This window comes from Rissa tridactyla, chromosome 2 (assembly GCF_028500815.1).
Source record: "Rissa tridactyla isolate bRisTri1 chromosome 2, bRisTri1.patW.cur.20221130, whole genome shotgun sequence".
NCBI classification, from domain to species: Eukaryota; Metazoa; Chordata; class Aves; order Charadriiformes; family Laridae; genus Rissa; species Rissa tridactyla.
In genome coordinates this window covers 124,613,864-124,746,809 of record NC_071467.1, presented here as the reverse complement: position 1 = coordinate 124,746,809, position 132,946 = coordinate 124,613,864, and the positions used below count along the sequence as shown (strand labels likewise).

General features: G+C 38.6%; 1 protein-coding gene across 8 annotated transcripts; it reads right to left on the bottom strand.

Moving 5' to 3' along the window:
• Positions 1 to 11,392: 11,392 nt before the first annotated feature.
• SLC4A7 (solute carrier family 4 member 7) lies at positions 11,393 to 113,278 on the bottom strand. Of its 8 annotated transcripts, XM_054191060.1 has the most exons (27): positions 113,048 to 113,278; positions 73,845 to 73,926; positions 59,413 to 59,556; positions 57,003 to 57,138; positions 55,809 to 55,969; positions 53,480 to 53,668; positions 50,463 to 50,831; positions 45,007 to 45,122; positions 43,434 to 43,591; positions 41,409 to 41,496; positions 40,116 to 40,262; positions 38,813 to 38,916; positions 37,094 to 37,268; positions 34,552 to 34,685; positions 33,746 to 33,991; positions 30,212 to 30,317; positions 28,441 to 28,602; positions 27,341 to 27,454; positions 26,735 to 26,896; positions 26,224 to 26,475; positions 22,922 to 22,990; positions 22,310 to 22,483; positions 21,834 to 21,965; positions 20,992 to 21,089; positions 20,713 to 20,764; positions 16,083 to 16,142; positions 11,393 to 15,882 (listed from the first exon to the last, which is right to left on the bottom strand). In XM_054191060.1, exons 1-26 carry the CDS (start codon positions 113,093 to 113,095, stop codon positions 16,113 to 16,115), a joined length of 3,648 nt encoding a protein of 1,215 aa, XP_054047035.1. In that variant the 5' UTR covers positions 113,096 to 113,278; the 3' UTR covers positions 11,393 to 15,882; positions 16,083 to 16,112. The 8 variants fall into 8 exon arrangements, with proteins under 8 accessions (XP_054047035.1, XP_054047036.1, XP_054047039.1 ...); XM_054191061.1 differs by lacking the exon at positions 16,083 to 16,142; XM_054191064.1 differs by lacking the exon at positions 16,083 to 16,142 and having other exon boundaries at positions 20,730 to 20,764.
• Between the last annotated feature and the right edge of the window lie 19,668 nt (positions 113,279 to 132,946).

Genomic DNA, 132,946 nt, shown 5'->3' with positions numbered 1-132,946 from the left:
ACTGAAACAATTGTGCAGACTTTTCTAATCCTTCTCCCACCTCAGCAGGCATTTGCTAAGACTCCTAACTAAAAGTCCTGAGTTAAATGCTGCTAGATTATGAGGAGAGCTGCTTTGTGCACTAGTGAAAAAAACCACACCAACTTTTCATGTGAGAAGGAATAGACTCGCTTCTTTCCATAAACCAAGAATATATGTACACCGCTTTTTACAGTGTATTTTATTCTAATCATTATAAACTGACATGCAACATAATGGACAAAGGTACTATGAGGAATTTTACCTGAGCTAGATTTTCAATCCCACCCAAACTGTGGAGCATTTCCTAAAAGAAAATAAAAGAAAAAAAAATTGAGTCAAAATACAGAAAACTCCAGAATAAGAGAACACTAGAATATAAACTGTTTGTTATGAATGTTGAGAAACCTTAAATCCAGTGGTCAAAGTCAATAGATTCTGGAGATGCTTATCACCTTCAGAGTTCAGAATTACTTATAGTACGTAGATAAATAAAAACACAGAAGTGAAATTTTAAATGTTCTAAAACTGAAAAAATAGTATAAGTTTTGGAATACACAGGAAAAAAATACACAAAACCAAATATCTTAACAAATGTCTCAGGCTTAGTCCTATGAATAATAACTATAATAGCCAAAATAAAATTAAAAGCTAATTGTTTGTAGTTCAGAGCATTGGGCTGCTAGGGAGAATAGGCAGCTTTCAGTTTTCTGCACTTAGTACATAATGTGAATTATACATATCTACGGTAAAGTCAAGTACAGAGTCTAGGGCTCAGAGCAATGATCAAGCCATCCATTATGGAGATTTACAGGTTCTTTGTTAGGGTTAGCAACAACAGATGCTACATGAGAAGTATCAGAAATCGAAGAAGTTATGCACTAACAGTGCAAATTCATTTTTGGAATTTCTGTGTTTGCAAATCACATCTTCACATATAGAAACACATACATATAAGCATGCATCCATAAGAACACACGTTTTTATACACATGCACCAACACAACTCATATGCATGATGCTTATATGCATTCTCTTATTTAAACAAGAAATGGTATTTTGACATACTGACCTGATAGCATGGATCCCTAATTAGTAATCTCAGGCAGATTAATACTCTAAGAAAATGGATTGATGGAGCCTGATTAACCCACTCCCTGAAAAAAATATTCAAAACATAAACCAAATACAATTTTAAAAAGTGTTAAAACAGATAAAACACTGATTCAGGAATCAGTTGACTAGAAGATTAGTGATTTACAAGAGCTGAATAACATACTGTACTATAGACCTTAGAATACCATTTATATACAAACATAGTAACAGCTCTAAATAAATTTATTTCATTATATGAATGTTGCCAGCCATCCCTTATTATAACACTAAACCGATGCACAAAAGTACATGCTTATCTCTAAGCACAAACTGATCGGGCTTTGATATAAACTTACTTTAAGTGTTTGGATCAAGGCTCAAAAGGGCAAAATCACTGAGAAAACACATATCAAACTTCAGTACACAAAATACACTTACATAAAATATTAAAAAAACACATGGGTGCTACAGCAATAAAAATGGCTAGATTTTAAATAGTTTTTGAATGATCATAATCTATCCTTGGCTTTAAAACTCTAATACCACTAGTCCTTGGAATAATTTGTCATTTAGTTTAAATCTTCTTGATATAGGATTATACTTCCAAATAGAACTTCCTCTTTTATATTTCTCCATACAATTCCCCAGCACAAGACTTGTCAGAAAACACCTCAGATATGCACAAATCATCCAGGGACAGTAATCCTGCATAAAATACCAGTAATGGAATCACTATTTCCATTGTCTGCTGAAGGTATCCCCATTTTCCTATTTAAAATAAACCTAAAATTGGACTCTTTGTGGTGCGTTTTTTTGTTGTTATTTTAACTGAGAGAACAGAATCTGTAACAACTGGGCAAGTTTCCAAGGAACGGAAGAAGTCTATGAGACGTGGCAGTTCTCTTCCCTTTTTATCATTTGCAATTGGGAAAGACGCCAATGGCTAAAAATAGTTTGATAAAAATAAATGTTTTACAAATAGATACTAACAAAATCTCAGCCCTTCTATGCCAATATTCTGCTCAAAGTAATACTATTTTTCATTATGCTTCCATAATTGGCCACTTCAGAACTGCACGAAACTTTCACGGAAAGAAAACGGCAACCATATACTGGTAGGCAAAATTTGTAGGTCAGATTTTAAAGCGGCCTGAAGATCATTACCACAGTGGTTCTACAGAGTTACTCTTTCAAAAAGCTTTGACTCTTGACAGAAGTTAGTTTCTTTAATGGAGCAAGGCATGAGTCACATTTCCAAGCAGGGACAGTAATTCTCTGACCCTGGTAAACATTTGAGAGCCTCTTCTACTATAGACATTTACAATACACGTTACTAGATACCCTAGTGTATATCCAGCATATGCCAGCAGGTTTTTTTCAACCTGCTTAGTTTTACTCCTTATCCAAACTACTTGAGCAAAGCTGATCGCAGCTTTCTTGTCAAGAGAACTACCTCCAACTGGGATTTCTGCCAACACACTGATGCCAGTAAGTGGGTGTGATTTTTTTCTTGCACCCCAACCAACACAGTTATGCCAGCAAAAGTATGTAATGTTGATGAGGGTGACAGTTTCTAACGCTCTGACACAATGCAATGGAAGTAGTTCCAAAGAGAGGACACCATCACAGCCATAGTAAAATATTTATAAAGGCCAACTAAATGGGTTTTACATACCTACGAATATATGTTTGTTTCATTAGCCTTACCTGGGTGCTTTCATTTATAATACAAGGCTGCATTTGCTATACCATCATCAACAACAAATACCAAAGAAAACAAAAAACAAAATATGAGCTAGGTATGGCACAATGTATAAATAGAATTTGGGAAGGCACAACGCAAGTTATTCTTAGAATTTTAGCAAAAGAAGCCAAGCCACTGACATCCCATTGGTGGGTACTGAGACGATAAAGTTCACTTGCAAAAAAAGAGGTACCAGATTTACAAATTACTTACATGACCTTACTTGGGCTTTAAAAAGGGAAAACACAACACACTGTAGTTGTGTATAGTAACAGAAATCCTGAAAAACACATCCTTTTTTTTCCAGAAAATATCTTTTTCTATTCCTCCCCATTTTTTTAAGGTGTTGTAATTCTTCCTCATTCAAATGAGGAAACATCCATGCATCTTGGTTATTTGCTTAAAGCAAGAAAGCGTGACCCTCCTTGGATATGAATGTGTTCAATATACTGACCTGCAGCTAAGTCTGTTCTTAACTAAAGCTGTAAAGATCTCTTGAAACAGCTTATGTTTGGGATGTTTGCTAAAACTTCTCTCATTCTTGTAGGTCACACTAAGGGAAAAAAAAAAAAGAAAAATGTTGAATTGCTGATTATCTTGCCACAACGTAATTTTAGTTGCCAAAACTCAACATTAGCAGGAAAAATTAAGAAATGTCGTATCAGCAGTTACAATAGAATAACACAACTTCAGATTTCCAGACATTAACAGCATGGAAGAACAGTCTGTCTCATGCATAATTTGGGACTATTATAATGGTACAATATAGGCTTTCCAAATAAAGAAACCATTATTTTATTTAAACTGACAATATTAAGTCTGAATAGTACACTCTGCCGAGTGGGAGCATGTGTCTGAAACTTACAAAGGCAGGAACATTCACAGTTAGGTTTAGAAAGTTAAAAATATATAATTCATATCTTGGGTAACAGGTTAACATGAAAGTACAAGTAAAAGACATAAGTACAAATACAAATGCCTTCAACACTTCAAGAAGCTTTAAGATACATAAAAACGTGCAGAGATACAACACAATGTCATCGTATTAGCTTTTTTCTTTTTTTTTTACCTGAAGTTTTCAAGTTCAGCAGCTTCTGTTCGTTCTTGCCATTGACCACAGGGTTTTTGTTCATTGCTTTTGACATTTTGCGGAGCCCTTGTCACACTGGTTTGACCACTTTCAAAACATATAGCTGGAAGCTAAGGAGTAAAGGGATAGTACTGATGAGTCAAACATTGTGTTTTAAGTTTTATAAGAATATTATCAAGCAAACGTACCTTTTTTCAAGTTTTGACTTGAACTTTGGACCTATAATCTGCCATTATAAAATATACGCACACCCCACGCAAAACAAGACTGATGTGGTAGAAAAGTGATGTAAAGCAAGGCTGGAAAACTAGTACATGGAGATATATAAATTGTGCACAACAGTGTCCTTTAAAATGTATAATGGTAAAGCTCAGCAGAATCTGCAACACACATTCATTACCTATGCTCCTTACCTGTCCCACTCCTACAATTGCGCAGCCTTCATATTCTTTCTAGAAAGAATCTGTAGAACTCAGATGTTTCAGCTTTCTGCTCAGAAGCAATTCCATGCCTCCATCCAGGAAGGGAGTGCATAACTCCTATCTCACATGGACAATTCCCTAAGTCATTTTGTTGTATCTTTTTACAGAATAGAAAGGGAGAAATTGTTCTGCCATTCCAAGGACTCGCACCCATCATCGTGTGTTGATCTTTGCTTCAAATGGGAAACACAAGCTTCACTAAGTGACTTGAGGTCAAGAAGATTTTACTGTGTCCTATAAGTTTCATGCATTGAGATTTATGCCCTGAAGATTTTTATCGGAAGTGTTATTCTCGGGAGACAAACTGCTTATGGTTAAAATGATGATTTTTTTATTTTATGTCCTTTACCACTCTTCATCATGTTGTAAGTAATACATCTCTAAGCCTACCTTCTCATGACATTGTGGAATGGCATGGAAGAAAATAAATCTGTTAGGCCACTTGACTATATGCAACCATTAAAAAAAATAAATTAATAGATTACTTTAAAAAAAAATATGACACATCCACTACACAAGATTTTGCTAATGTGTTTAATCATAATGGAACACAACAGCCAAAGTATCTGCCACAAATCATAATCACCATTACTTATAATTATAAAATTCTACAGCACATTTAATAGTTATTGAAAAATACCTGTTGCCTGCTTGACTGAACATTTAAGAGAGACTGAAGTCTTTTAAGATCAGAATAATCCCTAGGATAAAACACAATAGCATAAATAGATATGTTAATAGTTACATAAAAGTACTTTTGTAAGAGTAAAGAAGGTCAACAAGCAAGAATGCTACTGACAGAAAAGAAAGTTTTCTAGTGTTGCCTAGTGTCCCCATTTTGCATAGAGAAGAATTTATAGCTTCTCCAGAATGCCTTAGATCAACAAAGGTGTAAATAAACTTTGTGACCCGAGTAACAGTTGTCAAGTTTATACTGCATTTCAAATTAAAGCATTCTGCTTTGGCAGCTAGTGCAAATTCCACACGGGTCCTGCTGATGTTCAAAGACAGGCGTCAGATACTATACCTCATAGAGATCCCATGAGGTTTTTTGTCTGTTGCTTTTTCTGTGCTCTTCAACTTTTTGTCCTGATCAGGCATTGTGTATCACTATTGCCAGACGGCTAAAAACTCATTTCCTTAAAAAATAAGTAGATAGATACAATTATATCATTGCAGCAAAAGTTGCAAATGTTTACTTACAGAACCAACTGATGAAACTTTAAGAAATAAAACAGCTCTACCGTTTTCTTAACGTGAACCCTTAGACATTACATAAGGATATCCTTTAGAATTCCAGATATTAACAAGAAAGTAATTAACCTAACATACAGAAACCCTATTTTCACAACACATGGGTAGGTAATATTGGTTCCTACTATTACACTTAATTTTTATTGGGATTCTTGCTTTTCTTGCATATTATTACCATTACTTTTCACCATGGATTATCTACTTAGGTTACAACAGTGCTTACAGGCTGACATCAAGGTTGTATCATACAAGCTGTTGCTCAGACAACAGAGAATATAATGGTTTTATCACCTAAACAAACAAGACAGGTGAAGGGTAGAAAAAGCAGGTATCTATCTGACAAATACAGTGCGATGCATACAACATGCAGTCTGCCAAAGAACCACAGACATTTTCAGTAGTTTGATTCTGAATTTCAGGTGAATGCCTTATACTTATAGTGCCCAGCTTCTCTTGCAGTGGGACCCACAGCTTATTTCCACAGGTGAGCACAGCTGTATGGCCTGGCCTCATCAGGGCCATTACCGCATATTAGATCCACTGCAGACAACGTTCAGTCTGTAGGTCTCACTTCCCACAAGAGCCCACAGCTTGTTGCTTGCATCGTATGCAACATTTGTTCACTGAAAAATCTTACAAAGCCCTAGAAAGAGACAGAAAAACATAGAAAGGGGATAGTCAAGAGGAATCTCTTGCTGCCACGACAGCTATTATATGATGTGGATCCTGCTCTGAGTGAAAGAAGGATGGTCAGGAGGAGGCTGGGGCTGAAGAATAAGCCTGAGAACTGCATACAGCTGCAGCATACTGGTAGAGCACTTCCAATTTTTAAAAAAATGAGGATATAATACCCCTGTCTGTTCCTTTCTAGCCATTTGACTATTCACTAAACATGGTCCGTTGGATGTTCCCTTTGGTGTCTCTTTAATAGGATTTTCCATATGAAATATGATAGCCTCCTTTTCTCTTTGTGCAGCGTAGAATTCCTCTGCTATTGATTTTTATTCCTCTTTCTCTAAAGGCAAAGAAGAAGAAAACCTGGCAGGAAATAAAAGCATCGTAAGCTACCAGAAGCTGCTGCTTCTCAGCTGAAAATAAGAGTTATTTCCCAGTTATGCATTCTCGCATCAGACATACAACTACACAAAATGAAACTGTTGACAGTATGAACTAGTGCACTGTATTTCAGGTCACTCTAGAGTGGTCTGAAAGCCCAGCTCATCCATTTCTATTCTTTTAAACAAGCCTTTATCCTACCACCACTCTGCCCCCCCACCCCCAGAGGATGATTGATCTGGATCTCCAGGAAATTCCTCCTTTCTCCTCCACACATCCACTCCACAGGGTTATTAAAAAACACTTCAGAACACTTCCATTGTACCAGTTACCGCCAGGGAACGAATATAAACAGGATCTGTTCTACCAGTCATCAGACAAAATGCCTGAATTCAGATTAAACCAAATGAAGTTCATTCAGTTCATTTATTTCCTTTGCTTCAAAAGCAGTAAAAGCTAAGAGAAGCCAAGTACATTGCTAAGCACGTACCAATCCTCATGAGTAAGAGCTTCCATGTATTGTTTTAATGATATTTGTACTTTATATCCTCTCCCCAATACCCCGATCCATTTGACATATTACTAAGGCATGACACAATGCAATCATAACCTCACATTTGCACACTAAGAAATACTGTGAAACTCACAAATTATCAACTTGCTTACAAGTACGTGTGTACAAAGCGCAGATTTCAACCAATTAAAGAATCACTAAACAAAACCGCACACGAAACAACTTGTCCATGAGCAAATACAGTTAAATCTTAAAATTTCCAGCATTCCATTTAACAAAGTAATACTTGGGTTAAACTTCTAAACCATAACCGGAGGATTCCCAGTATGGTTAGGACTCAATACCAAATTGTTAGGTCCTTGTGATTTTTTACAAAATCTTACAACTGTAGACCAACCTTGCTTTAGAGCTACCAGTCCAATGCTTTTGCTGTTTGTGGTACCTTAGTAAAGATGAAGCAGAGCAACAGCTAACTAAGATTTTAATGGTTCATTGTCATTATAGATCCAAATGTGCCTGTTCAAAGTGGAACCTGACAAACATCAAGCCAAATTCCCTTCACTGCTGTCCTAGAATGAAGGTATGCAGCTCAACCAGGGATGCAGCCCTCACCCGGCTCTGAGGACTCCTTCTGAGGTTACCTCTCCGTTTCCTAGAGGCCACTAAGCCAGCACGAGTCAGTAAAGCACTTCAACAAAAAGAGGCCAGCCCTGGACACAGACTGACCCTGCACAACCTCTTTGGTCTGCCAGCACAGTAACACCACAGGTGCACAGCTCACTGGACTGGGAAACCTGATTCAGGTTGTAAATAATCTCTCCTACTTTAACCCTGATTACCTTATAGCTTGTCCCCAAGTACTTCTGCTGTACAAGGACAGGGACAATAAGCAGAAAGAAGTATTTATCCATGCAGCTTAAAGCGTTGTGCCCTTCAGCCTTACAACAGAGATAGATAAACCAATTAATCAACAGGTAGCTGCTGGTTAAAATGGCAGTCCCTTTCCTTTCCCTTCCCAACCTCAGACACTCACCTCTGCATCTTCAGCTTTTTTGGCGCAAACCTGAGCCAATATAGAGAGCTAAACAGAAAGCAAGCCATATGCTTCTCTTTGTAAAGTTAGTTTTCTACCAATGCAGCTTGCTGATGAGTACCTCTGCTGACAAGGCAGGGGGCAAGAACGCACAGCTGTAAATGGAAGGAGAAGAGCAGAAAACCCTTCCATCAGTAGCCAGTCATTAAATCAGGAAGGTGTATTAGCACCACACACTGAGTGAGGGGCAGACAAAAGGAAACAACCCCTTTTTTCCTTGTATCAGACGTAAACCTGAGAGAAAACAGGCATGAAATACTTCCTTACCTATTCTCACAGTTATTTGACTTTCTTGAAATCACTGAATAAGTTCCCAACCCTGTGTGTCTTCTTTACTCCTGCCAGCAGAAATTTCCATGGAGCCAGGCTATTAACTATCCTCATAACCATCCCCTAGCTATTAAGCCAGCCCCATAAGTAATGTATAAGAAACAAACCAAACAACACTTGCATTTCACTGAGGTTGTGCCAGAAAAAGATTGAGATCAGACAACTCCTTAAAAAAACAGAAACACATTAAAAGAAAATGTCTTTAGAGCATAGAGTCTTATTCAATTCCATTTAAAACAATGAAATGAGAGCAATATTAACTAATTCATTTTACCTGGGGATAATTACATTTAATTACTTATGTTAATTCAATTACATAGGAAGAGAGATGCATTCTGATAGCACTGGCATGCAGGATAGGACAAGAAATGCTTCAAGAACCCCATCAGAAATGAAAGAATTGACATGACGAGAGATGGGAGACAAAGGAATTACTACCCCAGGCTTGATCTGTGGCCCAGTCCAGTATCTGTCTCAGATGACACAAGCACATAAACCTTCAGAAGGTGAAAACAAACCACCAAATCAACAAAAACACAAAGACACGTTGGAGGATAAATCTACCACCACAAACTACTGTGTAATAGTTAGAAACTCTCTTAAACAAAAAGATATCTTACATTCTTTACAATCTTTGTTAGCAATAACTACTAGATAGTTTGCAAGCCAACTAGTTGCTCTACCTACCCTTGAACTCCTTTCTTAATCACTCCAGTGGCCAAGTTCTACTGTCTAATTATACATAGAAGGTTAACTGGCTTAAGCTGGATAAAGAAGCAGTAGATACATTATATCTTGGCTTTAGTAAGACTTTTGATGCTGTTGCTAGATAGGAATGTATCTAATACCATAAGCTGGGTGTGAGGTCAAATGAAAATTCACTCCTTAAAAGAGCAATTATCAATATATTATTGTCAAAATAGAAACAGCAAAGGAAGCATAAAAGATGACAAAAAGTTCCCAAAAGGTACTTCTCCTCCCCCAGTCTGATGAAACCAAAGGGAACTCTGGACCGCTTCCACTCTTGCTCTCGGAAAGCATGGCAATCAGGATGGGTGGCCACCAGTGACAGCCCATGCCTAGGAAATTCTACACTGATGAACCCATAGAGACAACATTTGAAGAATATTTCTTACACATCTTACTGACTGAATCAATATGGAAATCCGCATGTTCGCTATACATGAAAACTTCCGCATGCATATAGTTACCTCAAATTTTATTTTTTTAATAATTTCTATGAAGGTTCTCTGAAGATTAACTAGGATCCAATATTACGTTCCTGTTTTTCCAACAAATTGAAATATTCAAGCCACTGCTGGCTTGGGGTTTTTTTTGTTTGTTTTCCCTCTGCACCACTCCAGTTCCAGTAGAGCCATACATGGCCAGGCCTATTCTCAGATTCATGGACCCACGCAATGCGAGTCTCTGGGCTACTTTCCAGATCATAACTTTTATCTGTAGATACAGCCTAAATCTATGCTGTTAATTTGCGGTTCACAGATGCAGGAAAAAAGAGGATTTCTGAGGTCTAGCGAGCAGCTCTGTATCACGGAATCTTCGGAGTTGGAAGGGACCTCTAGACATCATCTAGTCCAACTCCCCTGCTAGAGCAGGATTACCTAAAGCACATAATCAATGCAAGGACAATACGTAGCTGTGTGAAATTCATCCTCTCTGTCCTTGCTACCAGGCAGACCTTTTTAGGAAACTGTGCTGCTATGGCTTGGAGCTCCTGTGAATCACAAAAGATTGCTTGAAGCGTTCTGAAGGCTCAGAGCTGGTAAAGGTGCGGGGCTGGGGAAGACGTTAGGAGGCTTGGGGGAGGGATGGGGGCAGAGTAACCCTTATTTTAGAGGCATTACTCCTAGTTTGTTAGGCAAGATTCAGGACTGAGATGGCCTCTCGAGCTGGCAGGCAGCGTACCGCACAAACAGGGCTTCATTTAGAAGCACAGAGATTCCCTGGAGTTTTCACATCTAATTCATGACTAAGCTGGCCTGGCTCCACGCTTGATTTCCACCCCCTCCCCCCCTCCAAGTGTTTTATGCCAAGCTGCACGTCTACGTACATTCCTAAATGCCAGCATTACGTTTGGACTTCCTCAACATCAAGCTCGAAACCTTTATCCCTCCGTGGCTTAATTATACCATGGCTGAAGCACGCGATCACCCGGCAACTGCGTGACAAAACCACACCACGCTGAGAGGACAGCGGCCCAATTTTGTTGCCTCCTCCGTCCCCCTCCCCACGCCAGCCCTCGGCGTCTGCCACGGCGGGGAGGGGCGGGTTCGAGCCCTCCCCAGAGGCCGCTGTCGGGCTGGTCTCCCCCGCAGCGGAGGCCAACGGTGCTTCCCTCCCCGCCTCCCTCCCTCCCGCCGGCCCCTCGGTCCCCTCAGGGAGCGGTTGCCGTTGCCCCCCCTCCCCCCCGCGTCCCACTCACTTCGCGGCGCGCGCTCCCCTCCGCTCCGCGGCCGGCTTACGGGGAGGGGAGGGGGGACGGCGCTCCCTCCCGCCGGGAACGGAAACCCGCCCCTCGGCCAATCGCGTCCCGTCTTCTTCGACAAGAGCCCGGCTCGCAGGCCAATCGCGAGCCGCCGTGTTCCGCAGCGCCCGGGCACCCTAGCGACCGCCGACGCCGGCGGCCGTTGCCATGGGCACGGGGACGCCACGGCCGGGCCCCCTCCCTGCGCGCAATAAAAAGAGGAAAAAGGCCGTAATTCAGTAGATTTTTATTGCTTTTACCAACTTTCTGAAACATTACAAAAGATAATTTTATTCTAGCGGTAATTAAAACAACAAAGGCTGGATCTTTCACATTAAAGACAAGACCAAGAGTCATGATTTCTGTATAAACTGAATATTGATTCTACATTTGGAATAATGTTTTCATTTGCTTTGGATTTTGTTATGAAGTAAGAAAACACCATTGCAATTAGAAAAGCAGTCATAAAAAATTCGAACCGTACAGTATGTAATCACATTTCAAAGAATCAGTATTAAAATCAAAATTGTAGTTCAGCTACAGATGCTGAACCCTGGAAGACACCTTTGCACAGGAGTATCAGCAACAATAGAAAGAAAAGTAGTATAAACGATGTGTCTTGCCAATAAAATCATTTAGAAAAGTATCAATTTTCAAACTCATTCATTATTCCAAATAAACATCAACAGATACTAAATTCAATACGAAAGTGTCTTTAGATTAACTTCAATGCCAACTAAGAAGTCCTATAAGTTTTCACTAAAAATGTTACAAATAAAATCGACTTAAAATTACTGAGCAATTTGCTTTATTTATAGCACTACTTTTATGCTGACTCAAAGCTGTGTTGCCTCTAGTCTTAAAATTTGCCGTAAAATAAATTACTGTTGGTATAAACAAAGTATTTCACACATTTGTACTGTACTGGATAATGAACTTGATCTAGATGAGTAATTAAAACATTACTAATCACATGAAGCAAAAAGAAAACTAAAATCATTGTGGTGCTCATCTAACAGACTACGTTTGTGAACTGAAAAATCATGAACCATTTATCGTACGATGTATGGAAACGTATGTACAAGACAACCCTTCAGAACGGCGCAGGCTCCGCGACGTGACACCTTTGTTACAGATATATTTTACAGCCTGTCGAACCTGCCTTTGCAAAGGGCACAAATTAGGAAGCTCCCATATAAAGACAGAGCTGCAGGGGAAGCAAATGGTTAAGTTACAGGAGAACTTTCATTAAATGGAGAAAAAAATGGCCAAGATATTTGGTTGAAAAACCTCCACTAGGGCACCAAATTCTACCCTAACAGGTTTTATGATGACAAACTTGGCAATTTGGAACATTTCACTGAATAACCTTATGTTACAGCTGCAAGATTAACCTAGGAAGAAAGTATAATTAACTTGGGCATATGTAAACACAATGAAAAGCATGTCGTCGTAATACACATGAAAATACTAAGAATGAGTTTTGTAGAATATAATTTAAACACGAGACTGCGTTTTTAGTGAAATATTTTAGACGATAATTTAAACGGAGTGGTCAAAATTAAGACCTACACTTTATGTAAACATTCATATTTATAAATAAATTAGAAAAGAAAAAAAAGAAACGAGGGAAAAAAAAAAAAAAAGAGGGACTTCCTGAGGTGGCTCTGCAGCCAGATACACAGTAGCACTAAGCTCCATTCCTGGAAACCAAGGCATCTAAAAAAAAGTGCAGGGGTGTTTTATTTTCCTCTGACTGTTGGAATGGAAATACATTGGCGTAGTTTTTACAGGGCTTAACCCCTATTAAAAAAAAAAAAAAAAAAATCAGTGCACAGCAATTATCACTGCTCCTTTGCATCCGTTAAGGCAAAATGTCTATCTACCTACAGTAAACTACATCCTTAGCAGTTTAATACTATGTGTGATTTTAAAGCAGAGAAGGTGTAAAATGAGCAGCGAATCACTTCACCATAGATTATCAATGGGGTTTTATGCACTTAATAACCAGATCTTCTTCTATTCATATGGGAAAAAAGTGCAAGTTTAACGTGCTACTGACCAAGAACACTGGAACTGAAGGTCACTGTAAACTGCTTTGCAAGTTGTGGTATTTCTGGCACTGATTAAAATATCTACACAATTAAAATTAAATAAATACTGTGATTAGATTTGTGGGGCTTTGGTTTTGTTTCCTTTCAACTTTACTAGAAAAATACCCTCTTCCTGTAATGTTGACCAAAACTTAACCCTTCTGAAGTAGAAGCCAGATACAAGATGTGCAGCACCTGGGAACCCTGATTTCCAACATTAGAGAGTCTTAAAAAAAAAATATCGAAGAGGCTTATTATAATTTTTTGGGTCTTTGGAAATTGTTGTAGGACTGTGAACTGGAAGTGTAAAATACTACTGGGAGGACTGGTAGAAAGGTAATATATTCTGGATGACGCTACGTAAACTGCCAAAATATCTTCCCTCTTTGATTCAGCAAGAGCTACTTAGTAGTCAACAACTGACACACAGATGTATACTTTATTACTTCTTTTTAAAATAATGCAGAAAGTTTTTGGAAACCATCTGCTCTAGTTTCACTGTATCTCAGTTTGACTAGAGGGAAAACATGGGTATTTTCTGAAAGAGCACCTACTCATGCTAAGGCACAAGCTACACTATTGTCTAGGAATAAAGGAACGTGTATACAGGTCATTACACACTATTAGTCAAATTGGTAATGCAGACCTCACTTGCTGTGCCACTGACCTGAGCCTTTGTTATGACAGTTTGGATAGCATTATTTGTATTGCTGTACACTATGATTTACTTTCTTTAAACTGCCTTCTCAGAATTCAGCCAAATGAAAAAAGAAAAGGAAAAAAAAGAACAACATTATTTAATTACATTACATTTAAAGGGAACAGTATCAGTCCATCTAACTTAAACGCTATTTTAAAATGTTTCTATTTATTCCCACTGATTGCTTTACTTTCGTAATACAGATTATCTTCTCTCCAAGTGACATTTGGCTGAAGAGCACCAAAATTCCACCTCAAGTAGTACTTTCAGATGAACTCTGCCCTCCTCCAGAATCAGCTCCTTTTGCAGTTGTTGAGAATTTTACCACGTGGCCCATGGTATAACTCTCAACTTTGCCAAAAGCAGAATTAAGCAAACAGCATCTTCTAATTTTAAATGAGCACAGATTCTAATTAAAGCCACTGTAATACATCCAGAAAGGGCTGGTGGCAATTCAGAATGTAAAGAGATCATTTCAGAAATTAAAGCCAAAAAACTAAGGCGTAAGGCAAAAAAAATATTAAAAATGGAAATTGCGCAGGTAAGTGATCAAGATTTACATTTATACATAAAATTCTCATTATTTCAAATATTATAATGCTAAACACTAGAACTTGAAAATTTAAGTACAATAAATGCACTGACTGCGTCTTTATCACTGAGCCCCCCAAAATCCCATTTACTTTAATAAATGAATATTTACTTAAATTCATCTTACAAGATAAAAATTCTTACTAATTAAAATAAATAAAATGTTTAAAAATAAGTTGGTGTGCTATCATATATGCCCCTTACAATGGAGAAGATCAGAACTGTACACACAAATACCACAAGCAATTTGTAATCCATAAAATAATACTGATCAAAAATCTATTACAGAATTAAACTACAGCTAATTTAATCAAATACACAGTAAATTTAAAATTAATTAAGCAAGAAATACATTTGATGAGGACATGAAATACTCTAAAGTTTCAGTCTTAAAGCTAAGTAAATCAGACTCAAAGTTGATGGGAAAATGTAAGTAAAAACAGGAACCAAAGAATTCAAAAGTACTAGTGTGGTAAGTATGTATAATTTCCCATAGACCAAATTGCTGTTGGTAAATCCAATTTATATTGTGTAAACATGGATTGTCCAGGATGACAAATACTGACTCGGGACTGTCAGTACAATTACTGCACTCATACTGCTACTGGATAACAATTTAAAAATCAAGAGTGAATTTAAAAAAAAAAAAGGGGGTAGCAGAACAGGGTTTTTATATATATTTTAAAGATTAACTAACCACCTGACTTAGGGCTCTAGGCCACTTCCATAAAATAGGAGAGAGACAGAATCCAGAAAACACCAGCATGTAGTGGAGACATAAAACACAGTAGTTCTCGTCAACAGCACATTAATATTTGTTCTATGAAATCACGAAAAAGTATACCCTGCAAAAACAAGCAGTAACTGCCTGCATGGAAAACAAACTTCCGTAGCGCACATTATAAACAGAGGTATTGCAAAAATTTAAGCAATGTGGACCAGTAATTTTCAGCAAAAGCTGATTTAACTTTTATGCACATATTGATTATTGAAAATAATATGCATTCATTACAATCTTCCTATTTAAAAATGAAAATAAAATTTCCAATAAAATAAATAGCTGAAGTGTGATTACCACTCAACTTACTTGTAGGAAAATCTTCTCATTATGCAAGCATATCTACAGTGCCCTAAACAATGGCAGAATTAAATACATGTTGCTCCTGAAATTGGAAATCACACTTCAATGGTATAATATCCTGCAGTGATATATACACACACACACACAAATACACGCAGTTCCCCTTGGTTCAGTACTATAACGATGTTTCAGCATCCACGTATTTCACAACAGGTGCCTCTTCCACATTTATTTTCACACTTTCTGGTTTTTCAGGGCTGTTTGAAAGCAAAGAGGAAAGTGAAAGGTTTAGTTCACTTTAGTAAAGGTTAACTCTCAAACATTTTATACTTAACGAACACTGAAAGTGTTTTATGTAAAGATACTTTTATAATGATGCATTTCTATCACATTCTAGTAATTGTTACTACTCACAGGAACAGTACAAGCTTAAAGAGAGAAATCACCGAGATCTCACCTATAAATACCATTTCTGGTCCCACTGCTCTTATTGATTTGAAATTGTTTTGCAAAGCATCTTTTGAAAAAACAAACAAAACCAAAATTCACAAAAATGTCTAGTTAAAAATACTCAAAAATACATAACAAGCAATAGTATTAATACTGTTTAATTATTGGTCAGGGAAACAATTTTGTTCACAAGACAAGACTGGGAAAACATTTCAGTCCCTTCAAAATGGGGAACAACACTTAACAAGAGTAGAGGACAGTTAGAAATCCACTTAAGTCTCCATTCAAGTGGAAGACCCTAAAGACAACTGTCTGGCTGGCACCCAAACAACTGACACTTTTAGGGAGGCAGGCACTGAACAGTGGCTTATGCAAGGATAGAAAGGAACATCCCGAGGTAGTCGCAGGACAGAAGAGGAGAAATTGGAACAGCGTAAGAGGGAGGATTCTCTAGGCATGCATTTTATAAGTGACAAAACATCTGTGAAGTTGCTCTTTAAGGGAAAAAAAAAAAGTGTACTAGAAATTCATGCAAATAGAATTCCGGGATTCCTTAGAAAATATAAGTGTGCCTGGACTCCGCAGAGTCTATAAGATATGAGACACTGTGGAGGTAGGAAGAAAAAGCAAACTGGATCAGTTTGGAAAATACAAACAAATCTAAAAAATATTTTTTTTAAAAGTACGATTTTTAAGTAATAATGGCAACCCACACAACATGTCATCTGGAATTCCAAAAGACATTGGTTGCTTCAAACTGCATCCTATTTGAAACCTATAAATTTGAAAACAGCAGTGCCTATAGAACCATTTTTACCACAGCACTAAACATCTGTCCATGCTATCAGATGAAGACTGTTACACAGAAAAACCTGAAGAGAACCGAGATGAAAAATTTAATGGGAATTATTTTTGACTGAGCAGTGATGACATCTCTAAATCTCTCCAGCACTCACTATACAAGAAAGGGTAGCAAATACCTCGAAACAACAACCAATTCATTGAGTTAAGGCTCAAGGAGGTCCTGCCTCCTAACATCTTCCAGATTCATGCGATTATCAGATTGCCTCTTGAAAGAGCTAGTGTCCATCACCAATGTTTTTTATTTTCAATTTGTAATTTTAGCAAGCTCCCTTCCAAGATGCAATTTTTACCATACTGATCTCAAGTGGGGCATGTTATGGAATCAAAGGGAAACATCTTATAGCAAAATATAAAAAACAGATGGAATACTGAATATGACCTAAGTAGACCAAAAAACATTCCAAACTGGTCAGAGGCCTAATTCACTAGTGCTGCATATAACTCTATTCTAATTTAACCTACTCAGGAAACAGGAAAGCACAAGATGGAGTTGTACTAAGTTCTAACTGCCTGAAAACGAAATCTATAAATTTTAGTTCTTCTGGAAAGAGAAGTATGGGTCTGTATCTCTTCAAGCCTTATATGCCCAATGACTATAGATAATGTACCAGAAGCGTCCACAAATTCTGTAACAGGTTTCTCAGAACTTTGCATGAAAGGAATTAAACAATTAAAATACGAGGGTATACTGACACACACATTCTGTTATCTATCTATTGCCTCTGGTATCTATCTTCCTAACAGTCTAGCTTGTGTGGTACTAGAGTTTTTTAAAGGGTTAAAAACATTTATTTAAATATTTTTAAATGTTTAAATAATACAGGCTGAAGATTTGCTGAAAATTGTGCCTGTAGTAATGAGTCTCCAGCTTTTCCTATTACAATACCTCCAAGTTGTCTCCTTGTCTCCTCTTTCACCATTGGTTGACCTACTGTCTGGGCAAAACAAAGCGTATTTCCATGCCTATTTTGGAGCAATGCACACGCTGAATAAACACATGGTATACAAGTGCTAAGTGGCCAACCACTACTGCTGTTTCTATGATGGAAGCTGAACAGTACCCAATAGCTTGGATGATTATGTATGAATACTCCCTCACCAGAAACTCTTCCACCGAGATGTTATTTTACACAAAACTTGACAATTTCACATCTCTGAAGCCTGCCTGCCTTTGACAGATTTGGCTGAAAGGGATCAACCAAAAGAAGCTGCATTTACAGACAGCAGGACTGCATAAGGTTAGTTTTCCAAGTCAATTAGGCCAATTCTCCCCTCTTTCCTACATAGGAACTACTAAACAATAGTTGCACTGTGATGGAACAGTCCACAGATACCAGTCCCTATAAACTACAGGCTCTTCAGGAAGTTGGAGATATTCTATATGAATATTTGGTTTGTTCCCCTTGACAGATTCAGCCAGACAGGAAAGAAACTAGGATGAAACAGAATGATTCACTGCATACAGACTTTCTTGTTTGATAGGGAGCTGACTGGGAAAGAGGCACCTGGCCATCACAGAAGATGCGTGTCAGGTACAGGAAATGTTCATAGCACTGAGGACTCCTCATTTGTCTAGTACTTCATTCAAGTATATTTCACATCCAGTGAAGATAATATTTGAGCCAGGTTTAATTTTTAGAGATTAACAATGAGTCAGGGAAAAACAAACCAACCAACCAATCAACCCACCCACCCACAAAAACAGGGGGCAGACCCTAGGGCAGCATAAAGCAACAATGAAAGTGCTGGACTTACCTTTTATTCCCACTGGCATTTGTAACATTCAGGATCAAACAATTTCCATGCTCATATATATTCTAGTAAATCTTTTAGAAACCCTAAACCCATCAGAGTAGCGTACAATTGTATTAAGCAAATAAAGAGTAACTTTAAAGTTTTAATAATACATTCAGCAAAATAATTTTAATTGTTTATAGAAATTTTTTAACTTAAGAGTAAGGAGCAAAAAGTTAAGTTCAAATTCAAGTTCCTCAAAAGCAAAAAGTCAATGCAGATTTTACAAACCACATATGCTCATTTTTTTGAGATTGCATTTCAAGAAACACAAATACAGCTATTAGCTGCTAAACACAAGACCGTAGTTAGAAAATGCGTGAGTAATTATAGCTACCTCAGGTTAGGTCTGTTTACTTTGGCATTCTCAGTGCTCATGGCAAGAGCCTTCCACTGTGCAGTTTTGGCCATTTCGTCTGATATGTTTACAATTGAGGGATCAACGCTAAAGAACAAACATACTTTCTGGTTAGTATTCAATACCTTGCAACAACATTATATTTACTGTCACTCATCATTTACATCAGTTGTGCCTTCTTTCAATATTTACGCAGCCACAAGTTGAGTTCATCTCTTACAAATGTACTTCAACAAAAATTTGAAAACTTTACTCACTAGTGCTGCCTTAATCACATAACATCTTAAAACAGTATTTCACATAAGATACCACTAAAACATTGAGACTATTTGAGAGATACCTCGTTTCTAAATTACCTGTAACTTCAGAAAATTATTTTGCATGCCCAGAAATAATGAAATTAATCACACTGTTCCACTAAGCTTTTCATAAATTAGAATTATTTTAAGTTGTTTCCAGGAAATAATCAAGGGCAAAAGAGCAGATGTTAATAAAATTTTGAAAATGGTAACTCAGTTGAGATTTAAAACTAGTAAAAATCTAGAAATCCCAATTATCTAGACAGATTTCAAGGTAATTTTTTTCCTCCAGAGCCTTACTAGACATTTTTCAAGGTTTTTTTGCCACCATCCTCCCCAAGTCCTGCAGAAAGTAAGTTCGCCCTTACAGATGGTAAGCTTTCAAAACCTATTTCCCTCTTTGCCCTTCACACATTTATATGTACAGCAGACTTAGGTGCTGCCTGTAGATATGTCTTCTGTTCTGTTCCGTACTTAAGCTTCAGAATTTACCTCAGGGCATCTGTAAGAGTTCTTCAAATTGCATAGAAATCTTTCAAAGCCATTTTTCCTCAGGAATCCCCACAAGATACAAGACAGTGAAATATATAGTAAACACACATGCACACAGTCGATGACATCATAGTTCTACTGTGAGCGCAATTAGCAACTCAAATGTTTTTTAAAAAAGCTTTAGTATTTAGCATTTTCATTTGAGTTGCTAAAGTCTAATTAAGTCTGCTCTTACAGTAGACAATAGCACTCAACAGGAATATAATCCAAAAATCTGCCTATTCCCAACTCACATCAGGGTAGACCTGACACTACCCGAGATCCATAGGAAAGACAATTTTTAACCTAGGAACCCTTAGTATTAGAGAGGCAAAAAAGCTGGCAAGCTATTTATCTGTCACGTCTTCCAGGTGTGTGGAACAGTTCTCGAATACCTGGCAACTAAGGTGAATACATCCCCAGTAAGGGAGATGCATACTGAGACAAAACACCTTCCAGTGCTGAAGGAACTTTCCATCAGTGAAATTCCAGCACTGTAACCCTATTCTGTAACTACCCTATAACCCTATACTGTAACCAGTAACCCTATCCTCACATTTACTTTCAGAAAATGACCTTTTAAAGTAAAAAATGTCTGCCTGTAAAAAGTTCTTTTATATCACAGAAATTACAGACTTTAGCCCTCACTTAAATAAACCATCACAGAACTGCATACTTATTTCTGAAAAATCCAAGTGGCTGGTAAACACACGGCTCAACTGATGCCATTAGTTGCTTAATACTCAGTTATTTCATGCACAGTAACACACAAATATTCCACAAAAACTGACCAAGGAAGCTTCTTCACCTTGAGTACAGCTGGTTGAAATTGAGTCATCTGATCTGTTCAAGATGGTCATGTAAATTTATAATTAAGATGCAGTTTAAAGAACAATGCAACATAAAAATGCTACTATAGCACCATGAGATACACCTTCATACTTCCTAATCATGGCTGAGTTACAAGCTTGGGAAAAAAAACTAATTCAACTCATGTACAATCAACTTCATATAAAGCAAATTACAGCACGTGATACAAAAACTCTTAAAAGACCAATATTTCATTATACCTGTATTTTAAGGTTTTTACAGGAAAATCCAAATTTGCTTCTCCATATGCAAGGTGTACACTTTCATTGTCCCCTGTATGAAGCATTCTCTCTGCTTCCTGTAAATTTCAAGTGAAGAGTTTTTTTATAAAATCACTCACACAGCATAAATCAAAGAAGTATCTCACGCTGACAGTTAATTTCCATAGGGGTAAGGGGAATGTCCCTGTAAGCACTGGAATTGAATGCAGGAGATATAGTTTGAGACCTTTTTTCTTACGAGTGTTTTCCATAGGGGTAGGGGGAGGTGAAGGAGAGGGTTACAAGTTTTGTAAGGAATTCAGATAGCTGGTGTACAGTTAGGTAAGACTTTTATGGAGAAGTTATACATGCTATAATACTGTATTATTGGTAATTAGCAGTTGGTTTTAACTACAGGTCTGCAAACACAAACAAGCAAAATGTCCCTGGTACTCTGAAGAGTTTTGTGATTTATTTAAGCAGGGTAAAGATCCCTGCTCCACTGCTTTTCTCTCCCTCTCCCATTTCTCTCCTTCTAACCTGATGAAAGACAAAGAAAACAACATTTTGTGCTAAAACCTGCTTTTTTTCCCCACTTTGCTTGCTAATTTTAATCACAAATAAGAGTCATAGTTCACAATAGCATCATTGAAAGAGTGACTCTTCCTTAACTTAATTGACAGTAATACTTCCTCTAGCATTACATCTCATTAGTAAAGAATTTCAAAATGTGTATTTGGTATCTACAGTCATATGCTCAGGCCACTTAAAATTCTTTTAAGTCTCACTGAGTATTTTTTAGTAATTTACAACGTGCTTAGTTTGATTGTTTTCACACTTACTGCTTTCTCTTTTTTCTTTTTGTCATCTTCTTTCTTCTTTTTACTTTCTGGCATAAGATCATCAAGCCAGCTAAGCTCTCTTTTGGTGAAACATAAATCCATGAGCTTGCGAATGAACACTAATGCTAGAACCTTAGGGGAACCATAAATGAAATCATTTATATTAAACAACTTAAATGAACAAAAACGCAGGCACACTTTCAGTACATTCAGAATCTTTATCTGAAGCCCTTCTTTGCAGTACTAGTCTTATCTTACCACAAAGTTAAATAATTTCCACTTTCAATAGCAATTCACAACTGAATTCCTTATTTTCAGGAAACGAAAAGTCCTTGTGTTTCAAAAGTGAAGTACTACGGGTTCTTTTATTTCTTTCCCACTCCCTTCTTTCTTAAGGCAGCAAATATGTTCTGAAGAGATCCTGGATGATGCACATACTCTCGGAAAATTATTAACTTGTGAAACAGAAAACTTACCATCATAGGGAAAACAACAGCAGCTGCAGAGGCTTTAATCACCCACAAGAGAACTAGACAAGTGAGCTGAACAACTGTAAAGATATGGACCTTCCAGAGCGGCACATAACGTAGATAAATCAGGTCAGGCTGATGTTTGGCAGGCATTCCAAACAGTTTTATACGGTCAAAAAACTGCATTGAAAAATAAATCATCCTTCAGTTAATTATTTTCTTCCCCTCCAGGAGGAAATAAACGTTTTTAAGGGACTCCAGAAACATATGTTAATCCCAAATAAAATGCTAATGAAGTACACTGAACATTCAGAGGAGTGGGGCGGATGGCTGTTTTGTTAGGTTCCCCACCCACCCCACCCCCTCCATTACTAACTACAAAATTTCAGAAAATTTATTTCTCAGCTACACTACCGAAAGAATAACTGCAAAAGAACTGATAAGTGAAAGCACAACACAACAAGAACAAATAGCTGAATATGACAGACAGGAAATTATCCTACATACTATTCAGACAATATGGACTGGCTTTATTGTTGCTCACGAAGTAATGTGTTACAGTTTCCTTTTCACTTAGTGTTAAATAAAAGCAAATTGCTCATCAAAATCAGACTTTACCTGAATGCCTTTTAATGAAGATACTCCCATGTAAAGAAAGACACCATACAAAACTGGCATTGGAATAAACTGGGGAGGAAAACACACCCACACAGTTACTCGTGGAACCAACATCACATAACACTGCAGTCCATATCAGTGAAAGACATGGACCAAGTTATTCTTTTACTTTATATTTTACTTAAGTGAAATCTGTCAAAGCTGAGGCTCTTTATTTATAGAGAAAATGTATGCATCATTAAGCAGCCAAAAAATCTAGAGCTAACAAGACTACCAGCAGGATTAAAATGTAGTTCCTTCTTGACTGCCCATTCATTCAATTTTCTGGGTTGCAACCACGATTTCAATTAATGCTAAGTATAGTGCTTTATGTTGCTATCTGATAGGAACTGTAGCGAGACTATCAACTTCATGAAACTGCCATATGAAGTTTTACTTTTGATCACTAATCTTGCATTTCCGGAGCAGACAAAACAAAAATCCCATGAGAGCTACTGAGGTATGAAAATCTGCTCACTATTCAGGGCTAAAATTTTGCTCCAGTAAGATCAATTTAAAGCTTACTAAGATAATGAAGCTGTCCGCTAATTTCAGCAGCACTTGCATCAAACCTCTGCAGCCTACACAAAGCAAGCAGGGCTTTCTTCGCTCCTGAATTCATGAAACTTCTGAGTAAAGGACAGCCAAGATACAGTTCAAAATCTTAATAAAAACTGCTGCTATCAAGCCTGAACAAAAGCCTTTAGTGAAACTTAAATACCGTAGAATAAAACTATGCCTTAAGGATTCGTTACTGCATATCTATGTGTTATGTACATATATATATATATATAAAAAAAAAGCTAGTGTCCTCACTGCAAGCTCTATAATTTGACATGCTAGTACTTCATTTATGTTAACTCCTACTGCATTAGATCAGTATAAATCCATACACAGAACAAAAGCACAGCAACCTACAGATGCACGGCTTTATTCTCCTTCCTTTTTTTCCAACAGCAGCAGCCATTCACATTGAAAAAGAAGAACATTTCATAAAGAGCAAATAGTAATAATTCCTATTACCCTCGGTTCCATAAAAAATAAAAGTATTAGTTTCTAAGAATCAGCTGTTAAAACATGGGGTAAACATCACTTCAGCCATCAGCACCTTTATATTTTGTTTTTGAGCAACAATAAATCTATTTCAGTATTTCTGCTTTTGATTCTGATCATGTGCATTATACAGCTGAGCTCTTGGTAGCTTTTCAACCAGAGATGGTCAAATCTGGGGCCTACAGGAGAGATGGGGAGGGACTCTTTATCAGAGACTGTGGCGATGCAGCTCTGAGGAGAAGGACCTGGGGGTCCTGGTAGACAGCAAATTATCCATGAGCCAGCAGTGTGCCCTTGTCGCCAAGAAGGCCAATGGCATCCTGGGCTGCATAGGGAAGACTGTGGCCAGTATGTCGAGGGAGTTCATTCTCCCCCTCTACTCTGCACTGGTGAGGCCACAACTGGAGTACTGTGTCCAGTTTTGGGCTCCCCAGTTCAAGAGGGACAGGGAACTACTGGAGCGAGTCCAGCGAAGGGCAACCAAGATGATTATGGGACTGGAGCACCTCCCTTATGAGGAAAAGCTGAAAGAGCTGGGACTCTTTAGCCTGGAGAAGAGAAGGTTGAGGGGGGACCTGATTAATGTTTACAAGTATCTAAAGGGTGGGTTTAAGGAGGACAGCGCCAGGCTCTTTTCAATGGTTCCCAGCGACAGGACAAGGGGCAATGGGCACAAGCTAGAACATAGGAAGTTCCGTTCAAATACACGGAAAAACTTCTTTACAGTGAGGGTGACAGAGCACTGGAACAGGCTGCCCAGGGAGGTTGTGGAGTCCCCTTCTCTGGAGATTTTCAAGACCCGCCTGGATGCAGCCCTGAGGGATGTGCTTTAGGCAATCCTGCTCTAGCAGGGGAGTTGGACTAGATGATCTCTAGAGGTCCCTTCCAACTCTGAAGATTCTGTGATTCCGTGATAGGATGAGGGGGTAGTGGTTTTAAACTCAAAGAGGGGAGATTTAGATTAGATATTAGAAAAAAATTCTTTACTGTGAGGATGGTGAGACACTGGAACAGGTTGCCCAGAGAAGCTGTGGATGCCCCATCCCTGGAAGTGTTCAAGGCCAGGCTGGATGGGGCTTTGAGCAGCCTGGTCTAGTGAGAGGTGTCCCTGCCCACGGCAGCGGGGTTGGAACTATAAGGAAACTTTAAGGTCCTTTCCAACCCAAACCATTCTATGATTCTATGAATACTCATTTTTCGTGACTGCAACTACCTTATTGTTTTCAGACCTTTACATTCTTTGACACATGCAAATGGTAAACTATTAAGAATTTATAACATGTAGTTTTAATTACTAAACTATAGTTGTGTGTTCATAGGTTTATTTCTTCCCATTATCTAAACTTAAACAGCCAGCAGAAGCTACTTTTTTGTGAAATGACTTGTGATCTGTCTTCAAACAGACTTTTATAAAGTTCTTTAAAGGTATCAGCAATTATGCAATTTATGCCATATCTGCTATTTTGGCAATAAAAAGACTTTTTTTTTTTTCATTTCTCCTTTTATCTATTGGATTTGAAACAACAAAGCAGAAGTTGAACAGATTTTATGCAAATCTGAGCAAAAAGCCAACTGAGCTGACTCATTTTCTTCCAATAAAGTCTTCAGAAGGGCACTATGGATTTAAGTTGAGAGACAAAGCGTAAACTGAGGGTACAATAGGACCTACAAAATCAGTATTACACTGTGATGACGCATAAGATAATCTTGACGCTTTAAACATCCAAGGAAGTTTAATAAACTGAAGATAAGAACTAGAAGTGAACGATCTGACGATCACTTTTTAAACCAGATGTTTTTGTTTCTTCTGCTACACTACTATTACTTCCTCTCAAGTAACTATATCTTTATCACACTCCTTTTCTCTCTCCATTTATGCACTCACCTAAAAACTACAGAAGAACTATTTTAGGTAACATAGACTTGAGAAACTAAAAGATAGCTGGCAAGAAAAATCAGGTAAAATAGACAAAGGTTGCTTTCTTCACTCCTCACTACATTTCTAGCTTGCTCAGATTCCATTTTCTTACATCTCCCCCCATCGTTTCTATTCAACTAACACCCGTTATTAAGAAAGCAATTCGAGAATGACTGGATGCGTATTTTACTTAACATAATAAAACTTACTAACATCATGAAACGCTAAATCACAGTATCAAAATCAAAAGCACAAAGAAAATACAAATATTTTGGAAAAATCTGTATTTTACCTTTAACACAGAAGTCATGAACACTGACAGCCCCATCAGGACAAAAATCATCAATCCTGTCACTCGTTGCTCCCGGATTCCCAAAAACTTTGGTTGCTCTCCTGGTGCTGAGCATTCAGATTCAACTTTCAGGCTGTTAACATGACTTATAGACAGGACAGTTGCAGCAACAAACCACGGTAAACCCATGATAGAACATATCCCCAACATAACACCAACCATGAGCAGATCAAGATGGTAACCACAGCCTTTCTGTAAAATTAAGCAAAGAAATAATTTAGTAAGTTTTCTATTTATCTGATATCATTATTTATAACGTAGCCGGTAAATAACTGATAACTACAAAAGTTAGATAATTTGAGAATGTCCACAAAATTATATTCATTCTTTATTAGTCAATACATAAATTTATTTAGTAGCTGTTGGTAATGTTTCACAGACTTGCAGGATGAATCCGATTTAAATAAGCTTGACTTACACGATGTTAGGGTTTTGTGAAAATGACTTTTACCTTCAGCTTATGCTCTTTCCTGTTTATAATAACAGCTGTTATTTGTTGATCCATGAAAATGAGAATGGTGCACAGTAAAGCAGGAACAGCAGCTATCAATAGTGTCCACCAAGGATTACTTCCAAGAGGATCTATGAACCATCCTCGGTCTTTTCGGGTGGGCTGAAAAAAACCAAAACATCAGCAATAAGAATTAAACAACTGAAAGAAAATGCAGGTTTTATTGCCACAAACAGCTGCAATGAACAGATCAACAGTCTCAAACACGTGTTTAGATTTTATTCCAATGCCTTTGACCAAAAGACTGACTTGGCTGTTATATGTGAACGTGACATTTACATGGAAAATTAAAACAAATGCATTCCATTCCTTCATTTTTGCACATTTGCACAAAAGAATGCTTCCTTTTCAGTGATATTATAATATAAAGCATAGTCTCTTCTGTCAGATGAGACATACGTCCAAAACAGAAAAGAGAGATTACTTCATCAACAACATTATAAGTAAAAAAGATAAAATTCTATTTCTACACAATTCCATTGTTCTACTGTATATGAAACTGTAAGCATTTAAAAAGTTAAGCTTTTAAAAGGTTTTATTTCTTACTTCAAATTTCTCTGGAACATGAAGCTTAGGAGAAGGTACTCCTACAAGATAGTCAATCAAAACCATGATTACTATGGTCAGAAATACTGCAAAGTCACTGATGGTAGAACGCACCTATAAAGAAAAGACTTGTATTAACTCTTGCTTTTTCATCATTAGAATTTGCTTGTATAGGAAGACAATTTTCTCCCCTATGAATAGTGAAGTCTGTTTATATCATACTACACCCCTGAACATTACATATATTTTCTCTTTTCATTTTAAAATTTAAGCTGCCTGCCAGAATAGCATGAAGTTGCAGAAGGAAAGCATTCTGTAAAACTCTTCATACCATTATGTCATTTAAAAGTCATCTACTGCAAGAAGTAAATTACTTAAAATAATGGCTTCCTCATCTTCCTATCCCCTCAATACTACCAGGAGGCTGGGCCGTCACAGCTAGGCTCTTGTAGATTAATTCAACAGCATCACTGAATTGTTCCGAAATCAATATTCGTACATTTGATGTTTTAATAGACAGGAGAGGCATAATTTGCAACATATTCAGGTTATCAAAGGTGACTTTATTAAACATTAGGAACACATTGTAGGAATAAGCTGAGTTTTATAGAAGATCTAACCGCTTTATTTTGGCTAGCAGAGGTTGTGTAAATCAGTCCAAGGATAATCATGATATTAGCCTGATTAGAAATAGTGATCTCCCGAGGAACCACTCAGAATCCTTCATATGTCAGCAGCTTGGGGAAAGCAATCAATTGTTTTGTACGGCTAGGTGAGGAAAAGAGCAGCAGTATTAACTCTTCCAAATTATACTTGGCAATACCCATTAACATGAGAAGACAGACTGCTTAGGTCTTCTAATGCTTAGTGTTGTAACTATACAAAAGTAGAGAACAAGCAGTGAATTTTCTGCAGCACATTTCTTTCATCTAATGTCTTCATTTTTGGAACTATTAGCTAATTTTCTGTTTTCAACTTCTTCTTCTGTTTTAAAAGAAATCTCTCAATATAAAGTTCTGAAGCAAAATAGAAAACTCAACTCCACTAAGTTTTACTACTGTATTTATCACAAGATAACAATAGTCTCTAATCAGAATTACCTTCGTTGGGAAATAACGTTTGGTCTTGAATTGCTTAAGGAAAGAGGAGAGGAAAAACGTTGTAAAGAATAATATGACAGACCAGAAGAGAACATCTGGAATATATGGTCCATGATGGCCACAAGCTGATCCACGAAACACACCATGAAATTCTAAACATTCCTGCAAAGAAAAAAACTACTTAAATTTCTACATTTTATTCATTTAGTACATTCAACCTAACTTGCAGCTTTTCAATATAAAACACATTTAAGAACCTTCACAATCCCAAAAAGGGTGTTCTTTCCTTCATCACTACCTCATCCTGAAATGCCAAAAATGTGTGCTGTCTGTTCCAGAAGAGCCACATTAGCCATCACATTATTTCAGAATGACAAAATGCTGGGAAATGCCCAAGAAGAAACAACTACTTTACATTCACCTCATTTCTATTCTATTTCTCAAAGCATCACAAGACTGAACGTATAAATAAAGACTGAGGACTAAGCCTAGGAAAAGCAGACTATCCAACATCAACTTTCAAGCTAATGAACATAGAAAAGGACCACCTCAGTTTCTACCACCTCTTTATTCTTGACTTTGTTTTGTCCTGATACAGATAAAAGTTTCTAATAAAGTAGAAAAGCATCATAAATAATGGATTTGAATAAAAAAGAAAACAAAGTCAGACAATCCCTACCCAAAAGGCTCACTAAAATGCAAAGTAAAGAATTAAAGTAGACACATGGAGTACAACAGATCAAATAGTCGGCAGCAGCACTGCCACAACCTTGTCTTCAAACAGGCTGAGTTATCGAAAACTTATGACAGAAATTCTCTGTGTTAACAATCTACTTTGATTATAAGCACCAGCAAATCCTGAATCAGTTCTGTCTCTCTGGGAAGACTAAAGATGCTTAAGAGAATGAAGAGGTATATAAAATAAAAAATAAATAGAAAATGAATATTGTAACCGTTCAAGAGAAACTGCCACCCTAAGTGATTATGGTAGACTAGAAGCTGTTGGTGGTACACAGAAAACACTACAGCTAAAACTCAAGTAAAGCACTGAGGCTTTTCATAGTATTTTTGCTGTGCAAAACACCTAGTTTCAGTATGAATATCTAGGTTCAGACACAAGGACAGCCCATAAACAGATGTCTACTGCCATCTTAGCCTAAGATGGCCAAAGTAGGCACACGCAGCTAGCACACACAACACAAAATCTCTACCAGATCCAAACCTTTCAAGATGTAGGTGAAAACCAGATGCCAGGGTATGCAAAGTGACTGTGGACAGCTGCATTTAGGCAACTGAATCCCACCCAATGATCGACTAAATCAGTAAAAATGTTTCTTCCTAAAAGATTTCAGTATCACTTCCACACGGTAACTTTCCTCCTCTTCACCTACCCACAAAATTAGATCTCAGTATGAAATATCCAGTTCAGAAGGTAATGCTTTCAAGCCTCTTCCTTCAAATAGCTCTTCTCCTTTTCTTTTAACCTTCAGTTTTCCAAATAATTATTTTTTTCCAATCAATATTTAGATAGTTTCTTTGTTTGTGTTGTATTTTTATACCAACATCTAACAGACTGATGAAACATGTTTTGCTACCACATTTTAACTGCAGATTCCATCTTAACATCTTCTTAAAAATACAGTTTTAAAGAAAACAATCCAGGTTCAAATAAAGGAAGAAACCAGATGAAAAATATTAATCAAGACTGGTACTGTGTATGTATTTATTTTTTATATGCACACACATATATACATAGCTTTTACATACTCACAGGAACTGTAAGGTTACTCCATGCTATATTTTCCACAGATATATTCATATCCCTCCACACCTGCAAAGTTTCATTGCCGGGATTCTCGGGCTCAGAACACACACATCTGAAGGGGAAGAAAAAAAAGCTGATATGCTTTTAAGCTGTAAATGCCAAAATGCAGTGATTTTGCAGTAGTTTTAAAAATCCTAAAGAGTTTAAATCAGAGTTTATCCCAACCTTCTATGAAAGTAGCAGAGCACAAGGCATGACATGAATTTGCATGACATGAACTAGCATTATCGGAGGGGTGGGGAAAGTGATGATGCAAAAAAGCAACTGCTCAAGAGGTTGAATGGATTGGACAAAAAAACCAAACTATGTATTTTAAAGAATTACAAGCAGGCAAAATGTTGACTTTATTATTTGACTGATCTGCCAGCTTTTAAATAGCATGACAACTGAAAATAAAACAAAACAGATAATATACGTGGACTTCTACATATTGTGAATTACAGATGAAGATAATAATCCAAATGACACCACTTTCCAACAACCCTATACTAACATGTATTGTGTAATTTCTAAAGATTTCTACATAATTCAACTTGGCACAAAGAGTTTTCTAAGTGTACAGGTTAAGGTTTTTAGATTTCTATACAGCATTAACATCCCACAGTGAGTCAAACTTCAATTAGTCCTACTGTACACCAACATAAGAAAAAACAGAGAGATTGAAATAGTTTAATTTAAATAATTGGTGTAGATGACTCAGTTTCGGCAACTCCTTTTCAAACCATACATGTCATTATCCTCTAGAAGTTTCCAAGTCTTTTCTAAAATTTTGGTAGTTAGCCATTTATGTTGCATTTGGCATGCCTTCTGATCTACATATGGCCAAAAGTGGTCACTCTGAAATAAGACACAATTTTTGAGTATGTAGTGGGCTAACCTAAGATATAAATGCATAAGTTGCTCAGATTTAAAGCAACTGCATATATGCATTTTTAATAACTTTTTGAAAAAGTAAAAGTGCCCCTCCCTACTGCAGTTATCCTTTCTGTCAGAGAGACTGACAGAAGTACTCATCAGTTAAAAAAAAAAAAAATAAACCAACTGTAACACATTGAATATTGATTTAATGGGATGTTTTCAAATAAAGCTATTCAAGCACACCAAACTGTAAGCTTGACATGTAAACAATTACGTAAAAGAAGAGAAACAGATAATAAGCAAGAAATAAGCCTCCTTTTTCTCTTTTGAAAAGCAAAGAACCAGGGCAACTTGCATCCTGAGAGTGTCAAGGTCAAGAAGGAAAAAGCACTAAATGTGCACAGGCAAAAAGAATCTAGATTTGCAAAGCATAATGTTTAGGGAACTTAAAAAAATTAAGAAATAAATATACTTTCCTTTCATAACTGAATCCTAAAGTAACAGCAAAAGGAAACAGAAGATTGGAAAGCAGTAATTCCTAGAAGGTAGTCGCAAACAGAGTAACTTAAGAATCATCAGAAGAGAAAGGAACTGCAACAGTAAGTATGATGAGACAAAAAGAAAGCATCTTTACTTGCTGGTCAAGGCAGTAACATGAACAAGCATGCCGAAGGAAGACTGACAAGACAAGTTTCTAAACAGACACAATGAAGATACAGGATGCCATCAAGTAGATAAGTGGAAATCCAGGAAGAGAAAGAAAAAACAGAAAATGGAAGAGTATTTGAGAGAGTCTTCTGGCTCACTTAGCTGAAGATGCTTGTTTCGCACCCTCTTCCCCCTGCAGGTACAGAGAGGGGGGGGGAAAAGCGTGCAATTGTAAAAGGCTGGATCTCCCACAGCTTTGTGATAGAAAAAAGATACAGGATAAACCAAAGCTGAACTCTGTGGCACACCCTTGAAGACATGTGTGACATGTCACAGAGCTAAACCAAGGAAATGTCACACCTTCCTCTCTCCACCCTCATGTTCCTCCACACCTATGCTGGTGTATCAAAACACAATCAGGTGCAAAGAAGGTCTACAGTATAGTTTCTGCCAGATCAGTGAATTTAATATGCTCACACGGGAGTCCAGTGAGGTCCCAGAGCTGTCCCCCTGCAGCCCATGGAGGTCCACGGTGGAGCAGAGATACACCTGCAGCCCATGGAGGACCCCACCCCAGAGTAGGTGGATGCCTGAAGGAGGCTGTGACCCCATAGGAAGCCCGTGACGAAGCAGGCTCCTGGCAGGTCCTGTGGCCCCATGGAAAGAGGAGCCCACACTGGAGCAGGTTTGCTGGCAGGACTTGTGACCCAGTGGGGGACCCGTGCTGGAGCAGTCTGTTCCTGAAGGACAGCACCCCATGGAAGGGATACACGCTGGAGTGGTTCGTAAAGAACTGCAGCCCATGGGAAGGGCTCACGTTGGAGAAGTTCATGGAGGACTGTCTACCATGGGAGGGACCCCATGCTAAAGCAGGGAAAGAGGGTGAGGAGTCCTCCCCCTGAGGAGGAAGGAGTGGCAGAGACACGTGTGATGAACTGACCACAACCCCCATTCCCCATCCCCTTTCGCCACCTGGGGTGGCGGTAAAGAGAAATCGGGAGTGAAGCTGAGTTTGGGAAGAAGGGAGAGATGCGGAGAAGGTGTTTTAAGATTTAGTTTTTATTTTCTTATTACCCTACTCTGATTTGATTGGTAATAGATTAAAATAATTTCCCCAAGACAAATCTGGTTTGTCCATGATGGTAATTGCTCAGCAATCTCCCTGTCCTTATCTCTACCCCCAAGCCTTTCATTGCATTTTTCTCCCTCTGTCCAGCTGAGGAGGGGGAGTGGTAGAGTGGCTTGGTGGGCACCTAGTATCCAACCAAAGTCAACACACCACAGGTAGGTAATATACAACCACCACAGAAATAAATGAAATATAAAAAGAGATACGCCTAAATAGCTTGCTTATTGCTTTCCTTAAAGGAAAACAAGTTATTTTTGTAATGATAGTTTTACTGCTAGTTACTGTGATGAATAGAAATAATATTTCTACTTAGTCAGGAAAGAAAAAAAACCCAAAACTATTGTATTTTCTGTTTTTCTTCTCTCAAAAAAAAAGAATTTTTTTAAACTCAAGTGTTCCCTGTAATTACAGTAGAAAGTAACACTGTTTGAAGATGTTAACTCCCTGTTCAAAGCATATGAAAGTTGCAGAAGCTCTCCATGAGATAAAATACCTGGAAATAATTCTCACCCAGGTGGGGTAAACTATCATGAGTTCTAGAAGCGTTAAGGCAGAACTCGTGTTCTGACCTTTAATCTCCAGGGTGACCTTTAATAAAGCTGCAACTAAAGCAGGCTTTGTCACAGCCCCTCATCCCTTCCAACCACGCATAGCTAGCACAGAAAATTCAATTCCACAGCATCCTGAATAGAATTTTTCTAAGGTTTCTCATACCCATACCACCCCCAGCATTCCTCCTACCCTTCCACGGAGAGGCACACATTGCAGTTTAGTTAACGGTATGTCTCTATACTATAAACCTTTTCCCTACGTATTTTAATAACAGATAGAAACGTGGTACTTACGAATATAAAGTCAGTTTATCCAAATCATTGTGCATATTGAAGGCATACACTTCTCCCAAATGAAAAAGCTTTTCCAATGCCTCATAAATAAATATGATGCATATAAGCGCTGCAAAAGCTTCCTCAGTAAATCGAGTGATGTAACACACAAGGCTGCTGGCATCTGTGGCTACAAGCACTATGCATAAAAATGCTGTCCACAGACCAATGCTAGTTCGCAGGGAGAGGTAGGAAAGACCATAATCCCTGTGTGAAGAAACAAACAGAAGTATTAACTGAGCTCAGAAGTCACCTATACTATATTCTATTTGAAAACCAATACTGAGGCCAAGCTCTGTAGGTAATTCACCACTTCTCTCATCCTTGATGTTAGTTCTGAAGGAAGCAGACATTTTTCTGTCTCATCTTCCAAAGTAAAGCAACACTGCAAGACATTTCTAGGACTGAGGGTGCAACTACCTAGCTTGGGGAAGCATCATGGTGACAATCCTTCCAGAACTACCTAGATGCTTTCACCTAGAGGACAGACCAATCCCTGTTTACCCCTGCAGAATCAAAGCAAACATCTCCACACAGTGAAAACATAACTTTCATGAATTCCTAGCCACATCTTATCACTGATTTTCTCATTAAGGTGCACCAGTGCCTTATAGCTTTGCCAAGTCACATCCATCTCTTAAGTCTCTTGCCGCTGCATTTACATCTTCATGGACATCCACATTGAAGACACATCCGCTTTCAACTACAGCTATTCTAACAGGCTAGAAGGTTAGAAAGTGCATCAAGCTAATACAAACATCGCTTACCTGCAAAATTTAAATAATATTTTTTCAAATACTAGAACTGGTCCGGTGCTCCCCAAAATTGTAAGAGGTTGCCCAGCAAAGAGAGAATAGGCAATCCCAGTTAGTGAGGCTCCAAAGAGAGACTCTATTGCACTCTGTTTGGGGGAAAAGAAACTGCTGTAACTATGCTGCCTTTCAGGTTAGTGTTTAGCATCACATCTGCATAAACACAGTTTTAAAATGCATTAACTTAGAAACAAGACAAGATGTAAAAACATTGCAATTAATACTGATGTTTGAAACAAGAATAACTTAACACGGTTTTGCAGTAACAATACCATAGACAACAGATTTTGAAAACTTCACTCCTGAGAAACATAAAGCCATCCAAAACCATGAGAACAAGTTACTAGTCCTGCTAGCTATGGAGGAAAAACATACCAACAATTACTACAAGTTTGAACAACAACAACAAAAAAAAAAGTTACTCAACACGTAATTTATGGAAAGCATTATCTGTCTCTGCAAAGAAAATAGATATATCTACACATTGCAACATACCTGTACCAAAACATGATACGGTGTGCCGTATCATACCTGCATCAGTTAACCAAGCATTACAAAATAAAAAAAACTGACAGGTGGAGGTGCGGGGGAAATTACTGAACAATATCGGTTTATGTATACATGACACCAAAAATAGATGAGCAGTAAACCAATGTCCCACCTGGTAATGCATTTTTTTTCACTGAAGTAAGAGATCTGCTTCAGTTCTTGAATTAAATGTTTTACTATAACATTGTCTGTTAAAAAAAATTACAATGCACCTCAAAAGAGAGGGGCAGGACTTTTTCATTTCTAAAATGATATTAATGTTACTTGAAAATAGTTAACTACACCACTTACAACTAATCTGTAATCCATGACTTCTCATAAAGGGTTCCTGGTGGAATTTTTGAGTGTTTGTTATTTTGCAATTATAGAAGCCTAAGAAAACAATATTTATGCAAACTTAAGCTCCAATTCAGGAAAGCATCTAAAACTGGGCAAAATGGTTTGCTGAACTGGGGCTATTCAAAATGAAAACATTGAGTCCTTTGTTCATTACATTGGAAAAAAAAAAATATATATAATCTCAGTCTCATGTTCTATTACCTTTAAATTAGTGCTTTTGGTTAGTCAATGCATTAACCTTGGGGCTCTCAATCAAGGTGGCAGGGACAGGAGTACTGTGGAGGTGATGACCTCTGGGAATGCGAGGGAAGGTTTCAAACACAAACTGTGTACCTTACAATGTCAGCTACTGTGCTTGAACATGTGTGTGCAGTAACTAAATTTTATATTCAATGATGCACACCAAGTATCTGAAGGCAGGAACAAACCCGCAAACAATTCCAGACAGCTAAAAGAAAGAAGGTGTTTAAGAATCAAGCTTTAAAAGGAGCATATTCTCATAATTATACATGATGTACATACAAAAATTACATCAACATTTTGATAACCACTCCTACATTTAGAGTGGCAAAAACAGCACACAAAAAAGATAAAACTTATTTCTGTATTTGCTATCAGCTTGAAGTGCTATATCAATAAACAAAAATCTGAGTCAACATCATTACTTGAAAGAGATAAAATAGTTAACTAAATTTTAATATGAAAAGCTTGAAAACTGATCTAAGTATCAAGAAGAATGTTATAGCATAATAAGCTTTACCAGGATCACAAAATTTGTAAAGGACATGTCTGAATACATCCTTCCCTCCCCCAAAATGACCGAGCCTTGTTTCTTCATAACGGATTTAAAAACAGAAAATACACTTCAAACTAGTTTATTCACAGGCCAATTGACAGAAACACTAAGTTATTAACATTGATGTCTGCTGTTAAGTATTCTTTCCCTGCTCCAAAAACCAAAGTGCAATGTTATTTTGGTTAAAAAGGTGCTGGTGTTATCTACTGCCCAACATAACACTACCAAAATTTCATGTGTACAGTTTATATTCAAGTTTTTTACAGTGAAGAGTATTTTCTGCTCATAAACCTTAGCCACTTTCTTTCATTGTTAACAACATACCATTAGTGAGAACATATACGTATCCTGTCCGTTATTTAAATACACAATTGACTGCTACCCACACACTGCAGGCATTATCATCCTCGTAGGCCTACTACTCAAGGCCAGTACATGTTCTTGGCTATCCACCTTGAGCCTCTGACTTTGCCTAAAGTAGGCCTAGTGGGATGGTGCACCTTTACTGCCATTCATTATTTTTCAGTAGCCAAAAAGAAGGCAATGCAAGCCCTTTCTCAATTCATGAAGCCATTCATCCAATAAGGCAGGATAAACATTTTTTTTACCTCCACTGTGCATCTTCTCCTGTTCACATGGGTTCCCCACATTTTCCACAGCAATTACCTTTTGGGGAAGGTCTGCTTTGGGGCAGGCTAATCAAGTGCTGTGGGTAAATTCTTCAAATACAAGTATAAATAAATGAGACAAATGCACACAGTGACTTGCCTCTGAAGATCTAAAAGCCTGGCCACTACCATTCTTTGTACTCACTATTCTGCCTTGTGTAGCTTCTCCCAGGAGCCCTCCAAAAGTGATTACAGGAGACATACAGGCACAGTATAGGAAAAGAATCGAGGCCAGGCACTGCAGGCTTAATGCATCCTTGAAGTCACTCAAGAAAAAAGGTGCTTTCCTTTGGATGTCAAGTATCAAACCACCAAAAAGCCTAAATAGGTGAGATGAAACTCGTCAAACTGTACACTAAAGGATTCTAGCTAGTTCAAAACTATGGGCTACACATGACTGCCAGTGCCTATTGCCAGCGCAAATTAGCTATTTCATAATCCAGATTAAAGCATAACAGTTTAAAATGTAAACGAGAACTTTATCTATTCCAAGTCAGCAGTATTCCAAACATAATCAAGCAAGTTACCCACATTTTTAAAGCTGGCTAGGTATTTTTGTATATAGGCTAGATACTGATAAAATATCTTTGCAAACGATTTTACCTAAATAACGTATTAAGTCAAATCTGTTTTATGATATTCAAAACAAGGAACAGAAGAAATATGTTAAATTTCAACCAAGACCACTGCATTGATACATTTCAATATTACTACTCCAATAAGTAGATGTAGCTTTTTGATTTGAATTCTTTACGTACATATGGTTAGGTCCATATATAAATTTAGGTCTACCATTTTTAACAGTGTTCTCATCTGAAATATACAGACATTCTACAAATGAAATACAAAACCAAACATATATAAGTTAGTTCAACTGTAAATTTATTAGCTTTAATTACAAAGCTTTGGGCAGTTTCCAAAATTTTTCAAGACTCCAAAATACTAGGTATAATTTGCACCTACAAAAAATTGATTTTATTTTGAATTAAAATAAGAAATAAAAATAGTCCATTTCTAAGAAAAACAATAGTCTTATCTAGGGATAATTCTGTGGGCAGAAATGAACTTCTCAGCTCCACATACTGCCTGCAAAAAGCTGAAAAAGTAAGCGTAACAAAGCCAAAATGATAAAGATCAACACCAATGTTGTAAAGTCTTTCTTGGAAAGGTATGAGAAAGATGCATTTCATTTGGAAGTTTATCATTTTGGGGATAACAACATTGTACATCTTTTCCAGAATTTCTCAGTTGATTTAATCTCTACTTTCTCATCTGACATATTAAGGTTTAACGTTAACCATGTACTTCCAATGTTTGGGGCTTTTTTGGCAAATATTTCAGAATTAACAGAGAACAACGCAACTCAACTGAAAGAAATCCCTTTAATTTTATTTTAGATCTAAAAGAAACCTAACCAAAACCAAACCAATACCAAAGTATTTTTTGCCACTTTATATTCCTTGTTGCTCCATGTCATACATGTTTAATAAAACAGATTTGCATTAATGGAAATTTTTAGTACATAGCCCAATACTGAAAATTGTATATTCCTGCTATAATTACGATAATTGCATGCTCTTGACAATTAAAAATTAAAACCCAACTCTTAAAATTCAGTTAGTTAAATTAGGCAGCATCTTGTATGAAATCCCTTGCAAATGTGTTGAGAAACATTGCCACAGGCTTGAAAATGCTTTAAGCAGACTGGCATTTATAGGCAAGAATCCAACACTTGAAAAGGAAAAAGGATGTGCTCTGACACTTCTACCATGATTTTTTATGTTCAAATGTCATCATTAAAAACTGTGGAGATTTATCACTTTTATTTCATTATGGTAGCTAGTATTTAGGGAAGTGAACACACCTTCCAGTTCTCTCAAGTTCAGGTCCAGCATGGTGGCCTTCTTCTTTGAGAGTCTCTCCTGTAGGAGTAGATCCATTTGGAAATTTAGGTACCTTCCTTTTCTCCTACAGGACAAAAAAAAAAAAAAAAGAAAAAGAAAAAGATAAAATGCTCGTACTTTGAAACTGCCTCTACACTAAAAAGTATAATTCAAAGACAGCAGGCAGAGACTCTACACCTTCCAAACCTTTTTCATGCTCCCAGCTTATCAGCAGTCCTCCATTTGCCAAATTAATCTTTTGTTGAGTAAAGATGACTAGAACCAGTCATCCCAAAAAAGATCTTATTAGCACCTTGCACAACAATATTAATCTCCCCTCTTTCTACAAGAAATATGTCCCTGAGACATGATGAAACAAAACCTATCTTAAGACATGGTAGAATTTCAACCATGAGGTCTAGATATTTTTAAATACATTTTTCCTCAATCATTTCCAGAGCAGAAGCCTCTCGCTTCTAACAGAAACTGACCTCACTTGATGACACACGCCGTATTTAGTTGAAGTATAAATGAGAAGTCATTCCAATAAAAATGAGAAGTCATTCCCTTATTGAGCAAGCTGCTCACCAGCTCCTCATAAATTTCTCAGCAGAGCTTGCTTTCCAAAAACCCCTGAGCCCTGCTTATTTTGGAAACTATTTAAGCAGTAGCCTCAGGCTATTCATGAATAAGCTGCACTGCTGTCACCCCTCCATTCCACCCACTTCCCAAACCACCACAACGTCAACCTTCTGAACCAAGAGCACTGGGCTCTACTCCCACTTTTGATCCTGGCAGCAGGAATCTCAGTTGCAAAGAAGGGGAAAGGGAAGAAATCAGAGTCCCTCCTAAGGTCAAGCTTCCCCCTTGGATCCCATTCTAAGCTTCTATTGCAACTGAGCAATATGATCCATTTTTACCTATTTCATAAACATTCTGTGAACATTACATGTTAGCCGATATACATGAAAACATTTCAATCAATGTTGTATGCAAACATACATTTTTATATGAATTACAATAGTCTTGCTGATCATTGTTAGAATAATAAAATTTACAATAGGAACTAGGGTACAGTTTCAGACCAATTCTCCTACATCCCACATGAACTCATTTCAGTATTACAAAAGGAAACTACTTTTTCTTCCAAACAAATGTGTGGGGTTTCCTAATGCTTTATTGAAGTTTATACTCAGCACACGATTTATTTGCATTAGGAAATGGCATTTTCGAAGTAAAAATCATGTGAGGTCTCTAATGGACTTTTTTTTTTTTTTCTTTTACCTGGGAAGGAACACTTTTTGGTGGCTCAATTCGTATAGACGGATCCCATTCTCCTGGAGGCAAGACTGTCACTTGGTCTAAAAATTCATCAATTCCCGACAACAAATCATTTCGGTCTTTTGCTTTATAGGCAACATCATGGAATACCTAGAAGAAGAAAAGTACCCAACATTCTTTTTTTTTTTTTTAAAAGAGGAATTGATTTCAAGGAACACTACATTATTTTTTAAAAGGCATGGGAAATTTTTTAAAGGTACTCAGAAGTTAGGCTTTTACTATACTTGCACACTTTTGCATTAAAAACTACTTGTATGCACCCCCCCTATGGAACATAAAATAAAGAAGTTTTATCTCCAAACTCAAAAGGAATATTGAGTTGATTTCTAGATTTTTAATTTAAAAATTAATCTTCAATATTCAATTCAGTAAATCAAGTTCATGTACTATTGCCTGAATAATTCTGCCCCACAGTCACTGTGCCAATATGCTGTGCTAAATCAGAACAAAAATACTTTAAATAAACTTGCTTTTTGGTTTGAAGGTTATATTAAGAATAAGAACTTCATTTGTTTACCTCTAGCTTAATTAATTTTAAAAGACTTCTTAAAAAGCACACAAATTTCTGGTTTACATTTCCAAACTTTAAAATTGTTCTAGAGTAAAGAAATATTAGAATTTCTATCAGGTAACCATAATAATTACCAGCAATTCAGTAGGTGGCGCTCAATGCAAAGTTAACATTAAAACATCCTAATTTCACTCAGTCTTTAAAAGTGCAGATTCCCCTGTGCTCTTTAAAACCATCCACCATGGCTCTAAGCGTATGACTTCAAATGCCTAGTAAAATTCTAATTTTAGTTATTTTACCTCGCTTTAATAAAAAAAAATAAAAAAATGTGATGATTCACACGTGTTCTTAAGCTTTCTGTCCTCAACACTTACGCAGTTTGTTGTGTCCTTTTTGACGTACAGTTATTCATGTCAGATGCAGTTCTATTTAATGGTTCTATTTCCTAATTGAATACAAAAATGAAATCTATACACCAAAGCTAAAATATTTTTTTCAGAAATACATTTAGAATTTTTTCAAGAAAGACAAGGGGAAAAGTTAATTTACCATTATCTAATTCACTAACAAAAGAAATAAGTTTCCAGTTCTTCATTTAACCAGTTTGGGGTGTGTTTGTTTTGTTTTGTTGTTTTGTTTTTTTTTAAACTGTCACTCTGGAGTACATTTATTGAAAACAGTCAGTAAATACATTATTCTAGACTTCTGTAAAATACATCACTCACGTCATCTGTCATAAGTGTTGCTATTGATCTTCCAATTTCATGGTACTGTGGAGCTTTTCCTGCTGGTCCCAGCAATAAAAACAAAAAGCTGTGGAGAAAGCAATCGAGATGAATTCAGCTGACTCATTGGAATATACTCAGAGGGTTCTTTCAAACTAATTTTTAAAGAAAATTTAGTTGTGAAGTAAGTATACCTTCTTCACCATTTCAAATCTTAAAGACTGCTGCAAGACTAAGAAAAGACTTGCCTCAAAATCGTTACTGGAAGGGACTCGAATCCTGAACCAAAACTACTCTGAAATCATCTTAGTTAAGCCTAATTTTTCAACTCCTTACAATGTCGTAAACGTAGTAGAAATCCACAGGCTAGAGCTCAACGACTATTTCCTCCAGATTATATGCCTTACCGACATTCCCACTGGCAAAGATCCCTTAGGGCCTTGGAGCTTTATGACCTGTTCTAGCCTCCCTGATGATCACCTCTTACAGGAATTAAACCCCCTCTCACTTGCAGTGACTGGGTACATCACACAGCAGATGCATACATGCACCTCAAGCGACACACTGGACGTATTTATATAGGCATATCCTCGTCCTGTGCCACTGGAAAAGAAGGGAACCTGCATTTTGAACACCTAAGAAAGTCAAAGTGTCATTTTGGGAAGGGAACCCAATCTGGGGGCGGGTCACAGCATATGTTATTCCAATCACAATAATAGTTATCACACTTTTTTTTTGTAAAAAATACAAAAACAAGCCAAACTTGAACAGGACTAGTATCTTATAAGTTCAAAAGGATACAAACCGAAGAGTCAACCTCAGTAATTCTTTTCACAACCTTCTTCCTATACTCCATGAAAATGAAGTTCTTAAGTACAACACATTTGAAAAAAGTAGTGCCTTCTTTCACATCGCACTACAGAAAAGCTCCATGTTATTTTTCCTTTGCAAGTTAACTACCCTAACTGAAACTGAGATTGCATCTTCAGAATCAAGTATGTTATTCCAAATCTGCAAGTGTACACCATTCTGCAAAATTCAGGACAGGATAATTTTAGCTACGTTAATACCATAATCCATTTGCAGAAATTTGGAAATTTCCCAAGAAACGATATGAGCATTAATGTCAACTACCCTCTGAAAATTCTCACATCTATTTATAAGAACACTACCAGAATTATTTTTGTCTTTCATTAGAGTATATAAAAGTTACAAAGATAAACAGGCACCTTGATCACCTATAAAACATTTAAAAAAAAAAAAAACAAAACACCAAAAAACATAAATATACAAATTTATGTCAAACACCACAGAACAGCCCAATACATCAATGTGCACAGAAAATGAAATGTTATCCATGACGACTGATTAAATGACCTACTATCTGCATCATGGGACCTGCATTTTGACATTTTGATCATCTGTGGTAAATACACCCACAGTATACTGGTGAGACCCATGACTTTGGGGGGATGGGATGGGTGCACCCGGCTGGATGGCATATTGCATTGGAAAACTGATTCAACGGCTGCAGATTGGTTACCCCAGTGTCAATCCTGTAGATCTGGGCATATAATTAAGAAAAGTAAATTTTTTCCACCACCTAAGTTATTCATACACAGCATATTTTTATATAAAAAGCAGAGGTTCAGATTTAGACTTAGTAGACTCTTCCCCACTGTCAGGCTGTGTTGTGCTGAAGGGAACCATAACAACCTTCGTGCCCCTCCTTGAAATGGCAACACAAGCTTGGAAGACTCATTGCTTTTACTCCAGGTCAGGTATAAGTTTCAACTTCGACAGTTACTTAAGACAGCATCATTACATGTATTTAAAGCATTCAGAGAATTTTATAGCAGATCTCATTCCTTCAAATATTGCAGCAAGTGACTGGCATCACGTTAAACAAAAGTCTACATTTCTTGAGCTTAATAGAGCATGTATAAAAATTTACAACTATTTGAAATCTTAAATATTATTATCTTATTGTATAAGTAAAGCCAGACTTTCCAGGCATGTATTTACCGTGTAGGAACCGGAACCTCTGTGAGACCTGAGAGAAGCACAGCAGGGGAGAGCCTCACAAAAGCAATAATAGGTCTTTCTAAAAAATCTACTTCTCCCACTAACACATTTGATGCTTCTGCTCCTGAAGGTATTTTCCTCATGAAGTTCATATCAACCTATTCATACAAAGATGAAACAAGTGTTTATTCCCTTACGTTTGCTAGCAGAAATTCTATAACAGAATTGTAATTTTATAAGTATTTACTAGATATTTATGCTACAAAGAAAAATAAAAAAGCAAATTAAATACCCCACAGTACAGAAAAGACAAACATATGTAGAAAATATCAGCCAGACAGTCAACTAATAATAAACTGTCTTCTAAAAGTCAGAATTACTACCACCTACTATACTCTAGAAGACTCCAAACCGCATAACCACCTTTCTAATATTACTTATCACAACAAACATTCCGTCATAGGACATAACTTCACAAAACCTATGCACAATTAACTAAGGAGAGTTCATGTAATTACACATGGTTTCTAGAATGGAATTAGTTATTTCACAGCTGCATATTTCAAATATGACATAATTTTGAAAAGTAATTTGTATGTTTATGTTTTCATCCATAGAGAATATAATGGCTGAAAATCTTAACATTCGTTTCTGTACGTAATTGCAGAAGAGCATTAGAAAATGGTACAGCACATGAACTCTGTGTTCACATACACACACACACAAGCACCAGTTACATTGCTATCTAGAGAACTTACAGATGGCCTCTTGAGTCCCACACCAAGTGTGCCACAACTACAGTGCCAGGAGGCTGACTCCTGCCCAACAGGAGACAAGGCAGGTGTACAGAAGGACGGGCCAAGCAAAAACATAAAAACTGTGACAGAGCAGCAGGAATATATGGCACCTGCCATGATTAGTGAGAACTACAGTGTAAGTTAGCTTTCCTTAAACATAATTATTTAACTTGTCAAACCAATTTTCTTACAGTGTTCCACAGTACAGATGACACTACAGACTGAGTTTTATAGTAAAAGCCGTAATAGACCTTGCCCAGCAAATTTAAATTATGAAAGAAATACAAGGGATTTACAGTATTACACAATATTTCCCTCAGAAACTGGTATTATACATTCCTAATGCTTAAGATGTACAATAACTTTTGTACAGCAAACCCATAAAACATATAAAGTAAATCCCTTTTAAAAGCCCTCTTAAAAAAATCCATTCTAGAAAAAAAATGTTGCAACACCATCTACAGAATTGTTTTCATAAGAGTTTTTATAGCGGATCTGAAAATATCTCCCTCTGCATGAGAAGTACAGCGGCTGCACTCCTGAAGTTACCAAATACTGAAAAGATCATCAAACAACATGGAAAATTCAGTCCCACTGGGAAAAGTTAGCCTATGCCATATTCTGACACTTGCACATAAAAGTTATGTCTTAGTACATGTGTCTTGCATACGCTCATACAGATGTGTATCTATATGTGTCTTAGTTGTAACTAAGAGGGAAGTTACAACCACCGTAGTTATTTTGTGCTAAATATTAAGGTACTTAATGTTATTTACCTTGCTGAAATCAACCGTGCTGTTTTCTCTGCTGCCTCCTGTCCCAGTACCTTTAACGTCTCCACTTTTCCCAGTGTCTAGATTTCCAGGCGCTGACTGTGGAGATGCTAATAGCCCTAAATTAAAACAAAGGAGACAAGTTCAAAATTGTGTATGAAGTTAAGTGAGTATGAGACACTACCAAAACTCAATGTGGCAGCTTGCTTAAAGCAAATGTGCAAGTCATTCAGTAAGAGTGCCCTACATTAGTATCATAAATGCAACATTAACAAGTCGTTGTGTTGTCAAAATAATGACATAATTAAAAAACTTAAATATTGCCCAAATGATGGCCATTTGCAGAACAGTCACCAGAAAACAAGAGTTACTTTAATTGCAGAAAAAATAACAACTGTTGAGATTTTAATCGTAACCGCTCTAGTAGTTAGTAGATAGCATCTTCGCTATATTTAGAAGTCCTCAAACACCAAAAGCAAACACCTCTGCTATCTAGTCTGCTGTGCAGCAGTTAATTCAATTGTAAAAAGCCTCGGCAAGCCTCAGGCTACAGCTACAAGGAATGATACCCTAGTAGTTAACTAACCTGTACGAGCAAATAGTGTACGACATGAAGGATAGACAGCTTGCAAACCCTAATTTCAATCAGCAGACCAAAGCTCCAAGTCTCGTTCTGAGCAGATGTTACCGTATGAAATGCTCTCTCTACCACATTAGCTAAAGAGGCATGTACAATGAAGTTATCCAAGTTAAACGTACAGCTTCCTTATAACATCTGCACCAACACAAAACCATTTTGTGTAGCTTGCTACGCTGCTAGCAACACTGAATTGCAGGTTCAGTGAAAGATGCAAAAGGCAAATAACCCAGGTGTTCACAACACACTGAATTCCATGTTGCGCCATGGTTACCCCTACCCAATTATCATTTAAAAGCTGGCCTAGGCATGCATAACCAAGCCCAATCCCATCTTTTGCGTTACAGAGCTTTTACTTGTTCAGTTTAAACACACACTAGAAGTGCATTTGGCCTTGCTTGTCTACACTAGACCTTTCAGATGTGGTGATAAAACATGCTTTTAACATGCTTTCAAAACCGTATCTAGACAAAGACTGAAGTCTAAACTTTATATTACTTGCAGAAAGTTTGTATTTAGGTCAAGCATCACTCTAGTCAAGATAAAGCTGAAGTCCTCACTGGCTACCTTTTGGCTACTGTTCTAGCATAACTACTGCTACATAACTACTTGCATCCCTCCATATTTATAATTTAGCACTGTAACATTTTTGTGCATTTCAAATGACAAATGAATTCACTTTATTTGATCCCCAAATTTATTTTCAAAAAACTCTTTCAAAGAGTCATCGTATCAATGAAAAACATGCAGGTCCGAGCCTTTACCATTAATTTTCATTCTTACAGTTCATAGGGATATAAGTGGTGTGGGTAGTTTTTCCTGAAGCAAAAACCAAATGAAGTTAATAAGCTGTAATTTCCCGTGTGAATCCTAACATGCACAAGTAATTGGCTAGTACTATAAATGCTACATTCAGTTAGCTAGACAAAAAAAAAAAAATCACATTCTACCCTTCTGCTAAGATGTATGCATTATTCACAAGAATAACGAACAGCGATCAACCACCTGTGAAGTCAGCTGTTCAAAGTATTTAACTGCATAAGAGTTGATGTTAAAATGTGTTTGTAGGACTAGAAAGAGAACAGAAATATTAAACAGCTGTTGCAGAGGACAACCATAATATAGAAGTTTATACATATACACTTTTTTCACACCCCTACGTAAAAATAAAGGTAGCTGAAGATGTGCATGACTGATAATGACAAGCAATAACGCATCATTTTGCACTTTTCACCATGTGAGCAAAAGCAAGCAGAGAATAGAACAAAGAGTGGAGAGACAACCAAGGTGGAGGATGGAAAATAAAGATTCTACATACTAGCAAACACTAATTTATTATGTAAGTGCTGAAGTGACACTGATTCTTCTAAAAGGTTTGCCTTCAAAATTTCCCCAACCAGTCACAGTTAAGGTCCACAAGTCTTGGCACTGACACAGGAACATTTATCTGATCCTAAACCATGTGTAAATAGTTTTCCTTTCCGTTGGTCTCGCAGTTGGACAGACTGCTGTACTCACATGACAGTACTGCTTACAGGATTTCTGACCCGAGCAAGCATTTCCATATGCTACTGCATTTCATTACGCATATCAACCAATCTGACATTTGCAGGGAAACTCAGAATAAAAAATTCTCCAATAGCAAAACACTTTCACCCACATCTCACACTAATAAAAGAACTTATTTCCTTCTCTTCTCCAATTCAGTAGATACAAACGAAGAGGCTACTGCTGAAAGGAAGACTACCTCGTAGTTTTTCCAGACTGTGAGGCACAGGAATTCTTCTGATCTTACCAAGCTACCAAGGGGATCATTACAAATAAACAGTACTCTTCTTGATGTTGTGAGGCAGATATACCACCTGCCTCTTTCAAAAGACAACTGTGGACTAAGTCTTGAGTAAATTTGGATTAATACCTCATCAGATCACTTAAAATATTCATAGCTACACCTTGACTAAAGATCATGTGCATTTTCTAGCCGACTACACTTAGTTTAATACTGAGATCACAAAAATCTCATCTAACCTACACATTAGAAATAAGAATTAGAAATGAGTTCAACACCCAAATGTGACTATTCCAATATAATTATGTTTATATAGGCAAAATTTATGAAATACGCAACTTCCAAATAAAAAGTCAGACCACATTTGTATTTGAGGAAATTAAAACCAATTTTTAAAAATAAATTCCAATGCAGCCTTAATGTGGGAAAAAAAAATTACTCCTAGAAGGCAAATATGTAAACCTTTCTGAATTAATATTTTCAGTAAGTAATTAATGTAAGAGCAAAGTTGTTATAAATATTATTTTCCTCAGTTTTAAAGTATATTTATCAGTGAACGAAAAGACCCCTTAAACCAGGCTGCTTTGCTGTTGATCTCGGATATTAAAAAAGCTTAATGATGCTGATGAATTAACAGTGCTCATCTCTAGCTGCGACACAGCTTTCTTCCTAGCTCTACCTATGGAATTCATTATTCAACAGTTTCAAAGATGAGAAAACAAAAGCTGTTTTTCAACTGATGACAAAAGAAAAAAAAATTGTTAAAGAGAACCCTTTGCCTGATTGACTTACTATGAACAGATGACTGGCTGATAGAAAGTAAGTGATAGACCGAAAGCACGTACCTCTTCTCCTTTTACAGTAATTCATGTTAAGTTCAGTAACCTTCCAGCTAAAGACTAAAAAATAAAGTCTGAATAGCTTAAGGCCAAGGACAGATGAACGCTAAACAGAAGAAAGCCACCTATTAGAAAATTAACACAGTTCCTCAAGTTCAGAGGAGGCAAACCCAACTCAATCATACAGACATGGAAAAAGTATTCAGGTTGCAATATTCTGAATTACTAGAGTGGTAATACAGACCATAATATATAGTGGAACAGACTAAGAAGTTTGTTTTGGTTTGTTTTGTTTTTTAATTTATTTTTTTTATTTAATACAAGGAAGATGACTTCCTCTTCAGGGTTCCCTTCTGAGCCTGTCTCCTAAGACAGAGACTAGTCCAGTTGCAGCCCTGAGGTCATAGTCTGAGAATGTCTTCAAAGGCATCTCTAAGGAAAATTTGTCTTTCTGTGGTCAGATGATTTCTTGAATTAAAAAGGGGGAAAAAACCCAGAAAACAAAAGTGTCTTCCATCATTACTGGTGTTCATCTTTCTCTGGAAAGACTTTTATTTATGGATTAACTGGGAAATCATCTCAGATTTTTCTTTTATGAGAAACATCCCCTTGAGGCACAAAAGCAATCTGAACATGACTTGGAGATTCTGGTGGAAAGCTTTATTAGTGATAATAATAGCATCAAGTACTTGATCTTCATTTGTTTGCCTTCTCTTCGGTTCTAAAGTCCTTGGGTCTGGCATTCCTGTCAGATGAGTAGAAAAATGAGAACTGGAAAACCAATTACAGCTGTTATTTTACTTCTGGTTTTTAATTACCTTTGAAAGATCACCCATGAGCGAGAATGATCTTCATGTGAATCCTCTTAATTCCCCATAAGGAAGTCAGAGAAAGTTTTTTGTTTGCTTTTCTGAATCTAAGTAAGGATGGTGCCCCTACTCCAACTCAAGATGACAGCCTACAACAGTTTGCTCTTTCCTTTTCAGTGACTTAGGTGCAAAATGTGACAAGGCAGATAACCACAGCCTTTCCTCTGTCAGCATATTTACACTGCTCTATGTAACAGGCTGCTCTTACTTATTAAACAAGTGACGAAGGAAAACAAGAAAAGCCTCACTGAGGCTTCCTCCCCCCCATACGCATAGGCATAAAGCAGATAAACCTGCAAGTTAGATTTTGGCAAGAGAAATTTCTGGGCAGGAGAATTTCTTCTTCGGGCAGGAGGAGCCTGAAGGCTAAAGAGAAAGGTGATCCCTTTAAAAACATCATCTATCTAGAAGAATCCTGAAGTCTTTAGATAGGTGATAATTTTTGCAAAAGTAAAGCAAGTATAACAGTATGTATGCAGACTGCACAAGTTATGAAACATTTACTAAAATCTATTAAAGAAACCTTCAGAACTTTCCATCCTTTCTCTCAACTTATCTATAGATGTACATACCTTTTTACCTTTTTAAAAGTAAAGAAAGAGTTTTGCAAGACAACAAGTTAAACTGCTGAGCTCTGACCTACAATTATAAACTCTTAACTACCTAGTTTGCAAATCAAACACAACAAGCAGTATGATGTGACTGATACTAAAGCAGTGTGCTATCTGGAAACCGTACGTGAACTGAACCTGCCAGTTCCATCATAAACTACTCTACTGGTTTTAATGGCCCTGTGTTTTAAAAGCACAAAAGCAAAAATAAAACTGCTTAAACACTTCATGATACAACTAAACTACAAGCGCCACTGATAATTGCATTCTTCCTAATTCTTTTCATATTCATCTCTAATACTTCACTATGTCTTCAGCTGTAGCTATGTCAGGATATCAAACACTGGTTTAAAATATTAACTCAACCACTGACAAAAACAACAAAGCAAAATCTGACATGAACTGTAGGTGAGTGAAAGGAAAAGGCCACCATTTTTGACATTTTGCTTATATATTATAATTTACAACCATATTCCTTTTTCATTACGCAAACGAAGGTTAATTAAAGAATTTTTTTGCTGGTTTTAGTTAAAAGCTAAAAAGTTAAAAAAGCCGAACAAGAAAACAGTCACAACTGAGAAGAAATAAAACATGCAGGCAGAAGTAACAGTCATCGTATTCCTTGGTGCCCAAGTTATGTGCCACAACATTGCAATGCAAGTGATCCAGATCCAGAGAGCATCACACATGGACAGCTTAAATTTTGATAGTTGCCTGGTGTTTTGACAATATTTTCCTCTGTCTTCTTTTCCTGGCTTTCCTGCACTTCTAAGTCCTCCTCAGGTGGGTGGATTATTACTGAAGGAATATCATCACTGGTAGGCGACACCAGCAATTCCTTGCCCTGAAGTGGACTTGGCTGGGCACCTGTGGTTGGCGGGTGGCTGCAGGTAGGACTGGAGGGTGGTGTGTTTTGAGGGGTAGTTATAGGGGTTGTACACCTTGAGGCTGCCGGGGTTCCAGCTCTTGAAGAAGGAAGAAGGTAATTGAGAAGAACTGACAAACGGTTTTCTCCTCTCAGGGAAATATTTGAGGCAGAGAGACCTGTTCGCAAAGAGTGGCGGGAGGCTGAAAGGCCTTCCCCTGAGATAAAACAAATGAAACACCATGAGGCTTACAACAGGGATACACTAAAAAACCAGAAACCAATACCCATTAACAATTTACACAGTAAACTGCAAGCTTTACAGGCCAAGTGTCATACCCATGCAAGTATGGTAAGAGTAAATCTGATTTCAAACATTAGAAAAGTCAGAAATTACCGATAAGTCTAATTAAAACGCCAAAGATATGTGGGAGAAGATACTATCTTAAAATCAGTAAGATCTGTTAATATAACAACAACAAAAAATTGTGTCTCTTGAAACTGACTCATAAATTTTCCTAGAAGAATTTCTCATTCCCAATTGCACAGCTTTAAGGCCATCCAAAAAAATACATTTAAAAAAAAATCATTAGCAGCCAAAACATTACAAGACTTCACAGTTAACTGCATCCGTTATATACCAAGAACAGTTAATTTCTAAAATTAAAATATTCCAAACGAACATGATCAAACATATCTAATCATGTTAAATGCAGCTGTCTTCCAATAAAAGTCTTGTTTTAATAAGAAGTTTCCTAGACAGCTGTAGTCTCAAAATACTGAAGAGGGCACATGGATGAGATTATAGTCCCTTCTCCATTTCTTCTTGCTGTGCCTAAAACAAAACATGTTTCTCAAAAATCCATTGTTACTTTCCTTGCCCTATCCAGTTTCAGTGTCCCACTAACATAGTCTTAGCATGGTGCCCTCAGATTTCAGTTTGTAATGGATTTCAGTTCTTCCTTCAGCTTACTTCTCCTACAATCCCTGAAATTAAAAACATGCTGTTTTCACGTACCATGCCATCAAGCAAGGAAACAGCAAACTAGGCATATTTAGTCTCACACCTATACTAGGCCTTACAGAGACCAATACGCTGAACGACCCTAGAAAAATTTACAAGGAAGCGCAGAAAGTATGCCGAGGTAAAGGCCACATACATTTCCTCCCCGCCTGCCCCCCCCAACAATGGAAGAGCGGATCCTACAGATACAAACTTGATTTAAATTAAGAAAGAAAGCCTCAAAAGATGAACTATTAAAACTGCAGTGCAGTAAAGACATGAGGAACAATAAAGCAAACTGGTTGATTTTGTCTATATTAATCACTACAGTAATAACTAGACTTCTGTCAGTATATCTGTGATGAATCATGAACATGATATGTCCCAGCCTAAAAAGGAGCCTAAAAAGTATGATGCACATATGCGTGTTTGGTTTACCGATTTATTAGAGGGTAATCATAGCATTATTAAAAAAAAAAAAGTAAATCTGTATACACCGGCACAGAGTTCATCATGTTATACTGGTTTCTTATTTCAGCATGTATCCCATATTCTGCTGTAGGAATACTATTAAGAATAAAATGCACTGGAAAATGGAAGTGATACAGAAAAAGTAACTGACAAGCAAGAGACCTTGAATACAAAATTCTCAGAATTAGAACTGGGGATACAAGTGTTCAAGGATGGGCAAAACCAAGTTTATACGTGAAATTTTCACGTATACCGAACAAAACGGGGAAGTAAGAAGTTATTGAAGAAATTATGCTCTTATAGGAATTATCTGTATTTTCATTCTAGAACAAATAATTCTGGAACTATCAGGGAAATATTTAAGCATGCATTATATATTCACTAGCTAACAAAAAGTACCAGCAAGCTTGGACATTTGCTGGAGCATACTCCAAGTACGCTCTCAAACTGAGAGCTCCCAACAAGCACTTACGTAAAACATGTTCTAAGCAATGAGGTATCTTTCAAGACAGGAAAAGAACTTCACTTAAAGGAGTGAGTCATGAAATGAGTACTAAGTTTTCACTAAACCAAAAAACGTGTCTTAGTTAACGCAAGGCAAAAGAAAACATAAAGAACAGAGACAAAAATAAAGGTCGTAAGAAATACAAGAATAAAATATGCTGCTCTGCAGTATGTATTGCTATTTGGACTTTGGAACTGGATGTCTAGAGTAAAATGTATTGATATTCCAGAATATTTTCAGGAATTGGTTCAATAAAAGATGTGGTACAGCCTATAAAAATATCGCAAATATCTTTCTTGGGTTTGGTGCCCCTCCCCCCTTCCCCCCAACCCAGCCCCGTTAGATCCTTCTCTACAAAGCAAGGTAAAAATAAACAGTGTCCTGGCTAAGAGTAATTTCTTCACTATTAGCATAGTGAACTTTTTCTAGTCATATTAACATAACAACCCTGGATTAACACACAGTAATTGTCAGCATCACTGAACTCATGACATTACCACAAAGTAAATCTCTAGTATAAAGACTGAATAAGCAAGCAGGATCCATCTGACAAACATATAAAGCTATGCCACGATGCTGAAATTCCTCAAACATTACACATTTTATTCGAGCATATCCTAAAAACCATTAGGAACAATGTAGGTCTATTTCTATACTTCAAAACAATAACGCATGCGATGTATGCAGGCACAAGTAGAACATTTGAGTAAATTCAAAAATACACAGAAACATCATCTATAGCTACACATAGCACACACTTATCATTAGTTCTTTGCTTATCAAGAAGGAAACACTTATCTGCTATTATCAGCTGAATTTTCCTTCATCTCCCAGTGAGAACATTACTTAACAGGTTAGAACAAACTGGATGCTACAACTTATCTCACCATTTCGTTCAAGCAAGTGAGGGTCAGAATGTTTCTTGCCTATATCTGCAAAAGACCGAACCAGGGGAATCCGATTGCTGAATTTTTTCTCATTCTGATGATGGTGCCTTTTTAGAAGAGCCTCTCTCACATTCTCTCTTATGGATTCATCAAGCTGGCCAGAGGCAATCATGTTGTCCAAAACCATATCTACATAATAACAACAACAAAAAGGAAAATTATATGTATAGCAACCAAATCTCTCCTTCACCACACTCAAACACTTCAGTTGCACCAAATAATAAGAAAAAAATGAAATCTATTTTAAAAAAAAAGTCTTTTCTTTAGCAAAGTCATCTTCAAGAATCCACAGGAAATTTTCAAAGATGTCACTAAACAAGCAAATGTGAGAATAAGGAAAGCACAACATGCGGCTCCAAAAGTCAGAATTTATTAGTAGCATCATTTTCAGAAATAAGTTACTTAATATTTTATAACTTATTGTCATTTACTTCAACTTTCAACGGCTACCCCCTTTCAAAAAAAAAAATTATCTATGTATTCAACAATCCTTCACTAGAAGTGAACACAGAGACAGAAACACGATGGACTTAAGACAGTCTTAACCTGGTGTTCCCTTTTTCAAAAGTATACAACTATACCAAAGTGAAAGTTATTATAGGACGAGATGAATTCCCTAACTCCTCTGTCACCTTCAGATGCTCTAAATTCCTGAGGCTCTCTACCAAACTTCATGCAATTCACATGCTGTAGAAGAGGAAGTGTAAAACAAAAGCTAGTCACATCATCTAAAAACTAATTAATCAGCTGTCAAACATGATGAAGTTTCGATTCTCATGAGTGCTCACAACAGGAAAGAAAGCCTGCATGTCTGGGAAAACCTGCTGTGATTTTTTAGCTTTTTTTTTAATTAATTAAAAAAAAAAAAACAAACCCAAAAAACCCACTCCCAAATCAACATGAACCTATGTGACAAAACTTCTAAAATCTACTTTCCCAGTCTTAACTGATGTATCAAGAACCTAACTGTCTTGCTAAACTGCAATTACACAGAACTTTCACAATGAAAAAGATTATGGCTTGGAACACCTTACAGACAAAATTATATGCAGCGAAGTCTCTATCAGTACAGTGCAGCTTCTTTCTGGAATTATTGGCAACACGCCTTTTGTTTTGCTTCTCAGAAGGAAGCCGGCCACCCTCTCCCTCCTGTTTTAAGTGAGAATCAAGAATACCTAACCAGGTATTCCTGGCTCAGTGGAACAAGACAATACATTTGTATGCCAGAGATTGTTATCCTACATGCTTTGTAACAACACTTAAAATTAACTTGTAAAAAATTCAATCTCTTAAGACATCCTACCTAGTTCCAACTAAAATACCTACTAAAAGAGTGCTGCTTGCACAGAATTAAGCAATAACTGTTTTTCTTATGTACTAAGATTATTGCTACATTTCATTATTAAAAATAAATTAAAAACCAAAATCTTGCTTTTACAAACCCTGTATTGAACACTCTTACTCAGGAAGTCAGGAAAATACGAAGGGAATACCAATTTCCTGAGTGAATTTCAAAGACTTCAAAGCAAAAAAAAAAAGTTTCAAGCACTGCCAAAGTTTTTAATGCCAAAACACCTCATCCTTCACATACATGTTGGTCAGCCCTAAGCCTAGCATGATTCCTGAGAAGGCATTCCACTGTGTGGTACCTGTAGCAAGAGATACCAGGAAAATTATGTAAAAATAGTTCAAAGGCATTCAGGCTAAGCAGGTATATATACGTATATGAAAAAGCCTTCAATGCTAATTTTATAGTATCCAAAATGACCATGTGATTAGTGAGGACACTCAACACAGTAGGTCAAACAACATGTACAAAGTTTATTTCTGCTCACCTCTTAAAAAGGTGAAAAAAATAGCAGATGTGCAACAATCAACTGCACTAATGGCATCAGCCAAGTTATGATTATTAATTATGGTACTAAAATGCACATATAAATCCTAAAGTGTTCTGGCAGATATTTACATTTCATCTGTAGAAACAAAGACAAAGAACATGTTCAGGGATTAGAGCATAAAGGCAAATTCTGGGCCTCATCCTAAAGCATGTAATAAAGGAGGTCCTACGTATCCAGTGAGGCACCTCATAAGTGAAGTTTGTAGGATCAGCTCTTTACAATGAGATGAAAAAAACTTCAGTAAGCATGCACATACCTATTTCCTCAATACAGTATTTTCAAGAACATAGAAAGATACCACCAAAGGTGTCTCAAGTGATAGATTAAAGTTTAGGAATAAAGTATTTAAAAAAAAAAAGTTTTGCTGCAACCTGCTATCTCATCTAGTGTGTTTGCTCTCATGTCCAACATGACGGTCCCATTAAGAATACAGCTTCGCAGTTCAAAGAGACTGTGCAGAGACAGCGTTGCTACATAAGGCTTGCTCCATCGATCACCACCATCTTCAACATCCTCTTCAAATTTTAGCCACCTGAAATGCACACACGTATTTAGATTTCTCCTGGAAGATAGACAAGCAATCCCATTCTTCCCTGTGACTTCACATGACATGGAACAGGAAGTCTCATCAGCTCATACCTACTTTCATTTCCTCAGACAACCCAACTGATTGACAGTTCCAACATGTTTACCAGGACTTTTAACTCCACTCAACTGTTTTAGTTTTCACCCACTTTGCTTCTTTTATTTTGAACAATACCTGTTCGACTCATGAGTTCTTGTGAACAGTGTGGGACTGTGCCTTGCTAATTGATTTGCATATCTCAGTTTCATTGGTATCTTAGGATTAGAAAGCTGTTTGAAACACACCATATACAATGTTCAAGTCTCCTAGGGTGCTAAGTCAGACATTTAAGAGCTAGGTAACACTAATATGCGCAACTATAAATTGATCTTGATTGTGACTCACGTGCATTATGTAAATTGAACTTCTGCAAAAGCTAACATGCAATAAGGTAATTAGAAGTACCAAACGCAGCAGAATTTATTACAATGCATATGTAGAAGGAACCAACTAAACCAACATGGGCCAAAAATAATCGTGGCATCCTTTAATGTTCATGCATGCAATTTGCAAAAAAAGTAATCAAATACTACTTAAGAAGAACATATGTAAATACCCGATTTTCTTTATGTTTGAGTGAAAAAAATTGACGCTAATATATCAGCAATAATAGAGCAAAGAGATTTCTGAGATTGTAAGTACTGTGCTTCAGGGCTGAACACCTGTATTTATAACTAAACACAGTTTCCCTTTCACAATGCTTGGCATGATCAGCTTTAAGAAAGTCAACACAGCACCAGTAAGACGGAGGGTCTCTTGAGAAAACATATTGATTCTTCAGAGTTGGACAAAAACAGCAGAAGTTTTAATTTGCTGAGTATGAATTGAGTGAACAACTCCTATAGTTCATGAAAATTCTAACTTAGACCTGGTTTGCAGTTCTTTGAAACAGAATCACTAGAACATACACATTTAAACAATCTACTTTTATTTAGCATACCTAGCCGTTTCTTTCCATTCATATTCTTCTCCATCCCTGAAGCAAAGTTCATCCATTTCAGTGAAGAGATCATGGGGAATGTGTTCATCATCATCTTCAGTACCCAAGATAAACTGCACTCGTTGGGATGGTGTGTCTTGAAGAAAAGAATAAACCGAACAATTAAAAGAATTCATACTTCTATTATGCAGGAACACCACATAACAGTTAAATCTCCTACTCAGTTAGAAATATGCAGCACAATATCCCCTTCAAGAGGCAGGAGGAACAAATGAAACATGGACATTTCTTTAAAAGGAGGCCCTTTTTAAATTTTTCATTGTTTCTGAAAACAAAACATCTGGAAATTTGTGTTTATGTAACACAATTAAGTATTTTTAGCTCTTCTACAGATTAACAATATGAAAATAAAGATCAACAGCAGAATTAGTAAGAAAGTAAAAATTAATATACCAAAGGGCTAGAAACCTTGTTTTCACTTTGAGAACAAAATAAATGATACCATCATCACAGAGACACCAATTGGGGGGTGTGTGTGTATGTGTGTGTCAGAAATCACAAAACCAAAAACCCCCCATAGGTTGACAGAAACAAATACTCTGACTTATAAATAGGTTGCTCTAGTAATAATTCAAGATGCTAAATAGAGATGGCGTTTTTCTTTTTTTCTCCCCCCTGCACCCCCCCCTCCGCCGCTCTATATAGTGGGCACCCAGGTACTCATATTTTTAAAGCTGGAGATCTTTCAATGGCCTGTCGCTGCTTGTGTTGGATGGAAAAAGTTATTACCTTTCTCATTGCATGGCTGGAGCACTGTACATAAATTAGCATAGGAAAATAGAAACTACACAGCTAAAATGTTGAGGAAATATTTTAACTTCTCATGGTATAATGCTTAGTGGAACAGGCTCAGTAATAACTTGTAACAAAATTTAACTAGCTTTTTTGATCAAATATAAGTAGTGAGCTTCACTGCTATGAGCAAAACTTTAAAAAAAGGAATTATAAAAACACATGGTTTTAGCTGTATTTTTAATACCTATACGCAGATCTTGTTTCAACTCAAGGGAGAGCTTTCAAATTACAAGGGTTCAATAACGTAGTATTCACAATGTTATCTCATGGAAGGTCAGAGAGAGAAAATCCAGGTACACCTCAATTTTAAAAACTGTGCTTTGTTCACCGAAACATTACTCTCACAGCTGCTAGATCTGAACATACAACTGTATGCTTCCACTGCAGAAGATGATCACCTTTTAGATTCAGACATAACATCTGAATTACTAATAAACTTCACTCAAAATTGAATTTTGCTTTTGCATTGCTGTTGTGGCATACATCATCACCCAATAACGTAATTGTGAAATGAGCTCTTCAATACGAACAACACTCATTATCAGTGAAGACGTACAGCAGACTGTATGTCTGCTGTACATATCAACATATCCCAAGAATCTGCCATATCCTCTGTATCCAGGATACAGAAATGACCAGAAGAGAGAAGTGAATTTCTATCTATTTAATATTACTTGCTGCTTCAGAACCTGTATAGCAAGACTCTACAAACATAAGATCAAATGATAATAATTTGTATTTGGGTGTGGAAGTTTTGATGAAACCAAGAACTGTAGGAGAATGGTAAAAGAGGACTTGTCAAAGCATTCTCATTTGAAAACTCCTTTGTTTCAGGGAACTGGCCCCATGTAGAGAACGGTTCTAGACATAGAAAGGCGACAGTGAACAGCACAGTGTCCATGCCTGAAGTGCAACACTGCACCATAACCTTCCCATTCATCAGAGTCTAGGAATCAACGCGGGTTTGAGGTCTTGAAGAAAAACTGCCAAGAGTACCGCCAAGTAATTTCATTTCAGAGAATGATATGACAAAGTCATCATGAGGATAAGGGGTGGGCTGGGGGGCGGTGTCTGATCCAAAACTAAAACTTCGGAAGCAGTACAATTCCTTTACTAACAGACAGCAAGAAAGATGAAGTAAATATTTTAATAGATCATCGATCAAATTATCATGGCAAATGCTGTTTCGCAGCTCTATTCATACTTTAAAAAAATCTTGAATGACAGAGGAAGAATAATACAAGACTACACAATCTGAAAAAAAGTGTCTAATTTAAATAACACAGATTTTTATGCTACAGGCGAGTATTATGAAGGTCTAGTATAAGCTATTCAGTGCAGGCTGCTGAACATTCATGCAGACACCTGGATGAAGTCCAACAGCTTATGATTTAGATAAAACACAACCACAAAATCCTTGCGCATTTGTACATAAAGACATTAATTACAGTGAGAATAAAAGAAACGGCACAAAACAAACAACATTTAAGCACAGAGTAACTAATACAAGTTTATTTTCAAGAGATACAAAGAACTCAGACAACAGATTTCTTACCATATGATGGAGATTCTCGGCCATCCTCTCTGTCAGTTTCTTTTTCTTTTTTTCTTCTGTGATGCCTGTGCCCACGATGCCTATGCCGTCGACGGCCTTGCTTTCCAAATGGGACGTGAACTCCAATATACACAGCTCTGTGGCCTTTTCAAGAAAGGTTAAAAGGAAACCATCAAGCAAAACCAAGCCTCTTGCACAAATTTAGTGTCTTAGTCAAAAAGACAAGGAGTTTGACAAAAAGAAACCCAAAAGCAGCCGGCAAAACTACCTTTAGTGAACTAATATTACCATTACCAACTCAGCTGTAAAACAAGTAATGCAGAAACACAAGCTTGACCTGTAACACTGGAAGAAGCTACTTGATAAACACCAGGGCAAGGCAGAGAAATTACACAATATTCCTCTTGTTTGCAGGGATCCACATTAGGATACTTGTTACAATGGCAAGATTTAACCTTCTAGTTCAGTTTAAGATTTTCATTAAGAAATTACCCATAATGTAGAGTCTGCAAGGAGTTCTCACTGCTTGAATTGAACTGCCAATATTTCTTCAAGTAGCATGTGACACATTTAGGTGAACCTGGTGTTCAACTATACCATTAGTTTAGTATCAGTTCAGGAGCATAAAAGGAACATACATTTGGAAATGTATGCCAAAACATCAAATAACTTACAGAGACGGCTGGAGTGGTTTTTTTCTATTCTAGAATTTTTTAATAAATTTAGATAGTGCATCTTCAAGTTAATACATACTGCTCTTTAAAACACATACTTTCAACATCTTGTTTTTCCTTTGACCTTTCACATTAAGGCAATACTAGTATCAACAACTTTGCAAAAGAAATCAATCAACAGACTGTTCCAAACATAGTAGTACCATGTCTCCCATAATGGAGTTAGCATATACAATAACATTTTCAATTCCTTTTTAAACAAACAATCTCAGGAAGAGACACATTAACTATAAGCCTGGAGGTTAACGCTAGATACTTTGTTTCATACTGCAGAAGAGTTATTACAGAAGACTGACGTTAACAAAAGGAAAAGGAAGTGGTTTTCCAGCTCTTAGAGAGATGCAAATTCAGCAAATTTATAGAAGGCAAGCAAGCCCCAGGAGTTGTGACCGTACACATACATGCATATATGTATGTGTGTATAGCATACACACACTAGATTAAGGATATTGAAAAATTCTGGTGATTACAGAGCTTTAAAGTAATAAAGTATGGTAGTATGTCAAGGTTGTTTTCCAAGAAAATAATGTCTAAGCCCAAAAAGATACACAAAACTTTTATAAAGCTGTATTTTTACAGTGCTACACGAGTAAAAAGACTAAGCAAAAATCAGTAATAATGCATGAGTAAGTTCAACATTTAATTAATTTGGTGAAGATTGCTTTTCAAATTACAAAACCTGGTTCTTGACAGACTTCCAACACTAGTTCTAATTAGAGTCGACTGATAAGCACTATGACCAAATCTGAAATTAAGCATATTAAAAGCTATCTGTTTCCATGTAAGACTGGAAAACAGATTAATTTGTTGAAGCATTCATCAGTCCTATTTATAGAGAGAGACTTTTCTTTTGTGAGCTTCTTCCAAGAAGAGCACTCAGCCCCGGCCAGGCAGCCTGCACAATGCAATTGCCAGAGAAGTTAATGCAAATGTGATGCCTAAACATAAATCAATACCCTTGATACATAATATTATTAGGTACCATTAAAAATGGTCACGTTATTGATACCATTGTGATACAATAATCTTATGTATAGGGAAAGCAAAAGTACTAGGTTCAAAAATAGCTGCATTACTCACCACACAGCACTCAAAGCTGCCTGGTGCAAGCGAGTGACCCACCACTCACTGCAAACGCTATTATCATCCCTGACAGGATTTTTGGTTTATTTTATATATTCAACTAGCAAGTATGAAAACTATAGTTACACAGAGTTAGAAAGTTTTATTCAGCATCAGTGTTTAATTTTTTTGCAGGAACTATTTTTTCCTAGGAGAAACTCAAACATATTTCTAGTAATAAGAGCATTTTGTATTATCAGCTTGTTTTAATATTCTTAATAAGACTGTTTTAAGCATGTGTTTTGATCATTGCACAGAAAAAACCTTGCAGGTGATTACTTTCTAGAAGATTTCAGAAATCTGAAATTGTTCAAGATTTTACTTCCTGAAAAATCAGAACAACTTTCACATTTTGGTCTCTTGCTGCTCCCATAAATTAAGACAAAAATCCTGCATTGTTTTCTGTACTGAAGAACAAAACAAAAAAAAAAACAAACAATTTTTTTTTTTTTTTTAAGAGCCCCATCTTAAACCATTCTCCCTGCTACTGCAAAGATTAGCACTTGTAATAGTGTGATCATTTCCACAGTCAAAGACCATGCTGCTGCACGGAGGAGAGGTGGAACAAGGGAACGAGAAGTCTCTCCCCTATTACAAAACTGCAGTCTGACTGAAACTTTTTTTTGCAATGGAAAAGTTTGGAGGAGAGCAGATACCTTGCAAGGAAACAAGCAAAAGCTAGGGAAAACTGAGCTGAAATTAGCAACAAATCAAGTGTGTTTTCAAACAACCTGCAACCATAGCAAATTGCCTTCCTACCCAAAATGCACTGACCTCTCAGCTATCCCTATGCCCAGGTGCCTCTGAACTGCTTCAAGGCACACCAAGTAGGCAGTGCCAACTTAGTCTTCAACCTGAGCAGCCCACAACCTACAGAGTACTGTGTCCAGCTTTGGAGTCCTCAGCACAGGAAGGACATGGACCTGTTGGAACGGGTCCTGAGGAGGGCCACAAAGATGGTCAGGGGCTGGAGCACCTCTCCTGTGAGGACAGGCTGAGAGAGTTGGGGTTGTTCAGCCTGGAGAAGAGAAGGCTCCGGGGAGACCTCATAGCAGCCTTCCAGTACCTGAAGGGGGCCTACAGGAAGGATGGGGAGGAACTCTTTATCAGGGAGTGTAATGATAGGACACAGGGTAACGGCCTCAAACTGAAAGAGGGTAGATTTAGATTGGATATCAGGAAGAAATTCTTTCCTGTGAGGGTGGTGATGCACTGGAACAGGTTGCCCAGGGAAGTTGTGGAGGCTACATCCCTGGAGGTGTTCAAGGTCAGGCTAGATGGGGCTTTGAGCAGCCTGGTCTAGTGGGAGGTGTCCCTGCCCAGGGCAAGGTGGTTGGAACTAGATCATCTTTAAGGTCCCTTCCAACTCCGACCATTCTATGATTCTATTACATTCTCATCCAGAAGGGAACTTTCTTTAAAGTGTCTTCTCACTACCCTAACAGATTAGGGTATCACAAAGACAGGGGAACAGGCTAGCAATGGGTTATCCTACCCTTCAGCCCACGCTGCCCAGAAGTGACTATTGTGTGAATGGCTATTTCCTCTTACAGGCACTGTCTTGCAGGCAAATGTAAAACAAGAATACCTTCCCCAAATCACTTCTGTATACGCAAAGTGATCAGACTGCTACACCTGCAACTGTATTTTGAGACTAATAACGTGAAATGCTGATGAGCAAGACAATCTTCAGCTATTATTAAATAAAATGCATCACAATCCAATGTAACTCTATCAGAATAACTTCAAGAAAAAAACCTGATGTTGAAAAAGAGCCTCTGAATTTTATTTTATTTTCTGGAGCATGCATGAGGGGTGGGAATACAATAGACTAACCAAAAGAAGTTTGGCTGTTGCAAACAGCAGCTTATGAGTGCACCAGATTTTCCTTAAGAAAGGGGCCCTTTTCTTGGTATCATGGACATTAATAAACAAAGACATCTCCACCACTACCTAAGAAATCCAAAACTACTGCTGTTGAGTATACAAGCATGATTACCAAAAAACATATTGCAGGTATATTCAACTCCAAAAGGGAGGGCAAAACTGCATAACAAAATTTGGACAAGCTTAACTTTAATTCTAACTCCACAAAGCAAAGCACTGAGAAGCCCTCTAAAAACAGAGACAGCTGTATTGAGTAGGTCTGTGTTGCCTTAAGTTTCATTATTCAGACAGGAGTAATTAATGTTTGCAGACGGACAGATAAAGATTTACTTACAAACACAATTTACAAGGGGAAACAAAAATACAGGGATTTTTTTTTTCCTTCACCCCCAATGAATTAGGCAAAACAACTTAGTTTGCTTCACACAGAAGTAAGCTTGCTTCACCAGAAAGGCAAGTAATATGAAAGCAATGGAGAAAAAGTTAACTCTAAAAAGGTCTGAAGTCATATTACTAGCATCAGTGTTATTTCTAAAGGGAACCCAACCTTTTCCTTGAATATTGTTTTTATAAGCTTGAAAGGTCACACACAATTATGTGACCTTCAAAACTTTATTCACACTAGCATCTGTACCACAGTACCACTCTCAAGCAAAGCTTGTTACAGAATTACTTTAAACCAATAATCAATAGAATTAGTAGACTGCCCAATACTAAATTTAGTAATATAAAGCTCAAGAGATAATTGTTCATTTTAATCTAACGTGACTTTATCCAAGCTTAGCTGTTCAAATCTGCCAAGAGTATTTACTACTTAAGGTCCTTATCAGTATGAAACAAATTTAAACGTTAGGAGCTTGCTACATGTCTCCATCGCGTGGTTGGTCATAGTCCAAAAGTCAGCTTATACGAAGACCTTTAAAACTGACAGAATAGAAAATGCCCTGTTTAAGTTCCCTGATTTCTCCCTAAAGCGCCTAAGAAAATGCTAATAGATGACTTCTAAAGTCTGAGAGAGATCAAACACATGTATCCAAAAACGCTCTGATGTGGCAACCCTGTAAGTACAAATACACACAGAACTTTCTTTTTTCTACCAATATTTTGTTAGCTAGATGCCCTTTAAGCTTCATACAAAGAAGGACATTCTTCCCCACGTTAACAAGGGAAAGCAAAGAAAAACAAGTTAATACCTACGTGAATCCTCACACCCTGTTACTTAGAAATTTGAACTGCAGATACCTGTAAGGGACATCTGGAGGTGGGCTATCTGGTCTAGTCTCGCTCAAAGTACAGCCAACTTCAAAGCTGAAGTTATCTTTTTGATCAGGTTGGTCAGGATGACAACCAGCCAAGCTTTGAGTATCTGTAAAGACAGACACTCTACAGGCTCTACGGTCAACTTATTCCAACACATAACAACATACTGCATGAAAAAAATTTCCTAATATCCAATCAGCACTTCCAACACTGCATCTTGTGACAAGAGTTTGACTCCATCTTCCCCATAAGCTCCCAACAGTCTGCTGAAGACAAAAAACGACGACAAGAATTACTTTTTCATTTCCAAAAATCTTCAAATAATAAGCTGAAGATAGATCGTTTATTTTACACAGAAGCCTTTATTTCATAAAATAATGTCGTAACCTATCTTGTTCCAGCATGGAGCTTTCCAGTATGGAAAAATCGGAAGATCTGCAGGAGAGATCCTAATCTGTTCCTTAAGACCATAAAACAGGGGAAAAAAGCAGCTGTTTGATGTCTTCTATCTCACATCCCCAAACACATTAACCTAGTAGGAAGCATTTGAAATCTATCGTCATCTCATGCCCTGACATTAATTCCCCTTACATCACAGAAAGTACTTGTAATCACGAAAATCAGCTCAATGCAGTTTATTGGCATAACTTCTACCTTTTCTGTCACAGGTCTGCTTCAAAGGTATAGACACAGAAATAGGAAAAATAATCTTAGGCAGATGGAAGAAGTAAAGAGTCAGAACAAGAAAGTCTTTTCATGCCCTAAAAAACTTCACAGCCCAAGGTCTTCTTCAAATATTCTCGGCTCTGGTGAAACTTAAGGAACAAGCAGAATTCCTTGTTTACACACACACACCCTTTTATTTAATTTATTTATAATGAAAACTCTGAAAATTCACTCAAGTCAGTAATTCATTGAAATTATTGCTAGTATGCTAAATTCTCTAATTTCTAATTAAAAATAATGCCACCTTTCTGAAGTATGCAATTAAATGTACAATTTAATATTGATAGCGAAGTTATCAGTGTAAGATGCAAACTAAGTATTTCAAAATAAATAGTATTTCAGCTTATTTTATGAATTTCTCTCACACAAAACATACCCAAGAAACACTCAAATAATTTTCTAATTAATTAATGTAGTAAAAGTGAACATTAAATGTTTTAATATAATTTTGTTCTTCCATGCATGAAGTCTATAAAAAAAAAATCTATTATTACCAATGATTCTTTTTCTGTGCTTTGTTAAAAGAATTATTTCACAAAAACTATCTCTTGCTTTCGAAATAAAATTTTTTCTAACCAAATCTGTATAAAGAAGTAAAGAAAATTCTTTCACGGGACTGTTACGTGTCATAGCTGGAGCCCAAAGGTTCTCCACAGTGCAGTGTATTTTAGAGTCTGTTAAACCTCCAGGGCTGTATTCTGAAATCTCTTGTTGTTCCTAGTAATTAAGTATATCTGAGAACATGCTCTTTATACTACAATACTTGGACAGACAAAATTGAGAGGCATAATCCAAAAATCTCGTATGCACAGCATACAGTAAGCAGCTCAGTAAGAGTGTTTTCTCACGACACAATGAAAGAGAGAGTCATATTATGCTCTGGCAGGAGTAGTAAATGCCAGAAGTGATTTTTTTTTCCTGACTTAAACACCAAATAGGAGTTGGTAGGAGCAGTCATAAGAAAAAAATGCATTGACTATTTCTGTTTGACACAATCAACAACATTCAAGGCAGCATTATCAATAATTACATTAGACATGCAGGTAGTAACAGTAATAGGAAAAGCTTAGTGCCAGCTGACGGTGCTACACAGGGATTCTAGCATGGTACCTCCACCCCAGGTCTTTGTGGTCCACCGCCAGCATGGATCTCCCCCAACTGGGAAAGGAGCCAGCATTTGGTACCTGTGGGAGGGGGACTAGATGCCCTTGCATTGTACATCCAAGTCAGACCTGGAGCTGAAGGCTTAGTCCAGCCTGTCTCTGCAACAGAGCTCAGAAAAAAGGATACATACCCAAGGTAATTTCAAAGCGTTGTTTCTGTTGGAGGAGAGAAAACCTAGAAACACGCAATTCAAGCAAAAGTCCAATTAAGATTGAAGATTGGCCCTTCATCTACCACTGAAGAAACCAACATTCTCAGCCCTTCACTGATGCATACCCTGTAAGGACATAAGGCTTCCACATTCCTATCACTGTCCTTATAAAATATTTCAAAGGAAGCATTTGTAAGGTTTTCCCACTTTATCAATAGGTTATAAATACATTCTCATTTCAAATTTGATGACATCCCTCTCTTTTACAACTGCTGCATGCATCTTTAAATGGATAAGCTTGCCCCCAAGTGCGTCTATTTCCTTATATTTTAAGATATGAAAAATATTAGAGAGGGAATCTTGCCTCATGTAACAGTTACCCTTTCTGAGAAAAACTGAAACTTGCACATGGTTTTTATAAAATAAAAAATGTTCAGAAATTTAAAAAAATCTCACACTTTAAAAGCTTTAACTGCTGTGAAACACAAGCTTTGAGGGAATTGCAAATGGAAAAGTCATCCATTCAAGACTTCTGACTTCCATCAAGTCACAGGCTTAGCGAATTTTTGGAACAACTGATTTTAAAGAGATTAAAAATAGTAAGATAAATGTTATGAAAGCCATCAAGAAACAACAGGCTGCAGAATAAAGTACAGTCTTCTATTTCTTCTGCCTCATCTCAAAAATTTTAAGTTTGAGCAATCTAGAGCCATCAAGCTCACTGAAATCTTTAAATTTCGATTTTCTGGCCATCCTACTTGAAGAACAATTTTACATGTGCTGCAGAATACAAAACTGCAGTTGGTTACCTTCTTATAAAGTTTCTGACGCAGTCAGAACAGAAACATTACATGATGTTCTCTCACATAAAAGAAGTTTGACAATAATAAAAAATGTTAGGACACAGTTTATAACATGAACTTTTAAAAAGCATTGCTTTCATCTTAGTCTATTTTACATAAAATACTTATTTTACATCTTTATGTAAAAGGCATTTGTTTTGAATGGCACCCATTTTTAAAAACAACTCTGTTTTAAGAAGCAATGCTACAATTAGCACTCACATTTCCCAAAATGGATTTTAAAGATTTAAGTATAAGCAAAGTTATTGTCTGCTGCAGATGCTGTCATGAATTCATTCAAGTTTAAACGCTGATTCACTTTGAAAAACCATTACTAGAGGGTAGAGAATGTGACTGAACAGTTTTGTCTGTTTTGGAGGGCAAATATTAGATAACCTAGCCTTACTTGTCAGAAATTGTAACAATGCAAGGGTAGCATATTCAGCACTGCCTCTAACACTACAGAAAAAGTAGCTGCATATTGAAAAAAATTACACTTTGCTGCATCGCCTCCTTCAAAGATTATTTTCACTTAAGGTTCAGTATTTATGTAAAGGTCTTCTATTTGACATTAGCTACATAAGAAGGAAAGCGTAGCTAAAAAAGTTATGAATCCCTACACATGTATCGCAGTTCCCATGCAAAAATCACTTAAATTACTGAAGTCTACACTTCCCATAAAGCAACACCTAGATTGTAATATTAAATAGATCTAAGTCATTACAAAAGCTGAGAATATTTTCCTTACTTTAAAGTAAAATTGAATACCATACAGATTTATACATTATACATACACTAACATGGCTTTTAAACAAAAATGAAATCAAACTAGTAATACTGTTGTTATTCTAATGAATTACTTACAATATATGCAAAAAATACTGACTTAGTTTCAGTATGAATACTACTGCTCAGTTCCAACTTGGTCAGCAAGATTGTGAAGTTGGATAATATCATCTTTAGCAAGATAAAACATCCTGTCAACAGCCATTCATCAACTGCAGTATGCAGAAGGGTTCCTTAGCTGTTGAGACCATTTCACAAATAAGAAATTAACACATGTCTCAAGGACATTCATTAAGAAGTTCTATTTGTAGAATACTGAGTAATTTGCCTCAAAGATGAGGAACACTGTGGTATCAGAACTGCTAACAATTTTTTTATTTTTTTTTTAAAGTTCATGCATTTGTTTCCTAGCTAAAGAATATTAATTTTGGGGTGCACTAGTCCATACTTCTTTTTATACTCAGCTCTTGTTATGCTACCATCAAGAAGTCTCATAACATAAAAAAAGAGAAAAAGTCTCTTATCTCAAGTAATTTCTATTAAGTTTCACTTGCCAGGAGGTTACAGTATGTTTTTCCAGTAATTTACAAATAATTTAACATGCAAGTAAAAATTTCAGAATTTACAGCAATTTTTAAGTACTGTGTTTGGCAGAATCAGAATCAACTTCCAAAAAGAATGTTCTAGAAACTGGAAATAACCCCCTGCCTCCAAAACTGACGACACAAAGCTGAAAACTGTGTCTAGTCACTTTGGGTGCCATATTGAGTTTTACATCTACACAATCAGGTTGCTAACTTTCCCTCTCAAAAGGCAGTCTGAAAACATTTTGATAGCACTTGTTAAGGAATTACCTTTGTGATAAACACCACAAAAAATAAAATAAGTTGAAGACAACTATTCTCTCTGCACTGAAGTCTGAATATTGCATAAACAAACAGGACAAGAGGTCCTGAGGAATTTGCCCATGGACTAGATAATGTAGGATTCCCATAGCAAAAGATATTATAACTAAGTTTTCAACACATGTGATGAAGGTGTAGCAATGCAGCCTAATTCCAAAATTCACTTAATCAAGAATGCACTAAAAATCATACGAGGAAAACATCCCTCAATTTTTGTGACTTACAAAGAAGCCGGGCACAGATAACATTTATTTCTGGATGATAAGGACATAACAATTTGTCCTGCACCAGCTACTAGCACAACTGGTGCAAGTGAACATTTTGTTGCATATGAATCAGAGCGTGCCTCATACACCTGACTAGCTGTACTGTATCTGAATAGACATGTTTTTCCTTGTTCTCAGTTCAACTCAAACTAAGGACCAGGGAAAATCTTTCCAATTTAGGGGTATCACTAGAGAGGATGGATGAAAAGTGGTCTGCAAGAATCATTAGTGACCATCCTAAATTATTTTTCACTTTTTTCTTTTTGACCACATAAAAAGATACAACTTCATGTGAAATAGCATTTCAAAATTCTTTTTTCTGTTAAGCACAGTTCTTCTCTAGACCATTAAGGGGTCTCTTAAAGCACACTCTCTCTTTAAAGTATTCATTCTGTAGTTTGAGAACCATAAGAAACCTGTTCTATACTGCCTGTCTAAATTAGCACAGCCTCTTACAGAACATAAAAACGTAAATACTAAGCACAATCTTAAAGAGACAGCAGCTACAATGTCCTGTTGTTTTACTTGTGTTTACCTGCTCCCGTAGAACTTGTTTTCTTAAAAGATATTACAGGAACTATTCACGGGTTTTTGAACAGTTGCAATTTACATGTATCTAAAAGGTAGAATAATAGTAAACCTGCCACCTGAAAAAAAGTCTTAGCAGTACATTCTACTACATGTTGCTGTGTAAGTTCTCCGAGTTCCCCAAAACCCTTTCACAATACTGAAAAAATTTCTAACTACGCATAACACATTAAACTGCAAAACACTCGTAGAGCAAGTTTTCCACTTACATATACAATATTCACTTCTAGAGGGGAAAATGTGAAGGATTATTTAACTACCTGTCCTTATCAAATAAGATTAACTGAAAAGCACAGCTGTTTTCTTAAAGGAAAAATAAGGCATGAAGGTATCAGAGATAATAGGGTCACTTGAAATGTAAACACTACTTACACCTGCCACAGGATTGTGTGAGAGTAGAGTAGCTATTAAATCGTCTTAACTCTTGAAAGCTGCTTCTTGGATTTATGCCACAGAAAACTAGTCTACCGAGACACACACTCTTGACCTCAGATTGTTTCTGGAACAAGACTTCTATTATGTATAAACTCCTTATCTTTGCTATGCCTGTAACTGGTCTGCTAAGAGTAACGATATATCCCTTGTCTCTTAAACTGTATCTACTAAATGTATCCTCAGATCAAGGTGGAAAAATAACTACACAGTTAAAAAGATAGCTCCTGGTAATATCAAGCCAACCATGTTAACTCAGGTTTAAGAAAGCTTTCCTTAAACATGGTTCTTAGAAGATGCCTTTTACGAGATGGCATGAAATACCTCTGCCATTACTGTTCTTGCCTTACTTCCAATTCCTGTCTTACTTTGTTATTACTCTCATTCATTGCAGCTCAAAAAGTCTGGCATCAATTTAAGAACATTAGGTGCTCTTAAAAACGTTATTTTAAGATGTTATTCCCCATTCTAGCTCTTCTGTAAACTGACATTTGTTATTTCACAGTAAGGCCTTACAGCTTCAGTAAAGAGCAGTACCTTTATTTAGTACACACGCAGTCTGCCCATAATTGAAGTTTACCAACTCTACCAATTTCTCTTTTACAGGAAGGGAGTCACAAAACAAGCAGCCTGAGCCTAACCTTTCTAACCTAAACACTGTCACTCTGGATATGTACCACACTTTTCCAGCCACCATAAATAGAATGCAGAGCTTGGGAAGCCCTAACTACAAGATCTGTTTTCCCCTTTAGCATCTGGCCATTAACATTTCACTACAGAATTTCCAAAAAATAGAAGTATCCAATACTGACAACACCAAGAAACCTTTGTTTTAATATTAGTAGCAAAAATATGCCTTCTGCAGCATCAAACCAATGAATATTAGTTTGTACAGGCTTTAAAGCAGTTAAGTATCACCTGCCCATGCTGGCTCTAAAAGGTTCAGTGCTTCACATCATAGCTGAACTGAATCAACTGCTTGCTGCCTCTCCTTGAAAAGAATCAACACACACCTCTGGAAAGGGTCCAGATTCCTAGAACTCCTTTTCAAGTCACAAGAAAAACAAGTTGGAAGACTGGACTGAAACAGCTTCAAGTCTTAAAACACTTGCAATACTTAATGCTTGACTGTAGTCTTCCTAAGCCTACAAGAAAACGTTCACAAGTCAGTAATGAAAAATAATACTATCCAGAGGTTTTGTACTGCTTGCAGCCAACAACTCAATTTCTCCCCTTGTAAGATTTTAATAACAGAATTAAAAACAAAACCCAAAAATCCTATATACCTACTCTAATCATAATAGCTTATAAATAATCTCATCAGACAGAACTGTAAATTCACATAAATTTACCCTCTAAAACACCCTGAATCTAAAGAATCTCCTTTGGTGAGTCTCAGAGAAGATAACTATGAGTCAAACAACTGTACTTACGTACCTTTCTCTTTCGAACAGGAAAGAAAAACACTTCTTGTTCTAACTTGGGAACTGTTTCCACTGTCAAAATACATGCAGTCCCTCCCTCTCCCCAGTCTACCATTAAAAAAAAAGGGACCCATTTTCTTACAAATATATAAGATGCTACAAGATATATGTAGTTACCAAAAATAATTCCTACTTATGTGTGAAAATGTGTGCCTATATGAAGCTTCAGATATGTGATAATCCTACTGGAATACATTTTTCTTGTCAGATACTTGTTTAACCTCTGTGTAGCCAGTCCCCTCTTGTGCTGTGACGCTTAACACTGGGTCACTCGGGCAGCACGGCTAAGAGTAAGGTGAGGACAGTGAGATCTCCTCCTTTCAACACCTGTTATGTTGACTCAGTTGCTCATGAAACAGAAGCCCTGGTTTCACCTTTAAATTATTCTTTGGCCGTAGGTAAGACAGGTGTATTTTCCACAGTCAGCAGTACAAGTGCTTAAATTGCCTCAAGCAGCCTGAACCCCCTGCCTTCCCACCCAGTATCTTGTGTAACTACAGCGTTGTCCTTGCTGAAGCACTCCTGCGAATGTGCTATGAAAGGGACTGGGGAAATGATCTGGCTGCACGTTCCCATATCATTCTTGGTGGCTGAAGCATTACAGCTGTTCCTGCAGCACGGCATGCTACTCCAGCTGAACCCCTGCTTCCCCTTAACCCCTGCCTTCCTGCAAAACACAAACATGATTTTTCTGGGTCATCTCCTGGAGAAAACCAAGAGAAGGAAACGAAGGAGGAGGCAGCTTAAATCTGCAGTGAAGATTTAACTGCAGAGACAGACACAGCGGCGGTTTCACCACAGCTCAATCCTATCTAAATTGTCATTGTTGCAGCCTCTGCCGCTGCACCTCTCAACCTCATATTCACACTGCCTTCCTCCGCTCAGCGCTGGCACGCGTCCATCTGGCAAATGAGTTTCGGGTGCTCAAGTTGCTGAGATCTTTCTTATTATTTTCCTGTTAGGACTGTTACATTTTCTGATGGCTTTACATACTTAACCAGGCTTATGGTATTGTCAAAGAAGCAAAAGTGTCAGTACAAGACTGAACGCAGTAACAGCCTGAAGGGAGCAGAGCAAGAGTATGTACGACTGCAACAGCAACAAACAACTTTAATCACTTTAAACCGTCTCTTGTTAGACCACAGCATAAGAAAATGTGACAGCAACCTAAATCAACTTTTCTCAGCCAGAAACTGCTGCTATAATGGCTCTTCGGTGTTCTGAAGCAGCGAGAGTCAGTACTGTCAAGAAATACAACTTAGTGAATCTACTGATAGTTTTCTGGCATTCTACAAACGCTAATTAAGCTGCAGAGCATTCTATGTGAAAGGTCAATAAATAAGATTTTAACACTGGATCTCCCTAGCTTTTGCCTGGCTTCACTAAACAGCATCCATGAATCTTCATTCCAATCTACTTCCTTTTCAAGTCAGCAAGAAATTGTATCTTAGATGAAGTATCTAATTTTGCATTTTGCTATATGAAACTAACTCAATGCCATTTCTCTTGCTAAATGCAGGATGCCGAGTCAAATAATGAAGACTAACAGGATCCCATAATGCCTTAACTGACTGCAGATGGCAGAACGTACAGTTTACCACGGGAAAAGAAGAACTGTTATCTGTTCAGACTCTCAGTATTTAAAGCACATGACCACACTCACAAGGAAACTTAAATTTCAGAAAACAAAACAAACATCTCCCTCATGGCCCCTCTTCAATGAGTTTTGATTCTGCAGAACTTGACATCATTCACGCTGGGAAATTACTTACTGACAGCAATCATTTTTCCAAACCTACAATCTCAGAAGCAAGCTTTCCTTGGAAAGCTTCATAAGTTGTTTTTTTTCTTTTAGTATTTATTTCTGTGACAGATTTGAATAACAGTGAGCATTTACTAGCATGCACAGAGACAAAAAGCAGTGCAGGTTATCTGCTGTTCACTGGTTTTATTCCTAGAATTTCATAGTGACCATAAAATTCTGATTCCTTTTAGCGATACTGGTTGTTACTTGAAGGAAAATAAAACTTTAATCCTGAAGCAAAAAATGCGTGTTAGGCAAACAGAAAACTACCACAAACTTACTCTCTAGTTCTTCCTTCTCAAAGTTTGTATTGATAGTAGAGCTGATTTTGCCCATATCCACAACGGCTTCTTCATCATGACCCTAAAGAAACAAGACACAAATTTAACGAAATAGAACTATTTTTTCTAAATCTCCATATATATTCTGCAGTTCTGAAGCTAAGTTTTCTAAAACAACACGCTTTCACCTCTTAGAAACTGAGAAAGAAAGTGTCACTGAAAATCTATCCATCCAGTTCTTCAAGAAAACGTTACCCTGTATTGAAGGAAAAACTGTAAATCAACAGACATGCTAAACACCATGCAATTTTCCTTTTGCAATGCTCTCGATTTCATCGTATCAGGGATCAGGACATATATTTCAGGCACGCAATATTCTTTAGTTTCACATTCAACAGCAGTGAATCTACTTCAATAAAATGACTGGCAAATTTATAGAAATTTACGTAAGTTAACATTCAGAGATCTTGAACCCATTTGTTTCGGGGACAATTCCCATGCGAGATTTTCCAGCACAAATAAGAAGTTTTCGTGAACCGAAGGTTATACAAAGGGGTTAAATTACACAACCTGGGGTCTCTCCTAGACCAACCGTTTTGAGAAGACCAAAACCAACTGTTTAACTCGGGTTTCAACAGACAGCTTGTTAACCACACCCCTATCTAATTCACATTTTTTATGCACAAAGTTAGAAAACAACAGTTGCATGATGATCTGTTTCAGATTTCATTACTACTGAAACCATACCAGTCATAATACAAAAAGCACAGTATCCGAAAGAGATAGAGGGTCAGGAATGAGGCTGATCTCTGAACGTGTCCTCTAATCACATGTAGCACATCACTAAAGCAGAACTTTAAACACTGCATTTTGCTCAATCTTGACAAAAATAAACCTTAAAATAGCTGAACAGTAGAAATCTCATAATCTCATCTCAGACTTGATATCAAAACAACATTAAAGTTGACTTTCTCCAAATGTTTGCATTCCTTAGAATACAGTCCACTTTTAACAGCTCATAAATTATAGCCTCCTGGCAGAACTGGTTCTCCAAAAGAACTGCTGCCTACCTAAGGGTAATGCTTTGCTTTACATCTAACTACGTATAATGTCAGGCTAACTGCTAAAGAATACTGTCCCTGCTCTTTCTGCTCCCTTGGGCACATGCTTTTTTCCTTAAGTCAGATCTATCAATCATGGAGTAAGACACAAAGAGCTGAAGCAATCGGGGGGTTTTGTGCGTGTGTTTTTAAACAACTTAATTAGTTTTCCATTGGATCAGTTCACCAAACTGACTTTTCTTGTGTCCATATAACAGCTAGATCCACCACAAATAAATCTGAATACTGCTTCTGGCAGCAGCCCACTGGTGCGTTTACATCAACCAATGTGAGATCTGTGATAATGGTTTCATGATGAAAAAATGGAAACCTAAATCAGGAGTCTTACAGGGACTGGGAACTCTAACAGTGTTGACATTCACCTAAACTTTGATCTTAGAATTACTCAATAGTGCAATGTTTTATATATAGAACAGGTTTATCACCTCAAGGGGAAGTGACAAGGATAAAAAACAACATAACTGTGTAACAGCTACAAGCTAAAAGATACTGCAGCACCACTCACAAAAAAAAAATTTTGAACGAGTAACTCCTTAATAAAAGCGCGCACAAATATTGGGCGCACATACACACGAAAAAGTCCAAATCTTTGACTATTGAGGAAAGTTGATTAAAGAATATGAAGATGACAGACAGCACGTATAGGAAAAAAAATTCAGATGCAGTTCAAAAAAAAGTTAAAAGTAGTGCCAAATTTTTTATGTGGTCTAACTATGTAAATAAACAAGATACAAGACAGAAGTAGTACATGTCAGAATAAACCCCTGAAAACTAAATAAAGGTCAATTCTGAGCTGTGTCCCTAAAAATGAAGTTTTCAAGAAAGGCCTTAACACAGCGACAACTTTGTCACTACTCCTGCATTGCAAAAGTAGAGTTTTCCATGCACGTTAGAAAAATCAAAACTCCTGCACACTCCAGACAGCTATAATTTAAAAAAAATCACTTTACTAAACCAAAGTCATGTCTGATGGGCAAATCTGTGAAAATCTTACAAGGATCTGTTAATAAAGAAGTAGCAGAAATTTAGAAAAGTGTTACGGCGATAAGACGGGGGGGTGGTGTAGCGTGTGTGAAGTAGTACACTCCTGTAATCTACACACCACAACGAAATTAAGGAGTGCTCTAGAAGATGCAATAAGGCAACTGGTCCCTGTCATCTCTCTGATAACCATTCCAGAGGTAGGGACAAAGACAGTTGCAAAGTGAGTCTGGGCTCTTATCTTTACTGAAGATGGATTTTCCAACATGGCTTGGGAAAAAAAAAATTTAATATGCATAAACCTAACAGCAAGAAGAGGTCTCCAAGCAGCAGCATTAAAAAGCTTTTACAATCATTTTACAAACATTAAAAAGCATTAACAATCCTTTGAGGCACCAAATAAGTACAGCAAAACATTTAACTGCATTGGTAGGCCACAACACTACCAAGGAGTTGTCAAGCATACTTAATTTCCAGTTTATCTCAGTGACACAGAAATAGAAAATTATAGGACTGTAGTACACTCTAGTGCACTGAAATAGATATAAACACAAATCCTGCATGTTACAAGAAAACTCAAAATAGAGACAGAAATAGGTGAAGTATTAAAAATCCTCTAAATTACCTTAAGTGAACTTAAAGGAAAAACCTTAGGAAAAACCCTAATATTAGGAAAACTGCTATCAAAATCTCTTCCACAATTAGCTTCATGGTTACAGCCACAGACTGCTGAAATATCCTCTACCTAACTTCCCCCCTACACTCCAGCACCAAGAGTCCCTTTAGGACACTTGGAAGCTTGCCAAACACACAGGTTTTGAGCAATAAAGGAACACAATTTTTTTCTCCAGATTATACAAACCACTGCATACCGGTAGAAAATTACATACACGCTGCAGAAAATATACATGAAAGAAAAAAAATTATCTCCCAGTAACATTTTGAAACTGTACTTGCTGTATGCCTTATACCATGTTATTAATATTTATCACCCTTTGCTATATTAACAGAGGTACTTTGCCAGCCTTATACATAGAGAAGCAGCCTTCAAAACCACATCATGTGAACGTAACATGTCTTCTGAGATTAGATTACAGAAAGGCATGCATGCCCTTGCAAACCATTCTATCACTATCTCAAAGTACTCAACATATGCAAAGACTCTTCCAAGAATAAACCATTAGCAACCACAAATATCATACATGAAGAATGCATATCACTTACAGCCTTTGTTTAGAAAGAAAACACAAAGCATCGTTATTTAACATAACTGTTTGTGATGCCAACAGCAAATCCCACTGTAAAATACCTTTGCCTCATGTCAGGTAAAAAACCCAAAATACTCAAACACACTATAAAGCTAATACCAAACTACAGCTTTTTCCTTACTAAAAATAAAGTCTGTAGGGCATAGGTTTCCAGTAATTATAGAAGATCTACCGTGTCAGTTTAAAGCACAGAAGTGAGAGAAAACTGTTTCAATTGCTGAATCAAAACACATTCCCATTCTAATTATCTCTTTTACTTTCTGAATTTTTTTTTCCATATATAAACAGAGAGAGGTGGGATGGTTTAAAACTCATCAACTTCCTTTTTTAGGCACAGAGAATGACTTCATTTTAGAGCAAGCATTCCTCTGCAATTTACCGTCCATTTCATGTGAAACTTAATGTATAATAATCCCACAGATGCACGAAAACCAGATGATGAAGACGAGCCCAAGTAACATCTAAGACTAACTTGGAATGTAAGTAACTTCTCTTTTCAGTCAAGAGACAGAACAATTGAGAAGGGAAAAACACAACACAGGTAGCAACCCAGGTGCCCCAGGGAAAGATTAAGCCTTCACCTTTGGTTTGCTTTTTCACGAGGAGATGGTCATTTATAAAAACAAAACAAATCCAGATGACTTCAAAGGGAAAAAGAAAAAAAAAAAAACACACCAACAAAATCCTAGTACGTTGTACTAAAATACACTAAGCACACTTCTTCCTAACCCTAAATTTGTTGATACTCACAAACATACTGTAGAAAAAACCTTCCAGTAAAACCTTTGTATTCAGCTAGAGGTGCCTACATATACTACAACATTTCTTCTCGGCTTTCCAACTTTCCCCAGCATGAAAATGAAATTCCTTTTCAACTGTTGCAGACCAGACAACACTTTCAAATACTCTGTGCTCTAGCAGAATCCCAGCAGGATTCCTCTTGCCACTTCTGATTTTCAAATGCCTTTTCTCAGTCTAGGAGAAAAGAGTAATTGCCCTTTCATTGCAGACAAATAAGTATCTGCAATACTTACTGAAGTATTAGAATACTTCAGTACTATTTAAACCTTTTTAATAGTTTTTATGTAAAAAGAGTTTTTTAAATAATTTGGGTTTTTATTTAAAAGAATTATTAAATAAACTGTTTAAACTTTAGTTATTTACCTTCTCAAATAATTGTCTTTATTTAGGATGGTACACTTTCCATATCTAAAATAGTAATGCTACACGTTTTTTTTAAAAGTAGTATTTAAGAAAGTCAGTCCTAAATGGCATGAATCACTAAGGAAAGCACTCAAGTTTGCAAGAATTAAGTTGTCGACCTCCATCAGCATGTATTAGTTACTGTCTATTGGACTGGCACAAATATGACGCACAGAATATTACATCTAAAGGAAACTTTCCACTGTCATCTGTACAAGTTCTTCTCACCATGCAGCTCGCCTAACCTTATGCAGTCACATACACATGACAGACTTAAGATGGGCACGCTGCCAAAGTGCATTACTGAGTAACCACTTCTAAGAGATGCAGCTGGCTAGCAACGCATTTTTAAACGTACTTGAAATATAGTTCAATCAATTCATTCTGGTAATAGACAACAATTATACAAATGGCTGCTGATACAGTTAACTGTAAAGCTTTGAAATGCAAGCTTAATACAGTAATTGCGTTGAGAATAATTTGAGCTCAACATTCAAAACTGTTACTTAGCTAAGTCAGTGTTCATATGCTCCATTTACATTCCCTTGTCCCAAAGTTCTTCCCCAACAGAGCTGGGGAACTACTTGCAGCACCAGAAGAAATAGCACAAGTGTTCATCGGCACAGGAGAGAACGCGAACAAAAAAACACCACCACCACTACACACACCCATCCCACCCCCAAACAAAAACAAAAGCAAAACCCAAAACAAAACAAAAATCAACACGGGCAACAGGGGGATGTGGGAGGTGTTCATATCTAGGTTTTTTCCTTTATACATCTGTCCATGGCCAAGTTTAAGACTTCTAATTTTGATATTATTCTACTACTGCCTACACCATCACAGTGAACATACATACGGTCTGTGACTGTAATTATATCCCATCCCCCCTGGCTTGGGCAGAAGGCAAATACTTGCCCAGTCCTTCTCACAAGAACTCACAGATACATCTCTACCTTTGCAGAGTCACCAGGTCTGGCACATGGGATTTAGCTCTTAGGCTGGAATGTGGCACCAACAAACCATTCCTCTCAAAACATGAGCACACGCTACTTACAGACCCAACTGGTTAATATATATAGCATGCTACTGTAGATTTACATACTCAAATCAATAGCATATGAGAATTTTTGCACCGCACACTTTGGTCTTCGTCCTTTGCTCTTCATTCTTTCATCATCAGTACATATGAGCAGTTAAGCTGGATCAAACCATCCACCCAACCCAGCATGCTGTCTTCAAGAGGATACACCACTAGTGGCCTACAGCAACTGCCCAATAAACTTACACATCAGTGCAAACAGAATTCAAAATGATGGCTTGACCTAGACCTAGGAAGCATAGTCAAAGCAGTATTTTCTTTGTACCATCAGCCCTCACTTTGTTGGATGTGCGTTCAGAAGCCAGATACAATAGCCATCAAGGCTCCAGTAACAAAACAAAAAACAAAATTAAATTAAATACAGAAGAAATACCAATATTGCTCTGCTTGAAAAATAAGTTTATCTGGAAAAAAAATTAAAACCTTCATTTTGATCAGACATCTCAAAAATAACTGAAGAGGAACCACAAAACCTGATTTTGCAACTTTTTCATAGATATGTGTCTGTATATATATAAAATACTTTAAAACTGACATTTTTTAATAGATAGATACACACACAAACTCATTTGTTTTCTCACACAGCTACTGAAATACATTGTTCAGAATAATTGAGAATCAGTAGGGTAATTCATTATTCATTTTCACAGCAGCATTTCTTAGGTGTTTTGTTTCAGAAGCCTGCATTTCTGTGCGTTTTCAAAGCACACAGAATACTCCATGGAGTCAGGAAAGAAAATACATCTCTGACTGACAGAACGCACATACAGCCACTTCTCTATCCATCAATGTCCCAGAACTGCAAGCCAATAAGCACTAATACTGGGGGGGTGGGGGGGAACCAGACAAGATCAGCGTTATCTCCTAATTTTGTAGGACTACAAGTCTACCCTTGATAGCAACCCTGGAAGTGATAAGAAAAGAAATCTGAAAATTAGTATATTTGTTAATGCCATCTGTGACAACTGTATGCAGAGTTCAATAACGATCACTCTACCTCTGGCAATCATCAGGTCAGGACTAGGTCTACGCTACAGCTCTCCCGCTGCTACCCATACAGAGCAGCAAGTAGCCTTAGTTAAGAGGGAGTAAATCATGAAGGGCTTTTTGACATGACTCACCTGTAGAATGACTAACTGCAGCACTTGGTAAGTTCTAAATATATTGTTTTACTTCTCTGTCAGATTGATTCTGCTTTTAAACCAGAGGTAAGATGAGCCTATGGTGGGCAGGAGGGCGGGCATCTCCAGTTGCTGCCTCCTTGAAGGACAGCCAGGATATGAAAAAAATCAAAGTTCTTCCTAAGTACTAAGTACTTTACTAAGTGAAGATATTATTCAGCCTACTAAACAGTCTTCAGCTGAACTGCAAAGTAGTTCTATAAATGCATTTGAAGTTCTTTGGGCACAGTATTGGTCTACACAACAATACTGTACCTTCAGAAGTTGCCGAAGTGATGAAACACTACCAGTTCTAAATCAAGCACATCAACCTAACAGTGAAGGGAAAATGCACCAAATGTAAATGGGCCCTGTCTCACTTTGTTGGCATGCAATTTTTAGCTCGCCTTGCCCTCTAAATATATACGGATGAGAGTAAAATTAATAATTCACAAACAGAACACTTGCCAGGTTTAAAATGGGAAGCATACCATATTGATGGGTTCCCCCTTGGTTGTATTTGCTACAGTCTCACTTGCACAGGAACAGCTGCTTTCCAGATATTTTTTTTTCCCTACTATCATAGCAGTGGATATTCCTCAGGCACTACAGGAAACACTCCAGCACAGCTCAAAGGTTTTGGTGTCGCTCCTGCTCTCCCCCTCTTTTTTCTTCTGAATTTTATCTGTGGTTATACAATTACTACTCTACACAACTATCCTCACATGTAAACGAAGATCCCTCCTAATTAAAGCAATATTCGAGAGTCTCACAGGAAGGCTTGATGCTTAGATTTCAGTAAGACCACAGCTGTAACGAAAGAGGTTAGGAATACTTAGAGAAGTTTTTCTAGCCTACTAATCCTCTAATTAAACACTCAGCTTACCCTACTATATACATCTGACCAATCAGCTTCTCGAAGACTTAAAAAAACCACAGGAGCTATACAAACCTTCAGTTTGGACAAGTATGTCCAACAGACATCAACAGATTTCAATAGGACTTCCCAGAAGTTACATTTTATTTTTTACAAAACTGTATGTGGAGGACAGCAAAGACAGACATGTATGGGTGCTACTTAAAAAAAAACAACACAACACAAAACACACAACCAAACCCACCACACAACAACAAAAACAAACCCCAGCAAACTTTTGGAAAAAAGCAGTTCTAAACATGTTAATTTTATTTTAGTAGTTCTAGCAGGTGTCAGTCTGGCCACTGTCATGCCAAGTGCCAAAACCTGCAAGATAATCCACGTCGCAGACAAATCAGTCACTAGTCTCTGGACAGCAAACACAAAGTGCTTGTGTTAATCAAAACAAAACATTAAATTGGGAGAAAAAGTCAGAAAGAAAAAGAAGCATGAACACTGGCAAGAGACCGGTCACAGTAGTGACTGGCTGTCAACTAGAGCACACTGCAGCAATTTATCAAAAAAAAAAAATTGGGTCAGAACAAACACAAGAAAAAGGGATGGCTTGATTAATGTTAAGGTGTGACTAAAATACGAGAGAATATTCAGTTAAAATTAGAAGCCCTGTTTGAATTTAACACGAGTGTTCTGCAAGCCAGAAAATTTACAACCAGGCATAAAGTTAGCAAATAATGTCACCAATCCAACACAAGATATCAAGTTGCATATCTAACATTATAGTAGTCATTTTACAAAGTTGCATTTTATCACTGCCTCACAGCACTAAATTTCATTCAAGAAATTCATAGCTCCATTCACTTCAATTACTAAAATTACAGTTAGAAAAAGCAGAAGTAGTATAATCTTTATAACTAGTCATCTCAGATCTTCGCCTAGTCTTCTAGGTACATGCATGCCTGATAGAGTTCTGTGTCCAGAGCTGAACGTAGCACCACAATGAAAATCAAAAAAATCGACCACTGTACTACAGAGACCCTAACAATCAAGACCACTGCAATCAGATGCGTTTTAACATGTCTAAATGAAACTCTTACTTCTTATGCTCACACGAGGAAATTGAAAATTTAGTGGTAGTCTTATAAAATTTATATAAAACAATTCAGGGGTCTTTAAAGCTTTAAGGTTTAGGAAAATTCCATCCCATAGATTTTAGTTTCCAGGGAACTCTAAAGTAGTAATCCCTGTTACACACTGCATTGCAGTTAAATAGCAGTGATAAAGACTATCCATACATCCAAGAGGATAAGCAATAGCTTGTTAACACTAATACTTAAGAGTTCACTGCTTCATTGTAGAAATCCCCATATAAATGGAGTTTTGCAGCTATGCCACTCAAGTCTGAAGAAAACACTATCTCCATCTATCTCCATCACATTTTACCTCAGTTACACAGCTCATTAAAGTGTTTTTTTTCTGTCTTGGGGTTTTCTTGGTCAAAAGGAACAATCAATAGGCTATTTCAAGATCTTTACCAGAAACTTCCCTGCTATACTTGCACAGAAATACTCAAAGCCACAGCTGATAACCATCAAATTAAAAAAAGCTGAAACTAAATAATGAGGGGGAGGGAGGGGAGGAAACAAGCAACCCACACTCAACCACTCTCAAAATCTGGTAGTATACTCTCAGGATTATAAAGTTACATTTTCTTTCTGAATTAAGCCAGTTACTATGATTAAGCAATTCCAACTACACAGAAAATATCTTCCCTAATACAGAAATCTCTAAGTACTATACCTATCACCATATCTTCCAAAATTTTCTTCCACAGCTAGTGAGTCTAACGTAGCACACCATTCTAAGACACAGCTGCTAAATATTGCTTGCATCAAAGCACATTCAAACCGTTATATGGCTTGAATATTAGTTATACGGCTGCTATGTACATACAGGTTGCATTTTCTTCCCTGGACGAGCTGCTTCCATGCTGATGTGCAGAAACGGAGAATGCCCTTGTCCGAGACCCTGTAATGAACCTCCCAGGAGATCAGAGACTGCGCATACATGACTGCTTTAGCTCGCTCTGCTTGACACAGATGTACTCCGGGAAACTGCTCCCCAGCCCTGCAGCCAATTGCTCCCTCGCCAGCCTCTCATCTCCCAGGCCGCCGATTACAGCTACCGCAGGGTCGCACAAGAGCAGAATGGGCAAGACTGCATGCCTTCAATTCCAGCTCAGAGAATACCAAAAAAGGAACTGAAACGGAGTTCGAGACTTAACATTTTCTGCATCACCAACAGCTAAGAACAGCTCCAAGGTTATATTTTTGCTCCAATCCAAGACTTCATTAGCACTACAAAATGAAAGCACATGTATACCTCAGGTCCCAGAACAGAACAACCCAAAAGTCAAACATCTGCTAAGTGCATTTATAGCTGTATTATCGACCTTTCACTGAATGCTCATTCCAAAACACGTTTTTTTTTGATATAGGCCATATATTCTTCTTCAGCAAAATAAACCAGGGCTTACTAGGGGAAAAAAAAAAAATCCTCAGGAGTTGGTTGTTTGGTGTTTTTTTTCTCCTGTTGAAGAGGTAAAAAAGCCATGCCATTAGCTGCAATTCATTTCATGTCTCCTTTCAGATTAAGATGGCTCTCTGTTTCAGGTATGATACAAGTAGCTATGCTTTTTCCTTGCTGAAGCCAACCCTAGAAAAATGCAGCCTCCACTACAGCACATCAGTTTCTGAGCTTCATTTCACTCTTCCCTTCTTCATCACTGACATACCTTAATCTCCTTGTCCCATCATATAATGCATATGAAAACTGGCTCTTTAAGGCATTATCCGTAGATTAACCTTCATGACATGACACTGCCTTCCTTGTTCTTTTTTTCTTCTTTCATTCCTACTTCTTGCATGACGAGAAGTCTGGTCACGAAGCTGGACCGGTGCCACCCCAACCAATGAACAAATGAACAACTTGGAGAAAACAAAACAAGCAACATACTGTTCATAAACTTGGGGCAAATACCACCAACCAAAGAAACCTACTGTGTAACTGTGAAGATGGTATTTACCACCTAGCAGTTCAGAAATCAGAAGACCACATTCAGTTCCCCTCAATGCCTTTCTCAGCCCAGAAAATTCTCTAACCATAGACTAATGAAAGTATTCTCAGATAGTGCTGACAAGAGAGTTTAGAAGTAGTTTGTTTCCACTCTGTAAATAGATGTTCACTCTAACATGTGTGTGAACCTTATCACTTACAAGCTATTGAAGGCTCCTCTGTTGCTATATGTAAATACCATAAACTACATGGTTCATACAGGAAGAACAAAGCTAAACAAAAATATCAGGTACCCTAACTCTTAGTGATCTCCTCTCAACTGAGCATCCTAAACCAAACCCATTCTTTTCCTAATGCAGAGAACAAATTCATACAGTTCTTTAGCTACTCAGATGAATACTGAAACAGCAATGCTGAACTGGGTTCTGGTGGCTCTCCCACATTTTAATGCAGGCTTCCTTTGCATAAATCCATACTAGAAGTACTTCAATTTCTAAAACTACAAAAGTTGGTTTGTTTAGGTTGGGGGTGGGTATGTGAAGGGGAAAGAGGCTGTCTATTCCTTTGGGGTAGAATAAGGGGAGAGCAGGGGGGGTTGGGAATCACACACCATTGATTTTTTTATATGTTTTGGAAAAAATACTTGGTTTGGAAACTTAAAAACCTCTCTGAAGCAGTTTATTGAAATCTCTTTCTAGTCTGTAGTCAACCAATTCCTAGTTAATAGTCATTCAGTCTTGGAAGAAAAAAAGAAAAAAAACACAACACAACACCACTCAGAAGCTTTATTCAGTAAAAATAAAAAAAAATAAAAAAGAAAGCAAAGAACATGTAGAGCCAAGCTGACAAACTAACAAGGTTTTTTTTTTTCCAAACAGATGGAAATTTTTGGCTTTTAAGTCCCATACCAAAATACTTTGTGGATAAACGTCTGCTCTTACCTAAGAATAAATACCAGGGATTCGCATTAGATGGAAAACAACACAGCAACTTCAAACTGCAACTGTCTCAACATGCTTAACTACAAAAGTATTCTAAAACAAACTTTAGGCAAATATATTCAAAATTATCACATCCTTGAACATGTTCAGCGACAACACTGTGGGAACTCAGAGCAAGACTATTTGTGCTGCAGCAGTATCTCAACCATATGCTTGATGCTGCAAAAGAATCTTTATGAAGTGTATGAGGGCTTTATTTTTTTTAAAGAAAAAGAAACATAAGTAGCTATCATGAAACATCCACTTTTTCCATCAATCTGTCCTTCTTAATTTTCTTTTTTATACCCCCTTCAAGTTCCACTTAATTTGAGCTTATCTTCCCCTATAAAGGCACTTTTTTGGCAAAGCAGGTCAAAAAAAAAAATACCTATCTATTCTCCAGACAGGAAAGAAAGATTTTGTCTGAACTCTTAGCTTTGTGCAAAACTTTTAATCTTTTCACAAGCAATATATAGTCCATTATTTCCTTGCAAGCAGCACAGGCTTCCATTAAAAATTCCCTCAGAATCAACTAAATTGGACTAATTCCAAAAGCTCTGTTAATCATGGGGTGGAATGCAGAAACGTTTACAATGGATCAGAAGAGTAATTTTCATGTCACTTGTTATGACTAGTTTCTGGATCAATCTGTAAAAATATCTCCTATCACGTCTTACAGCAACACTAGCGTTAACACACCAGCAAGCTGCATATATTTTACTACAGCCGCAACCTCTTCTTTCCTGTCCTACAAATTTTGCTCTTAAAATGAGTGCACAATTATGATCCCAGTCTGTCATAAAGTGGCAGTAAACTGCCTTATTGCAGGGTGTGCAGAGTCTCTAGCAGGCAGAGCTGTGCCTAAACTGCCATTCCGAGATGACAGGACACGTGCATGTTTTTATTTAAAATAGCTGCAGTGGGCAGGACTGTGCTCTCAGCAGGATTTACCACATGAGCTCAAGCCCAGGGCTATCAGACCAACCCAGACAGGAGCATAAGGAAACTTGAGTGCTCATTTGCTGGCAAAGAAGCCATACTGACATACCCACATGTAGCCCTGGGAACTGGCAGATCTGGTATGAGGTTTCTATTGATACTCTAAAATCATGTTTTGGGGTGGGGTGTTAAGAGTTGCATCCATAATCCAACTCAACCCTTCCCTATATGAACAAATTATACAAAACGAACATGACCATTTTTTTCTAACATTGCAGTCCAAAAAACCCAACCCAGTTCACTGCTGCCTTTCTTCATGTACCTGAAAGGATAGCATCTATCTCAAACTCAAAGCACCTCTCTTTAGAAAAGAGTATAAAAAAAACAATAAATACTTAACAATGAGACAATAAGAAAATACTTCTAAATGAGGCTTTATTTTGGATTGGGGAGGGTGGGGGGGTGGCCCAGGTCACAAGGGAGACAGGAGGAGAGGCAAGGTGCTAGGGGATTAAGATGATGCAGGAGGAAGTTGTATGACACAAACTGTCTAATGTTAGTACATCAAACACCACTACAGATGGTTTTGTTCAGGTCCTTATTAAACGGGAACATACTAACTTCTTATCAAGAAGAACAGCTTCCTACAAGTTTTCTATTAAACATAAATTAAATATAAGCTATTCCTCTATGGAGACATTATTCCCTTAGCAAGGGAAGACAGAAACCTTCATAGGCAGTGGCTCATCATTTAATGAATTAAAACTATCCATAAAAACCAAGTTTGACTGCCTACAAGTATTTTTCAGAATACAATTTCCACATAACGGCTAGTTCCCAAGAGGTACATCCACACAGCACGCTTCAACTTGCTTCAGTTTGTATCGGCACGTACACATGTAACTGAGTGTTTCCAAAAAAAGAAGACGACAAAAAAAAAAAAGAGGAAGAAAAAAAAAAAAAGATAGACGTATTCTGTGCTGATACTCTCTGGTGTATTGCCCTAGTAGCATACTCTTGGGTTTCTCAGGACATTGCAGGACAGCTGTCACAAGCCACCGTGACTCTGAGAACGAGCACGAGACAGGTTGCTAGTTTGAGCCCTCCTGACATTGCACAGTTACATATCATTCCGAGAGCTGTGTACTTATTCTCTAGAGGGGCTACCACAAAGTTGTAATCTGAATTGGCATCAACAGTGACATTACTACATACTCTACTGTATAGACTCCTTCATTAATCACCCTGCGGTCCTGATTTGGATACAGTGATGAAGCAGAACAACAAAAGATGTATGTAAAGTTTTAGAGTACTTTACTTATTTCTGGACTTAAAAACATCCCTCAGTAGAGACAGATGGAAGAAATTCATCATGTTCAAACAGAACACTACCAAGAATTTCACTTCAACATGTATAAGCATGTGGTCACCATGCAAAAGGCACTGAGCTAGGCCAGGGGGGTTTTGCGTGATTTGATTTGTCAGTTTGGGTTTTTTTTTTTCGTTTGGTGTTTTTCTGGCAAAAGAATGAGCATGCTTTCTAAATTCAAAGCCACTCAACTTTACAACTGCAACATATCCATCATCTCTTGCTTTTACATAAATTAATCTCCAGGCATTTTGGCAGCATTTTTGAAAGATATTCTGATTTTTCTTTATCCTAAAGAAGTCTCAGATCACTGTACAAGTTCACAAGAACTATAAACCAGGGCGTTACTAGTGTTGAAACAGCCACCTAACCAAGGCCATATGTTTAAATGCTTTACAATCACTTGTACAAATATTAAACATTCATCTCCTAGAATAATAGATGGCACAGAAATGAACAGCTAATGAGTTCGGATATGAAGCAGCATAATATGGGTCAGATAAAGTTATCTGTTTTGTACTGTCATTATATTATTTGAAGTACAGGAACACGAACGCTTTTCCCTGACAGCAGACCCTCAGGAGGAAAAAAGAAAAGGGGGCGGGGGGGGTGCGGAGGAAAAAAAGGAGAGTCAAATTATCCAGTTAGGACAGACTCTCCAAATATAACAAAACCAAGCTATGCCCACACAGAACAGTTCATTGACAAGAACACCAAACATCAGCAGATAATAAATAAAAAAATTTGCTCTTTCAATGAATGCTGTATATTTGGAATTATTATTCACCTAAATGTTTTTCCCTTGACAGAAAAGTGAAAGATCATGAATCTCACCAGTTCACATGAATGCAAGACTTAACCTCACTTTCAGCTTTCCCTGTCTCTCAAGTTTTCCTCTATTCATGTAATTGAATCCCAGCCAAATCAAGTATCTTTACTGACAACACATTTACTCTTAAGAGTGAACAAAAATTACTACCTATAAATCAAAGCTCAGGAAACTATAATGGAAACATAAGGTAATGTTTCCAACATCAGTAGCAGGACTGACAACAGCAGGAGGTTATTAGCACTCCACTGGGCCACATTTCTTTTTAAAAACAAGGCAGGCAGAATGGAAGTAAAACTCCGAGCCTGCTCATGACCACTGCAATTTGAACGAAGGCAGAATTTCATCATAAATTTTTTACTTTCCAAGTGGTGTAACATACAAGCTTCAGGTGTTATTGTCTGCAGATTCTGTTAATACATAATACATTCCACAAATCATATCTCCCAAATTATGCTGAATAACTTCAAGACATCTGAAATCTACATTTATCATGAATACCTGTCAGACAATGACTTCTCCTCACAATATTTTGAGCAGACATTGTAATATCCTTGCCTTACATTAGATCTGATGCTTTCCTGATCACAGAGTAAACATATAACTCACTTCTATGTTTTTATATATATATACACATTATATATATATGTATATATATATAAAAATCATATAACTCACATTTCAGAAAACTAACCTTGACAAGTTTGTTTTGGTTTGTTGGGTGGGTTTTTGTGGTTTTTGGGTTTTGCCAGCTTCACAAGTTAGATCAGCTTATGGGAAAGGAGACAGGACAAAGGGGGAATGACACCTCCCCTTCAGAGACCAGGAACTAATTAGTCCAGCTCAGCCTTCGCATGAAGACATATTGTAAGACATGTACTTTCTTGCTGAAATTGCTTCCATTTTCCTCCTGCAATTCTAAAGCACAACAGAGTACCTTAAAAGTCTGAAATAACCTTTTTAAGGAAAGATGTTGCTAGACAAAAAACTGTCAGAACTTTAAACTCCTAGGAACCAGCCTAAGATCCATCAGAAGGATCACTGAAGGGACATTTAAAAGGGGATCCACTTCTATTTCTACTTGCCTTGCCTACCCTCACGTAAAGGTATACAGTTGAGCTCCTTTTGTTCTGTGTAGAGAGAAAGCCGCTGATTTTCTGGTGTACTAAGAAAGTTAATGTTTTTTGCTGTGTCTGACTAGGAGGTTCTGGGAGAAGTCAGTGTAAGAGTAAGGTGCTGATTCTGACACAACAGATTCATGCACATGGTTGTGCATGGTACGAACATTACAGGAAAGTTCAACTGAAAAAATGCAAGGGTAAAAATCTGACAGAGATCTAAAAATTAGCCAAAAAAGAAAACCTACCTCTTTTGTAGGTGCATGTTCTTGACACTGCATTCTTTGTGTCAAGAACAACCTCTGAAAGATATTTTTTTTTAGTACTTTATTACAATTTTCTCTTTTATGAATAATCACGTAGAAGACAGTCTAGAACACTACTTCTAAGAAAGATGCTCACATTTCTCTTTTGAAGAGGAAAAACTAATGCTGCAGGACTCTTACTGTAAACTTATGACTTGAGGGGCTATTTAGTAAAAAAAGTTGAATGCATCCAACCCACAGTAGGCAAATTAGGTGCTCTTGATTTGTTTAACAAACACTTAGAATTCTCTGCTTCAGAGGGCATTAACATTTGAGTTTGCATGGGAGCTGTAACCAGCCAGCAAATACTAAAGAAGGTGCTCTCTGAAAAGATTACTCAAACAATACAGAGGCATTTTTAATCATTTTGGAATAAGCAACAAAAGTTACCTGTCTTCCTAATATAGCCACAGTTAGACCACAGTTCTGTGCTGCCTATTCTGTGCATTGCCATCCAGTAGCACAAACACAAGCTCAAGGAAAGACTGATTTTAAATGAAACTGAACAACATGGAATTTAGACAGGCTTTTGGCTTTCACATTGGCTTCTAAAAGGCAGACAATTATCCGATCTTGCATAAAGTCTACCCATAAAAATTCTACTGCCATGATTTTCTTGTAAGACAAATATGAACTTGCATAGGAAGCTTATACCAGACCCATGCTACCTGAGATGCAACCATGGCAATTTTCACCAGCCCCAGGAACTCTAAAGGTGCCTTCAACATATTAAGTCCTGCCCCAAGATACAAACTCTCCTCCCTTCACTCTCTGCCTGAACTTGAAAACAGATTCAATAGCTTAAAGATGTCCTTACGAACATCACTGATCCCATTAACAGACAGAAAACTAAAATACTAAGTCAAATACACAGTAAACCAAACATTAAGACAAATACACAAAATATATCATCCAGACTGGAGACCTAAGCAAAAGACCTTTCAGCAATATGAATCAAATATGCCATACCTGATGGCTACAAGAACTGTAACATTTGTAATTCAGGATTTCACAGCTAGTAGGGAATTTTTAAATGCTGAAGAAAAAAAAAAAAAGCAAGATTTGATCTAGACAATGTCAACTCTATCTGTCAGCCAAATGACTTTTCTACAAACATCAGATAATGGAAACAGGGAAAGGAAAAAAAACAAAAACAAACAAAAAAACCCAAAACAATACAAAAAAAAAACCAAAACAAAAAACCCAAACCAAAACAAAAAAAAAAAAAACAAAAACAAAACAAAAAAACCCCGCAACCCAGCACTATTGCATGACCTTTCTAACAATTTAGAAACCAAGTCTCCAGACTAAGTATGTCTTTCTGATACTACCAAATGTGTAGAGAAGCCATCTACACAGAATCCAAGACTTGGTTTTACTGTGACATATAAAATAGGAACAACTACAGCTTACAGCCCTAGGGATGTGTTACTATAGCAAACAAATTTCTGCAATCAGATCAATCTTAATCATACACGCATTAATATAACTTTAAATCTTTAACTGGGTTTTCTGAGGGGAAGCCTTCACTAGAAGGCTTTTAGCAAAAAAAAAGCTTTCCATGATTCCAAAAGCACCTCAAACTGATAACAGGAGAGAATCTGAAAAATTATATACGAGATACATGAGAAACAACAGTTAAAAGAGGTAATACTGAAGCTTTCCCACCTATAGCCAAAAGCAACATGTAAAGAAATATTCAAATAGGAAGAATTTGAATATACTTGTCCTCTAGGCAACTCCCTATGTTTCTAATGATAAAGTTTTCATTTGCCTAGATTATACGCATATTATAAGCACACCCATCCCTTTTTTCCAGTGTTACTTCACTTAAGTCAGGGCACACAAAAGAAATTAACCTATTCACCAAATTACTTGCCATTATTCTCACATTTCTTCACAGGACTGACTCTACAGAAAAAATAGCTGCCTGTAAACCAGGCTGGGAAAGTGTCACTGAACAGCATGCTGTAAAAATCTCCTATGTATAGAACAAACAGAATCAAACTGGCTTATAGTGCACACTAACCTTAATCAAATGTGATCATATCTGATAAAGGCACTCAACGTTGGTAGAAAATGGGATTTTTTTATTGAAATGGGAACAAAATTTGATATTTGGGGCAGTACAACATCATAGCTTTTGGTGATCTTAACATCAATTTCCGAGCTTTTGACTGAGATGTAATTAATTTAAATAATAGCAATAATTTTGTACATTATTTTACTAACCATTTACAGACTTCCTCAAAAGCTGAGATTTCCAAAAGATTTGTCTGTAAAATTTGAATCAGTTTTCATTGTTGATTATCAAAATCAACACCAGCAGAAGCATTACTTTAAAAAAAATTATATACAGCAAAAGCATTCAAGAATAATGAGACAAATAAAAGGATACTTTAAAATGTTTATAACCAGGTCAGCTGTCTACTAAAAACTACTTACGTTGTCTGAGGTCTCTGTGCATTGACAGGGGCTCAAAAAAGGGTAATGCACCCTTTTCTCACTGGGACAGAACAGCTGCGCCAAAAGAAAGCTCTACCGTTAAAGGAAGACTGAACCGTAGTTCAGTTTAGAATTACAGCATTCATACCAGGACACTAGGGGGAACCTGAACGCGGCCCACTTCAAAAATCACTTGCATATTCTGATGCTGCTATTAACCCCAAATTTTCACTCATGGACAAGTTATTCAGCTATACGAGGGAAGACAACTTTTTTCAGACCACCGAGGTTGTAACGCATACAGACTATGTAACTGGGAAAAAATATGGAATTCTTATAACCTCAGAAAGGAAGCTGTTGTACAATAGTACAGAGCACAACTATCACTCTCTCTATTCTTATGGTTCTTCCAGCCTTTTCTATTGAAGAAAATTATCAAGCTGCATACTCAAATATCAATCTGTTAAAGAAGTATGTTAAACAAAAAGCAGTTGAAAAGACTGCAATGCATGTTTACACTTACTGTTTAGGAAATGAAGCAATGAAAACAGCCTGAAGAAAAGTTTATTCTATGTATTTGAAGCTTGTTTCCACTTTTCACTAATTCCATTACATAGCTGGATTTCTGGTAACACGTAATGTTATTAGCAACTTACACATATTCATAAACACCGTGCTCTCCTAAACAGTATCATCATGAACACATTGCAAAACCAAGGAACTGTACCACAATACCAGACTTTCGGAACCACTGTGTCAGCAGGCTTCACTTCTGCTCTGGGTCTGAATTTAAATTTTCAAGACAACTCCACATTTCTAAAAGCTCTAAAAGAATTAAGTAGCATTAGGAGACAAAGACAGGCATGCAGGTTTGAAAGATGTCCTTAGCAGCATTCACAGTCTAACACTTTATAAGAAAGAGGATGGAGGAAGATGGTGGCGTAAGAGAGTTCACCAGTAGTTTCCTGAAACCCGCCCCTTTTCTTTTTCTTTAAGCAATAATTTTCTTATTTTAATAGTGCTATGTACTTATTGACACTTTAGAATAGTTTGGGGTTTTGGGGTTTTTTGTTTTTGTTTTTTTAATAGAATCATAGGGTTGGAAGGGACCTCTGGAGATCATCTAGTCCAACTCCCCTGCCACAGCAGGGTCACCTACAGCAGGTCACACAGGAACGCATCCAGGGGGGTTTTGAATGTCTCCAGAGAAGGAGACTCCACCACCTCTCTGGGCAGCCTGTGCCAGGGCTCTGCCACCCTCAAAGTAAAGAAGTTCCTCCTCATGTTTAGGTGGAACTTCCTATGCTCAAGTTTGTGTCCTGTCCCCGGGCACCACTGAAAAGAGCCTGGCCCCATCCTCCTGACACGCACCCTTTAAGTATTTATAAATGTTGATAAGATCCCCCCTCAACCGTCTTTTTTCCAGACTGAAGAGACCCAAATCCCTCAGTCTTTCTTCATAAGAGAGGTGTTCGAGTCCCCTCAGCATCTTGGTAGCTCTCTGCTGTACCCTCTCCAGCAGTTCCCTGTCCTTCTTGACCCGGGGAGCCCAGAACTGGACACAGTACTCCAGGTGCGGCCTCACCAGGGCAGAGTAGAGGGGGAGGATGACCTCCCTCCACCTGCTGGCCACACTCTTCTTGATGCACCCCAGGATGCCATTGGCCTTTTTGGCTACAAGGGCACATTGCTGGCTCATGGTCATCCTGTTGTCCACCAGGACTCCCACGTCTCTTTCCACTGAGCTGCTCTCCAGCAGGCAGCCCCTAACCTGTCCTGGTGCATGGGGTTATTCCTCCCCAGGTGCAGCACCCTACACTTGCCCTTATTGAATTTCATAAGGTTCCTCTTTGCCCAACTCTCCGGCCTGTCCAGGTCTCTCGGTATGGCGGCACAGCCTTCCAGTGTGTCAGCCACCCACCCCAGCTTTGCATCATCGGCAAACTTGCTGAGGGTGCACTCTATCCCCTCGTCCAGGTCATTGATGAATACATTGAAGAGGACTGGACCCAGTACGGACCCCTGGGGAACACCACTCATCACTGACCTCCAACTAGACTCTGTGCCCCTAATCACTACTCTGTGAGCTCTGTCTTTCAACCAGTTATCTATCCCCCTTACTGTCCATTCACCAAGCCCACTCTTCCTAAGCTTCACTATGAGGATGCTGTGAGAGACCGTGTCAAACGCCTTGCTTAAGTCAAGGTAGACCACATCTATCGCCCTCCCCTCATCTATCCATCCAGTCATGCCATCATAGAAGGCTATCAGATTAGTCAGATATGATTTCCCCTCGGTGAATCCATGTTGAGTACTTCTGATAGCTTTCTTTTCCTCCACATGCCTTGAGATGACGCCCAGAACAAGCTGTTCCATCATCTTTCCAGGGATGGAGGTGAGGCTGACCGGCCTGTAGTTCCCCGGCTCCTCCTTCTTGCCCTTTTTGAAGACTGGAGTGACATTGGCCTTCCTCCACTCCTCAGGCACCTCGCCTGTTCTCCAGAACCTCTCAGAGATGATGGAGAGCGGCCCAGTAATGACTTCTGCCAGCTCCCTCAGCACTCTCAGGTACATCCCATCGGGGCCCATGGACTTGTGAATATCTAATTGATCCCTCACTCGATCCTCCTCAACCCAACCCAACTCAAGGGAAGTCTTCTTCTTTCCCCGTTACTTCCCCCAATGCCTGGGACTCCTGAGGGCTGGGCTGAGCAGCAAAGACCGAAGCAAAGAAGGCAATCAGTAACTCCACCTTCTCTGCATCCTCCATCACCATGGCTCCTGTTTCATTCAGCAGTGGGCCCACAACTTCTCTGGTCTTCCTTTTGCTTCCAATATATTTGTAGAAGCCCTTCCTGTTGAGCTTGACATCCCTGGCCAGGTTTAATTCCAAGGCAGCCTTGGCTTTCCTTGTTTCATACCTCACGCTCTGGCAGCATTCTTGTAATCCTCCCAAGGGGTCAGTCACTTCTTCCACTTATTGTAGACTTCCTTCTTCCACTTATTGTAGACTTCCTTCTTCCACTTGAGCTTTTTCAGAAGCTCCCTGCTCAACCATGCAGGTCTCCTGTGTCCCTTAGCCGATTTCTTGCTCTTAGGGATGCACCGATCCTGAGCTTGGAGGAAGCGGTCTTTGAATATCAACCAGCTTTCTTGAGCCCCTTTGCCTTCCAGAGCCCTAGCCCACGGCATCTCTCCAAGCAGTTTCTTGAAGAGGTTGAAGTTAGCCCTCCTGAAATCCAAGGTTGTAATTTTACTGCTTGATGTTTTGTGCGTGGTACCCACAATCCTGAACTCTATCATGATCATAGGTACCACGCAGAAAACATCAAGAAGCTATACTCCATAGCTAAGCTTTCTCAAAAAAAAAAAAAAAATTTAGATAACTATTCATGTATTTGCTAGGTGTTGCAAACTAACTCAAGTCTTTTTTACTAATGTTATCAATACAACTGTCAAAGAATGCACATTAATAGAAAGCACAAACATTTACAGTTAGACCTGATGATCGTAAAGGTCTTTTGCAACCTGAACGATTCTATGATTTATATGATTCTACTGGAGACACATCAGCGCTTTCAGTTCTGAAGTGGAACATCCTTAACATTTTACATTAATTCTGAAGCATCGACTCAAATACAACTTTTTGAAGGCTATTCTCTTCAACAATATTTTATGAACAAAAAGCATTAAGAATACAACACAAAAAACCCTCTGTTCAAGTTGCTTTTATCGGAAATTTATGAAACTACAGAGGAAAATTCTATCTATTCTAAACTAGGAAACCACTGAAGGAGCTACCATTCATAGCAGTATAATACTAACACATAACTCTCCCACACTATACCCTCTTGTCAATCAGGGACCACTTCTTTACAAACACATCATAAGCAGGCTTTGAATTACAGGCTCTGTCTGTAACAGTAGCAAACCGAGACACACAAAAAAGTCACCAGTAAGTATTTAAAACCAGATACCTCACTCAGCCCTCAGCTGCAAGGGAAGACAAATTGCCCTGTACTCAATCTGTTGTGCTGCAGCTGTATGCTGGGTGGCACTTTCTATGATGAAAAGAAGACTCGCTTGCTTCTCAAGTGGGGTCTTAGAACACCATGACAGGACCACATCCAATTACTCAATTTAAAGCAAGTAATTCTGGCTCTGCTTCATTACATCTAGTCTCTGAACAAGTTTGATATAAACCGTTATTCCCATTAATAAGACCTCTGTCAAACTACTTGCTACCAATAAGTTTAACACATTAATTACATCATCATCAGAGGACACTTAACAAAGACGAGCTTTCTCGTCTATGAAGAGCTCCATGAGGAACTGCACCAAGAGCTTTAACACTACATGAGCTCATTTAGACTCTTTTTGTTTCACTTTCAACAAGAAGTTTTCAGGTTTGGATTTTCTATGACTCGGATTGATACAGGATTATTGGCCTATCAGGTAGAATATAAAGCATATAACTTGTTTCAAAACTTTTGTCCACACTGGTGATGCAAAATCAGGACATCACTGCTGACAACTGTCTCAAAGCATAGCGTGATCAGTTTATATATCAAAGTGAAAACAACTATTTTTTTTTTAAGTTCTTCAATTTCTGGTACTTCTAACAAAGCTGCTTTCTTGCAAACCAAGGGGTTTAGAAGCACTTTCTTCAATAATACAAATAGCACAAGGCAGGAAGAACCAAACTTCAAAAAAATACAGTCACATCCAGAACATCCTTTTCAGTTCAGTTTTCATTACTACCACCTAGAATTAATACACTGGAAAGCTGCTGTGAGTTATTAAAGAGAAGCCATGCTTTAAAATTACATTCATCAAAAAGAACAGGGAACACACTTCACTTAGAGTTTAGCAATTCATGACCAAGTTGAGAGATACTAGCACAGTAACATGAGAAAAGTTGACATTATACTTCTTAGAAGGAACTTAGTGTTTAGTTATATATGAAGCAGTATGTGAAACACAGAAGTACTGTAGAGTTGCAAATGCTCTGTTTCTCACTTTAACAGAGGGACATTTGTCTAGAGCCACCAAGAGAAATTTCTCTCTAATGCTGCAGTACAAGTCACTGTAAATCTTCGCAGATATGTGGAGAAAGCACACCAATTTTTTAGAGTTGCAAAACACATTTTTTTTATAGGTGATATCCCATGGGAATCCTTCCACATCACAGACATATAGACTCACTACTCACAAAGAACAGGGCACTCGGTCACAATCTAATTCCTTTGAGGCCATCTGTCAACACATGAGTTTAAGGATAAAAGTCAGACAAAGCTCCTTCTAACAAAGAAAAGCACTAGACACTTTACAACAAAGTTGGAAATCAAAATTAAACTGGAAAGCAGAAAACAGCAGCCTTGTCAAGGCATACCTAAAACTCACCTCTGTTGCTTGCTGTTACATATGAAATTCACATGGAATTCTTGAGAATTACCTTTGCCACACAGCCTACAGAAGGACACCACCAGGCTCCCCTTCACCTTGTATCACTCCTCACAACAAGCCACTTTCTTAATCATTATCTTATCCCCAATGATTCCTATATAATCAAGAGGAGGCTGAAAGCAGTTCCTGGATTATTTTCCTCTTTCCCATCCTATACTTCATTTCAGGAATACTAGTGGACTTAAAATATGTTCATCGATGATCCGTTAGTGAAATCTTGAACTTGCACAACACAAAATTATTTTGACGTACAAATCCACAGAAGGTCAATTCTCAAAATTAAGATCATGCCCATTCTTAACTTTTCTGTAACAATACATACCTTTTTCCATTCAAATTTACGAACATACACAAACACACACGAACAATCCTCTCACCAATAAAGAGGCATTGTTCAGATCTCATTAAATTCTATAGCGTATTGTATCTATTCATGGCATTTGGATTTTTTTTTAGTAACCCTCAAGACAGGAAGGGAAATTTTCTTTTGTCTTTGCTCAAGAGCCTGTTTTATACCACAAAACAACTGAAGCAAGAAACAGGTTCTCCATATCATAATGTGGCTGTCCTGGTTTGAAGTAAAACTTTCTGTTCAGCAATTTTACCTTTCAGCTAAGCCTCTTCTAACTCTCTGAAATCAACAGCATATTGTGCAGAAACTGTTCATTCTCAGAGTGACAGGACCTATGTTTACAGTTAATGGCAAGGAATGGTACGCAGAGAGGCCCTCTCTTATACTGCTATAACAACCAAGGTCAGCTGACTGTGTTATCTGCCCCGTTGTAGGGTCAGAAGCTGAAAAGCGTTGAGAGGTCCCACCTGTGGGTAGGAGCAGACAGGACAGATGACCCAAAACTGACCAACAGGGTATTCCATCCCATCTGCCTCATGTTCAGTATAAATGCTGAGGGATCAAAGGGACAGCCTCTCTTCCTTCAGTGGCCGGAGTCCAAGGAGGACTCTATCAGTTCGTTTCTATCTGTCATTGCTGACTCCAGATCCGGAATCCAGTTCCCATCCATCGCTGAGTCCAGTCTGAAACTTCCCCAGTGCCTGCCAGTAATACGATCATCATCCTGGGAGCTTGATACAGTTTTGTATATATTGTATCTATTTCATTATTTTTCTCTTAATTTTATTATTAATATTTCATTAAAGTAGTTTAGTTCCTTCTAAACTCATAAATCTCTTTATCTCTCTTCCTCCTCTCCTCGGAGAGAGGTGGGGGGGAGCATCTGTCATCCATCATTGGCCAGTCTTGCCCAAACCAGAACAGTGGCCATAATACGTTAAACTATTTACAGTCTTGTGATGTATCACCATAAACTTACAGTTGATCCTCTGAGCTTCACAAGAAATAGCACAATGCAAGTCACAACACAGAAGCCAGTATGCCACCTTGGATGCATGTATTCTCTACTCCGAAGTAGAAACTCATACATGCTGTACACTTGCATTTCCAGAAACAAGCATGCATACAAACACAGATACCCTTTCTGTCACTTCCACAAGTACTCAGCTCCATTGCCTTGCCCAGCTGCAAACCCTTTGGGCTCTTAACAGCTTCCATAGCACCACTCCCAGCCCTGACACCTGTACTGCCATTGTCCAGGTCTCTCCCCAGCTCTTGCCACCTCTGCAGCCTCTAAAACAAACTTAAACCTCTGTTTGGAGATACTGCCACCATTCTCTAGAAGCTACTTCTAAAAACAGATACACATCTTCCTCGTTCTCAATGGTGCCTTCACTGCCACCAAGTTCACCCTCTGGCTATGACCTCTCCCAGCACCTGGAAGTGGACACTTGTGACTTTACTCAAATATGCACAAGTGGTAATTTCAACCCAAAATATTCTGCACCAATCTCCAATGCAACAGACAAGACTAGAGCCTTACCTGCTTGAAACTTCATGATCCAACCAGTGGTCACCAAGCCCTACAGACTTCTTCCAAGGATAGCCACAGAAAAAGAAACATTTTCAAGAAGCTGAAATGAATGCATTAATCCACAATATAGTTTTTCAAGTGTAGACCTACTCCCCCGCCCCTTCCCTAAAGAGACACAGCTATAGAGTTGATATGTGTGGACTAGCAGGTAAGCGCACACCCCTTGTACACACTTAAGCATATGGAAAATGATCTAGAAAAGTACACCTGGTTTGAGAACTGCTGTTTTAACATGCAAATTCTCACCCTTACATTGCCTCCAGAATCTGGAAGTTTATAACCATCAGACATCCAGCCTAGGCTACCATAAACACAAACACAGCAACTATCCAGTCATACAACAAACCACAGAGAGAAATCAGTCACCTTATTCAACAAAGTAAAACATTCCAAGTTCTTTGCTGTATTAGGATTACCTAAAATCCCATATACCAAATGGGTTACAGTAAGTTGGACCCATCACCAATGAGAAAGCACACTGAACTTTCTTGTTTCTTGTCTTTTCAAAAGGTTCTGTCCATTTAAAGCACAGAATACAAGTAGTAGGTATATTGTTTGGCCTTGAGCATATCAAACGTCTTCAGTTCCCTATTTATATTTTGCCCTTCATTTGTGTCTTCTTCATAGCAAAGGCAACTTACTCATGCTCAAGAATTAAAAGCCTCAGACTAACACTATTTGCCTTCACTCAGTAGAATATGGCCATCTTCTTGCTTTAACTATAAGGCAACAGGCTACCTCCCAAGCACATTTGCACTATACAAAATTTATAAACAATAGGAACTTACTTCTGTCTCTAAATGGACCATAAATTAAGTACATTTAATCATGCCAAACAAAATCATTTGGTGAACAGCTGTTTCATTAAAAAAGAAATTAGCTAGCATCCTACCTCTGTTTAATTTGTTCTCTTTCTTGGGGATGAGATATTTAATCTTTTTTGTCTCCCCTGTTCTCAAGGCTTGAATCTATAATTTTACTTTGTTTAAAAATAAACGTTCATTTTATTGACTCTAAAGAAGAATGTTCTCAGCTTCTCAATAAACTGATCTTCCTCAGCTGAAGCTCTACCTAGAACATCTGTGTATAAACCAGACACACGAATATTTATCCTTACCATAAACAGAATCATATACAGTAAGCAAAGTCAATCTAGCAAAGTACATTCCAAAATATGCTGATAATAAACTGTGGTTACGCCTCTAAAAAAAGGAAAAGCATTGCAAGCATTTTACATAGCATCGGCAGGTAATGGATGGCAACACTGATGCCAGCAACAAAGAAAAAAAACCTGGGTGATGTTCTTCCTTTCTTGACTGGCATTCATCAGCAGTTTTCAAAACTCAAGAATTTGCACAAAAATCAGTTAGAAAAGCTTTAATAAATTTGCTTAAGATTTACAATCTAAAATTAAAACTGTCCAGTAACTGGTTTTGTACACTTCATTTATAAGCTGAAACATGCCCCTCCATCCTATCATTATCTAACTATCTGCAATTCAACCAAATATTAATTTCAAGAGTATCTGCCTCCTTAATTTCCTTTTTGATATCTCTCAGTGGCAGGCAAGCACTGAGAGATTAATAAAATTAATAAAAAATTAATAAAAATCAAGCTGAAAAAGGAAAGGATCTCTGCTACTCTTGGGTTTTACCACTTCCTTAAATGAGTCACAAGAATTACCAGATGTTATCTGTTTGTTTTTATATATACAGTTTTAAAATGCATGGCTGGTAGGGTGCAGTCATTTGACAAACAAAATGAAGAATTTACCACCAACAGTAGTAACACCAACTGTGGCTATTCACTAAGTTGTTTCTCATTTCCTTTTTCGTACACAAAGTCTGTCTGGAAATATGTTTGACATGTTAAAGAAAATGCATGGGCTTACATAATGGTATATCTTCACAATAGTGCTGTAAAAGCCAAAGAAAAAAATACGCAAAAAATCACTAGCCTAAAAACAAGCAGTAGTTTAAATACGATCTTTCCAATTGCCTTTTTTTTTTTTTTAAGATAGAAACAAAGAAGCAATAAATCTAGCCGTAGTCTAAATAATCCTACCTTATTGTTTAGAATGATAATTAAAAAGCTTGCAATCAGTCCTCCACCTTCAGAAGTTAGTAAGAGAACCCACAGAAGGATTCCTTCTTTTACGTGTTCTTTCTGGGGAGCAACTAGAAAAGATACTCTAGCTTTGTCTAGGACTAGTAAGCACCAGAAGCACTATTCAGTTAAAACCCCTCTATAAAAAAAGACAGAGGTGAAGAAAGTAATTACTAGAACACAGACTGAAGCTGCAGTGTTTCCACCTGCAACAAATTATGTTTACAGATATCCCAGAGAAAGAGAAGAAAATTATAGTTTTTCAACTGAAGCACCTCCAATATGGCAGAAATGTCTCCCCTCTACATAACAGCACATAATAAATACCTCATTAAGTATTTCAAGGTACAGGCACAAGACCTGGCAAAACGTGAACATGAAAATCTGTAGTGTTTGTCCCCTCCAAGCTGAGAAGCCAACAGCATCAGCCAACTAAAAACCTTAATGATTATTATTAGTGAATAGCTACCTTGCAGAAATAGCAGTCATTACAAGTAAGTTTACAATACTGGAGTTTTTAAAATAATATTGATACAATGTGTCTATGGGAAACCAATTGTAAGTAGAACAAGTTTCACATAAACATGTGTGCTTTAAATCTATATTGTGAACAGAAATAGATGGTTGAGTTAAATAGTTTAACTTAATATGATAAACATGGGCACAGCATATCTCCCAGGCCTCAGCTAACAGAGGCAGCTAACAGACATCACAACAGTTTACAGGCTAAAGCTACAAAAGGCCCCGAAACACTGTTCCAGATGGACACTTTACCCTGTAACGTTGCACTAACACCAGTCAAAGCAACTGTCCCTTGCACATCAGAGATCCTAACTCCGCGAACCACACAGGGAAGATCTCACCATCCAGATGTTGGGCTACAGGGAGCACCCGAGGCTCCTCCCTGGTGTTGTTGATAGCAGTGGCCTCATCTGAGGGTGGTGTGCTATCTTTGAGGTGCTGAGTGGCCTGTTGAGAGCTGCAGGAGGGGATGAATACACTGCACAACAGGGAATATAAGCAGGAGGTCTTGGGAGGTCTGCTGCTTGCTGAATAATGTTTTGGAAAGACTGAGGCTTATCCAATCCTCAAACTATTGCACTTTCCTGCTTATCCAATATGGACACCTGACACTTCCGAATAGCAACTACTGAGCAAATCAAGGGCATCTACTAAGCACTGTGGGCAAGAGTGAAGAGGCCTAGGTGGTGTGTCTCAGTCTCTCCAGTGAGAAGCAAATGGCCCAGCGCAGAGCAGATGTATCCAGAGGGTCAATATGCAGTTATTAGCAGAGCTTTTACTGTTATGACCACAGGAACCTCTCTCAGGAATAAGGATCCATCTGTCAAAGAGCGGCAAGAGTATCTTTGCCACCAAGCGCATTAAGCTTGTGTATAAGACTTTAAACTAGGCATGGTGGAGAAAGGTTGTCACACTCAAGAGAAGTAAAGACATGGGGAACACATGACAGAAGGCTCTCATACTTCCCTTGTAAAAGAGGCATGTCTGGGGGCTCATCTCAAGTGTTTGCATGCACGCACACACAGCATGGGAAATAATAGGAGGACTTAGTCCATGCACGGTTGCAGAGCTATAACCTCACAGCAATTACAGAGTGACAGTGGGACAGCTCACATGGCTGGAGTGCTGCAACGGATGGATACAAACTCTTGAGAAAAGTCAGGCTGGAAAGTTAAGGAACACAGGTTCCAACCTATGCAAAGGGCTGGCTACAACAAACACTGCTTTGCTTGGAAGGAGTGATGAGACAGTCAAGACCTTATGGGTAAGGATCAGAGAACAGTCCAACATGGGTGATGCTGTGCTAAATGCCTACTACAAACCTCCTTATCAAGAAGGGGAAGTAGAAGAAGCCTTCATTCGAAAGCTGTAGGAAGCTTCAAAATGGCAGGGCCTGGTACACACTGGGGCCTAAAACTGGTATCTGTCAGTAGAGTGTGGCCAAGCACAAGCACTCCAGGAGATTTCTTGAGTGTGTTGAAAATTATTTCTCAGTGCTCAGATCAATGAGCCAACTAGTGAAGATGCTCTGCTGGACATGTTGCTCCCAAACAAAGAGGAACCAGACAGAGATGTGGAAGTCAAGAGCAGCCTTGGCCACAGCAACCGTGAAATTGCAGTGTTTAAAGTCCTGAGAGAAGTGAGAAAGGCAAGTAGCACAGTACTAGCAAGACCCAGTACATACAACGTGGGCCCTTCTGGAGAGCAAATTTCAGCTTGTTCAGGTATCTTCTTGGTAGAATCTCATGGGACACCACCACGGCGGGTGAAGGGGAAGCCTGTGAGAGCTGGCTGATCAAGGACAGACTCCTCAAAGCACAAGAGGGACCACTCCTGCATGCAGGAATTGAAGCAGGCCTGACAATGGACCAGTGTGAAAGAAAAGGGAACCTGTGACTGAGCTCAAACGCAGAAGAGTTCATGGAAGGTGGAAGCAGGGGTGGAAGGAATATGCAAACATTATCTAATCATGCAGGGGTGGAGTTAGATAAGCCAAAGCTCTGCTGGAGTTGAAACTAACAATGGATGTGGGGGGCAACACAAAGGAGGGAAAACACATTTTAATTTTTTCCTCCAAAACTGAAGTTACACCACAGAAAATAGATCTCTGCACAACGTTATGCACATTAGCGTCTGCTATACATCTTTTTCTTACAAATGTAAGAGAAAATCTGAAGAATTAGAGCTTCTAATTGTGAACTTAAAGTCTGATCAGTTAGCAATAAACGTGATTAACTAGCTGTACTAGCTTACTCATAACCCTGTCTAAAAGAAAAAAAAAATCACACATGCTTCCGTTTAGCTTGACTTTTGAGATCTAGAACACAGCAGCCTGAGTCTCTTGACACAACAGAATTTTTGCACTGAGAAACAATCACATTCCAGAAATGGACACCAAACGAGATGCTATTACAACACCTCTACGAACATGCTTGCTTTAACCTCTTTCTGTTCTTTTTAACAAAGATATACAAAAAGACAGTCTGATTAGAGATTCTCTAGTCTTCTTTATATTCTGTTAGTGAAACCGCCATGGTGTTCAGAAGTGGCACTTTTCATTGAAAAAAATTCTTAGTTTTTTCTAGCAAGGAATAATTGATATCATTACGCTTGCCATAACCTAGGTATTTACAATCACTTAGCTGTCATTTTCTTCATCCCAAAATAGATCCCAGTCAAGACATAGCCAGCACATATTTAGTAGACATTAGTCATGGAAAATGCAGAGGAATCAGCCTAGCGCAACAATGAGCAGGTCGGGGGGGTGTGTGGAATCTTCACTTTACACTTTAGGGAAGCATAGTTTTTCAAGACGTGCTGTCCACATACACACTCTTAATACACACACGTCCCCACAGTGAAAAGATAATAACCAAAAAAAAATAGTCAAGTTTTCATGTGAGTCCTCAGTTGTCCCCACCTGAAAGCAGACCTCAGCTGACAGATCCTCAGTAGTAGAGCTGTTCTGTAGAAGGAACAGTAGCAGAGGGTGGAGTAGCAGGTCAAAATCAGAATCCCAGCGTACATCAGACAGTGGGGGGACAGGGGACGCTGCTCTGTAAGCAATTCCCCTTTTCTCTCTGCAGCCTCTGACCACATGCCTCATCCACAGGACGCTCCAGTTTGTTTGGAGGTAGCCTCCAGAAATTCTGTTAAACTGGGGCAGTGGTTTGACAACAGGTACCCAATCTGGAAACTTCTACTGAAGACTCTCTTTTAGTTAAAAAAAACTTCAAGTCTGTTTTTAAGTTTAAAAATATTTTGGTATTTCAGGATACTGCCTTAGCCATACTACCAACAAGACAAGTCCAGATGCCTTCCAGCACAACTACCTCCTATGAAAAAGACCAATACTCGTTCTACACCATTTGTAGAAAATGTAAGCTTCCAATGAGATTGAGTTATGAGAGATTGAGTACACACCAAAAAAAAACCAAGCCAAAAAAACCCCACACAACAACACTGAGCCACAAGAAACCTCAAAGTCTGTCACACCAGGAATCTGGGGAAGACGATACACCTATACCTCACAAAATACCATATATTGAGAGAGTTCAAAATGAAGATTTGAATACGGTCCCACTCTTCAAGTTCACATTGTGTTCACCAAAAATCACCTTCAGTGCTGAAAACTTGAAAGAGTGGGGGAAAGGGAAGATCTATCAGGTACATTACTAAGTATAAATGCAGGGGCAAAGAGTCAAACTAAGAAAAGCACAAATATTCCTTTTAGAAAAGTGGATGCTGAAGGAGGATACAAGATGATACAAGTACAGCATTGCAAATACTTCTGCTAAAATGGGACTTGACAGAATTAATAAGCCTGGGGTGTTTCAAGGTTATGAAGCACTCCAGCATTGCCGAAATAAGACAACTTGTGCCAGTATACCCAAATAGGACAACCATTCCATTACATAGCTTTGAGTCAATTTAGTTTAAGGCACTGGAGTAGGAAAAACAAAAATCTCAGTTCAAGCTAACAGCCTTTCCTCGGTGGAAGTTAGAAGAGCATTCAGACTGTCAGATACAACGCTATGGATCAATATTCTGAAACATTACTTTAGCCTTTTTTATGCCTTGTGTTGCCTGTAGAGCTCTACTTACGTGACAGTGGACAATTTACAGAGATAACTGTAATTCCCATAAAGCACAAGCATTCACTCTTTTTGGCGCTTTTATGAAAATGAAACAGCCTTCCTGTTGTACAATCCTGGCACTGTTATTGGAAGAATAAAACACTTAGTCTTCTCTGTAGATAAAGAAATAGTAAAATAACTATGAGCCATACTCCAAAGACAAAGTAACTGAAAAGACTTTAAGAAATAAAGTTTCCCAAAAACTTACATAAATAGGCATGGCTGATATGTAACTAAAATGGCTCCATCTACTGGTTAAAATACACATTTCTTTTGTCACGACATGCTCTCCCCACTGCAGCAAATTTAACTCCCAGTGAAACAAGGAACTCGGGGGGTGCCCAGCACAAACTAACAGAGACTCTTACACAGATAATCCCTTCTAATAACCATTGAGATATGCTGGCAAGGTAGGTTTGGGATGCTTGCATAATTGATGTTTATTCTCAGTAACACAAAAAGAAGCTTCTACAACGTCAGGACTGATTTTTTAAATGCAAATGTTGCGCTTTTTTAAAAATAACATTGTAAATTTTTTCACCTATTGCTAAATGTACAAGTGTAAATTTAGAAATACATATTTAAAAACATTGTAAGATCATCTGTATAAGAACAGAGAGCCTCATTTTCACATTCAGACATTTACTGATCTACAGGATTGTGGTGCTTTTCTCCATCTGCTTATTTACAAAAACCTCATTTGAATCTCACTGTTCTTATCACCATTTCAAAACATGAACTTAATTACATGAACTTAACAACAACCTTAATTTTAGCAAAGAATTTGAAATGCCCCTAAACTTTATCATTCCAGAATATGCTATACTAAAAGCATGAGAGTATTCTTTTGAGATCTTCTCTAGCTAAGTTCAAGTTATACTGTGTATTTTATCAATCACTAGTTATACAGCAGTTCTATTTACTAAGTAGTACTTCACGGCCACTGAAGATCTTGTGTAACAGATATCCTTGTGTAAAGGATATCAATATTCAAAAGCCAACAACAATCACAGTGACATGTCAAAGGTCACCTACAGGAGCAGATCAATCACATGAATATAAGGCAAAAACTGCTCAACTTAGTACACCCTACAGCTTATTTTGGACAGCAAATGAAACTGCTCAAAGAAGCCTAATGAAAGTTCTCAAGTAACACATGAAGTTTTTGACAGCCATGGAAACTTTTTAAGAATTCAAAAAGATACACTTAACAGCAGCTTACAGAACTTTAACCCAGAGGTGATCAGATGCACTGCTCGTAGCCCACTGCATGGTGCAAGTTGTACAAGGTACACACCCTGCCCAAACAGCACAATACAGAAAAGCAGCTTGTCTCGTCTCTCAAAAGTCATAGATTCAAGTTTGCAAGGTTGTCAAGCTAGTTAAATTCTCTCCCACCAGGGCTATTTAGTCAGGGCACTGACACAAGTCTAACTGTATTGCTGTAACTTGTGGAGAGCATGTGTTCAGCCAGATGCCATGAACTCATGGGGGAGGAGAGTTTCCTGCACAGTCCTCAGTTACGCAGTATAAACATACCCTCAGTTACCCTTGTCCAGCCATAAAGGGAAAACAGCAGTTCAAGCTTACTATGTTAATACGAAAAAATTTGTATGTACCAGCGTAACATTCTTCAGAGACTTGTATTTGACTTACCATCACAAAAGCCACATCTCAAATAAGAAGGCAAATAATCACACAATAGAACACTTTCCACTACTTAATTTCTAAAACAGCACATCATCCATGATACGTGGAAAGATATAAAGTAGTCAGATCTCTAGAACTTTGTTTTACTATACTAATGCTCCTTACATCCTTACATATAAAGTAGCACGAAGGTAAATCAAGACTTAGAACATATTTTAAAAGGAACTGTTTCAATAACCACCTAAGAGAAGTACTGCATAGCTAGGCAAAGTTACCAAACTATCTGAAATGCAATAACTGGACCAAAGCTTAGTTCGGAAACCATATATTGCATTCTAGCCACCACCAAATACCTGGTTCTCCCCTGAAATCCATTCATGAAATTAAGTTGTATTTCAGATTTTTCTTGAGAAGAAAAAGCACTTTGTATTTTGATTATTACACTGTTGAAGTTGTAACTACCAGCAGATTCTGATAGGATACGTCTCATCAATTTGTGTATTTTTTTTTATTTCAAGTGGTTCTGACGTCTGTTACCCTATACTCCTACAAGCCTTCATGGGTTTTGTTATGGATTTGAGAAGCTGGAGTACCAGACGCTACGCTGTTGCATTAAGAAGATGCATCAGTATAAAGGAAGGGACTGACCCTGTTTAAGGCAGTGATGTGTGTTGGTGAAGTGGGGTGTACCTGAAAGAGTCCTCAAATTAAGCCTGAAGTGAAAGCCCAAAGCTGTCATTGAAACACAGCCACTGTTGAACACGAAAGTCTAAAACCCACCTGATAATGTGCATGCACAGCTGTTAAAAAATAAAAGCAGAAGCCAACCATGTAGCCACTTCAGAAAAAGCACAGGGACACTAATGCCTCTTCAGTGAGATATGGCAGACCACATTACTTTAATGCTTTGATTAGGAAAGCCAGAAGGAGAAGCCTGGAAATATGCCCGTCCCCAACAAGAGCCACTTTCAGTTCTATCATCATCTACAGTCGAATAGTGATAAAAACAGATTTGTTTTGTTGAAGGAAAAAGATGACACAAAGAAACACAAACCCATTACTTAGCCATACTGCGTGGGCTAAGACCTTGTGAAAGTTTTACGATATACATGAAGTAGTACCAAAGAATAAAGAAAAAAAGTTTTATCTATTTTTGGGTTTTTTAAGATAACAAAGTATTTTGAAAATATTACCTGCAAAATACCTAGAGACAGAGCTGCATTCCTTTAAATGCTACTTACAGCTGTTGCAAAGAAACCCACCAAACTATCCAGTAATGAACACCATAATGACAAAAGCTAGATAGAAGCTACAACCGAGATCACTGGTATGCAGTATAAAGCATTTTAATACCATCACTGTAACTGTCAAACTAACCACTGTATAGAAAGCAACATACTAACACACTCCACTCCTATTTAAACAAACCAAAAAAGAATTACTGTAAGTAGCTGTTGAGGGAAGAGGAAAAACAAGACAAGTGTACAACTCCTCCTTACACTCTCACAACCTCCAGCTATTTTCAACTCAGACTTCCTGAGGCTATTGCTCATTCATTTACTAACTTCAATGTATCTGTTTTCCGATGTTTGTCCAGCCTCCCCTTAAGTTCACAAAAACTTGTGTATACGTTGTACAGCAAGCATACCTGTGAATTCCCTACACCAAGTGAAGTTCTGTTTATTGTGAACCTAGTGCCTAACTCTGATTTGACTATGTGCCTCCTCTTCCACCTTCACCTGCTCCCTCCACACGAGTTTTATAGAGCCCTACCGCATCATTCTCCCATCACCTCTACCAGGCTGACAAGTCCTAGCCTGTTCAATAATTTCTCATCCAGGAACCAATTCACATCTTGTTGCCCTTCAGTGAACCTTTACCAATAATAACACATCTTTTCTGAGGGGCAGAACAGCTTACTGTCTGTAAGGTATGAAAGAACCATGGATTTATGCAGTTATGTATCTTTTTCCTCCTGTATTCTCCACTTGTCACAGATGTTCTGATGGTCGGTTGCTCTCTGTAGTAGCTCTATCAGGCATTTGTTTCACCTCCCTCTTTTGACTTTCATGTACACATTGACACCAAGCAGTCCCCTCAAAATACCAATGCCCTAAATCCTTGATCATTCACTTCTTTAAGACTGGACCTAAAATACAAAACAAGCAAGATTAAAGGTATTTTACATTTTTTATAAAATAAATCCACTGAGGGGAGCAGGGTGGGTGACTGACAGAGGTGGTCCTCCATACAAGCACCACCAGAGCTTACTCATTACATATCTAACACTACATAAACACAGAACCACCTAATTTACCAACACTGGAGGAAAAAAAGGAAGTGTTAGGGAGTTCTTTATTTGATAGTGCTTCTGTATTTTTAAACCGCAGCACTTAAATTCTCAGATTTGATTCACACTTTATACAAAGTCCTTTCACCTTACTTCACCTTTCACCGTTTATTTCTGAAAAAGCTATAAATGCGTAAGCAGTTTCAGCAAGCTCTACTAGCAGGAAGGTGGTCTGTACTACCAGAAGCACAGGATTAGAAAAATTAAGTCAAACTATATTGTCAAAAATACTCATATTTTGGATTAAGTAGCTTTCATGTATATAAAATTATACCTCTTGCATACAAAACCCCCAACAAATCCAACACTGCTATACTATGTAATTGCCCAAAGATCAGCATGTCCTGTCTTTTCTTTAAGCCATTTACTTGATGTGTTTTCCCTAGAAATTCCTTTTTTTCTAGTTCTTACCAACCTTTCTGCTTTCTCACTTTTCTAACTATTCCAGGTTTGTCACAGCTGCAGTCACCTCCTGAATACACTCTGGCACCAAGGTCAGGCTCCTCCTGACTCCGCAAGGAAACCAACTTGGACCACTCCACTGAGCACCTCTGTTCAAAGCACCTACATCAAAAACAACCACACAGTAGTACAGCAGCTTACGGGTCTGTCCCAAAAGCCCCTAGTTATTTTCTGTTATAATAGAAGCTAAATGACTCCTGCCCGGCAGGCCTGACAAAGACAAGCTCGGGGCACCTTGACTTTCATGAAGTCTGTAATCCTCTTTTAATCTGGAATCACCTGAGGGTAATGATTAACATCTTACACTTGAAGCCCAAAGCTTTTGCAACTTGCTCCTTACAGCCTAGCATCTCTTTACTAGATGGGAGTATTCTCTTGCCAGCTAGGAGACACCTCCTACAGAGAGGGAAGGCAGTTTTAACACGAATTAAACCTATCAAGCAGTCTGCCCTTACCAAGAATTTAACTGGAAAAGCTAACACAAATTAGGAATATGCCTTTTTGGGGCAGAGACAAGAAGGTGGCGCAGCAGTCTGGACAAAACAAAACCTTTAGAGGTGAGCACATACATTAATTTCTGAAGCCAATATACAAAGACTGTAACAATACAAGGAATTTGCAAAATTCATGGACCTTTGAACCACTAAGTTATCAACTCTCCTGTTATAACAGAGGAAAGACATACTAAACATACTGATGTCACAGGAAGGTAGCACTTCATTAGACTGCCAATTTTATCAAATGTGACTCAAGTCTCTCCTTGAAGAGTAGCGGAAAGATGATGAAAACTCACACGTTTTCAGTGTTATTTCTCTGTCCCTCACAGCATCCTTTGTGTCACAAACTACACATCCCTCCTCTGCAGGCAATGAAAACAAGTGGCTGTGCGACACCTCTTTGGAAAAGGCCTCGAAGGCGAGTATCCGAGCAAGGGCTCAAAGGCTCATTAACAAAATCCAGACTTTGAGTCATCTGAAGGGAGGGGAAATTACAACTGTGGAACCACATGTATTTTTCAGTAGCACAGGAAGTAAGGCAACACATGTCTGCTTTACTTAGCCACCGGCCGGGGAAGGAAACAAACCAGAGCTCCGTAGTTTTATCCATCTCCCCCCCACACGACCAACACCCCCGTCCCCCCAGAGCAGAAATCCGCCGGGGAACCGTATCCACCACCTGACCCGCCTGGGCGGCCGTGCAACATGAGGACAAGGGGAAGCTCGCTGCTTGCCATGTGTGCGCACTTCTCCCTCGCCCAGGAACTCGTCAGCCGGCGGGGCCGGGGCGGGGGGGGAGGGCAGGGAGAGAAAGGCGAGGCCGGGGGCGGCTGCCGCGCCGCCCACCGCCGCCGGGCACAAGCCCCGCGGGGATCTCACAAAGGAAGCTGGGGGGGGGGGTGGACGGGGGACGACAGGGACAGAGCGGCCGCCGACCGCACGCCGCAGCGGCGCCCGAAGCCGGCGGCGGAACAAAGGCTCCGGCCCCTCGCGGGGGCGGGCGGGGGTAACGGCGGCGCGCACGAGGCCGGCACGCGGGCACACCTACGCCCTCCCGCCCCCGCGGCGAGAGGGGGGCCGGGGGAGCCCCGGGCGCTCCGGTACCGGCGGCGCCGCTTCCGCCTCCTGCCGCCGCCGAGGGGTTGGGGAAGACAGAGGAGGGTCGGAGGGTCCCCGTCTCCCCCTCCGCCCACGACAAAAGCGGAACGGGATGGCCTCGCGCACGACGCGGGAGGCGCTACCCCACCGCGGCCCTTTGTGCGCCCCCCCCCCTCCGCTCCACACCCACCCCCGCGTTACCGTGGTGAGCAACGGTCTCATCTGCTCGCCCGCCCGCTCCTCTTCCATCGCGGACCCCGCCGAGATCGCCCGGGAGAAATGGAGGGAAGCGGAACGAGACGCAGAAGAGCAGGCTGGAGGAGCCCGGGGCGGGCTGACTGCCTGGCGGAGGGAGGGCGGACAGCACCGGTGCCCTCAAGACGGGCCGCCCGCGACTGCTCCGCCGCGCCGGGGGGCTGAGCCCAGATCGACTCGGCGCGCCCGCTCCCCCCCCCCGCGCCCGCCCGCCCCGCGCTCGACCGGCAGCGCCGGCAGCCAATGGGGAGGCAGCGCAGCGCCCGGCGCGTCGACGCCCCCGCCCGCCCCGGGGCGGTGCACGCGAGGCAGGGGGGGGGCCGGGCAGCGCCGTCCCACGCGGAGCCGCGTGGCGGCCCCTGCCTCGCCTCAGCCGCCCGTTACCGCGGCGGGCGGGCGGCCCCTGACTCTCCTCAGTCGCCGGCTGCCCGTTACCAGGGCGGGGGGCGGCCCCTATCTCGCCTCAGCCGCCGGCTGCCCGGCGGAGGCTGCCCGTTATCGGGGCGGCTCCTGCCTCACCTCAACCGCCGGCTGCCCGGCGGAGGCCGCCCGGGCGGCGACGGAAAGGTTCAAGGCCCAGGCTGCCGGGAGCGGCGAGGTGCCGGTGCCGGCAGACGGCGAGCAGTAGCGCAGCCGCTCACTACGGCTATTTGACGCTCGCCCCGCACAGCAGCCCTTGCCGGTAACTTCTGCCAAGCTTTTACCGCGCAGGCTGAAATTTTCCATGCCAGGTGCCTGCCTCCGGCTGATTTTTTAGAAAGTAACCAAAATAATTCAGTCACTTCCAAAAATAATGTTATTTGCCCTTGTATAAATATTCCAACAATCCTTTATTCAAAAGGCTGGGGGGGAGATAGAGTCAAGGTTGTGCTTTTGGCTGCCGCTATAAAGCTTCGCTCCAGTAGAAGTTTTTAGAAAGAACCAGCTGTTTGCACTTGTCTAGCAGATAACTTTCGCCTTGTCTGCCTCCATGAAGATGACACCCTCCTTGGGTGTAATTGGAATTCACAATTCCAAAACACCTTGTACCGATAGGACTGAACATGTACACGGGCAGCAGATGAACCATCCCATGATGCTTCCTATGCTTGATAACATGCTCACGGCACCCTGGGGCTTCTAACTGCACCCACAACAGTGTGGGGGGGGATTTTTATGCTGTGGCCCCTTTTTCCACTCTGAAAGCCTGCCTGGCTCAACTAGAAGACAGCCTTTATTCGCCCAGGACTCCTGGACTGAGTTGTCAACAAAGCTCTAACACCATAAAGGCAAGGAGTTGACATGCACCCATGGGGCAGAGATGGCACACAGCTCCACAACACGTCCCTGGACCACTTTCGGGATGCTTTGGGCGTAGTGCTTTTTTGTTACGTACAGCATGTGAATGCTGAATGTCTCAGAAGTGTCAGGAAGAAAATACTGGTGACTACACTGCAGGCCCAGTCACAGCTTGTCTTCTGAAAGTGACAAAGTTTGGAAGGCTCACTTGAAGAGAGGCACAGAGATTTCCAAAGGAGACTGGGATCAGAGGAGATGCAGAGTAAAAGAGAAGGCAGGCTGACTGACACAGATATAACACGGTCAAGACAGACCAAGGCAAGGGGATCAGAATTAAACTGGGTCTCAAACAAGCCCTCTCAAATGGAGATAAGAGAGTTACTGCTTTTATCAGTAGCTTTAGAAGCAGCAAGTGAAAGGAATGCACGCATCAGCAAACGCCGTGCAGGGCTAAGAACACTATAAAAGGAGGCTCTGCAGAGCCCGCAGACAAAAATGTAAACCCGGCTGTAGAGGCAAACCAGGCCTCTCCTGCCGCCTACCAGCAGGAGGCTTAGCACCGCTTTCGAGACCCGCCTGCTTTGGAGGCTGGCCACAGGCTAGCAAAAGGCTCTGAACCTTTGCCTGAGCGTGGGCAAGAAGAGCTGGTTGGTGACCAGTAGTCCTCTCTATGCTTTTCAGGAAAGGCACTGGCAGAGACGGATCAGTCTGCAGATGAAAATAGTTCACCATTTCTCTGAACAGGAGCAGATGTCCTGGAAGGAACAGCAGGTGCACACACTGTTGGATGGCACTGGGCACAGATGCAATCCTGGCCATAAGGTCAGAGCTCCTGATCCATACAGCTTGGAGGAAGTTTTCAAACAAATGACTTGGCACGGGTCTACACCAGGTCACTATAACCTGTACTTTGAGGAAGGTATCATTAGTGTAAGCTACACCTGCCTAGTTGTACTGAGGAGGTAAAGTAAGGCAAGCTGTGTGGAACAGATTGAAGAGGGAGAAACCTTAACACACCCTTAAATCAAAGATGATGAGCTGGATCAGGTCTCAGCTGAGTTTGAACGGATAACAGACAGAAATAAAACACCGTGCACAAGCACCACAAAAATAATAACCTTGATATAAAATGCCTTGATACACCTGCAGTGTAACTGTGACCTGTTCTGTCCTTTCCTCTTCCAGGAACAGTACTGGCAGAGTTTCAACTCAGATAAACCATTGAAAATTATCTTGCAGTAGACAGCATGGGTAGTAACTGGGACAGATTGTAACTTCAGGTCGTAAATAATTAGTGCTAAATAGGTGTCTTGGGAGGCAGATCACAGAGGTCCTCCTTTGATACTGGGATGAACAGAACCCATCTTCATGAGCACAGAACTTCTCCATTCTCTGGGGATGCAGTCCAGAGAACAGTAATATCTAAAGTAAGGACTTCCTGTAATGTTCAGTAAACTACAGTATTTGGTGAGGTTCCTCAGAGTGTTTCTAAAAACTCAGCTAGAGTGAGAAGAATGTTTAGTCCATCAAAAAGCAGCCTACTGACATGAATGTCGGTTAGGTTTTGGCATTAAAGGATGTTCCTTTTCCATTACCCTTTTGATCTCTGAAGAGGGATCTCTGGTGAGATGCTCTAGCATTCCCCTGGCATCAGAGAATACCCAACAGACAAACCAAGGTGCAGTAGGGCCCAGCATTCATTCATCGTACTTCCTTTGGCACACTATGCTGAGAACAGTATCTCCAGGTGAACACCCAGTCATTTGCTGAGCTGAAAAACTTGTTTGCTCACTGCATTCCATCTGGTCACCGTATGTATAACTATAGCAGAAAAGGCCAACCTAGCTTCCCCATGCCATGCTGCCCAAGTGAAAAGAACTTGATGCCTCTGTTCACATCAAGTTGACCAGAACTTCATAAAGTTCAAAACCTACCTTTTCCAAAAGTCGTCATTGAAATAGAAACAGGACGGCTTTGTGCATACATGACAGTGCAATTGTCACTGAGACACCAGATGATATATGAAAGGAGACGGGTAGGGCTCGTGTGGCACTGAAGTGCATCAGCAGTATTTCCAGTAAGATAATGTACCTGGTCCACCAAGAGTGGCCTGATGGTGCTTTTTCTCCCCTCCTCTTCCTCCCTTTCCTCCCCCTCATACTTAGACATGGATGGAAGAGGCAGAAATTGTTGGATAAGCCAGATCTCTGATTAGGAAATTGCCTGTCTCCTTAAGGCAGAGCCGTCAGTGTCAGGTTTACGCTTTACTCTCCTGCTGTTTAATTTCTTGCCAACTATCAGGCACTTACAAGGCTCAAAGGAAGGAAGTTAGGGGATGATAAAAGCACCTTCCATCCAGCCTGTCACCAGCATCCGATCCACTCCAGTCATCAGCTGCTTTGGCAAGTATGACCTCTGGCAGGAAGTTACCACAGACCTCACGAACAGGATGAAAAGGTGGTGTTTGATGGGATAACTGCAACAGCCATTATCTCTACCGAAGAGGACTCTTTCTCAAGGTTTTTGTCTGTTAATGCTGGCTATTCTTACAGGCTGACAGAATATCATTAGTGAAAACATAGTCAACTTTAATGGTGGGGAGTACCTGGTGCAGGTAATCACAAAGTGAGATTATTTTGGCAGCAGTAGTGCCTCTAAGAAGAGCCCTAAGAACGGTGAAGGAAGAAAATGCTAGGATTCAGTATTCCTTAGTCCTTGTTACCTTTTCTCACCAGAAAGAGCAGAAATCATTTCCATGGCTAGGACAGAGTCTTAGACTGAGGAGCCACCAATGGAAAGAGGAAAGGAGAGAGGAGCTGAAGGGGGAAAGAAGATAAGGGGACTGTCCCTTCTTTCTCATTAGAGCATCTGATGCTGGCAGAAGCAAACAGAAATTCAAGGAATGAAATCACTGTGTGAGGAGGAAAGGGATGCAATATGCAAAAACCGGTTCCTATAGCTGCACTAGGACAAAGAACATTTAAATCGGACTAACAAGAGTCAAACAAAAGGGATAAGGGCAAAGAGACACAAATTCTAGCGCAAACAGTCACACGTACAGAAGGAAAGAGGCAAGAGAAACACCTGGGTAGGGTGAGAAGACTGTCTCCAAGCAAAGAAGTGTAATAAGCTTGGGGAGAAAGATGCTGATCTCTTGGGGATCAGAAAGGTAAGTATCAGATGTTAAACTGGGGAATGGGGAGAGGAAGGGTTGAGGAAAGAAACACACAAATTAGAGCTGCAAAAGCAGAAAGGAGTGTTCTGGCCTCATGCTCTTAAAAACAAAGAAAAGGGTCTAGGGAGAGAAGAGTTCTCTGCGAGGAGGCAGAATATAGCAGAAAAACTGAAGAGTAACAGGACCTCTGCCAATGTACTGTCTACATCACAATTTAAATGATGAAACATTCTCCTGCATGGACAACTAAACTGTGCATTCTTTACATTCTGGATACCTGTTTGCCAGGTTCAGACTGCAAAAAAGCCAGAGACATTTGCAAACGAAGCCAGAGGATGTTGGATTTTGAAGATGAGTATCACACAATACTTAACACTTAAAAAAATTACCAGTTGCAAGTGTGTAAAATTGGATACTGAAGATTAGTTGAAGCTCTCAACATTGGCTAACCATCTGCAAAACAATAAACACCCCTTCCCTTACTTGTGCAAGCTGTCATAAAAGTCAATGCTTATAAAACGACCAGACATGTAAAGATGAATACTAGTAAAATCACAAAACAAAAACAATAATTTCACCCCCAGAGCAGTAAATAATAAAGTAATAAATACATCCTAAGTCTGTACAACTAAGATAAAACACTGAGAAGTTGTTCATTAAGTGAACGCTATCATTTTTTGTGTGCTGAATGCAACAAGAATGGTCTTGTAAAAAACAGACAAACTGAAGCAATTGTGTAAATGAAGACCATCTCATAAGGCAAATGAATAGGGTCAAATCAGAACTAACAGCAGCCTGCGTTCTCGCAGATCCTAAACTAAGATTTACAAGTGTTGAGTGCTTCTCTCCTCACAGTTTGTGGGTGCAATATTAAATGCAAATTTGTGACTAAATATTTATTGTATATTAATATGGCCAGACATCAAAGTTATTCTTGTTTCTTTCCAGAAGATTTATTGTCCTGTGTGGTTTTTAAATGCTTATGAAGAAATAATCACAGGCCTGAGGAGTTCACAATCTAAAGCTAAGAAAAAAAAGCAGACTAGAGGACAAGTGCAGCATGTTTGAGGTATACCAAAATTACCAAATTCCAAAGTTGAGGCGTAATCAATACCTCTCCTAAAACCACCTCTGTTGTGATGCCCTCAAAAGAGATTTCAGTGTAAACAAAGCAGTGATGTCACCATCATTACAGTCAGTAGCTTGAATGAGTACAGATTCAGATGAGTAAAGAAGATTTGAAAGGTATATAGCAAGTCAAGACAGGTTACTTAGGAAATAAAATCACTTCCACTTCTTTTTCTCTCCTCAATTCTCCTGTCTTTTAGAAGATCAGCTGTCTTCATGTTTCTTTTTTCTTCCAAATAAAGAAAAATACACATTTAAAACGGAAATGTGTTTGAGCTGTTAGTTCAAAAAGTTTTTAGTCCAGGAAAATGTGTTTCGGTTTGTCTTTAAAAAAAAGAAAAGAAAAATCATCTTCTGGTATGTCACAATACTGAAATCAGTACAGACTTCTGACAAAAGGAAAAGATTTACTAGCTTCAGTGTGTAGAACCTGGCCATTTTAGAAGGCATGGTCAGATAGTATGAAAGGTCTCTAACAAACTACCAAATGTCATGATTGTGTGTCCATCTATTGCTATTTATCCCTCTTTAGTACCAGCTTTACTCATACACAGTACCTACCTTGTCCAAGTACACTAACAAAAATAAGGAATTTGGCAATCCACAGTAGCAGTGGCAGACTTCAAAGAAAATTTTCAGTTAAATTTCTAAACATATGAAAATATATGCAGCTGATTTTTAACACAAATTTGTATTTCTTCCCTCATCCAGTTTGTGTGCAATATCTAAAATGTAAGACATTTCAGACCCCCATATAGAAAAGCAGTGAAATCCATCCTCAGACTTAATCGTATGTTTAGCGCTTACTGGATCAGGGCACCAACTCAGCATCACCATGGCCAGCTTACTACAAGAAAAGGCACCTTCCTGACATTCCACCTTCACATTGTTTAGCTCTATGGTAGCCATCATATTTACTTCTTCCCTAGGACAAAGAAAAGAACAGTTGTTTAATTTAAAAGACAACATTGGCACAATGTAGGCTGGAAAAAGTTTCTAGACACCAGAAGGATGAAGTTCTAGGGAACCCTTTTAAGACAGGTCTAGAGCAACCTTGAGAAAGCAAGGAACTACTAGTTTAAGATAGACCTTGACGCAGTCATCAAGGATTTTAGCATGTAAATGCCTGCAGTAGGAGCAGGCTCTTCCAAGAAAAGCTTCCAAGAACTTCTTTCCAATGCTGTGGTCTCACACATTTCACATCTGCACTTGTTGCTTGTTATCTATATAGGCTCTCAGTGTAATATTTTAACCTCACCCATGCAGGCCTTCAGATCATCGAAACAATCAGCACCCTTTATTATAGCACTACTTAGCCTAATGTCCCGCGTTTAACCTTTAACCCGTTACTCAGCCAAGGAAGAATATTAAAGGTTAGTCAACTTCTGTAAAAATTTTTCACATGCACAAAAGAAAGATAGCAAATAAACACCAAAGTTATTCATAGATGTCCTGGGTTCCAGGTAGCTGAGGTAAATTGTGCAATATGGGACACCAAATCTCTTTTCCCATAAGGCTCTTTAGATGATCATATTCTTCCCACACAATTTCTCTTCCATCACCCCAGGGAGTTTAATCATACCTGTTGTGATGAAAAGCCAACTTCTAAATGAGTTTGGACACCCTCTGGACTCAGTTCCAAAACGCCCAATTAACTACATGCCAATTATCTACATACAAAATGCCTTCAGAGTTGGCATTTCTATTTCACAATGTCATACCACAAGGTCTTCACCCAGGATCTGGTGACTATACCTTTAAAAACAGTTGTAATATCATCAGCGTTAACATCATTTTCCCTTCTTTCAATAATTATTTTAAGCTTTTAAAGGGGGAAAGGGGGCTAAATTTTTATCAGTAGAACCATTCTTTATTCAGTACGCTATCAGTAGCTGAACTTTTGTTTATGAAACTATGTAACTGGGCTAAAAAATTAGTAACAAAAACAGACACTATATTTATGCAATCTCTACCTTTACAAATGAAATATCTTTACTATGTACTAAGTGTTCAATTTGCTGTTGTGGTCTTTGCTTTCTGACTAGCCAAAAAGCCTGTCTAACTTCAGTTACTTTTCTTCTATATTTGAGAAGTTTCAGCTCTTGAGAAGTAAGGTACTTAGGGACAGAAAACAGTGACATAATAAAGTCATAGTCCTTTAATATTTAAAGAAATCATTATAATAAATTATAATAAAATATCTAATTACAGATTGCAACTTCAGTGTTTTACTAAATATTATCAGATTTATTAAACATTGCCCTTACCAACTTTTATATTCAAGCATAAACCTACATATTTCTTTTTTTTCTCCACAACAGTTAGGAAACCTTTACTTTAAAAGGGGAATTAAGCATAAACATTAGAGTTGGCAAGAATATATCAATAAGACAGGGAGGCGACTCTTTCACTCCTGGCTTACTGAGAGAGAACAGATTTGAATGTTGTTTCTAACACAGCGTGGAAAGGACAGTGAAAAATGTGTTTGTTGATGAAGGACATGACTGATGCAAATGAGGTTACACGTCCCACTAGGCACAGCTCTGTGATATTTTGGGGGAGGAAGTGGGTGGCCTACTTTGCTTCCTCCCTCACTTAAAGAGAAATACTTACTGCATAGATCATCAACCCCACTAGCTCTGGTTTTCTGGCACTGATAGAGGAGCATGGATGTAAGGAACATTTATTTACAAGTCAAATTCATGTCCCACATTTTGTTATGTTGTAATTAACTTTAAGATGACAGTGCTGCTAATGAGCTCTATGTATTCCCTAATGCAAATCAGATTAGGAATTACTGACATTATAACCTCCTCATGAGGGGACTGTTGTCAAAATCCCTTGTGTAAATGCAACTTCTAGAAAGTTCAAGTCTCCTATCTGAGACTTTGAAAGAATAAATACCATAACAACATACTACATTAAGATTCTCAACTGAAAGGAAAAAGAATCGATGGCAAATTTAGCTGTATTGTTCAGGAGATAAAGTGATTAGAGCACAAATCCAGAGATTACTGTCCCTCTGAATATTTTTCTTAGCAGAGATGACTCCTCTCAAATCACCAATAGATAGCACAAAACAAAGTTATACTTTCCAGGTCTTTGTAATCTGATCTATTCTTGTATCTTTTTCTTAATGAAGAAGCATTCATCAGATTGTTCTGAGAGGTGAGATGTCTGCAAAAAAGTCTAGAAAAGTCAGATCACAGTTGAATATTTTCCTGAGCCACTGTCAAAGTGCACTCTTGTTCTTCTCATTCAGGACTCTTCCCGCATGTGCTTTCTGTTCTAATGACTTACTCTATTTCCACTCTGGAAATTGCCATGGCACAAATACTGCCCATTAGGCAATTTTGGGCAAAGAAGCTATGAGGGTTAGAGCAAGAAGAAAGCAGCCAAAAATGAGAATGGCCAGCTAAGGAAAGCAAGGTACAGCATGATCTGCCTCAATTCCTAAATTGCCTGTACTCCAGTCTAGAGGATTTACTGAGCGAGCTGGCAGCATGCTTAGAAGTGATGGCCCTAGGCCATCACAGTGAAAATGGAAACTGCTACCTGCACTTTCTGTGCTATACCACGTAAGTTCTTGTAATATTTATGAAAGTACCGAATTGTAAGTAAATGCTGTCCAGGACAATTGTTGTGTCAACAAATGGAACACATGTTTCTGCAACACACTGGTAACTGAGTAGGAGTCAGATTACATCCCATCGGCCAGCTGGGAAGCTAAGTTTTCCCTTGTGATTGCCAACCAGCAAGCTGTTTTTGGCAAGATCCAAATAGCTATGTCCCTGACAGGCATCTAGGCACTGAATTTCCAATTATGGACAAGTTGCATTTAAAAGTTTCAGATCTGAACCAAGGAGTTCACCTTAATTCAGCAGCTATTGCAAAACAATTTGCCTGTCAAGTTACAGGCCAATCTGGGAAAAAAGAATTACAGAAGTTCAGCAGAAGTTTGCTAATGTACTTGCATTTGTTTAGCAAAGGATTAAAATGCCTATAGCCAGACCACACAGATTTTCAGTTTTAGTAAAACGTAATTATTTAATCTCAAAAGTGTCTTTTTTTCTTTTGATTGATTGGTATTAAGTGGGGGATAAGGGAAGAATGCAAGTTGGAGTCTATTAGACAGAAAAGATAAAAAGATTCTTGGATTTTCTTCCTCTCAATTTGCAAAATTTTATCTCATCTCCCCATCTTAAAAAATCATCTGTCTCACTGATACAGTCAGCTTCCACAAAGGTGCCTTCAAAATTCCTCTGTACTATGAGTTTCATTTGTTTATTTCTTACTGCTCAAAGTTGTTCTGCACAGCTTTACAAGTACATGGGATAGACCATACTAGCTTTGTGCTGCTAAAATGCTCTTTATATTCTTCACAATGCTACTTCTTTATTGTGGTCTATTTTAAAGGTGCACCATAGTTGGACAGTCTCAAATTCCTGTCTGATAATAGAAAAGTCAGATTTCTTGAAAGACAAAACATTTCTCTTTGTGATCGTGCAGCTCACCTACCATAGCAGAAAGTTTCATACACAACATTCGCTCAGGAATTCATCTAAAGTGACTTTAGCAAAATCAGATATTAGATCATTTATGAAATATATTGGAATTGTCATTTATTGAATACTATTTACTGACTATTTTTCTGGCAACTTTCCATCTGCAAACATACTTCAGTATGTTAGATTTCCTCTTTTAAAAACTTAAGGTAGAATCAAGATCTAGAGAAATTAAGTTTAAATAAATAATAAGGAAAGAGAAAATATGTAGAAACAGAATATGGAAGTGGATTATTTGGGAAAGAGATTCACAAGACACAAAAAATTACTTCCATCTTTTAAGCCAGACTACCTAACCTAAAGTGCTTTACGTCTATAACCACATGTCTGTATTAGAGACTAGATTGCCACATGTGCCAAATGGGTTACAGCAGTTACTCTAAAATTTAGGAAAATCTAGGTTCTTTACTTAGTGCACATGTAACAATTTAAATTTTAGATAGTCAAACCTGGAAAAAAATTAAGAAAATAGGCATACATCTTGAACCTAACTCATGACTCTCATTTCAAGTCAGCACCCAGTTACAAAACTCTTGCTTACTTTGGTGACTGTTGCATCCACTAAAGTATTCCCAGTCTAAAGTAAAAAACAAAGCAAGGATGGATCCCTGTGTTACTCCCTCAGGCGTGGTATCACGTAGGACACACACCTCATTTGGGCTCATTGTTCAGGGTACCTGTAAGAATAAATGTAAAATGGTAAAAACTGCTGTACTGGATCAAATCATAGCTCTTTATGTCCCATATTCTGCTTCTGACACTGTCCCTTAGCAGAGGCTTAGCAAAAAAAGAAAAAGAATAATTTTAGTATGATCGTTCCCCTGGTGCATCCTCCCAGCTCTCAGCAACCAGCATAGGGATCTCTTAGTCTGAAGGCTGACTCCAGACCACCATGTTCAAGAGCCAATAGGCAAATCGGCCATGACTTTCTCCAAGATATATTTGAATGAGTTCATACTTTTGCAGAGCAAAGAACCGCCTTTTGTGTTTAAACTGCCTTGTAACTGGAGAAGTTAGGGTTCCCAGTTCAGGTACAAAAATAGCGAACATCCATTTCTTGCTAATTTTCCCCATGTCACATGTGATTTTTGTAAACCTCTGTCATTTGACATCTCTAAGGAAGGGGCTGTCTTTTTGTGAGGACAGGGGTGATCGATGAGACCGGGTCACTATGGTCCCTCCTTTGCATAAAAGTTAGTTTGTACCACTGAACCCCTGTCCCCATCTCCAGCTCTGCTGGCATAGCAGAGCTGAGGCACAGCTGTGTACAATATAAAAACTGCAGGTTTCTAATACTAACAAAACAGTATCTTCTTTTTATTTGCTATTCCTTTCCTAACAATTTCTAACATTCTGCTGGTTAGTTTGCCCACCACTGAACATTGAGCTCACTTTTTCACAGGATTACCCACACTGACATGAGTATTATTTCCCTCGTAGTAATATTAACTAAAAGCAGTGGCTCTGAAACATATCAGCAGATTCACTAGTACTTTGTGATGAGCTGCACAGAATTTCTGTTCAACTCTAGTTTTGATACAAATTTTCAGATTATTGCTTCTTGAAAAAAAATAATGTTCACTAATGTTTAAGCATTTTATCAATGGGTATAAGAGGATTTTTGAAACAAATGTTATCACCAACTCCAGGAATGGAAGTTCCTATGGCACCAGAGGAAGAATGTTGCCACAAGTACAAAATATCATAGGACAACAGCAGTGTTACCTAAAACATCCTAGGCTAAGCTGATTTTTAAGATATAGACTTTGATGATTTCTACCAGTGATCTAAATGTACGTTTGCGCTTATAATTAACGTATACCCACTTTCAAGATCCCATTTACATCACTTAACTCTCCTGCAGTCTGTTTATCTGTTTTAATTGAGCTTAGAAAGTCTTTTTTTTTCCATATTTATAGTTCTAATACTCCAATTTTTGAATATAAAGACCCATACTAAATACACCTAACAGAAAACCATCTCGGCCTGTATGTAGACAGGGTAGAAAAAGCCAAATACAATCTCTGCTGTTTCATTTTTTCCTGAACAAGACATACTCTGACCAAAGTCTTCCTTACTAAAGATTTGCAGATTGTGTAAATCATTTTGGCTACCCTGGCTTGACTGCATCTGTGTCAAGCAGTCCATGTACAGTCTAAGCAATAGCAGTATTTTATCTCAAAAGTGTGCAGGGAGAGATGGAGGAAAAAAAGCTGATCAGACATTAGACCATTCTGAACTGAGAACCAAGTTGGCATGTTAGCATGGCAACTCTGCTGCAGCTAATCACCCTGGTGAGAAATAGTTCGTATAGACATACCCTCAGACAGTTGCTAACATTTTATGACTCTCCTTTGCCTTTTATGGGAGCTGCCATTTATAGCCAAGAAGTAGTTCTTATTTTATTCCTTCCCAATTTCTGGATCTAAACCAGTACTAGAAGTCGTTTAACAAACCCATATGAGACTTCCCTGTTTAAAACTGCCACCACCCTGCTGAACTTTGAATGCAACAGGCACTGTCAATGGTGTGGCATTCCACCTTATCTCCCCATCAGCATTTGTCTTAAGCTTTTATTTATATTGTTCTGTCAAAGTAAAAACATACAGAGGCAACTTTTTTTATCTTCAGCTGTGTGGTGTGGTTTGGAGCACTTTTGGCAATTTTTCATTTATAATCAGTCCTGCTTAAGCTGTCAGTAAAACATTCATTTACACCAGCAGATACAGAAACTGGGTTTACACATTCAATTCTGACTTAGTACAACCAATGGTTGTAACAAACTTTTTGTTCCCTAATTGCAAGATACAATAAGAACATACAGTCTGCAATCATTATACACACTTACTTTTTGCTCTGTGTAATACGAAATTACTATGATAGCTGCAGAGAAACACATTCCAGAAAACTAGCATACCAAAATTGTCTGTAAAAACAAAGTTTCTAGGATTTGATTTCACAAAGAAAATATACATAATAATTACAAAGTTAGGGCCCCTAGTTTGGCCTCTAGTCTCAGATCCTACAAGATATTTAAGTGTTACTGTTGTATGGCATTTCAGTAAGAAATCTGCTCTCCACCTTCCTCTCCATTACAGTTTCATTTGAAAGTAAAACAAGACACTACTGAAAATAGGTGTTCATTCCACACTAACATCAGTTCAGCAAAGCTCTGTACAAATCTTCCAATACAGGATATGGCTTGCTTCCTTTAAGCTTCTAAATTGGGTTATATAGAAACTTATTAGAATTTATATCACCCACCCAAAGCCCCATATAAGCTTTAAGCTCTGCAAAGTGTAATACAAACCAAAGATAGAAGACTGTAGAGGGAAATAAAATGCCAAACATAAGCTTCATAATTTGCCAAGAAAGCTGTAGATAAAAATAAATCTTGGAGGTTAACTCTAATACTTGGCTGCAGGAAAGCTTACTTTGCTGAGGACTAGAGTTCAGAGTAACTCCGCAAAGAACTCTGGCACTAGTAGGAACAGACTGCAAGGACTTATTTAGAAAACAATTACTTCTAGAGCCAGAATGATTAGCTTTCAAGAGCACATCCGGCTTTCCCTCTTCCCAGTTTTTAGTTAAATTCTTTTGCCAATAGTATTTTTGGAGAAGTCCTGGAGTGGACAAAAATGATTCCATCAAAAGAGGACAGCTTTGCAACAAAATGGTAAAATCTGTTATGTCTCAGAGCAGAAGCAACAGTAATCAAACATTTCTGGCTACTATACATTCCCTCTGGCTACAGAGAGAAAGGATTTTTCCCCGGTGAGAAGCTACACCTGAAATACCTCAAGTGTTTTATTATATCACTGCCCTCTCAAGACATCTAGGCCAGAGACAAGTTACAATCCTAGTGCTCATTGCTGCTATCAAGTTTTGAGTTTTTGACATTGTTCCATACAAGGAAGTATGTCCCACAGTTTATTTCTACCACTGAAATGCTCTGTTCAAACCTAGTCCTTGAGAGTGAGCTCTTATTAGCTGTTTGCAGAGCTCATGGCAGTAAGGAAAAATCAACTCATAACTAGGGAGACTCCTTCGCTTGCACCTATTATTTCTCCCTCAGTGTCGGAAGGCTGCTGTGTAGTCCCATAGCTGTATAATTTAATCTAAATCTGAGCTGTTGCAGTCCTGCTCTCCTCTGCATGCTACCATTTACCTCTCTTGTGCTAGCACTGCTGCTTCTGCAATTGTTCGGTGAGGTGAGCCAGCTGAAAACAATTCCTGAAAAATGGGATTAATTTTTGGCTGGCCCAGCCCTTAAAGGAGAGAGGACTATGGCAGCCCCCAGTAGGTCAGCTACAGTTGCTGCAATACTGCACCTTTATTCTTACCTCCAGTTTGCCCATCACATCAGACTCCTGTGTCCCCTCCATTAGATTTTCAAACCAGAGCCTTGTGCTTTCCTCTTGCAGCTTCTCACAGTTAGCCGAAGCTCTACGTAAGCATCCCCTGAGCTATCTTATTCTTCCCCTTCCAATGCCCCTGCTCTTAACATGGGTTAAATTGCTGGCCTACAGTGACAACTTCCTATAAACATAGATCAAAAATATCCCTCTTATATACTTACCCTGCCCATTTGCAAGACTTGTTTATGTGACTGTTTTCTTTGAGGTACTGGCTATGTCTGTGCTAGATACAGTACAAATACAGAACAAAACTTTCAGCTGGAGTCACGAGGTAATAAAAATGACATATCCTAGATCCAGTAGAGCAGCCATCACAGTATGTGATGTGTGTATCAGTAGCAACACTTCCAGTGGTGGTACCTGTTGCTATTGCCGTAAACATGACTATACATAGCAAAAAAAAAAGAGTTGTAAGGAGCATTTGTGTTACTGCTGGGCTGAACACTACTAAATAAACTAGCCGTTATGCATACTCACTGTGCCTGCACTTCCGTAGTCTAGTCTGAAGGAGGGAAACATGAATTATTGTGAGGCTCAGCAGAGGGAAATAGGGTTCGGTGATGAAAAGCCACTCCAGCCACTACACCTGCAGGCCTGTCTTCAGGAGCAGCAGAGTGACCCAAGCCCGCAGGCCGTACTATGAAAGAGAGGAAAGACTGGGCTTTTCCTATATACTGTCTGAACACCAGACAGCAGCTCTTCCACTCTCTCTTCAGATACATGTTCTAGCCCTGAGCCCACTTTCAGCCTAGTTCTAGCCAAGTAAGTCCACACATTTTGGCTTTGGTGAAAGAGCCCTGCGCATTGCCTGCATGCTGCTGACACAAGATGCCTCGCTTCCTCCCATGCTATTTCAAATGTAGAGATTCCTCAAGAACACCAAGCTTGCAGAATGAAAAGGAGGTGACTCAGCACTAGCAGCATGTGGGTTTTTTTCAGGCAATAAGGTAGGGACAAATCAAAGGCCATTCCTTCTATTCTTCCTACAGTCCTCAAGCAAGATGCATACTATATATCTTTGCCAGCCCAAATTACCTTTGTTAACAGGTCCAAACGTGATTCCTGGTAACAACGTCTAGACTGTGTTACTAAAATAAGACAGAAGAAACTAAGTACTCTTTGGATATACTTTGACAGTAGATTGCCAGCACTGGTGCTACATGACTGGTCCTGATAAGAACAATCCTCCAGCAACTATCCCACAGATTTTTGTTCTTGAGGTAGTGTCTACTTCAGTCATGCAATAGAACTTCACCACCCAGGAACCTAGACACTAGAGCTGTCACCCTTTCCTGCAAAGTCCATTTCCTAACCCACTTTCCCACACAAAAGCTCCAGCTCAAAACTCTATTGCTGCTTGGGAAAGGATTCTTGCATCTCTTAGGCCTGTGGGCTTGTACTGCCTCACACCCCACTACAGAACATGTTTATGTGGCTGCTGCAGCATGGGAAGCGAAACTGGGCTCTGCTGAGAAACACACTAGGCAAAGGCACAGCAAGATCCTGTGTGACAAGTGAGGAAAACACACAACCCGAGCTGCTCTCCTCCAGAATAGAAAGGTCCTTGACAAACTTGGCAATGATGCCACTACAGTGTTGTCACTCATGCTTCTTAAGACGCAGGAGGGAGACTCTTGGCAGTGCCCACTGAGGATGGGTTTGAGGGGTTGTCCCTGATGGCAAATATACACTGAGGAGGGGATACAGACTTCACATACAACAGGAATAACTCTGCCCTTAGTCAGGTTAAAGCTAGACTTTGAAAGAGACAGAGTAAGACTCAGAGAAGACAGTTCAAGTGACTCTGGCACACACTTTCCTCACTTGGGAAGCGCAGTCTACATTTCCGCTCCTTTTCAAGGTATGTGATGTGTACAGGTGGCTAGGGAATAAATAATTTGACTTTTGAAAACCAACTTATTCCAGAGGCATGTCCCAATGAAGCAGACTGAAGGAAAGGACCAAGAAGTTGCACTGAGAAGCACACCAGGAGGCTAGCAGAGCATTGAAAGTGATCCTGACACTGGACAGTAGTGTGTGACAGCCTGTTGACCCATCTGCAAGATGCAGCTACATGCATCCCCACTGCACCCAAGTAAGCAGGTCAAACTAACACCTTTCACCTCACAACTGTGGCAAGCAGAGACCACACATGTGGTCAGTTCCCACAGTGCGGCTGACCGGCACTTGCTAACACTGCTTTGCAGGTGCCCAAACCCAAATACGTTTCTCAATCAATGAATTTTGACAAGGTACTCACTGGACGGCATGCACGCATCTTGCGGAATGCAAGATGAAATTTTCCAGACAGTTGCAAAACCAATGACTACTCAGTCCATGGGTAACTTGGTGCTCATGGGATCACATAGCTTGCCTTCTTATCTGTCTGTGCTGTAGCTAAACCAAACTGACTGATAACAGAGGAAGTCAGTAGCTGGAAAGTTTCCTCTGTTTTTTTAAAATATGTGTATTTTAAGACAAATGAATATGTAAGAATTGATAGGTTTTGAAATTTACTATTATTAATGAAATCCCTTCTGATTTGTCACTGCTAAAGTTTTTTTTTCTTTTTAAATCAGGATACAATCAAATAAAGCAAAATGTCGCAGGTCAAAATTTAGCATCTTGCCACCATATTTACACGGACAAATACTTCAGGTAGTGCACAAACATCAGCATATTATAATCCTATTCAATGTAGTTTAATTTATCTTTTCAAGCCTCACCCAGTTTTACAGTACTGAATGCATTCTTGCAGCTACAAAGGCTGTTTTAAGTATTACCAGTAAATATCCTGACATTCTGACCCTTCCACCCATTGCTACATTTCTCCACACATGTGCAAAAATATAGTAAGATAATGTACAATGGGAACATAAAATCTGGGCCCATTGGAGGGCTGTCAAGCTACCAAACTCAACATCCTGTGCCTGTTTAGGTAGTGACAAAAGCCATCCTTGCTCCTATCCCATGCACAAGTCTGTGAGCCAAGGGAGGTTGTGAGACCAAAGCCTTTGCAGTTGTTACTCACACTGTAATGGTATCTATTTAAGCATATCGGTCTGAGGAAGAGGTCCCTGCTTGCAGCTTTTTTAAAAGATCTGCACTTCTGAAGATGTGCTTCTGTGCTCCTTCAGAGCTCAGAAAAAAGTTCCTAGAAAGCCGTTCCACATCAGTGAAGTGCTCCCTCTCCACTGTGCTCTGATGTGAGGTCACATGCAGACAAGGAAGGCAGGACTGAGTTCTGCTGGCCCACCAGGACAAACATTATTTCAGAAACCCCTCTTATTTTTGGCACAAAATCTAGAATCATCACCTTCAACTGAAGGGCATATTTCCCACCTGGGCAATGTCCCCTCTCCCTTAAATATTCATAGAAAAATCAACGATTCACTAATCAAGGGATTCCCAGGACTTCAAGCTTCTAGAGTATGATTACAAATCATTTTTTCTTGCATCAGAGAAACATCTCTTCCAAGTCTTAAGTTCTCCTGCTACACCTGATCATTCCTGATGGACACCTGGATTACTTCCCAGCAGCGCGTACTCATTTCACATGCAGTCCAAAAGCACTAGTCCATCTCCTTAAGTGTCCCTCACATAAAGGCAGTCCTAAAAGAGACATACAACTGCACCATTTCCATTTTAATGGAAAGGTGGCAAGGTGACAAAGTTGAGAAGCAATGACGGATTGTTTTTAAATCCTAATAAATTTATGTAATAGAAAATTATTATTGCAACGAAAAAATGGAAACTTGACCTTGAGTCCAGCCTCTGTAGGACATGCAGCACAGTAAAAGGGTCTTACAGAACAGTACTTTGGGCACTAGTAAGATGCTCTTCACAGTGCCTTATGTATTTTGTGTTTGTAGTCTCTCATAATAATGACATATCACAAAGACCCCAAGCACAAACGTAACAGCCAAGCAGACAAAGGCCATTAACCATTCTAGCTTTTAGCGTAAGACCTGGCTTTAGTCATGTTGGCCAAGACTGGTGACAGGCATAAAGAAATCAAACAGTTGGCTTGAGTTCATCTGTTTGGAATTAGCCTAAGCACTGTAGCCTCTCTGCTTCTGCTAGCAGAGATTGATTTGTATTCATTGTTCAATGTTGTACCAAAGTACATGGCTTCATGCTGGCAGCCTGAGACTGTGTCACACAAACCACCGCTGCTAGGTTGAAACCAACTTTCTGTTTACTGACTACTGTGCGTATAATGTTTGCTTCTTATGTTATCTTATTGGAACAGCTCTGTAGAAATAGAAGTTATTAAATAACTCCTTATCAAAACTTCAAGCCAGGTTTTATCTTTCTGCTGTTCTTGCAAAGGATATTATTTGTGAAAAACGAGTCTGATCAGCCATGGACTTCTTTTTGTTTATTTCTATGCCCATGAAAGCATCTTTTCCTGTAAGTAGTTATTCAAGTTTAACTATTTTCCTACTTAGCCAGTAGATATGTTTGTACCTGGAAAAATATACCTCCTCCTGTCTTATGGTTAAATGTCAGTATCATTGTTTTTAATACAACGTACGATTTATACGGCATCTTCACACACTATGTGCTATACATGTTGGATATGCTAAGTATACACTTTGGACCTCATAAGTGCAAGCAACTACAACATTTTTTACGAGCTTAACACTCTCAAAGAACCAGTCAGTACTGGACACACATTACACTAATGAGGGAGAAATAAAATGAATAGCAGGCTTGGACTTACAGCTATAGCTTTTTTCTAGAAATTTGTATTTGGTAATGTGGTAATGCTGTTTTCAGCTGAAGGATGGGTGACTGAAGACTCACTACAATAATAAATCAATAAAATCTGTTAATCAGAGAAAGGGAGAGAGGATGCAAGGGAGAAATGAGACTAATGGCTTTGGCTCTCCATAAAATGTTTCGATTCTTGCTTTGATTTCCTTTAGCTTTGTGGTTAGCTTTTGCCTAAGGAAAACTCTCTGATTGAACACATAACATCTAATGTTAGATACAGTAAATGTAAAGCTTTGCATGGAACACTGTTAGTTTACCAAAAAGTTGCATCAAATCCCTAACTAGTTAAAAGGGTGTATGTGCAAGTTATTATTTCCCTAGAGATGGGGCAATCCAAATAAAATATTGTTTCTGCTCCTTGGACCAGAAAGAGAGAAGGCTAATTTTGCAGTAACAGGGCCTCTTAACATCAGACCTATTTCAGCTGACAGAAATAACTTTAAAGATTGTCAGCGTTAATGCTTTAATTGAGGCCTGTAAAAAGATCATAAGAATATCACCC

Excerpts from the sequence above, each read along its gene's own strand:
- SLC4A7 (XM_054191057.1), bottom strand. The coding sequence starts at position 113,095 with ATGGAAGAGGAGCGGGCGGGCGAGCAGATGAGACCGTTGCTCACCACG. Across the intron at positions 57,139-59,412 it reads CCGAGAATCTCCATCATATG|ACACACCATCCCAACGAGTG; the intron begins GTAAGAAATCTG and ends CTTTTCTTCAAG. Across the intron at positions 50,832-53,479 it reads TCACTTGCTTGAACGAAATG|GGGAAGGCCTTTCAGCCTCC; the intron begins GTGAGATAAGTT and ends GTTTTATCTCAG.